This window comes from Pituophis catenifer, unplaced genomic scaffold, assembly GCF_029215685.1.
Source record: "Pituophis catenifer annectens isolate HBS135680 unplaced genomic scaffold, rPitCat1.0.hap2 SCAF_1, whole genome shotgun sequence".
Lineage (NCBI taxonomy): Eukaryota > Metazoa > Chordata > Lepidosauria > Squamata > Colubridae > Pituophis > Pituophis catenifer.
The window spans coordinates 341,075,057-341,215,075 of record NW_027256881.1 but is presented as its reverse complement, the minus strand read 5'-3'; the positions used below and the strand labels follow the sequence as shown (position 1 = coordinate 341,215,075).

Genomic DNA, 140,019 nt, shown 5'->3' with positions numbered 1-140,019 from the left:
GAAAGGAAAGGAAAGGAAAGGAAAGGAAAGGAAAGGAAAGGAGTGAGAAAAGAAAAAGGGAAAGGAGGGAGGGAGGAATAGGAAGAGAGAGGAAGAAGAAAGGAAAGAAGAAGAAACAAAGGGAAGGGAAGGAAGGAGGAAGCAAATAAGGAAGGGAAGGAAAGGAAAGAAAGAAAGAGAAAGAGAATTAATTTAATTTAATTTAATTTGATTTGATTTATATGCCGCCCTTCTCCGGAGACCAGGCCTCCCTCTCCAGGCCCCTCCCCTCTGGCACTGTCTCAGGTGCCGGCTGAGGGAGAGGAGATTAGCCAGGAGCTAGGTGTCTCGGATGAGAGCGAAGGAGAGCCGTCATTCCTGGATGCACGCCAACAAAGGCGTGATAAACGGTTGCAGCAGTTAAGGAGGCATGCTAGGGATTAGAACTGAGTCACTGGACCACACTATAGGACTATATAAGACTATATAAGAGAGGGTGGTGGCTGGTAAAACTCCGTGACGAACAAAAATGAACTTTGGCTAGTCACTTTTTTTTTTTTTTAATTTGATTTATATGCCGCCCTTCTTCGAAGACTCAGGGCGGCTTACAATGTGCTCAGCAATAGCCTTCATCCTTTTGTATATTTATACAAAGTCAGCTTATTGCCCCCACAAACTGGGTCCTCATTTCACCTACCTTAGAAAGGATGGAAGGCTGAGTCAACCTTGAGCCTTGGAGAGATTCGAACCAGCAGAAATTGCAGGCAGCTGTGTTAATAACAGGGTGCACTAAACCACTGTACTATCAAGGCTCTTGAAGAAGAAAGAAAGAAAGAAAAAGAAAAGAGGGAGGGGGAAGGAAGGAAGGAAGCAAATAAGGGAAGGGAAGGGAAGTGAAGAAAGAAAAAGAAAAAGAAAGAAAGAAAGAAAGAAAGAAAGAAAGAAAGAAAGAAAGAAAGAAAGAAAGAAAGAAAGAAAGAGAAAAGAGGGAGGGAAGGAAAGAAGGAAGGAAGGAAGGAAGGAAGGAAGGAAGGAAGGAAGGAAGGAAGGAAGGAAGGAAAGAAAAAAATTAATTTGTAGGACAAGCATATTTCAAGCTGGATGCTGGTCAGGACTCTATCTCTGGATCTCTGGACAGACTGAATGAAGCTCCTGAACGTGCCAGTCTTAACAGGCAGCCTCATGTAGGAAGTTAGCACCTACCCCGCTCCTAAGAAAATGAAATATTCTGGGATATATTAAAAAGGCAGAATATTGTATTTTCCCTAAAGGAGAAACATGTTTTTAAAGACATAGAGCCTCAGCTCCCTGCCCCCCCCCCCCCCAAGCAGATATTTTGGTGCCAACCTATCTACAAGACAAAGGCTGGGCCAGCTTATCTACAACACAAAAGACAATGGCCCTCAGGATATGATGGGATTAGCCCTCACTCAAGATCCTAACCAGGACAAAGACATTAAGCCATAATAGGAATTGCTCAAAGCCCCTTCATTACATCATCACCCAGCAAGATTCAACCAGGCCTGGGATCAAGACAACCTACAAAGTTACCCCTGCATGGCCCCATGGGAATCTCACAACCACTCAGAGTACATTTCTTACACAGGAACAGGAAGCTCCAAGGCGGGGGCCCAAGGAAAGGTATAAATCTCTCTCACCTTTTGCCCAGGACCTCAAACCATGTAGTCCTGACCACCATTAAACCATCTTTCCAAGCAGTCTCCATGTTTCCAGTGTCTTTCTCCCCACTTGGAACTGAACCCAGAGGGACATGTTTTCCAACACTCTGAACTGTGGGGGCTAAATGGATCTTCTTTGCTCAGAAGCAGTCTACCTTAGGGGAATCGCTGCTACAGAAACACTTTAGACCGGGTTTGAGGTTTAGCAACATGAAGGAACAGGCTGGGCTTTTTTGGGGGAGGGGGGGGCGGGCAAAGGGGGAATTAGGGCATCCCTCTTGGAAGAACCCAGTGGTGATGGTAATTTTGCCATAGGGAAAATCCCCCCCTCCCCCAAATCTGGAATTGGAAAAAGAGCTACAAAGCAAACTTGCATCGGTCTCCTCCTTTTTCCTCGTCTTTTGCTGTCACCGTCCTGACACCTTCCTTCACATCGCCAGGAAGCTATTTCCAGCTCAGCAATGAAATTCAGAAGCCCGCTTTTGTTCTCTGCATAACGGCAAACTACAAGGAAAATGAGACAGAGAGGAGAGAGAGAGAGGAGGGAGGGAGGAGGGGGAGAGGAAAGGGAGTGAGATGGAGGGAGAGAGAAGAGGGAGAGGGGGGAGAGAGGGGGGGAAGAGAGAGTGTGGTGGAGAGAGGGGGAGGGGGAGAGAGGAGAGGGAGATGGAGATGGAGTGGGAGAGGAAGGAGAAGAAGGGAGAAAGAAAGGGGGAGGGAGGGAGAGGGGTGGGAGGGAGAGAGAGGAGGAAGATGAAGGGAAGGAGAGAGAGGAGGAAGATGGAGGGAGGAAGGGAGAGAGGAGAGGGAGGGGGAGAGAGGAGAGGGAGATGGAGGGGGAGAGGAAGGAGAAGAAGGGCGAGAGAAAGGGGAAGGGAGGGAGAGAGGAGGAAGATGAAGGGAAGGAGAGAGAGGAGGAAGATGGAGGGAGGGAGGGTGAGAGGAGAGGGAGGGAGAGGGGGAGTGGGAGGGAGAGAGAGGAGGAAGATGGAGGGAGGAAAGGAGAGGAGAGGGAAGAGAGAGGGAGATGGAGGGAGAGAGAGGAGGAAGATGGAGGGAGGAAGGGAGAGGAGAGGGAAGAGAGAGGGAAATGGAGGAAGAGAGAGGGGGGAGGGGGACGAAGAGAGGGGGAGAGAGTGCGATGGATGGAGGGGAGAGGGAGAGGGAGGGGGATAGGAAGGAGAAGGAGGGAGGGAGAGAGAAAGGGGGAGGGAGGGAGAGGTGGTGGGAGGGAGAGAGAGGAGGAAGACGGAGGGAGGGAGAGAGAGGAGGAAGAGGGAGGGAGAGGGGAGAGGGAGGGAGAGGGAGGGGGGAGAGGAAGGAGAGGGAGGGAGGGAGAGAAAAACAGGGAGAGGGAGAGGGAGGGAGGGAGAGGAGGAAGAGGGAGGGAGAGAGAGAGGGACAGGAGTTTCTTTGGTGTCCAGAGTGGATGTCATTTGTTAGTCAAGGCCACAGGAGCACTCTAGCCTGAAAACTCTGTGGTTTGAAGTTCTCCTTAGTTCAACGTTTCTCAGCCTTTGGAAATTTAAATGTATGGACTTCAACTCAACATCCTGGCTGAGGAATTCTGGCAATTGAAGTCCATGTGCCTTAAAGTTCCCAAGGTTGAGAAACACCTACTACCAGCACCTGGGATAGGCAGATGCGGTTTGATTGTGTAAAAAGTATTGTTGCAGGACGGAAGCTGTTTCAAGTAAAGCTGTCTTTGGCAGTTGACTTCATTATTTTTATGTACTTTGCAGCCCAGTCGATTCGGTGAGCTGATAGTTCAGAGTATTGTGCAGCGCCTGGAAAAATGGATTAATTTAGTAACCAAGTCGAACAAACAGAGCTTCAGAAGGCAAGGATAACAATGGGGAATTGAGAAAGAGGGGGAAGGAGACAAAAAACTGTGTGTTTGTGGTTTCTCGGTTATTGTTTCTAGGGGGGAGGGAGAGAAAGATGATAGATAGATAGATAGATAGATAGATAGATAGATAGATAGATAGATAGATAGATAGACAGACAGATATTAGATGATAGATAGATAGATAGATAGATAGATAGATAGATATTAGATGATAGATAGATTAGAGAGAGAGATGATAGATAGATAAATAGATGATAGATAGATGATAGATAGATGATAGATAGATAGATGAGAGAGATGATAGATGATAGAGAAATAGATAGAGATAGAGAGATAGAGATGGAGATGGAGATGGAGGAAGGGAGGGAGGGATGGGAGAGAGAAAAGAAAGATAGAGAGGTATATAGTGAGGCAGAGAGTTAGAGAGTGACAGGCAGAAGATGGATAGGTAGGTAAGTAAACAGGTAGATAGGTAGACAGTTAAGTAGGTAGATGGAGAGATAGGCAGGCAGACAGGCAGGCAAACTGCAATATCAGACTTATTTATTTATTTATTATTTGGACTTATATGCCACCCTATCTCCAAAAGGACTCAGGGCGGCTCACAACAATAAAACACATACAGTCCAATCCTTCCTTTAAAAATACCCAATAAAACTATAAAACTTTAAAATCCCCTCTAAAACGCCTTCAGTCCCAGCCGGTCAGGCGAAATAGCCATGTTTTAAGGCCACGGCGGAAAGAGCGAAGGTCAGGGGCCACCCGGAGCCTCAGGGGGAGCTGATTCCACAGAGTAGGTGCGCCCACAGAGAAGGCCCGCTCCCTAGGGGTCACCAGCCGACATTGTCTGGCTGACAGCACCCCAAGGAGACCCTCCCTATGGGAACGCACCAGGCGATGGGGAGCTGTCGCTGGCCACAGATGGTCCGCCAAATACCCCAGGCCTAAGCCATGTAGGGCTTTATAGATGATTACCAGCACCTTGAATCTCACCCAGAGGGCAACTGGTAGCCAATGCAGATCCTGCAGGAGGGGTGTAACATGAGATTGTCAGGACACTCCCATCACTACCCGCGCGGCTGCATTCTGCACCAGCTGAAGCCTCCGAGTGGTCTTCAGGGGCAGCCCCAAGTAGAGAGCATTGCAGTAGTCGATCCGGGAGGTGACGAGCACATGAGTGATTGTGCGTAAGGCATCACGGTCCAGGTAGGGGTGCAACTGGCACACCAGACGAATCTGGGCAAATGCCCCCCTGGTCACGGTCGTAACATGATCTTCCAGAGTCAGCCGTGAATCCAGGAGGATGCCTAAGTTGCGCGTCCTATCAACAGGGGGCAACACCTCACCCCCTATAACCAGCGATGGAATATTCCCTTGGAACCGAGATGCCGGTATCCACAGCCACTCTGACTTGGCAGGGTTGAGCTGAAGCCTGTTCCTCCCCATCCAGAGCCGCACCGCTTCCAGGCACCGGGACTGTCAGCACTTCAAGCTGCATTTACTGTAGTGCTGACATAAGAAGGAGAAGCGGAGGCGTCTGGAAAGGGATATTTGACTTTTCACCTACTTATTTTCCCTGGAGATAATATCCCCTAGGAGATGGGAGGGGAGGGGGGAAATTCCTTTGAACTGGAGCAGTAGATTAGGGGTAGAGTGACTTGGAAGATGGCCAATGAGTGCAGAGGAGTGGGGAACAGAAAGGGAGGGTTTTGGGTCTGGAGTCGGATTTAGAATATCGGGCTTAATAAATGGGAGTTTTTTTCATCAAAGACTTTGTTTGAAATGCAATTTATTTGAGACGACCTCGAAACTTGAAAGGGACATCACGTCGAGAGCATCACTGGGCTGATTCGGGGTGGATATACCCCACCCCAAAACCACGGATGATCTCCCCCAGCAGCTTCATATAGGTGTTGAACAGAAGGGGGGAGAGGACCGACCCCTGTGGAACCCCACAAGTGAGGGGCCTCGGGGCAGACCTCTGTCCCCCCGCCAACATCGCTTGCGAATGCCCAGAGAGGTAGGAGGAGAACCACCGTAGAACAGTGCCTTCCACTCCCAACCCTTCAAGGCGTCGCAGTAGGATATCATGGTCGATGGTATCAAAAGCCGCCGAGAGATCTAATAGAACCAGGACAGAGGAATATCCCTTGTCCCGAGCCCTCCAGAGATCATCCACCAGTGCGACTAATGCCGTCTCCGTGCTGTACCCGGGCCTGAAACCCGACTGACATGGGTCCAGACTACCTCCTGCCAGCAAAATATTTAAAAAAATATCTTGGTAGTTCTGAAGCTTGCCTTGGCATACATCTAAGTGAGACGGTCAAGAAGGGAGAAAGGATCGATGGATGGATGGATGGGAGAGAGAGAGAGAGAGGGAGGGAGGGGATTTTACCAACAGTATGCGTAATTTTACTCTTTCCCTCCACCGCCCCCTTCAGTCACCCTTCTTGATTATATTTTCTGGCATGTAAATGCAGCCTCTTCATGAAGGAGCAAATGCTCAGAGGCAGTAGGAGAAAATGCAGCTCAGGGAGCTCCGGAAAGTTCCTTCACCTAATGACAGAATGGAGGCTCTGAAAGATGGAGAGGATGTTTCCGGCAGCTTTTTATAAGCTGGTAGGTTGGAGAACAATATAATTAACTTGGCCGCTGAGCAGGTGAGCATAAAAGCAGGCAAATAGGGAGGAAATTGGCATCTAAATCAGTGTTTTTCAGCCTTGGCCCCTTTAAGATGGGTGGATTTAAACTCCCAGAATTCCCCAGCCAATATGAAGGTTTGGAGGTCTTCTATTCCAAACTTCTGCTCAAGCAGGGGACCCTGTATCCGTGATGTCGAACCTATGGCACGGGAGCCATATCGGTGGGCACCAGGGGTGGGCTCTAAATTTTTTTACTACCGGTTCTGTGGGCGTGGCTTATTTTGTGGGTGTGGCTTGGAGGTCATGTGACTAGGTGGGTGTGGCTAGCTGGTCAGAGTCATTTCTGGAAGGTCCTCGCACTTACAACCAGTCCTCGCACTTACGACCCGACTCATTTGTTTGCTTTAACACTGATCAGCTGTAGGACGGCCCTTTGAAGCCTTTGAGGCAAGAGTTTAAACAGTTTTTTTCCCTCTAGTCATCAGCTGGGACTCAGGAGGCAGCAATAGATTGGGGGTGGGGCCAAATAAAAGGTAAGAATAACGTGGGTGGGGGGGGTGGGAGGACGGGGGGGGGAGAACCGGTTCGGTGATGTCATATCGTCACCGCTACCGGCTCAGCCGAACCGGACCGAACCGGGAGGAACCCACCACTGGTGGGCATGCGAGCTCAGCTCCGGCATGCATGCGTGCACCGACCAGCTGATTTTTGGGCCTTCTGGACCACCTGGAAGTAGGGAAACAGGCTGTTTCCTGCCTTCGGAGGGCCTGAGAGTGGGACCAGAAGTCAGCACTGGCCGTTTTCAGCCTCCCGAGGGCCTCCATGGAGGGTGGGGAAGGCTGTTTTCGCCCTCCCCAGGCGCCTAGAGAGGATCTGGAGCCTGGGGAGAGCAAAAAACGGGCCTACCAGGCCCACTGTGCCATCGCGTGCCAAAAGCAGGGGGAGTGGGGGGTGCACGCATGCGCGGGGCGCATAGAATTGGTGTGGGGACACACACCCTGCGCTCCCCCCCGCTTTTGGCACGCGATGGCAAAAAGGTTAGACATCACTGCTCTATATCATTACAGACAAGTGGCTGTCCCGTCTCTTCTTAAAAACCTCCAGTGATGAAGCACTCACAACTTCTGGAGGCAAGTTGTTCCACTGGTTAATTGTTTTAATTGTCAGGAAATTTCTCCTTAGTTCTAAGTTGCTTCTCTCCTTGATTAGTTTCCATCTATTGCTTCTTGTCTTGCCTTCAGGTGCTTTGGAGAATAGGTTGACCCCCTCTTCTTTGTGGCAGCCCCACAAATATTGGAACCCTGCTACCATGTCCCCCCCTAGTCCTTCTTTTCTCTAGGCTATCCATACCCGATTCCTGCAACCGTTCTTCATATGTTTTGATCTCCAGACCCTTAAACGTCTTAGTCGCTCTTCTCTGCACTCTTTTCAAAATCTCAATCTCTTTTTTATAATACGGCGACCAAAACTGGATGCAATATTCTGTCTTAAGGCAGAACTGGGCGGCTTTTTGACAGCTACTGGACCAAACTCAATTTTTCCGTCTCCAAGGCTGCAGCGGGCAAACTAATTAGATGAAATGAAAAGAGTCAGGGTTTCTCTCTTAAGAGGGAGGTTTTATGGTGTCTGGGGAGACAATGACAGAAAGAATAATTCAGTGCTAAGATCAAAATCCACCAAGGGGAAACGGTAGCTGCCTTTCACAGCAACAATCTTTTCCTTCTTGCACGAAATTCATATTTAAATGTGCATTGAAAAACCTCTTCTCCCAAGTTCATCTTTCTGGATAAAACTTCTCACAAATTTCCTTGTCCTGAATGCATTTTTTTTCCCCCACTTCAAACCCAAAGCTGCACTTTTAAATTTAAAAGATCTAAGGGCACAGCGAAAATCCAAAAGCCAGCAGCCTTCTTGACTTTGTATTATAACCAAAGGGCTGGACAGCTAGTTGGATCATTTCAAAACAGTTTTTAGTCTTTATTTCACTTGTGCAATTTTAACTGTTTTGATGGGTATGTTTTTATTGTATGTCTTTGGAGATTCTCAGTCATCCAGGTCAGGGTTGTCCCAAAGGTGCTTTTTCAAAAGGCAACTGGATTTTCTTTATTTTTCCTTGAAGACATTTTGCTTCTCACCCAAGAAGCTTCTTCAGTTCTGACTGAACGGTCGAGGATGGAAGGGTTTATATACGTTGCAATCATCGGGTTGTTAGTACTCCCTCTGAGAGTCATTGAGGCCACTTGGAGGTTTCTTCTGATAGCAAACAGTGAGTTCACTTAATGATTGCCTCAAAAAAGGAATTCAAATCGGATCAGTCACATAATGATCTGCTTTATGACTCTCAAAGACTTAACAACTATAATGAGCTGGCTCCATTATGGTCATAACTCGAGGACTACCTGTATTCCCTCCATCTTTGATTTTCTTGGAGTCAGTTAACAGTTGTCAATTATGGTATTTTTCGGACTATAAAATGCTCCGAAGTGTAAGATGCACCTAGCTTTTGGGGAGGAAAACAAGGGGGAAAAAATTTGCCTCCCAGCAAACAGTTTGGTCAGCTTCAGCACAGCCTGATTTAGCACAAGCAGCTGATTGGCGGTTGGATCGGCTTCCTGGAATACTGCCTATCAGCTGTTCCAGGTTGCGGGGATCGCCACCACCCGGTGCTGCTGTCGGCATCCATTGCTGCCTCCGCGCATTCTGTTTTTGGCCTCCGTGCGTCCCATTTTTGGCCTGTTCCAGGCAGCAGGGATCGCTGCTGCCGCCGCGGAGGCAACAATGGCAGCAACGAGGGGTGGCGACAGTGGCAACGGGCAGTGGTGATTCCTGCAGCCTGGAACAGCTGATAGGCGGTATTCTGGGAGGCCGATCCAACTGTCAATCAGCTGCTTGTGCATAATTCAGGCTGTGCTGAAGCTGACCAGGCTGTTTGCTGTTTGCTGCAAGGAGGTAAATTGGTGGGAGGCAGAGGCCAAAGGGTAGGGGCCAGCGGGTGGGCGGGGCTTCAGGAACATTCGTTGTATAAGATGCACAAACATTTCCACCCACTTTTTTTGAGGGGGGAAAGTGCATTTTATACACCGAAAAATACAATAGCATCCTTCAGCATCCCAATTTAAGATTGGACTCGTCTTCTGAATTTGGAGATCTTTTGGAAAGTTTACATTGGCAGGGGTTTTGTGCCTATATTTAATGTCTTACAGATATTACTTTTTGTCTCTTCTAACAGCTCTTCTGAAATTCTTTGTTCCGGAGATCTTTGTCTTCCTTGGCTTCGGCTTCTCTTCTTGGCAGGTTGTTTTACATTTCCTAACTTGCACTTGGAACCTGCATGCCTGCAATTTAAATTTATTACTGTAAGTTCTTCCCTCTGAAATGATGGAGAGAGGGTCTTGACCGCCTTCTCTGCATTGCTCTGAAATAATTGAAGAGAGCCGCCCGATCTCCCTGCAGTCTTCTCTTCTCAAAACTAAGCAGGCTCGGTTCTTTTGAACACCACCTGCAGAGGAGTGAGTTTCTAGTCTCATGATCAAACCTGTGCCAGGGTTTTTTTTTTTTTCCCCCAGTCCTCGTTAAAATGGGGCACCCAGAACTGACACTAACTTGGAATGCTCAAAAGATAAAAAGATCTGCCATTATTGCTACGTGAATTTACACTGTATATCGGTTGTTTTCATGTAGATGTGTTGTTCTGTTTTTATGCCGGAGGCTACCCCAGAACCTATTAGAATTGAGAAGCATCAATCAAATAAGCAAACAAACAAAAAAAAAAGCAATACATTCAAGAAGAGAGTTTATGTAACTCAGGGTTGAACTATGCTGTTTCTTTGTGCTCTCCGAGCTTGGTTGTTTGGTTGCAGATGTTACATTACCCAGCAAAGTAACAACATCAGTACTAGAGAGTATGGGTTTTGCTGCTCCCTGTTTATATACAGTAGCTTGCCCTTCATGTCTGAATATGGTTTTTCCCTAGAGTAGCTCCTTGTTTAAGGAATTGCTTTCTGCTTGATGGTTTGTCTGGTGTTAATCCATGCTTATCTGGGTGTTGCTGCTAGAGAGGACAGTTCTGGTCCTTTTGCTTGTTTCTTGGCTTTTTACAGGTAGTCCTTGACATGACCACAATGGAGCTCAAATTTTCTATTGCTAAGTGAGACAGTTGTTCGGTCAGTTTTGTTCCATTTTACGACCTTTCTTGCCACAGTTGTTAAGTGAATCACTGCAGTTGTTAAGTTAGTTACATGGTTGTAAAATTTGGATTTCACCACTGGATTTAGCTTAATCTAGGACCCCCTATTGTGGGGGAACTACTGTATATATAAACAGGGAATACACTCCACATTCCTTCGCACTGATAGCATTACCTGGTTGGGTAATGAAACGTCTGCAAGAAAACGACGAAGCTCAGAGAGCACCAAGGACGCCACACAATGAGTAAAAGAGAAGGGTGCATTTAGCCTAAAGAAGAGACAGCTAGGGGAGGTGGGGGCAGACATTATAGAAGTCTTCCAATCCTTGAAGTCTTATCCCAGGGAAGAGGGAATGGATTTATTCTCCATAGTGCCCAATGGGACAACAATAACCATCAGGTGGAAGATTTATAGAAGCATGTTCAAACCCTTCCTTTCCATGAGAACAATGAAGCAGAACACCAGCCTGCCTGCGGGAACGGTGTGGGCTCCAGCACTAAACGACTTACAACTGTTCATTTAGTGACCACTTGAAGTTACAACAGCACTGAAGAAAGTGACTTACGACCATTTTTCACACATACAACCAGGGGTGAAATCCTATCGGTTCGGACCGGTTCGGGCGAACCACTAGGGATTATGGGCATCAGTTTGCCGAACTGGTAGTAATTACCCCTCCTTGGCCCCACCCACGCCCAGCCGGTTGGTTAAGAAATGATAATTACCTCACTTGTTGGGTTGGCAATATATAAACCTCAATATAGCTTTAAGACTGTGTTGCTGTATTGCATCATACTGTGTCCTGATTGGTTAGCTCTGTAGCCAATGTCCTTAAGAGGAAGCTTGAAACATGGTTTGTTTCTCTTTGCTGATCATTACCGCTCTTTGCTGTGTTTGCTACTGTTTGCAACTGTTTATTGTGTATGACTACAACGACTGGTAAGAAGACTTTGTTATTGGAATATCCCTGGACTATTGTTTTACTATCTACTGCTTTATCTGTGTATGACCTGGACTGTTTATTGGACTGTGCCTTATTATTATTTCCTAAAAGTAAACACAACTCAGTGTATCTGTGTGTTGGCTGTGATTATTCGCAACTGCTCTCAGTCGCTTTCATGTGCGCACCCTTGCTACTCAAGGGTTGCTCTGCGAATTCCTCAACACGGTTGTCACTCACCTCTTCCGACCGCTCGATATTCCACAGAATTCAATGTTAAATGCAGCAGAGAGACTGCTAACTTTTCTCCCTCCATTCAGAACGGAGCTGCTGCAACCTGTCCCTTTAAGGTACTCCCCAGAAGGGAGGGGCCCAGGAGGGAACCATCAAGGGAGCAGCAGCTCCATTCTGAATGGAGGGAGAAAAGTTAGCCTTCTCTCTGCCACAGAATTCAATGTTAAATGCAGCAGAGAGAAGGCTAACTTTTCTCCCTCCATTCAGAACGGAGCTGCTGCAACCTGTCCCTTTAAGGTAGTCCCCAGAAGGGAGGGGGCCAGAAGGGAACCATCAAGGGAGCAGCAGCTCCATTCTGAATGGAGGGAGAAAAGTTAGCCTTCTCTCTGCCACAGAATTCAATGTTAAATGCAGCAGAGAGAAGGCTAACTTTTCTCCCTCCATTCAGAACGGAGCTGCTGCAACCTGTCTCTTTAAGGTAGTCCCCAGAAGGGAGGGGGCCAGAAGGGAACCATCAAGGGAGCAGCAGCTCCATTCTGAATGGAGGGAGAAAAGTTAGCCTTCTCTCTGCCACAGAATTCAATGTTAAATGCAGCAGAGAGACTGCTAACTTTTCTCCCTCCATTCAGAACGGAGCTGCTGCAACCTGTCCCTTTACGGTAATCCCCAGGAGGGAGAGGGATGGGGGGGGAGAGAAGCAGCTGGAATGGAGCTCTTTTTTTTGAAAGGCAGGAAAATGGGGAAGGGGATTGTCCTGCCTGTCATCCATTCCTCAATCTCAGCACAGACTGAGGGAAGGATGGTAGGCACGAATATTCCCCTCCCCATTTTCCTGCCATTCGCGACAAGGAGTGGCTGGGAGGGGAGGGGCCAGTGAGGAGCCCCTCGATGTGAGTGATGTCGAGTTGGCCACGCCCACCCAGTCACATGACTTCCCAACAAGCCACGCCCACAGAACCGGTAGGGGAAATGTTTTAATTTCACCCCTGTTTCAACCATTGCAGCGTCGCCATGGTCACAAAATTCATACCCTTGGCAACTGGCTCGTATTTATGACCGTTGCAGTATCCCTGGGTCATGTGATCCCCTTTTGCGACCTTCTGACAAGCAGAGTCCACGGGGAAGCCAGATTCACTTAACAACCGTGTCACTAACTCAACTGCAGCAATTCATTTAACAACTGTGGCAAAAAAGGTTGTAAAACGGGGCAAAACTCAATGTCTCACTTAGCAACGGAAATTTGGGGCTCAATTGTGATCATACGTCGAGGACTACCTGTATTGGTTTTCAAGGAAAGACCAGACAACCATTCATTCAAGATTCCTGTCCGAGGCTGGGGTTGGACTGGATGACCTCTAAGGTCCCTCCCAACACTACGATTCTATGAATCGCGGCCTCGTTGTGCCAAAGTTTGGCCATACAATCTCCCTGTTTTTTCAAACTCTGGAATAAGAAACGGTGACTTACTTTTTCTCAGGTTGTTGTCATTTGTTTGCCTTTAAAACCGACGCCCACACCATAAAAGCAGAGCGAGATTTCAGACAACGTATGATTGCCCTGCCTTTTACAGTCCTCAGATGCCAAAAAGTAATAATAATAAATAACAGGTTTGATTCCCTTGGCCACAAAACATTTCAGGAAATGGAAGCATTGTTTCTCTTTGCAAGTCATTCTGGTTTATTTGCCCATTAAATTAATGAACAGAGAAAGCCTGTTGCAATTCCAGGACAGCCGTTATAAAATGTTCAACTTACGATCCGAACCCACGCAGTCTTAATCCGAGCCTAATCAAAAGAATGTTATATGTGCATTTATCTCTCACTGACTATAGACAGGGGTGGGTGGAACTATGGCCCCTTTGTAACCTGTAGACTTCAACTCCCAGAATTCCTTGCTGGCTCAGGAATTCTGGGAGTTGAAGTCCACAGGTCATAAAGGGATCTATAAAATTGATCCCTTAAGGCAGTGTTTCTCAACCTTGGAAGCTTGAAGATGGGTGGACTTCAACTCCCAGAATCCCCCAGCCAGCGCTGCTGGCTGGGGGATTCTGGGAGTTGAAGTCCACCCATCTTCAAGCTTCCAAGGTTGAGAAACACTGCCTTAAGGTATTTTAACTCTACCGTTTGACTTGTTCATTCTTTAAAAAAAAAATCCTTAGGAGTTAAGGGTTTGGGGTTTTTTGAGAGAGAAGTTGGGATACTCTCAGGAGGGGTGGGCTCTGGGCAGTGGTGGGTTGCTACCGGTTCTCCGGTAGTAGAAATTGCGAACTGGTAGTAGAAATTTTGAGTAGTTCGGAGAACCGGTAAATACCACCTCTGCCTGGCTCCACCCCCCAATCAATTTGCTGCCTCCCGAGTCCCAGCTGATTGGCTAGAAGGAAAAAATCAGGGCTCACTTGACAAAGGAGAGAACAAAAAAAAAAACAAGACACTGTCGCTTTAAATTGAGAAGCCAAGAAGCCGCACAACTGATCGGCTAGAACCGATCCGCTCCTTGTAAACCGCTCGGTGGTGGTAGATTGGCAATTGAGGCCAAGCTGCCTGAAAGTGGTTTCCGATGCTCTCGGTGGTGGCAGAGCGGCAAAAAACTGTTTAAACTCTTGCCGCGGCGCTTCAAAGGGCCGCCCTACAGCTGATCAGCGGTAAAAGGCAGTGTGGTGCTAGACCAGTGCGCTTCAAAAACAAATGGGTAGACTGGAACGCTCCAAAAACAAAAAGGTAGACTGGTATGCTCCAAAAATAAATGGGTAGACCGATATGGCTCTGCAAGGAGTTAAAAGCCTGGTAGACCAGTATCTCTGCTAAATCCTAAAGAATTGTTTGTCACATGATCATCAAACCACGCCCACAAAATAAGCCACGCCCACAGAACCGGTAGTAAAAAAATTTAGAACCCACCCCTGCTGCTGGGGGTTCGCAGGGGTTCGGGGGAACCTCTAGCTAAGCTTGTGTGCAGTTCGGAGAACCCCCAAATCCCACTCCTGGCTGGTCCCGCCTACCCCACCCTTCCTAGGAGTCCCCACATGGCTCGTTTTGAATGCAGGAAAGTGCAGGACACGCACGGAGGCTCAGGGAGGGCAAAAAATGGGCCTACCGCAGTGGTGGGTTCCTCCCGGTTCGGTCCGGTTCGGCCGAGCCAGTAGCGGTGACGATATGACGTCACCGAACCAGTTCTCCCCCCTCCCGCCCTCTCACTCACCCACCCACCCACGTTATTCTTACCTTTTATTTGGTCCCACCCCCAATCTATTGCTGCCTCCTGAGTCCCAGCTGATGACTAGAGGGAAAAAAACTGTTTAAACTCTTGCCGCGGGGCTTCAAAGGGCCGTCCTACAGCTGATCAGTGTTAAAAGCAAACAAATGACTTGGGTCGTAAGTGCGAGGACTGGTCGTAAGTGTGAGGACCTTCCAGAAATGACTCTGACCAGCTAGCCACACCCACCTAGTCACATGACCTCCAAGCCACACCCACAAAATAAGCCACGCCCACAGAACCGGTAGTAAAAAAATTTAGAACCCACCCCTGGCCTACCGGAAGTTTGGGATGGGCCTCCGGAGCCTGGGGAGGCCGTTTTTGCCCTCCTGGAGGCTCAAGGAAAGCCTCCGGTGCCCGGGGAGGGCAAAAACGCCTCCCTTCTGCTGTGGTGCAGGAGACCGACTAGGCCGTGCCCACCACAGCCACGCCCACCCAGCAACCGGGCAAAGAACCCCTTGCTAAAATTTTTGAAGCCCACCCCTATACAGCCCTATACCTGCATAGAAAATGTGAAGAACTGAAAAAAAAGAATTAAGCCCACATTAAACATCTGAACACTCAATTAAGACATAATTAAAACAGTGATTTTCGGTCCTCTGATGTTTTCCTGGATAATTGCATGGATTACAGCATAGATCATATATATATATTTATACATGTGCTAAAAATTATCTAGCCATTCAGCTGAAAGAGGGAGGGGAATCACCAAAAGAGGGAAAATAAAACTTTAAAGAAGTAAAGGCTATATATTCCTTTAGATTTAGATTTATTTATTTTTTAATTGTCAAGAAAGATTGTTCTGGCATCACAGCGCCCCCTAGTGATCTGTCTGGGCATTTCTCCCAGCTCACCCTCCCAATCTAGAACTCTTAATCAGATATTTGGGCAGGATAATATGGGACCATCCAAGAGGTTGATAAATTGCTAGTGTCTTTATAGTGCTATGAGTTAACATAGTATTTATTAAATTATTTTCATATAAATAAGGGTTTGGGGAGGCACGAGCAATTGGGCTCTTCGTGAAGGGTTGATGAGTTTTGGGGATGTACAGGTAGTCAGGGGTGGGTTCTAAAAATTTTTACTACCGGTTCTGTAGGCGTGGCTTATTTTGTGGGCGTGGCTTGATGATCATGTGACAATTCTTTAGGATTTAGCAGAGGTACTGGTCTACCAGGCTTTTAACTGCTTGCAGAGCTGTACTGGTCTACTCATTTATTTTTGCAGGCACTGGTCTACCCATTTATTTTTGCAGGCACTGGTCTACTCATGTATTTTTGCAGGCACTGGTCTACCCATTTATTTTTGCAGGCACCAGTCTACTCATGTATTTTTGCAGGCACCGGTCTACTCATATATTTTTGCAGGCACCGGTCTACTCATTTGTTTTTGGAGGCACCGGTCTACTCATTTGTTTTTGGAGGCACCGGTCTACCACCAAACTGCCTTTTACCACTGATCAGCTGTAGGGCGGCCCTTTGAAGCCCCGCGGCAAGAGTTTAAACAGTTTTTTTTCCTTATAGCCCATCAGCTGGGATTCAGGAGGCAGCAATAGATTGGGGGTGGGGCCAAATAAAAGGTAAGAATAACGCAGTGGCGGGGGTGGGCTTGAGCGGGGGGGCAGAACCAGTTCGGTGATGCCATATCATCACCTCTACTGGCTCGGCGGAACCGGGCAACATCCACCACTGCAGGTAGTCCTTGACTTACGAGCACAATGAAAAGTGAAATTTGCCCCATTTTACAACCTTTCTTGCCACAGTCGTTAAGTGAGTCACTGCCGCTTTTAAGTTACTACCACAGTTGTTAAGTGAATCTGGTTCCCCCATTGACTTTGCTTGTCAGAAGGTCGCAAAAAGGGAACACGTGACCCCCGGGAGACCGCAACCGTCATAAATATGAACCAGTTGCCGGAGCGTCTGAATTTTGATCACGTGACCACGGGGATGCTGCCATGGTTGGAAGTATGAAAAGCGGTCATAAGTCACTTTTTTTCAGTGCCCTTGTTATTTCGAACGGGTCGCTAAATGAACAGTTGTAAGTGGAGGACTATCTGTATTGGTATGAGTGAATGACTTTGGGAAACGGAGGGAGGGGAGAGCCGCAGACTACAGAAGAGATAAAAGGCAGCTGAGCCCTCAGAAGAAAAATGGGCGTGAGAATTAACTCAGAAGGAACCCTCCCTAGTTTCCAAATGTGGGCGGGGTTAAGATCTGGAGTGAGGGAATCATGATTACAAAGGGATAAATCAAGGTTAACCCTCTGTGGGGTTCTGGGCTCCCAATGAGCCCCTTAACTGACCCAACAGAAGGAAAATCTTAAGCCAGAATGATGGGCTGTCTACTAAAACAAAGCAAGGTTGGAAAGGTAACAGTAACAGAGTGGGAAGGGACCTTGGAGGTCATCTAGTCCAATCTCCTGTACTAGGGATTCGAACCGCCGAACTGCCGACCTTTCTGATCGACAAGCTCAGTGTCTTAGCCACTGAGCCACCTAGTCAGGCTAGTCAAGTGATGGCATACACTGGTCAAAGGTGATCAGAAGAATTGTGGAATCCATCTGGCAAGAACAAAGAATGCTTATTCACAGGGAATATGCACGTGTAACAATTTTGGGTGGTTAGAAAGCTGATAAAAGTAACAAAGAGTTAGGCATCTTGCAGGCCTCAGCTAGAAGTTAGGAATAGAGATGGCCTGCAGCAAATAGAATGTGTATTGGATAACTACTGAAGCATTCATTAGTCAAGGTTTAGGAATAGGGGCAGCTAAAGACCAATAGAATAATCGTTAGATAATGGCTAAATTGTTTATTAGATGATATTTCTTATATATCCCGCCTTATCCTGCCTTCTGCTTTAGTGAAAATGTATAAAGCTTTCTTAATTCTATTTTTCAGGGTTCCATAGCATTTTCTGGCAGGACCCCTTTTCTTCAATAAAAGGAGATAAAACCTGCACCTTGTGTCTGGCGTCCTTCATCGGCCTCGGCACCAGGCTCCGACCCGAATTGGGAACAATAAAAGTGTGACTCCATCTTTTCCAAGAAAACAGATAAATAGCATAATGGAATGAGCGAATGACCTTGGGAGACAGGAGGAAGAGCTGCAGACTGGGCAGTGGTCGGATAAGAGGCAGCTGAGCCTGCAGAAGGAATGGAGCATGGGAAATCTCTTAGTGGGACCCTCCCTAGTTTCTCAGGCTAGAAAAGCAAAGGAGGAGAATTCTACTTTTCAACTTGCAAGATTCAAAGGACGACTTCAGCGCCTCTCCAAAATACAGGCAGGAAAAACAACAACATCCCTACTGCGTCCTCTCATCCAGCCGAAATCCTAGAATTGTAATGCGCAGAATTAAAGAGAGGAAGACACACTTCCAGAGCAGGGAGTAGAAAGGGAGTAAAAAAACCTCAGGTCTGTTCACGTCGCATCTTCTTTGTAACCGAGCTTGGTGCGTGATCAAAAACAAAGGAGAAGAGAAAAAGAAAAAACCAGGGAGAATCGGGAGACGTTTAATCTAATCATACAACCTTGTGTTGTTGTTGTTGTTGTTGTTTTGTTTGGGGAAACTGAATTACCGGAAAAAGCCCTGTCAAAAGTTCCCAAGGTTGAATGGAAGCAGGCACCCTTCATTTGCCTCAACGATCTCTTTTTAGTTCTCGTGGAAAAAAATCGGATTATAGAGTAGTTAGAACAAGGGGACCTGTTTTTCTTCTGCAATTCCTTCTTCTTCCCACTCGCTCACCCATGCTTGTTTGTCTGTAGGAGCGGGAGAAAGTTGTGTTCCTAAAAACAACAGGCAAATCCTTGTAGCCAGGGGTGAAATGCTCCCGGTTCGGACCGAATCGCCCGATCCGGTAGCGATGGAGGCGGGTGGTTCGGAGAACCGGTAGCAAAAATCCCTGCCCCCCACCCCCATTGCCCAGCTGAGCCGCGCGATCATCAGAGGCTTTTTTTTCTTTTAAATGCCTCTGACGATTCAAGCTGAGTTGCCCGATCGTCGAGCTGAGTTTGACGATCCGAGCTGACGATCCAAGACGATGCCCTGACGATCCGAGCTGAGTTGCCTGATCGGCAGAGGCATTTAAAAGGAAAAAAAAAGCCTCTGACGATCAGGCAACTCAGCTGGGATCGTCAGAGCCTTTTGAAAGCATTTTTTTTACAACCGAAGAGGTTGTAGAAAAAAATGGTTTTAAAAGTTTTTTTTAAAAAATGTTGGCCACGCCCACCCAGTCACATTACACCCCCCCCACACCAAGCCACACCCACAGAACCGGTAATAACAAATTTTAGATTTCACCACTGCTTGCAGCGTTTTCATAGAACATAGAAGAACAGAGTTGGAAGGGGTCTTGGAGGCCTTCTAGTCCACCCCACTTGAGCTGGAGAATCTATACCATTTTAGATCAGTGATTGTCCAGTCTCTTCTTAAAAACCTCCAGTGATGGAGCATTCACAACTTCTGAAGGCAAGGTTGATTGTCCTCACCGTTAGGAAGTTTCTCCTTTAATTCCAGTTTGCTTCTCTCCTTGGTTAGTTTCCATCCGTTGTTTCTCGTCTTGGCTTTTTGGTGCTTTGGAAAATAAGGAGGGGGTTTTTTTTTGGGGGGGGGGTGTTGTTCCAAAAAGCTAGATACATTATTTGCTAATAATCACTCGCACATCTGTCTTGCAAGGTAGGCCGTTCCACCTCCTCCTGAGGTTTCCACCACTATTGCAAAAATCGGGACAGGAAAGGAAGCGACAGCAGTAAGAAAGCAGCTCGGAGAAGATCAAGTGAGGACAGTTAAAGAGTCAACGCAAGTTTTTTGTGACTTTTCTCAAAGAGGTCGGTCTCTTGCTGGAAAGGCAGAGCGAAGCCTGGTTAAGTGGGCTGGCTGGCTCTCCGGTTCGAAAAAAACTGTCAGAAATGTCCAGTGTTTATTTCAGAACAGAGGGACGGGTTCCTAAGAAAGGAAAGGAAGAGAGATGAGTGTCTCATTTCCCCCTCAATTAGCTTTTCCCCTCAATTAGCTTTTTGAATTACAACCATCTTTCTGCATTCCATTTTAGGGAGTAGACTTGGATCATTTCCCCACCCGCCACAAACATTGGGAAATAAAACCAGACAGATGGATGGCAATGTTAAATTTAGAGTTTATTGCTGTGTACAATGAATCAACTGGATTCAGGTAGCATCTAAATAGGAGGGGGAGGGGAGGAGGGAAATGGGGAGGGGAAGGGGGAGGGGAACGAGAGGGGAGGGGAAGGGGAAAGAGAAGGAAAGGGGGAAGGAAAGGGGAGGGGGAGGGGAAAAGGGGGAAGGGAAGGAGGAAGGAAAGGAGGGGAAAGGGAAAGGGGAGAGGAAGGGGAGGGCGAGAGGAAGGGGAAAGGGGAAGGGAAGGTAAAAGAGAAGGAAAGGGGGAAGGGGAGAGGAAGGGGAAGAGGGAAGGGGGAAGGGGGAAGGGGAAGGGAAAAGAGAAGGGCAGGGAGAATGGAAAGGGAAGGGTGGAGGGAGTGGGGAAGGGGAAAGAAAAGGAAAGGGAGAAGGGAAGGGAGAGAGGAAGGGGAAAGAGAAGGGGAGGGGGAGAGGAAAAGGGGGAAGGGAAGGAGGAAGGAGAGGGGGGAGAAAGGGGAAGGGGAAAAAGAAGGGGAGGGAAGGGGAAGGGAAGGAGGAAGGGGGAGGGGAGGGGAAAGGGGAAGGGAAAGGGGAGAGGAAGGGGAAAGGGGAAGGGAAGGTAAAAGAGAAGGAAAGGGGGAAGGGGAGGGGAAGGGGAAGAGGGAAGGAGGAAGGGGAAGGGAAAAGAGAAGGGGAGGGAGAGTGCGAAGGGAAGGGTGGAGGGAGTGGGGAAGAGGAAAGAGAAGGAAAGGAGAAAGAGAAGGGGAGGGGGAGGGGGAGGGGAAAGGGGGAAGGGAAGGAGGAAGGAGAGGGGAGGGGAAAGGAGAAAGGGAAAGGGGAGAGGAAGGTGAGGGGGAAGGGGAAGGGGAAAGAAAAGGGGAGGGGGAGGAGGAAAGGGGGAAGGGAAGGAGAAAGGGGAGGGGAGGGGAAAGAGAAGGAAAGGGAGAGTGGGAAGGGAAGGAAGAAAAGATCTTTGATGCTTGTCTTGGATATAGAATCTTACAAACAATCAATGCTAACGCCAGCCTTATTCTGAGGTTGCAATAAGAGAATCATGCAAGTCTACAACCAGCTCTCCCCTCCTTTCCTTTTGCCTTCCGGAGAACAAGGCAGGGTCCCTTCTGAAGCCCTTCCCAGGCCCCTTTTCCTTCTGGGGGCTGAGCTATCCCTTATCCGACCATTGTCTGGGCTGCGGCCCTTCCTCCTTCTCTCTTCCCACCACCCCCCAGGCCGTTCTCACAAGACCCTTGTTGCTTCTCCCCAACCTCCACCCACCCCACCCCACCCCACCCCGGCACGTGATCAGGACCGCCGGTGCCTTACCACAAACATCAGGGCTTCCATCTCACCACCTGCCGCAGGTGGAGTTCGCTCTCCGCAGCCACAATTGGCTGCTCGTTTTGCAGGTGATAATTTATGAGGTGGCTGATGCTTTCAAACAAGGCGTCCTTTGTTCTCACCTGGGGGGGAAACAACAAGGGTGAGAAACGGGAATGCAGAGCTCCCGCCTTTCCCTCCCTTATCAGGAATCAAGATTTCAACGGGTCAGTCGGATAAAAAAACGGAACAAACAGACGAGAACGTACATTGCCAGAGTAGCTGGGAAACCAGTCTGTCCAGCGCCACCGCCCTTCTACCCAGATTCGTTTAGCGACAGTTCAATGTTACAACGACACCGTGACTGCAAAAGTTACCGTTTACAAGGGTAAAAGGAAGTGGTGTGGCCCACCAGCTGCCGGCGGAGCCGGCGGCAGCCGAGGAGGAGGTTGGGGCAGAACCCGGGACAGCTCTGGAGTCTGGGGAAGGCTCTGATCAGAAGGCTGGAATCGAAGATGAGTGAGGAAGAGGAACAGCTGGGGCCTGTTCCAGATGCACGTATGCACAGTGTTCTGCCCCAGCTACGGACCCCAAAGACCGCAGCGCACACAAAGTCTGTACGAACCTTAGCTTACTAAATTAAATCAGTCTTTTTCAAACAAAGGCTGTTAATTAACTTTCTTAACAGCCTACAAGAATCCAAAGAATAAATAATCGTAATCTTACTAGGGTTGGCAAAAAGCCCAGAAGCAATTTGCAGGACACTGATAAAAAGAACTAAGATCCAGACGAGAAGGAGAGTGAATTAAGTTGTTCCCTGCAAATGTCCTCAGTCGTCGTCCTTCCTTAAATAGGCTAAGGGAGTGGCCAATTAGCCCCAAGCCTTACTCTCGAGGAGACCTCCTCCTGAGGAGCCACTCCTGCCTTTTGGCAGCTCTGCGCGCCTGTGCATCGAGAAGAGGCTCCTCCTCTTCGTCCTCTTCACTTAAGGGAGCTTCTGGAGGTTCTGAAGGCCCTGGCTGAATCCCTGCCTCTGGCACCACAGCTTCTCCAGCCTCCTCATTGTCTGATTCGAGTGACAGCTGAGTCAGCCTCAACACCACACCATAATTGTTCTGCCCCAGCTACGGACTCCAAAGAACGCAGCACACACAAAGTCTGTACAAAACTTAATTTACTAAAATAACTCAGTCTTTTCCAACAAAGGCTGTTAATAAACTTTCTTAACAGCCTACAAGAAACCAAAGATAAAGTAATCACAATCTTACTATGGTTGGCAGAAAGCCCAGAAGCAATTTGCAGAGAATCCAGATGCGAAGGAGAATGAACTAAAGTTGTTTCCTACAAATTGCTTCAGTCGACGTTCCTCCTTAAATAGGCTAAGGGAGTGGCCAATTAGCCCCAAGCCTTACTCTCGAGGAGACCTCCTCCTGAGGAGCCACTCCTGCTTTTTGGCAGTTCTGCGCGCCCGTGCATCGAGAAGAGGCTCCTCCTCTTCTTCCTCATGGAAGCTTCTGGAAGTGCTGAAGGCCCTGGCTGAATCCCCGCCTCTGGCACCACATCTTCTCCAGCCTCCTCATTGTCCGACTCAAGTGCCAGCTGCACAGGCTGCTGGCGCAGCACCACACCAGCCTCCTCGCTGTCAGAATCAGCTACTAGCTGCACAGGCTGCTGACGGGCCACAACACACAGAGCTGTCAGGAGAGGAGGACAACTGAGGACAAGGAGTTGACTCGGGAAGCAAAGCACCCATGGACACTGAATGGCCCCTCCCTGTCTGGGGAATAAACAGAAGGAAAGGGGAGTGGTGGTCGTAGGAGACAACCGTTCGGATTTCTGAAGATTTTGCTCATTGTGTTTCGTGCCTCAGAGACTGCTTGCCAGAACTTAATTTGCAGCTTTGCGGCTGGGAGCTCACGGCCTGGCAATCGTCGCAAGGAACTGAGAAGGTCTGTTAACTGCAGTTAACTCCTTGAAGGACTCTTGCCTGGACTTTTCGGTGGGTGAATGCCATTAATTCACAGGAGATAAATAAAGAGGGGGGTTTGGGGACAAGGAGTCTGTTTCTTGCTTAAAGCTGGGTCAGAACAGGAAGTTACGATCGTATTTCACATTTACGTGACCATGCATCTTCCATGGTCACGTGATCAAAATTCAGAGGCTTGGCAACTGACTCATATTTAGGGTCGCAGCGTCCCGGGAGGGTCAGGTGATTCCCCTTTTGCGACCTTCTGATATGCATAGTCGATGGGGAAGCCAGATTCACTTAACAACCGTGTCATTAACTGAACAACTGCAATGATTCATTTAACAACCAGGTCATTAACTGAACAACTGCAGTGATTCATTTAACAACTGGATCATTAACTGGACACGTTCAGTGATTCACTTGACAACGGTGCCATTAACTGAACAACTGCAGTGATTCATTTAACAACGGTGCCATTAACTGAACAACTGCAATGACTCATTTAACAACCGTGGCAAGGAAGGTCGTATAATGAGGCAAAATTCATTTAACAAATGTCTCGCTTAGCAATAGAAATGTTGGGCTCCATTGTGGTTGTAAATCGAGGACTACCTGTACTGATGAGGAAAGATTGCCTAAAATGTGCAATCTGTTTCCCTCAAACTTAACCTCCAGTGCCAAAATGAGTTAAAAAATTACCCAATCTTGGATAGTGTGATTATAACCCTGTGGGATGAATCATACAGAGAGATACAGGACAACCTCTTCATCTATTTGTGGTTGTCCTTTCAGCTTTCGCCACGTTTCCCAATTATTTTCACACATTTCTTTCCCCTTTCTCACAGCAACACTTCCTGTTTGAGGAGCCTGTGCTATGGTGTTGTGCCAGACCTTATCTCCCAGGATTGCTCACACGCTGCAAGGAGGTTATTCATTACACTGAACATTAATTAAAAACAACATATTAACCAGCCCATCAACCAAGTCTACTATAATCATCCTTTTTTTTCCCGTTATTCCTCACAAAGGTTGCCAGCTCATTTATCACTTCAGGGAGGGAGGGAGGGAGGGAGGGAGGGAGGAAGGAAGGAAGGAAGGAAGGAAGGAAGGAAGGAAGGAAGGAAGGAAGGAAGGAAGGAAGGAAGGAGAAGAGAGGGAAAGGGATGAAGAGAAGAAAAGGAAGGAGGGAAGGAGGAACAGAAATGAAGGGAAGGGAAGGAAAGGAAAAGAAAGGAAAAAGGAAAGGGAGGGAAGGAAAGGAGAAAGGGAAGGGAAGGAAAGGAAAAGGGTAAGGAAAGGGAAGGGGAGGGGAGGGAAGGAAAAGATAGGAAAGGAAAGGAAAGGAAAGGAAAGGAAAGGAAAGGAAAGGAAAGGAAAGGAAAGGGAAGGGAAGGGAAGGGAAGGGAAGGGAAGGGAAGGGAAGGAAAGGAAAGGAAAGGAAAGGGAAGGAAAAGATAGGGAAAGGGAAGGGAAGGGAAGGGAAGGGAAGGGAAGGGAAGGGAAGGGAAGGGAAGGGAAAGATAGGAAAAGGGGAAGGGAAGGGAAGGGAAGGGAAGGGAAGGAAAGGAAAGGAAAGGAAAGGAAAGGAAAGGAAAGGAAAGGAAAGGAAAGGAAAGGAAAGGAAAGGAAAGGAAAGGAAAGGAAAGGAGTAAATAGAGAAGGAAGGGAAAGGGGAAAAATCGGGATTAGGATCTCCCTTTTTCCTGCTGGTGGATCCCTCTAGTGATCCCAGAATTTCGCATGGGAATTAACTGGCCAGCTGACAATGTTGATGATAATTTATCATCTAAGTGATGTCCTCATTCATCCTTATTTTTGTTGCTTCCCAGCCTTCAAGAAAGTAGAGTAGCGGAGCTTCCTTGCAAAGCCCAGGACCTCAAGAGACAGCCTCACTGCCTTATTTCCTTTTCTACGGCAAACAAAAGAACAACCAGGCTGCCTCTCTCAGTGCCAGTGTGCTCCAAATCCTACTTTGGTTCCCGGGCACTTACCACGCCTTCAGGATCGACCAGGAGCAAATGTTTCGGCTGCCCGCTGTGCATCCCCGTCAGAACGTATTGCCCGGGGTTGGTGATGCTGTCCCGGACTAAAAAGTCACCGTCAGTGTGCAGCAATTTCTCCGCATCCCGTCGGCTCATTTTGCCATGGTACCACAGTTCCTGCTTCAACTGGTCTTCGGTGGGGGCAATGGGAGCCTTGCGGCTGGGCGGGCTGGGCCACCGGTCCTCAATTTGGAGCCCGCTCTGCACCCCGCAAGCTGACATGGACTCGTGGTGCTTTAGAGCGTCTTCGAAAGGCCCTGGGATGGGAAAGGGAGAGGAAACATCCAGGATGGCTTAGATCCATTAGCATTCCTATTTCCCTATGCCTACTTTTTATGTTTTATAAGCTAGAAACTGGGAGACTGTGAGTTCTAGCCTCACCTTGGGCCAATCACTTTCTCTCAGCCCTGGGAAGGAGGCAATGGCCACCCCAATGATGCCCTTGAAGTGATGTCCCGGTGCCTGGAGGCCGTGCAGATCTGGATGGGGAGGAACCGGCTCAGGCTCAACCCATCCAAGACTGAGGGGCTGTGGTTCCCGGCATCCCGATATAGTCAGTTGACTCCATCACTGACTATTGGGGGCGAGTCGTTGGCCCCCATGGAGAGGGCTCGCAACTTGGCCGTCCTCCTGGATACGCAGCTGTCCTTGGAGGAACATCTGACGGCTGTGGCCAGGGGGACTTTTTACCAGGTCCGCCTGATCCGCCAGTTGCGGCCCTTCCTAGATCGGGATTCCTTGTGCACAGTCACTCATGCCCTCGTCAACTCTCGCCTGGACTACGGCAACGCTCTCTACATGGGGCTCCCCTTGAAGAGCACCCGGAGACTTCAGCTGGTCCAGAATGTGGCCGCGCGGGTAGTGACGGGAGCCGCATGGCGCTCCCACATAACACCCCTCCTGCGTGAGCTGCACTGGCTCCCAGTGGTCTTCCGGGTGCGCTTCAAGGTGTTGGTTACCACCTTTAAAGCACTCCATGGCATAGGACCTGGATACCTTCGAGACCACCTGCTGCCACCAAGACCTCCCACCGACCCGTGCGCTCTCACAGAGAGGGCCTCCTCAGGGTGCCATCGGCCAAGCAATGTAGACTGGTGGCCCCCAGGGGGAGGGCCTTCTCTGTGTGGGCACCTGCCCTCTGGAATCAACTGCCCCCAGAGATACGAAGGTGCTTTCCGCCGTGCCCTGAAGACCTTCCTTTTTCAGCAAGCCGGGCTGCCTTAACACATTTTTAAATGTTTTTAATAGGTTTTGTTACTGCTTTTTAAATTTGGGGCCAAATTTATTATATATCTTTTTTAATTGTTTTTAATGTTTGTATTTATGTTTTTACTTTGGCTGTACACCGCCCTGAGTCCTTCGGGAGAAGGGCGGTCTATAAATTTGATAATAAATAAATAAATTTTTAAAAAATGGCAAATCAGTTCTGAAAAATCTTACCCAGAAAACTGCAGACTGCAGTTTCTGAGAATTGAATATGGAAGAATAGTTGGTTGGTTGATAGGGAGGGAGGGAGATAGATAGATAGATAGAGACAGTGGTGGGTTCCTCCCGGTTTGGCCCGATTCCGCCGAGCTGGTAGCGGTGACGGTTATAAAGCAGCAGCTGCTGATCTTTTTAACGGCAATAACTAATACATTTGTATTTTACCTTCTCTAGGGTTACATCATAATTTCCTTCTTTCCACATTCTACCCTTTCTAATCATCAAACCCATAAATCACATTTTTTTTTCTTTTTCCAGTAAAAAGCCCATCAGGGGTTTCCATTCAGGCCAGATGCTTATTCACTTTCGAGAGCTTCGGTTGTGCGTTGAAATGATGAGGATTGAAAGTGTGCGTGGGAACACATTTTCATCTATGCATCTCCCAGAGCACTTTAGTTATTGATAAATGTGCCAATTATCTAACTTGGCCGCAGAATAAGCAAATAAAAATAGTAACCAAGAGGGAGGGAGGGTGGGAAAGAAAAAATTCAGAGATCAAACCCAGAACGTAGCAGAAAGCTGTAGCAAAACAATAGGAAATAAAAAGGAGCAATTATTTTTAACTGCTGCGAGCCATCCAGAGTCATGAATTCGAGATGGGTGGCCATATAAATTGAAATAATAAATGCAAATATTTGGATGTCAGAAATGTCCAATTTGGTCTTTAGCATTTCCAGTGGAAAAGGATCAGGTAGCAGGCAATGGGGAAGGCTGTTTCCCTAGTGGCTGGCACACCTTGGAATCTTTCTTCCCAGAGAAGTTGAGACTTTGGAAACAGTGCAAAGAAGAGCAACTAAGATGATTAAGGGCCTGGAGACAAAAACATTTGAAGAATGGTTGCAGAAATGGGGTACAGCTGGTCAAGAGAAAAGGAGGACTAGGGGGTGACATGATAGCAATGTTCCAATATTTGAGGGGCTGCCACAAAGAAGAGGGGGGGGGGTCAGCTGATTTTTCAAAGCACCAAAAGGCAAGAGAAGAAACAATGGATGGAAACTAATCAAGGAGAGAAGCAACCTGGAATGAAGGAGAAACTTCCTAACGCTTTAAAGCACTCCATGGCACAGGACCCGGGTACCTTCGAGACTGACTTCTGCCACCAATAGCCTCCCACCGGCCAGTTCACTCCCACAGAGAGGGTCTCCTCAGGGTGCCATTGGCCAAGTTATGTCGGCTGGCGACACCCATGGGGAGGGCCTTCTCTGTGGGAGCCCCTGCCCTGTGGAATGAACTGCCCCCGGAAATGCGTAAGATCTCCGACCTCCGGGTATTTTGCTGTGCACTCAAGACCCTATTGTTCCGCCAGGCTGGGCTATCAACATAATAATTTTAAATTGGGTGTTTTAAATTTCTGGGGTTTTAAATCGAGCCGAATTTATTTAATAATTTTAAACTATTTTAACTGATGTTGTCTTGTGTTTTTAATAGGCTGTACACCGCCCTGAGTCCTTCGGGAGAAGGGCGGTATAGAAATAAAATTATTCTTATTCTTATTCTAACAGTGAAGACATTTAACCAGTGGAAGAAGTTGCCTTCAGACATTGTGGGTGATTCATCATTGGAGGTTTTTAAGAAGAAACTGGACAGTCACTTGTCTGAAATGATTTAGGGCAGTGTTGGCGAACCTTTTCAGCACAGAGTGCTGAAATGGGAACGTGAGTCTGCATGCGCGTGCAAGAAACTGAAAGAGCAGCTACCTGGTGTGCATGCGCACACTGGGAAGATGCCCTTCCGGTTTCCGGTGCCCGCACGTGCACTGGCCACCTGGTCTTCCGGTTTCGGGTGTGCATGCATGTGCGAAGAGCAGCTGGCCAGTGCGCATGCGTGCTGGAAACCGAAAGATCACCTTCCCGGCGCACACATGCACACCGGGTGGCTGCTCTTCCAGTTTCTGGCACTCCTGCGCCTGTGAAGATCAGCTGGTCGGTGCACCGGAACCCGGAAGAGCAATGGCCGACGGCTCGCGTGCCCGGAGAGATGGCTCTGCGTGCCACTTCCGGCACGCGTGCCATAGGTTCACCATCACTGATATAGGGCCTCCTGCTTAAGCAGGGGGCTGGACTCTAGAACAACTCCAAGGTCCCTTCCAGCTGATTGATTGAGAAGTTGAGCAGGCCTGTCCAAACAGGAATCCAGCATGAATACCGTATTTTTCGGAGTATAAGACGCACTGGAGTATAAAACGCACCTACCTTTTTTGGTGAGGAAAAGAAGAAAAAGAAATCTCCCTCTGCCTCTGAGCAATTTTGCCTCATTGCAGCAAACAGCAAAAAGCCTGCTTTACTTTCAGTTTCCTTTTCAGCATAGCTTGATTAGCACAAGGGGAAAAAAAATCTGCTCCAGCAATTTACCTCTTTGCAGCAAGCAGCAGAGCCCTGCGCAAAACAGCTGAGAGCAAATCAGCTAGGAGTCGGGAGGCCGATCCAATCAACTTGTGCTAATTAGGCTGTGCTGAAACTGAAATGAGCTGTTTTTTCTTGCTGTTTGCTCACAAGAAGGTAACTGCTGGGGAGGCAGAGGCCAAACGGTGGGGGCCAGTGGGTGGGCGGGGCTACATTCGGTGTATAAGACACACCTAAATTTTCACCCCTTTTTGGGGGGGGGAAAGGTACGTCTTATACTCCGAAAAATACGGTACTTTTCTCTGTCCTATTAGCTCAGTCCATGGTCCTGAATCCAGATTGGCAGGCTCCGCTCCTGATCACAATTATGCATTCCCAGCCATCTTTACCTGAACGTATTTGCAAAACCAATACAAATCCTCTGTCTTTCTTCCCGACAAATAAGACCTGGAGATCTGGGAGTAACACCACGTAATCTTGATTCTATCCCTCTGTTAATGCAGTCCTAGGCTTTTTTTTTTTTTGGCAGCTGCAGCATACTGCTCGATCATATTTAAGCAGTTGTCCACCAGGACTCCCAGATCTCCATGTCTGTTTGTTGGGAAGAAAGACAAGAGGATTTGAATTGGATTTGCAAATGAGTTCAGGTCAAGATATGGTGCTGGGAATGTATAGTTGTGATCAGAAGCCGAAGCCTGCCAAGGTAGATTCAGCACCATAGACAGTGCTAATAGAATTCACTAATAGAGTTAGTAACACTTTATAAGCCCTTGATAAGACCACACTTGGAATCCTGCATCCAGTTTTGGTCACCACAATATCTTAAAAAAGATGTTAAGAGTCTGGAAAGAGTGCAGAGAAGAGCAGCAAAGATGATTAGAGGTCTGAAGGCTAAAACATATGAAGAGCAGTTGCAGGAATTGGGTATGGATAGATAGATAGATAGATAGATAGATAGATAGATAGATAGATAGATAGATAGATAGATGATAGATAGATAGATAGATAGATAGATAGATAGATAGATAGATAGATAGATAGATAATTTTATTTCTATACCATCCCTCTCCCGAAGGACTCGGGGCAGTGCACAGCCAAGTAAAAAGCACAATACAAATCCCAAGAGCCTTGGTAGTACAGTGGCCTAAGGCACCCTGTTATTAAGCTGGTTATTAAGACCAGATGCCTGCAATTACTGCAGGTTCGAATCTCGCCAAGGCTCAAGGTTGACTCAGCCTTCCATCCTTTCTAAGGTAGGTAAATTGAGGACCCAGTTTGTGGGGGCAATAAGCTGACTTTGTATAAATATACAAAAGAATGAAGGCTATTGCTTAGCACATTGTAAGCCGCCCTGAGTCTCCGGAGAAGGGCGGCATATAAATCAAATTTTTTTTTAAAAAAATTAAATTTAAAAATTATTAAAATTATTACATTTACAGCCAAGATTCGTTAAAAACCCAAAAATTTAATACTCCGAATTAAAACTCCTTTACAAAGATAGCCCTGCCTGTCGGAAGAGCAGGGTCTTGAGGGCACAGCGAAAAACTCGGAGGTCAGAGATTGTGCGTATTTCCGGGGGCAGTTCGTTCCAAAGGGCAAGAGCTCCCACATTGAAGGCTCTCCCCTTGGGTATCGCCAGCCGACATAATTTGGCCGACGGCACCCTGAGGAGTCCCTCTCTGTGGGAGCGAACTGGTCGGTGGGAGGCTATCGGTGGCAGAAGGCGGTCTCGTAAGTACCCAGGCCCTGAGCCATGGAGCGCTTTAAAGGTGGTAACCAACACCTTGAATCACACCCGGAAGACCACTGGGAGCCAGTGCAGCTCGCGCAGGAGAGGTGTTACATGAGCGCAACGGGTTGCACCCATAATCACCCGCGCGGCTGCATTCTGAACCAGTTGGAGCCTCTGAGTGCTCCAGTCTGGTCCAGAATGCACTAGTCTGATGCAAAGAAGGATTAGGGGTGACATGATAGCAGGGTTACTGTTAGGATATGGTTTGAGCCTAACAAGTTGTCCAGGCAATATATGTGTTCTGTGACTTTAATATGAATATGTATTGTGTGACTTTAAAGTCACTTTTACTGCTGATTCATTGTAATGCTGAGTCATGCTGTAATTAGTTGTGAACGTATTTAAGAAAGGTATTGTTACGTATTCAGTTGATGATAAGCTACCATTGTGTGAGGAGTGCTATCCATTGTGCTATCATCGGTTGGATGGTTCTGCTACCATCGTGGTTTGTGAACCAGAGTGAGTTTGTTATTCTAACCAACTACTGTTTGTATGGTAAGAAGAGCTTTTGTATCACTGGACTGATTTAACTGGCAAAGACTTGGATTGATTTAAAGACTATGAGATTGTTTTTTCACTATAAAGTAAACTTTTGATAAACCAGTTTGCACATCTCTTATTCATTGCTCTCCGCAACGTTTCTCTGTGCTCTACACTCTGCTGATTGGTAACACAACAACAATATCCTTAACAGTTACAACAGTTGAGGGCTGCCACAAAGAAGAGAAGGGGTCAACCTATTTTCCAAAGCACCTGAAGGCAGGACAAGAAGCAATGGATGGAAACTGATGAAGGAGAAAAGCAATCTAGAACTAAAGAAAAATTTCCTGACAATGAGAACAATAAATCAGTGTGGAAAGACTTGGCTCCAGAAGTTCCGGATGCTCCATCACTGGAGGCTTTTTAAGAAGAGATTGGACAACCATTTGTCTGAAATGGTATAATATGCTCTCCTGCTTGAGCAAGAGGTTGGACTAGAACAGTGGTCCCCAACCCCCGGTCCGCGGACCGGTGCCGGGCCGTGGAGTACCTGGCACCGGGCCGCGCAGCGGCCGGGGGACATGAACGCTGCAGCGCAAAGGCTCCTGGGCCGTGCGCAATGGGCCGTGCGCAAAAGCTCCTGGGCCGTGCCCCCACCCCTGCGCGCGCTCAGCGGGCCGCGGCGATAAAAAGGTTGGGGACCACTGGACTAGAAGACCTCTGAAGCGCCTCCCAACTCCGCTATTCTGCTAAGAAATTATGCACAATAGGGAAATGTATTTAAGTATTTTCAGCTACTGATATGTTTCTTCAAGCTGTAAACTTGAGAAGAGGTTGAGCCAGTGTGGGTCAATCTTGGCTACTTTAATATGTCTGGAGTTCAACTCCCAGAATTGGCTGGAGAATTCTGGGAGTTTCAGTCGTGACATCTTAAAGTGGTTGAAAACACTGGGTTAGACATAGGGTTTGAGTATAGAGTCTGACTATTTCTAATTACCTCACCTAGTCCGGGTTCCATTCTTCCTTGAAACTGGATTAGGAATTTTGCCCAGTAAAATAAATTTTCCCTCCTGCCCTCATCACTCTCCCCCAACATATTCAAATTTCATATTTTCCTGATGCTTCCTTTCCTGCAACCTGAGCATCATTTTGAAGTACGAAGGTATTAATAGCATTATTATTCCGTGTTTCAGGAGGGGCGCTGCATTCTCTTGTCATTGGCACTGACAGCATTGGCAAATGTAATTTTAATTAGATTTTTATCCTGCCTTTATTACTTTATAAGTAACTCAGTGGCGAATATACCTAATACTCCTTCTTCCGATTTTCCCCACAACAACAACCCTGTGAAGTGGGTTCAGCTGAGAGAGAGGGCCTGGCCCAAAGTCACTCAGCCAACTTTCATGCCTAAGGCGGGACTAGAATTCACCATTTCCTGGTGATTGGCCCAAATCGCCCAGCTGGCTTTCATCCCTAAGACGGGAGTAGAACTCACAGTCTCCTGGTGATTGGTCCAAATTCTCCAGCTGGCTTTCATGCCTAAAGCAGGACTAGAACTAGTGGTGGGATTCAGCCGGTTCAGCTGGTTCAGGCGAACTGATTGTTAAATTGCTGGCTGGCCCCGCTCCTTCCAGGAGTCTTCACATGCTCGTTTTTGCTCCCAGGAGGCTGCAGAGAGGCCTACTAGTCCCAGAACGGGGCGCAGGGGCAGAGGTGGGTTTCAGCAGGTTCTGACCAGTTCTGGAGAACCGTAGCGGAAATTTTGAGTAGTTCGGAGAACCGGTAGTAAAAATTCTGACTGGCCCCGCCCCCATCTATTCTCTGTCTCCCAAGTCCCAGCTGATCAGGAGGAAATGGGGATTTTGCAGTATCCTTCCCCTGGAGTGGGGTGGGAATGGAGATTTTACAGTATCCTTCCCAGTGGTGGGTTCCTCCCGGTTCGGTCCAGTTCGGCCAAGCCGGTAGCGGTGACGATATGACGTCACCGAACCGGTTTTCCCCCCTCCGCCCTCCCCCCCATCCCCCCCACGTTATTCTTACCTTTTATTTCGCCCCACCCCCAATCTATTGCTGCCTCCTGAGTCCCAGCTGATGACTAGAGGGAAAAAAACTGTTTAAGCTCTTGCCAGGGGGCTTCAAAGGGCCGTCCTACAGCTGATCAGTGTTAAAAGCAAACAAATGAGTCGGGTCGTAAGTGTGAGGACTGGTCGTAAGTGCGAGGACCTTCCAGAAATGACTCTGACCAGCTAGCCACGCCCACCTAGTCACATGACCTCCAAGCCACACCCACAAAATAAGCCACGCCCACAGAACCGGTAGTAAAAAAAATTAGAACCCACCCCTGATCCTTCCCCTGGCATGCCCACCAAGCCACACCCACAGAACCGGTACTAAAAAACATTTGAAACCCACCACCGCACTGGGAGTTGTGGCATGGCCCTACCGCAGCCCGTTTTTGCTCCCAGGGGGGTGCAGGAGGCCAAATGCTGCCTGTCCCTGGCCACGCCCAACCTGGCCACGCCCACCTAGCCAGGCATTAGGGCAGAGAACCGGTTGTTAAATTATTTGAATCCCACCACTGACTAGAACTCACCCTTTCCTGGTGATTGGCCCAAATTGCCTAGCTGGCTTTTATACCTAAGGCGGGACTAGAACTCACCATCCCCTAGTGATTGGCCTAAAGTCACCCAGACAGCTTTCACGCCTAAGACAAGAATTCACCGTCTCTTGGTTTCTCGTTCCGCACCTTCACTACTAGGCCAAACTGGCCTCTAGAACCAGTTCCAGGCAAAATCCTTCCCCAGCTTTCCCCAGGAGACCCCTTCTCTTACGCATATCGAACAGGTCTTTGGGAGGACTTTCCTCAGGTTTCCCAACATTGTTCTCCCAGCTGTTGAAGTTTTCGGTGTTGACATACATGTGCTGTTCGTAATCTTGAGAGCCCAAAGGTCTGCTGTCTGCCTGAACGTAGCCGTCACAGCACTGACCTGAAAGACAGAACAGCAGCATTATTTCCATCATTTTAATGACCTTCTGTTTCCCTCACTTACACCCTTCAATTCCTTCTGCCCCGTTCCCCAAATCAGTCTGCCTCTGCCAAAGTTTGGGAAAGAAAAAAAAAAATCAGTCCTGTGTTTACATTTGCACGGGTTCGCCTAGTGCACCAATTGCGACCCTACTTGGATCGGGAGGCTCTCCTCACGGTCACTCATGCCCTTGTCACCTCACGGTTAGATGATTGCAACGCGCTCTACATGGGGCTACCCTTGAAAAGTGTTCGGAGACTACAGTTGGTCCAGAATGCAGCTGCATGAGCTGTCATGGGTGCACCTAGATACACCCACATTACACCAATTCTCCGCGAGCTGCACTGGCTCCCTATTGGTCTCCGGGCACAATTCAAGGTGTTGGTTATTACCTTTAAAGCCCTACATGGCTCAGGGCCAGGTTATCTTCGAGACCGCCTTCTACCGCATAGCTCCCAGCGACCGGTAAGATCCCACAGAGTTGGCCTCCTCCAGGTCCCGTCAGCTAAACAATGCCGGCTGGCGGGCCCGCGGGGGACGGCCTTCTCTGTGGCTGCCCCAGCTCTCTGGAACCAGTTACCTCCTGAGATCTGGACCATCCCCACCCTATTGGCCTTCCGAAAAGCAGTGAAGACCTGGCTTTTCCGGCAGGCCTGGGGTCGTTGATCTCGCTGTTGTGATCCGGTGAGACCGGTCATGAATGGTGTGAATGAGTTTTAATGTTTTTAATGTTTTTAATTCTTAAATGTTTTTTATAATGATTTTATTTATTATTTATTTATTATTATTTATTAATTTTATTTCTATACTGCCCTTCTCCCGAAGGACTCAGGGCGGTGTACAGCCTAATTAAAAACACAAAGACAGACAAAATTTAAAAATAATTAAAATTATTAAATAATAGGCCCAATTTATAAAACCCCAAATTTAAAATCCCATTTAAAACCAATTAAAATCTTTACATTGATAGCCCATTTTAAATGCATTGTGAGCCGCCCTAAGTCTTCGGAGAGGGGCGGCATACGAATTGAATTAATAAATAATAAATAAATAATACACTGCTACTTATCCTCTGGCTTTACGGTATATAGGTAGTCCTCAACTTACAACAGTTCATTTAGTGACCATTCAAAGTTGCAACGGCACTGGGAAAAAAAAAATGACTGATGACCGTTTTTTCACACTTACAACCTTTGTAGCATCCCCATGGTCACATGATCAAAATCAGCCGTTTGGCAACTGACTCATATTTATGACGGTTGCAGTGTCCCGGGGTCCTGCGATTCCCTTTTGCGACCTTCTGACAACCAAAGTCACTGGGGAAGGCAGATTCACTTAACAACTGGGGTTACTAACTTATCAACCGCAGTGATTCACTTAACAACGGTGGCAAGAAAAGTCATAAAATGGGGCAAAACTCATTTAACAATTTTCTTTACTTAACATAATTTTGGGGCTTAATTGTGGTCGTAAGTCGTGGACTACTTATACATATTTGTGGAAATTCTTCTCTCATATAATTATGTTCCCTATCTTCTTTTTCCAAGAATGTATTTTTGAACATCATAAAAATCCCCCAAAAATGCCAAATAGGGAAAGTTCCAGTCTGTCAGGGTTCCAAGTAACTCCCACAACGAAAGGAGACTCCGAGGCTTGAAGTTCCTCAAAGTTCCATTTTATTAGAGATGTCACATTGGCACACCTGGGAAAACCTGAATCTGAAAGCTTCCAGGTTTTCCCCACCCAAAGGAAAGTCCAAGTCCCTGCCCAGCACCCACATGTCCATCACATGGTACAATCAAAGCACCGTCCCATCTGGAGATGCCTCCCAGTTACACCCCTTCAGGTGCAGGGCAAGATGTCCTTGACACTCTGAGAAAGGAATGTTATTATGACTACATACCACCACTGCTCCATACAATCCCCCCTCCCAGTTTCCCACAGCACTAAATGTGGCAGGCCTGAAGGCCCAGTGCAAAAGATGGCTTCCAGGCCTGACACAGTCCTTATCTTGATTTGAGAATTTATTCTGAATTAATTAAATATGTAGGAACTAAATTACATCCCCCTTTCCTTATTTCCATCAATTTCAGAAGTTTGGACTCTACAGGCTGCTTTTATATCCAAAACAGCACTACTTGAGAGAAAGCCAGCTTGCAGCAGCTGACAAAAATACAAAACCAAAACTTAAAAAAAAAAAAAAAATCTGTAAATTCATTTCTGCTCTTGCAGCTCAGAATATAATTGCCAGTTTTTTTAAAGCCAAAACTACACCACTAATAGGCAAGAAAGTAGGAGGGAGGTAAGGAATAAAGAAAAGCTCAACAGCTGGAGAAGAAAACAATTAAAAATGGGGAGAAGGAGACTTAAGCATCTTGAAAAGACTCTGGGTAAACTCGCAAGATTTGTTTTTCTCATCGTTTACAGCTATACATCTGAACTGACTGTGTTGTTCCTCTGTGTCATTTAATATATGTGGGTTCATGCATAATTTTAAATTTATTTATTCATTTATTCTGTCATGGTTAAAAGTTGGTGAGGAAAACAAGAAAAAGAAATCTGCCTCTGCCTCCCAGCAATTTTGCCTCATTGCAGCAAACAGCAAATAGCCTGCTTTGCTTTCTTTTTTTTCTTTTTCTTTTTTTTAATTAAATTTTATTAACATAAACAAACAGCCTGCTTTGCTTTCATTTTCGTTTTCAGCATAGCTTGATTAGCACAAGAAAAAAAAAATCTGCTCCCAGCAATTTACCTCCTTGCAGCAAGCATCAGAGGACCACGCAAAACAGCTGAGAGCAAAACAGCTGAGAGTCGGGAGGCCGATCAAATCAACTTGTGCTAATTAGGCTATGCTGAAGCTGAAAGGAGCTGTTTCTGCTTGCTGCTTGCTGCAAGGAGGTAACTGCTGGAAGGCAGAGGCCAAAGGGTGGGGGCCAGTGGGTGGGTAGGGCTACATTTGGTGTAGAAGACGCACATAAATTTTCACCCCCTTTTAGGGGGAAAAAGGTGCTTCTTATACTCCGAAAAATACAGTATATTGGAGGTGACCAGAGTTGGGCGACACATGAATTAACAACCGGTTCGCCCAGGACCAAAAATGTGACCACGTGCGTGCTTTCAGCCCATGCACGCGGCCTTCCATGCATGCGCAGCTAAATAGGACGGCATAGCGCCGGGGCAGGTGGACGTGCCCACCCACAGGTCACAACTACCGGTTCTCCTGAACTAGTCCGAACCGGCAGCAACCAACCATCGGTGGTGACCCTTTGAGAGCTGTATGCCACAAAATCTCATTTTAATATATGCCAATTAGTGTACATTCAAAGTGAAAATATGATCTGTCCCCGTCCACACACACACACAAACACAGCCAGCCGAGGGTTAAGAAAGTACTTGGCACGCACACAGGTCGTTATCTCAAACTTGGCAGCAATATAATCACCGTCTGCCAAGAGCTTTTACTGCAACAGATAACATAAAATTACATACGCATTGCAAATAGTCCAGCAAAAACAATATCCCTTTCGGCAGCTTCAGACGTTGTTCAAGTGACTAGCCAAAGTTCGTTTTTGTTCGTCACGGAGTTTTACCAGCCACCACCCTCTCTAATATAGTCTCTGGGGTGTGGTCCAGTGACTCAGTTCTAATCCCTAGCACGCCTCCTTAACTGCTGCAACCGTTTATCACGCCTTCGTTGGCGTGCATCCAGGAATGACGGCTCTCCTTCGCTCTCATCCGAGACACCTGGCTCCTGGCTAATCTCCTCTCCCTCGGCCGGCACCTGAGACAGTGCCAGAGGGGAGGGGCCTGGAGAGGGAGGCCTGGTTGACTCCTCTTCCTCATGTTCGGAGCTTTCTTCCTCCGATGAGATAGGCTCAGAGGGCGGGGCCACAACAAAATAAAGTTATTCTATCTATTCCCTCTATCCATCTACAGCTGAGAAATTCCAAAGGTGCTTTTTCAAAAAGCATCTGGACTTTCAGTCCTTGCAGTCATCTGGTCATTAGCACTCTCTCTGTTGTGACTCCAACCCCCGAGGCCGATTTATCGGAGGGAGAAGGCTCTGAACATGAAGGAGAGGAGTTGGCCAGGCCTCCCTCTCCAGGATCCTCCTCTCTGGCAATGCCTCAGGTGTCTCCCAAAGGAGAAGAGATTGGCCAGGAGCCAGGTATCTCCTCACAGTCGGACAGTGATGGAGATAAGTCTTGGCTGGATCCACGCCAGCATCGGAGAGACAGGCGCACGCAGCAGAAAAGGAGGCGTGCCAGAGATTAAGCTGAGTCTCTGGACCACACCCCACAGGGGATAAAAGGGGGTGAGGTGGCCATTCAGACTCTGTAATGGACAAAACTAACTACTAGCGAGTCACATTGTATCTTTGAAACAACGTTATCTGCCTTGGATTTAATACGGACTGGACTTGACAATTCTTGAACTGTGTGTATCTTGTTTGGGTTTATCTGACAGAGGAACAACTCCTCCCTCTATGAGTAAAGTTCTTGGCAAGCAGCTACTGGGTTGCTGCCAATCCTCTTATCGAAAGAATTTGTTGTCTGCCAGTTTTATTTAACCCCTGGCTATCTGTTTGTATGCGTGTGTGAGACGGGGACAGAACACTCTCTGAGAGTTGTGGAGGCACTTGAAGCTTTATCTGTGCCTTCGGGGAACTGCTGAAAGGAGAGTCTTCAGAGAGAGTGCTAACGACCAGATGACTGCGAGGAACATAAATTCTTCCATTCTCCACCATTCAGTCAGAACTGAAGAAGCTTCTCGGATGAGAAGTGAAACGTCTTCAAGGAAAAACAAAGAAAGTCCAGTTGCCTTTTGAAAAAACACCCTTGGGACAACCGTGACCAGCAGCTTTTCCCAAACTGCTCTCGTCTGCATGTCTTTGGGCTCCAACGTGCAACATGTTGAAATGGGCGACTTGTAGAAACCAAATAAATAAATAAATCCAGAGTTTTCCACAGCCAATTGTGGCACTAGATGGGAAAGAAGAATTTGTTGAGAATTGAGAAGATTAATCACTTTCAAATACAGCTTGGTTTCGGCTGATTTCATAGAGGTGTATCCCAAACTTGGCCATTTTAAGATGTGTGGACTTCAACTCCCAGAATACCCCAGCTAGCAATGCTTGTCTAGGAGGGAGTCCTAATGTTTTTCAGCTGTCGCCATTTTAAGATGTGTGGACTTCAACTCCCAGAATACCCCGGGGTATTCTGGGAGTTGAAGTCCACACATCTTAAAATGGCGACAGCTGAAAAACACTGCTCTAGGGACTCCCTCCTAGATAAGCATCTTTTAAAAAAACTGATTTATTTTTTTAAAAGATCTTTGTCTAATTCACATTGTGCCAGATATCTCCTAGTATCATAAATACAGTGGAGCGTGGTGGCTCACGTGTTGAAGACACTGGGTTGGAGTTAGCAAGCCAGTGCTTGAGGCCCGAGTGCAGCTACGTGGCAGGGATGAGCTCCCGTCATTTGCTCCAGCTCCCTGACAGGGACATAAAAGGAGCCTCTATGTGCGTCCCTCAGGGGAACGGTGATGTCACAGACCCAGACGTGGCTTAAACAGTGCCTCCGACACGAACGGGACAGGATGAATATAGTAATTACCAGAAAGATCAGCATCCCAGTTCAGGTTTGAGTGACTACTGGGTTCCCTTCTGGCTGAAGACCCAACCTGTGGGTTGGAAAGAAATGGAATTATATCGGCTCACAAGAGAAAAGGTGAGAAGTTGCTTTTTCATGAGACAAAGGTGCTTTTTCCCCTCTCTTTTCTCTCTCTCATTCTCTCCCTCCATCATTTTCTCATTTCTCTCTCTCTCTTTCTCCCCTTTTCTCTCTCTCCTTTCTCTCTCGCGTGCGCGTGGTTGAGCGGGGATACCCTCCGCAAATGAGCATAGAGGTGCTGCCGGCAGCACTGATTGAAAAGCGTCCTCAATGCTTTTCAATCAACACTGCCACCGGCACCACTCAGCTGGAGGAGTAAAGAATCCCAGGACAGCGGGAAAAGGGGGCTGGTCCTGCCGAACCTCGCACGCCCGCCCCGGGGATCAAGCTCGGAGAAAGCCGGAGCGCTCACCCATCAGCCGGCCAACCTGCCAGCTCCACGCGCCTTCACTACACGTTGGCCGAGCCCGGCCACTCACTTGAGGAGGGAATCCCATTTGTGCATGCCCTCCTGGCCCCGCAACAGCCAGCCAGGGGGGGTCGCATGAGGAGGAGGAGGAGGGTTGTTTTCAGTGAAGCCGCCACCATGGCTCATGCTCACACCTCAGCTGCAGACCTGTCCCTCTTTCCATCATATCCTCCTCCTGGATCCCATTCCCACACTGCCAGCCCTCGTGTTAGCGAAGGTGGCGTCGGCCACAGCCGGGTTGGGCTAGCGTCCCAGGGCAGAGAGCAGGTTGTGCGACCAAGTCGTCAGGGAGCCGCAGGAGAGTGGTCAAAGAGCCACATGCGGCTCTGGAGCCACGGGTTGCCGACATCCGATCTAGGAGGTGTTTTGATCATTAGGACAACATGAAAGGTTTTTTTACACCTTGTTCCTGTGCCTCTCTCTCCTCCAGCCTGCTGTTAACAAAATACAGTATGCAGAATAATAGAATGGGAAAGGATGATGGTCAAGCAGGAGACTCTATACCAGGGATGTCAAACTCAAGGCCCGCGAGCCAGATGCGGTTCACCGGGTGCTAAAATCTGGCCTGTATGTCCTGCCTGGAAATGGTGAAGGACCGGTCCGTGGTGCTTTTGCAGGCCAAAAAGAGGTGCAGGGGGGCTACACAATGGCCTCCTGCAGCTCTCTGCCAGCTAAAATGGGCCATGGGGAGACCATCCCATCTCCCACCGCCACCACCGTCGCTGCCCCCCCCCAGCCAACCCACAGAGAACTACAATGCTGATCCAGCCCTCAAAGTTTGACACCCTGTCCTATACTATTCTGGATAAATGGCCAATCTCTTCTTGAAAATCCTCCCTTGACAGAGCATCCACAACCGTTCCACTGGTTAATTGTTCTCACTGTCAGGAAATTTCTCCTTTGTTCTAGATTGCTTCTCTCCTTGATTCGTTTCCATCCATTGCATCTTGTCCTGCCTATAGGTGTTTTGGGGAAAAAGTTGACTCCCTCCTCTTTGTGGCAGCCCCTCAGTTATTGGAAGATTGCTATCATGTCCCTCCTAGTCCTTCTTTTCTCTAGACTATCCATACCCAGTTCCTGCAACGGTTGTTCCTATGTTTTAGTTTCTGTGATTAAGAAACGAAGGAGCTTCTTCTTCTTTTCGTTCTTGTCTTTCCCGGTCTCCAGTATGGCATTTACATCATACTTTCCTGCACTCTCTATTTCTCAACAAATCTATCTTTTGCTCCAGATATAATTAACATCTGTTTGCATTCACCAACACAGCTGGGTTAAGCCTCTACTTGGCATTCAAGCTACGCTATCGGCATTTATCTTTTGGAATTGGTTCGGCGACTGAATTACTCATGTTTCTTTAATGCTCTGCATGTCCTCAGGAGCCCATCCCCTAGCAAAGGCTCCTGCCGAGTTCGGATTTCCACCGAAAAGGATCTTATCACAAGGGCAAATAATTGGTTAGCCCCACTGTCCTTAGGTGACTCTAGGGCAGAAATCGGTTCATAATCCAGATGATTATGTTGCTTGTATCCTTACGATTTATATTGATATTGTTTCCTGATGGCTTATTTGTACCCTATGACTATCATTAGGTGTTGTACCTTATGATTCTTGATGAATGTATCTTTTCTTTTATGTACACTGAGAGCATATGCACCAAGACAAATTCCTTGGGTGTCCAATCACACTTGGCCAATAAAAAATTATATTCTTATTCTATTCTAAAAATTGTTCTTGGCCAGCCTCTCCCAATTTGGGGTTCCCCTGTAGGGATGGACTACAATATCCATTGTTTCCCTATTGCCTGGGGAGGATGAAAGTTGTAGTCCTCCCTGCAAGAATGGCATTCTTTCAAGGCAAGGTATTCTAATCGGCAAACCCATTCTGAACGTCAGTCTCCTATCGTGATAGTGTTATTTTTAAATTAGTCTTTTGTCTTTGGATTTTTTTTTCCTGCTGAAGAAAAAGATTGAAATAAAAAAGCAGACACATCTAATGTTTGGTTCATTGGGGGGGGGCACCTTTGGATTGCAGAAAAGGAGGTTTTAAGACAACCAATTTCCTCAATTGGTTAGAGCCTTGATAGCACAATGGTCTAAGCACCCTGTTATTAACACAGCTGCCTGCAATTACTGCTGGTTCGAATCTCTCCAAGGCTCAAGGTCGACTCAGCCTTCCATCCTTTCCAAGGTAGGTAAAATGAGGACCCAGATTATGGGGGCAATAAACTGACTTTGTATAAATATACAAAAGTATGAAGGCTATTGCTTAACGCATTGTAAGCCGCCCTGAGTCTCCGGAGAAGACTCAGCATATAAATCAAATAAAAAAAAAAATTACTGGTAGCCCTTGACATACAACCATTCATTTAGTGACCGAAGTTACAACGGGGACTGAAAAAAGGGACTTACAACCATTTTTCACACTTATGACCATTGCAGCATGTGATTGAAATTCAAGGGCTGGGAAGCTGGCTCATATTTATGACAGTGGCAGTGTCCTAGAATCATGTGATCCCCTTTTGTGACCTTCGGACAGGCGAAGTCAATGGGGGAGCCAGATTCACTTAACAATTTTATTACTATTTAACAACTGCAAGGTTTCATCTAACCATTTGTGAAAAGAACAGTCTGTAAAATGGGGCGAAACCTTCTTAACAATGGTCTTGCTTAGCAGCAGAAAAGTTGGGCTCAGTTATGGTCATAAGTCAAGGATTACCTGTACAGAGACTCTGGGCAGCCTACAATACAATGAAAGTTAAAAAGTGCTCAATTTCAGTCGTAAGTCAAGGACTACCTGAAGTCCTTTGCCACAGGATAGTTTTCTGCAGAAGAAAAAGATTTAAATAAAAAAAATACACCTATCCAATATCTGATTAACAAAGGGAGGTGGCACCTTTGGACTGCAGAAAAAGAGGTTTTTTAAAAACAGTTAAATTATATGGAACATCCGCCAGATTCTGGCATCAGTTCTTCTTTCACCACAAAGGGGTGGGATGGGATGGGAAGAGATCCAGTGGTGGGTTTCAAATTTTTTTACTACCGGTTCTGTGAGTGTGGCTTGGTGGGCGTGGCCTGGCTTGGTGGGCGGGCAGGGGAAGGATACTGTAAAATCTCCATTCCCACCCCACTCCGGGGGAAGGATACTGCAAAATCCCCATTTCCTCCCGATCAGCTGGAACTTGGGAAACAGAGAATAGATGGGGGTGGGGCCAGTCAGAGGTGGTATTTTACTGGTTCTCCGAACTACTCAAAATTTCCGCTACCGGTTCTCCAGAACTGCCCAGAACCTGCTGAAACCCACCTCTGAAGAGATCGTGGTTACGGAACAAATGACGATGCCCTTTAGTTGAGCTAAACAGGCTTGGATACACCTGCTGAACCTGCCAAGGAGTTTGGGGGGGGTCACCTGGCTGAAATGGGTGGCGTAGGAACCCAGAGAGAGAGTGTGGCTGGAAGCCGATCCATAATGGAGGCGCGAGTCCACCAGACCGCCAAGGGGGGGCTGCTTCCCGGGGATGCTGTTGTAGTAATTGTGTCCTGAGGAGTCTTCCTCTTCACCCCAAGAATCGTCCACTCCCATTGTCCTGATCAGAAAGACAAGTGGGGACAAGGCCAACGCTATATAAATTGAATGAATGAATGAATGAATCAAAGAAAGAAAGAAAGAAAGAAAGAAAGAAAGAAAGAAAGAAAGAAAGAAAGACCAGAAACAAGAGAACAATGTCACATATTTCAGAAACATAGACATCTATAATGTGTCTGTGTGTGTCTGTGTGAGAGAGAGAGAGTCTGTGTGTGTGTGTTTATGAGAGTATGTGTGTGAAAGTTGTGTGTGTGAGTCTGTGTGAGAGAGAATGTGTTTGTGAATAGGTGTGAGTGTGCCTGTGTACATGGGTGTGAGTGTGAGCATGTGTGTGTGTGTTTGTGAGTCTATGTATATGTTTCTGAGTCTATGTGCATTTGTGTGTGTGACAGCCTGTGTGTGTGTGAGAATCTGTGTGTATGTGACAGATTCTGTGCATGTGTGCTTGTGTATGTGTGTGAGAGAGTCTGTGTGTGAAGGAGAATGTGTGTGAGAGAGAAACTGTGTGTGTGTGTGTGTGTGTGTGAGTGTGTGTGTGAGAGAGAGAGAATCTATGTGTGTGCATGTGTAAAAAAATCAAGGTGCATGCCACAATTACATGATCAAAACTCATTTTTACATGGTGTATGTAAAATTGGGGGGGTCCCTTCAATATCCGGTTTCAATTCTTTTTACTACAACTTGGGTCTCCCCCCATCCTGATCCAGCTCCTCCACACTAACACCTAATTGGCTCCTGGGTTAGGAGGGAGGGGCTGGCCCAGTGTCAGCCAATGAGCTTAGGTGACTGAAGAAGGACTAGAACCTGGTTCTCCCAACCCCTAAACTACCCTTTCCCCACCACAGCTGATTGGCTGTTAGACTGGACTGGCCCACATACAGCCAATGAGCTTTCACGACTGAGGAGTACTAGTTTGAGGGTCTCCCCTCTCCTAGCCCAGCATCTTCCTCACTACACTTGATTGGATCTTGGGCTAAGAGGGAGGGACTGGCCCAAAATCAGCCAGTAAGCTTCTGTAGCTGAGGAGGACTACAATCTAGGTCTCCCTGTTTCTAGTGCAGCCACTTCCTCACTATATCTGATTGGCTCTTGGGCTGAAAGGGAGGAACTGGCTCACAGTACCTGGGGTGGGGACTAGAATCCAAATTTCCCTGTCCTTAGTCCAGACCCTTCTCTATTAGATTATACTTGATTGGATCTTGGAATAAGAGGGAGGGACTGGCCCAGAGGGGGGGAGGGAGCAATCTAGAACCTGCAAGTCCAAATGTACAGATCTCCACAGGCTCCTCAACGCATGGGGAAACTGAGGCTACAATCCCATACCTGTGGCCAGGGGGGCTTTTTATCAGGTTCGCCTGATCCACCAGTTGCGTCCCTTTCTGGATCGGGATGCCTTACGCATGGTCACTCATGCCCTCATCATGTCCCGCCTGGACTACTGCAACGCTCTCTACATGGGGCTCCCCTTGAGGACCACCTGGAGGCTCCAACTGGTCCAGAATGCGGCCGCGCGGGTGGTGATGGGGGCGACTCGGCGCTCCCATGTAACACCTCTCCTGCGCGAGCTGCACTGGCTCCTAGTGGTCTTCCGGATGCGCTTCAAGGTATTGGTTACCACCTTTAGAGCGCTCCATGGCTTAGGACCCAGTTATTTACGAGACTGCCTTCTGCCGCCAGTAGCCTCCCACCGACCAGTAAGCTCCCACAGAGAGGGGCTCCTCAGGGTACCGTCGGCCAAACAATGTCGGCCGGCGGCCCCCAGGGGGAGAGTCTTCTCTGTGGGGGCACCGACCCTCTGGAACGAGTTGTCCCCGGAGATACGGCGGATCCTGGATCTGTGCACCTTCCGCCGTGCCTTAAAGACGTTTTTGTTTCATCAAGCCGGGCTGACCCGACCTAACTTTTTAAAATTGTTTTAAATTTTAAATTGTTAAATTATGGGTTTAATATAGGGGTGTTTTAACTGTGGGCCAAATTAATTTAATTGAATTTTAATATTGTTTTAATTTTTGTATTTTCTGTATTTTATCTGCTGGCTGTTCACCGCCCCGAGTCCTTTGGGAGAAGGGTGATATACAAATATAATAATAATAATAATAATAATAATAATAATAATAATAATAATAATAATAGGTTAGGACTCGAGCTGCTGAGCTATTAACCAGCCTCAAAGGCTGTGAATCTCACTAAAGATTAACCAATAAATAATAGTAATAATACCTCTCCTGGGATGCTACAGTTTGGGGAGGGCTGTGCAGGTACTGCTTAAAGCGGAGCTCAAAGGCCTGGCCAACGGTGTTGATGATGCTTTGCGCCAATCCGTCACAGCATTCCAAGATGTGGCAAGCTGCCAAAGAGAAAGAGAAGATCCCCAACCAGAAATTAAACATATGTCAGGTTTCGATACTATCTTAAAATAAATGAATTTCCAAACTGCCGATCTTTGAGGAAATTTTCTCTTTATTGAGCATAGTGATCTGTCCCTGGCTCTTTTGCAGTCAGCACTGACCTTTGCCCCCCAATCCCTCCCTTTCCGATCCCCAATTCTCTGTGTCTCATTGGCTATCTTCCAAGCCACTCTCCTCATCCCATCTCCGTCAGATCACAGGAATGTCCCCCCTCTCCTCCCATCTCCGAGGAAACAGAATCTTCAAAGGAATTAAGTAGGCAAAAGTTCAAGCTTCTCCTCTCTTTTCATATGTCAGCGCTGGAACGCTGACAACATAATTTTCGCCGCCCCCACCCAAACAGATACACAAGAAGACACAAATAGGAGCGGGATGCAGCTGCAGAAACAGCCAATGCAATCTTAGGCTGTGTTAACGGGGCCAATAGGGCCTGTCAATGGCAGAACTCTGAAAGTAGGACATGCCTGGAGAAGTGAAAGTGAAAGTGAAATCAAAAGTGAAAGTGAAAGCAGGGGGAATGAAAGAATAAAACTGAGGTTTTCACCTGGATAACATTCACATTCTTTTCCCTGGTTCTTTCATGGCCACCACTCACTGGCATATCGTACAGGTAATCCACGTTTGATGAACAGCTTTTTAGCAAGCGTTCAAAGTTACAACGGACCTCCAAAAAGGTCCTTACGACTCGATTTCAAAGTTCTGATGACCACACCCTCTGTCACACTAATGTGATTGCAATTTGCGCTCTTGGCAACCGGCTCGCATTTACAGCTGCCTGCGGCATCCTGCTGTCATTTGACTGCGATTTTGGGGAGGTTTTGGTAGTTTCTAATCTTTTACTTCTAGTTGCCATCAAAAAAAATGCCCACTGGGTATAAAGGGTTTGTTTAATGACTAGTGGAATTGTTTAACGACCACCACAAAAAGGTCATAACATTAGGTACTGTCACGTGATGTCCCACTTAATGACTGTCACCACTTACTGTCTATGGAGATTCTCAGTCATCCAAGTCATGGTTGTCCCAAAGGTGCTTTTTCAAGAGGCAACTGGACTTTTTTGGTTTTTTATGAAGTGAACTTCATAAAGTTCATCCTATTAAGATAATTGGATGAATTTCATAAAGTTCATCCAATTAACCAATGGAATGTTTTGCCTTTAGAAGTTGTGGGTGCTCCATGTGAGAAGGGGATGGCTCCATGTGAGCAGCGGGCAAACACGCACGCATGTGATTGTCCACTATTCATGCAAACGAGGATCAGAAATGATATTCAGCAGCTTCTCACCAGTTCTGGAGAACCGGTAGCAGAAATTTTGAGTAGTTTGGAGAACCCGTAAATACCACCCCTGACTGGCCCTGTCCCCATCTATTCTCTGCCTCCCGAGTCCCAGCTGATTGGGAGGAAATGGGGATTTTGCAGTAATCTTCCCCTGGAGTGGGCTGGGAATGGAGATTTTACAGTATCCTTCCCCTTGAGTGGGGTGGGAATGGAGATTTTACAGTATCCTTCCCCTGCCACGCCCACCAAGCCATGTCCACCAAGCCACAGAACCCACAGAAATTTGTAAAAAAAAATTTAATCCTACCACTGGCGTGGATGCGCGCACCCACATGGACTCAATTGCCCACCTCTTCCACAGCCCGGTTCCGAATAGTTCAAGCAGCCCAGGAGTTAGGGACCCCTGGTTAAATGAATCATGTAGTTGTTAAATGAATCTCATTTCCCCCCCATTGCTTGTTGGAAGCCAGCTAGGAAAGTCTCAAATGGGGATCACATGACCTCAGGATACTGCAACCATCATATAAATACATGCCAATTGCCAAGTGCCACATGCCCAATTTTTGATCATGCGACCAAAGGGATGCTACCATAGTTGTAAAGTCACTTTTTTTCAGTGCAGTTGTAACTTCGAAGAGTCACTAAATGAATGTTGGTAAGTCGAGGAGTATATACACAAAATGCACGGATATATCAGCTGTGGAAAAAAAACTGCTGACGCCTGGTGCATGCATTACTCTGTACACAAAGATGAAACATAGCATAATTTTTAAATATCACCTTTCGCAAGCTCCTGTACCACGCCATTGGCGCTAGCTTTTAAAAAGCGGCATGCCATTTCTCTAATCACACTCACCTCGCTGGTTGATGGGATCCTTGGCAACATAAGCGACGTAATCGGTTGTATCCTGGCCAGAAATATAATTCAGAAACAAGAGAGTTAATTTTGAGGCTGCTGAGGCTGAGAAGCAGGACTTATAGCGGGAGGAATGAAGAGGAAGAGGAGTTAAGATAAATTTAGCCTGAATATGTTATGGCCATGTTCATTGGCATTCCACAACCTCCAAATGTGCCAGACTACAGTTCCCATAATCCCCTGTCAAGAGGGTTCAGATTTTTTTCTTTTAATTTAAATTTAACATTAGAATGCAGAGCTGGGCCAAGGATGGGAAAGATATCAGCAGTGCACCAGTTTAGCTGAATAAGTGGAATTTTTTATTTACAGCGGGCGGGATGACTTCTGTGCTGAGAAGTTGCCTTGGCCAGAATTCCTCCTGACCACTTTTCTAGGTTTGTTGGTGAGAGTTGATCCGTTGTGAATAGATTGGACATTTCTTCATAGGAGGGATTTAAAAGGAAGTTGGGAAGGCCTCTGAGGGAGATGTGGTAACCCTGGGTGAGGGGTTGGACTAGATGACCTCTGGGGACGCCCTTCCAACCTTTTCATTCTAGGATTCCATAAAAGAATAAATTAGCCAAGGTTATGGGTTATCAACCTTGCTTAGCATGCTGTGGGAATGCATCTGCCAGATCTTCATTGACTTGGTTAACAGTGGACTGGAATAATGTCACTCAATCCTTCATGACAGTGTTTCTCAAAGCTTGGCAGCTTGAAGACTTGGGGACTTCAGTTCCCAGAATTCCCTAATTAGCTATGCTGGCTGGGGGATTCTGGGAGTTGAAGTCCACAGGCCTTCAAGCTCACAAGATTGAAAAACACCAAATGAAGCAATACAGAAAATTATAACTTTTTAGTGCCATCTACTGGGTGCGTGAATGTTTGCAACCCAAATAGAATAATGTATACAATGAAGGGATGTCCATAGGATTGGGGGCAAAAAGGTCAAGATGGCTGCTCCACTTGCCACCATCTTGGTTTTTTGGCCTATCTCTGCCAGGGTTCTCTCATGACACCAAACCTTTCTTTTTCTCCTTTATTTAAGTCTTTATATATTTTCTCCTTTATTCAGACTTTCTCTGACAGACCCAGGAGCAAAATCTTAGCTTCAGTTCCATTTCTGTACTTTCTTCAGACTGCACCCTGTATCTGAGTCTCTTTTTCCTTCATTGTTTTTTGTCTGTTGAAGCTCAGTAGGCAGAATTGTGTGAGGAACTCCCTAAAATACTAAACCAACTTTTGGGGTCATGTTTTAACCAAGGATGTCCACAGCAGGATTAAAAAAAGTCAAGAGGCTGACAGTAGCTGAGTTTTTAGATTTTTCAACTTTTTTTTAATTTTATGTATTTTATATTCTTTCTAGTTTTTAAAGCTTTTTACTGTTTTTTAAAAGTAAAAGCTTAAAAATCTTTTAAAGCTTTTACTGTTTTTATTTATTTATTTAATTCTGAGTAAATAAAATACTGTTTTTATTCTATTCTTCCTATGCCGATCTACAACAATGATAAATATTTTACTTGACTACACCTGTATGATTGAAGCCCCACCCCCTTTTAAAGGAGGTGTGGCCTCAATCCCCGCAGGCAGAGCTGACCTGCCATTTTGACTTCTTTGACCTCTCTTGGGTTTGGCCTTGATTTGAAGAGATTAGTTTTACTAATTCTATGAAAAGGGCTGATCCCATCTTAACCTTTATGATGTCATAACATAGGGGAAGGGAATACCATATTTAGATTTTTTTTTTTTATGGGAAGATGTCAAAATTCAAACAGAGTAATCGGGGAGGGGGTCAAAAATGGTGGCTATGATGATGCAATCATGTCTTGCTTGGATCATGCATGCAGAACACATGTAAAAATGACATGTCTGCAAGAAGCCATCTTGATTTTTTAACTCCTCTCTCTACTACATCAAGGTTTCCCAACCTGGACCACTTTAAGACATATGGACTTCAATTCCCAGAATTCTCAACAGTGGCTTCTCTGGCTGTGGAATTCTGGGATCTGAGATTTACACCACTGGAAGTGAATAGAGTTAGGAAACACCACCCTATATGGACATTCCCTGTACATAAACCCTGGAAAGCTCTGACATCAACACCGCTTGGCATTCTGGGAAAATAAAATGACAGTCGACAACAGCTCAGGAGTGCCAAGAAACAAACTTCAGAGAAAAGGGAGAAATGGATAAAATGAATGTAATGTAACAAGGCAGCTTGACACGATGGCAGTGAATGGGTTCCCAGGAAAATGTGGTGAACAATTCTTCTCTGTCATTTTTAAATGTAAAGTAACACCCCAGTTTGACTCAAATGCTGCAAAGGGTCAGTCCTTCCTTTCTTCTTTAATCTTTGCCCAGATTTGCAGATATTTCAATCTGGGTGTGCTAAAGACTCCTGAGTTCAGATTTCAGCAATCTCTCCAGATAACTGAACTTCAACTCCCAGTATGTATTGTAACAGCCTGGCTAGCTGGACCCAGATTGTGGGAGCAATAAGCTGACTTTGTAGAAACACCGTTTATGGGGGGCCAAAAGCCCTAATAAGCAGGTATATACAAAAGAATGAAGGCTATTGCTATAAGTGCATTGTAAGCCGTCCTGAGTCTTCGGAGGAGGGCGGCATATAAATTGAACTAATAAAATAAATAAATAGCTGGAAATTCCTAGTCCATATGTCTTAAAGTGGCCTACTTTGGAAAACTAGACTCCTCAAATTCAGAGCAGTTCTTGACAGCTTTACCAAAGTGGTTTACCACTGTTTTCTCTCATCTAAGATTTCCTGGTGGTCTCTTTTCCAGTAGTAATCAGGGCCAATCCTTCCCAGCTTGCAACCTCAAACAAGAACTCCCAGCGATGTGAGCCGTACTGGCTGGGAGCTCTGCAAGTCATACTGGCTGGGAGATCTTGTGTGAGGATGCAAGTTATGAAGGGTTGGCTCCTTAGTACTGGAAAAAGAGACCACCAGGAAATCTTAAACGAGAGAAAACAGTGGTAAACCACTTCTGTAAAGCTGCCAAGAACTGCATTGGATTAGAGGAGTCTAAAACAGTGTTTTTTCAAAGTAAGCCATTTTAAAACATATGGTCATCAACTTCCAGAATTTCCCAGCCAGCCATGCTGTACTGGGAAATTCTGGGAGTTGAAGTCCACGCATCTTAAAGTGGCTAAGGTTTTTTGTTTTGTTTTTTTATTGAAAAAGTTTTACAATTATATTTTCTCCCCAATTCCCCCCCCCCCAACCCTCCCTGGCCTCCCTAACCCTCCCTAACCCTCCCCTCCCCCCCATACTTCCTCAGAATATAATCCAAATCAAAATCCCCTTTTTATAAAACTTGAACCCGTCCACCCCCTGTATATTTTTCATATCTTCACAAAATTCTATTATTCTATCCCTATATAATCTTTCAGTTAAAAGCTATCTGATATTGCCTAGTTTGATTCTGCACATAATCTATCCACTTTTTCCACTCCCATACATAAATCTCTTGTGAGCGGTCTTTTAAATATGCTGAAATCTTCGCCATCTCTGCAAAACTGGCCATCTTCAAAGTCCATTCTTCAATAGTAGGCATAGCTTCATTTCTCCAATATTGTCCTATCAGTAATCTTGCTGCTGTTATCATATACAATATCAACTTTATTTCACCCAATGTAAAACCCTTAACTATACCCAATAAAAATAATTGTGGAGAAAACTGAATTTTTTTCTTCAAAACATTCTGCGCCATAATCCACCAGATTTTTATCCAAAAAACCTGGCTAAGGTTGACTTAGTACAATTCAGGCCTGTGGCCTCTCAGATTTGACTTCCTTGTTAAGTCCCACAACTGCTTGGACTGCAACAGCACAACTCCACAATCCTCTTCCTCACCTGACATGCTGTCACAGATCCACAAAAGATTTTGGTTACACTCTCTGGCTTATTTTAAAACTGTGCTCCAGTGATCACTGGATTACCAGTGTTTTGCAGGTTGGAAGTGCCACACACTTACCAAATTGGCCGTGCTCTGAGCTCTCCCAATCTACAGATCCATAAACTGAAATAATAATAACTTTATTGTCATTGTACGTGTATACACAGCATACCCATACAACGAAAATTCACTTAACACCCAAAGACCAGGTCCAACACACATAACAATCCCCAAACACACTCCCACCCACCACAAATTCCTCACCCCTAAACCACCCAAACATCCACACAACAGACCAAGTAATGCTGCCCAACAGCTCACTGATGGTGAAACGTTATATATCCTGCTTGATATATAACTCCCTTCCAACTCTGTTCTTCTCTTATTCTGACCCAACGAGTTAGATTTTGCCCTCTATGTTGCCTCAGAAAAAAATAACCTAACCAAGATTAAAAGCTAAATGGTTGTGAGAATGGAGCCGCTGGGCTTTTTAACTCATCTTGGCTAAACAGATTCATCTTGTGAATCTGGCTAGCATTTCGCAGGGTGCAGAAGCTGCTTCCTAGCTTTTACGCAGGCCAAAAAAAAAAAAAAAAAATCCAGCTCATTAGTTGTTAAATTGCCTTTGTTCATTTCCTGCGAGGCAGAATCTCTCGCTCGCTTTTTCTGTGACATTTACACAGCCCAGACAAACACATTCAAATTTTGACACCTGAGCAAGCGGCAAGCTTTTCTCTAGCCTGGAAACAAGCCTTTTGTTATCGTGTGTGTGTGTGTGTGCATGTGTGTGTGTTTGTGTGTGTGGGCAGGTGTGTGTTTGTGTGTCTATCATACACACACATACACACACACAAATGTACATCCTTTCTTACCTTCATACCTCTGCCTGCATTTCATCCCCATCTAAGGGAAATGTTTTAGCAGAGACATCTTTATAAAAACACCATGCAGGTAATCCTCGACTTACAACAGTTCATTTAGTGACCATTCAGAGTTCTAACGCCACTGAAAAAAGTTACTTATGTTATGACCGTTTTTCACACCAGTGACCATTGCAGCATCCCCATGGTCACGTGATCAAAATTTGGATGCTTGTCAACTTCTCGACTGGACTACTGTAATGCTCTCTACATGGGGCTCCCCTTGAGGTGCACGCGGAGGCTCCAACTGGTCCAGAATGCGGCCGCGCGGGTGATATTGGGAGAGACATGGCACTCACATGTAACACCTCTCCTACGCGAGCTGCACTGGCTCCCAGTGGCCTTCCGAGTGCGCTTCAAGGTGTTGGTTCTTACCTTTAAAGTGCTCCATGGCTTAGGACCTGGGTACCTACGAGACCACCTTCTGCAACCGATAACCTCCCACCAACCAGTACGCTCCCATAGAGTAGGCCTTCTCAGGGTACCGTCACTAAAGCAATGTCGACTGGGGGAGAGACCTTCTCTGTGGGGGCACCTACCCTTTGGAACAGGATACCCCCAGGGATACGAATGATCCCAGATCTCTGTACTTTCTGTCGTGCACTTAAGACCTTTCTGTTTCACCAAGCTGGGCTGGCATAAATTTTTTCTAATTGTCTAAATTTTATGCTGAAGATCTTAACTTAACTGATGAGCCAAATTGTCTTAATTATTTTAAATTGCTTTTATTTCACATTTTTATATGTATGTTATTTTGACTGTTCACCGCCCTGAGTCCTTCGGGAGAAGGGCGGTATAAAAATTAAATAAATAAATAAATAAATAAATAAATAAATAAATAAATAAATAAATAAATAAATAAACTGGTTCATATTTACGACGGTTGCAATGTCCCGGGGGTCACGTGATCCCCGTTTTGCGACCTTCTGACAAGCAAAGTCAAGGGGGAAGCCAGATTCCAGCAACAACCGTGTTACTACCTTAACAGGTGCAGTGATTCACTTAACAACTGTGGCAAGAAAGGTCGTAAAATGGGGCAAAACTCACTTAACAACTGTCCCGCTTAGCAACTGAAATTTTGGGATCAATTATGGCTGTAAGTCAAAGACTACCTGTACCAAGTAATACCACATCGTCACTATCATCATAATTATTATCATCAGCATTATTATTTCGAAAGACGTTATCGTCATGTTCTGCAGCAGGAGAATTACAGGGAGTCTTTGACTTACGACCACAACTGGGCCGGGGACTTGTTGCTTAATGAGTTACACCCCATTCTTTGCCATGGTCTTTAAGTGAGTCAGGCGATTGCCAAGCGAATCCAGCTTCCCGGATTTGACTTTGCTTGTCGACAGTATGCTGGGAAGTCACATATGGCAATCCAGTGATCCTGGATGCTGTATTTGTCTTAAACAAAGCACCGTTGTAACTTTGAACAATTGTTAAACTGATAAACCGAGGATTATCTGTAGTATCATTTTATTAATTAAGAGAGTGTTGATCTCTGATTTTAGACTAAAAACTCTATGGATTGGGCCTCTGTTTAGCTGGAAGGCAATTGTTTTTCTGTTGAACATATTTTCTTAGTTAAATAAGGGGAAGAGGTGAAGAGTCTCTTTACTATGAGGATTAGGGTTCAAGTGATGGAGTCTTCTCTTCTCTTTTTCATCCATTTACTTCCTTTCCTTTCCCTTTCTCTTTCCCTTTCTGTTTCCTTTCCTTTTCTTCCCTTCCCTCTTCTTCCTTTCCTTTCCTTTCCTTTCTTTTCCCTTCCCTTCTTCCTTTCCTTTCTTTCCCTTTCCCTTTCTCTTTCCCTTTCTGATTCCTTTCCTTTTCCTCCCTTCCCTTTTCTTCCTTTCCTTTCCTTCTTCCTTTCCTTTCTTTCCCTTTCCCTTTCTGTTTCCTTTCCTTTTCTTCCCTTCCCTCTTCTTCCTTTCCTTTCCTTTCTTTTCCCTTCCTTTTCCCTTTCCATTTCTCCTTTCCTTTCCTTCTCTTCCCTTCCCTTCTTCCTTCCCTTTCTCTCCTTTCCCTTTTTCTCTTTTCCTTTCCTTTCCTCTCTTCTCCCTTTTGTCTATTTACTTTCTTCCCTTTCTCCTTCTTCATCCATTTCCTTCCTTTCCCTTCCTTTTCCCCTTCCTTTCCTCCCCTCCCCTCCTTTTCAACCCATTTACTTCCTTTCTTTTTTCCTTCCCTCCCCTATCTATTTCCTTCCCTTCCTTTCTTTTTATTATCCATTTATTTCCTTTCCCCTTTTCTTCCCCTTCCCTTTCGCCTTGCCTTCATTGTTGCCTTTTGGACATTATTTTTATCATCTTTTCTTGCAGCAGTGGAGTTTGGAAAAAAAAAATCTCCTTGCCAAGGTTATATTATCTGCTGCTTTGAAAATGTCAGCTTTGTTAGATTCTGAGATAAATGACCTGAAGAAGGATCATAACTCAGTAACACAGAGACAAAGACTGCCATGTAGACACCATTTCTTCACACAATGCCTCATTCATCATCATTTAATGACCCCGTAATCCTTTGCCGGCGGGGCATAGGGAGTCTGGGCAACTGAATGGAGCTAGCAGAGTGTTTTAATGGCCGGATGCCTTTCCTGTCGCCAATGCAGAGTTTTGTTCAGCAGATAAATTCTCATTGTGCCCAGATAGAGAAACATCTGCCTCTACCTAGGATCAAACTCACAGCCTCCTGATTGTGAGGCAAGAGCTCCCCCTCTAGGCCACCGCACCACTCTCACACAATGCCTCATCAATACCCTGTGGAAATCATGGCCAGGAATGGCCAACAACTGGGATGGCTTTTAAAGAGGGCCAGACAACCAGTTGCCTCCTGAAAAAGCACCTTTGGGACATGCTGCTACAATACCTTAAATATTATTAAACCAAAAACCACATCTGCCTATCCCACGTCCTTGGAGAAGATTCAATAGGTGGACAAAAATGCCAAATCCAAATGCCAAACAGCCTTGGTGGTGCAGCAGACTAAAGTGCTGTTAAGTAGCACCAGCTGCCTGCAATTACTGCAAGTTCAAATCTCACCAGGCTCAAGGTTGACTCAGCCTTCCATCCTTTCGAGGTAGGTAAAATGAGGACCCGGACTGTGGGGGCAATAAGCTGACTTTGTATAAAAAAGAACACTCCTTAGAGTGGGCCGAAAGCCCTACTAAGCAGGTATATACAAAAGTATGAAGGTTATTGTTTAACGCATTGTAAGCCGCCCTGAGTCTCCGGAGAAGGGCAGCATATAAATCGAACCAATAAATAAATAAATAAATAAATCCAGGCTGAACATCTGGCTGACTGTGCAACCAACCATAATAATACATTAGCAATAGCAATAGCACTTAGACTTATATACCACTTCACAGTGCTTTTACAGCCCTCTCTAAGCGGTTTACAGAGTCAGCCTCTTGCCCCCGACAATCTGGGTCCTCATTTTACCCGCCTCGGAAGGATGGAAGGCTGAGTCAACCTTAAGCCTGGTGGGATTTGAACTGCCAAATTGCAGGCAGCCGGCAGTCAGCAGAAGTAGCCTGCAGTACCACACTCTAACCACTGCGCCACCAAGGCTCACCGAGAATTAATAATAATTTTGCATTTCTTTCCTATGGATTTAAGCACCCACATTCCCTCCCGTACACAGAACACATAACGTTCAACGTTCCCCTTACCGTATCACCCCCCGAAGCGAAGGAGATAGATTGCATGTGGTGATTCGCGATGATCTACAATGGAAACAGACAGATAGAGATGGAAGGGAAGGTATGATCAGCTTTGTGAGGAAGAAGGGGGAAAGGCCAATAAAAAGGCTTGGGCATTGCTCAGCAAATTGGCTGGATCATATTGTTCATTAACAGGAATCTGCAAATTTGGCAACTTGAAGACTAGTGGACCAGTGGTGAAATCCTCTGAAGTCTACTACCAGTTCTGCGAGTCTACTATTGAGTGCGCGCCTGCGCAGCGCTAAAAGATAAACATTTTGAAGCCTTCCAAGTCTGCAAAGGTAAGCAGAATAGCGAGGGGGGGGAATCCGCTGTGCCACGCGATTTAGATTAGCTAAAAAGCAGGAAATCCGACGATTCTAGCTAATATAAATCGTGTGACACAGCTGATCGTCACCCAGCTGATCGTCGGAAATACTGGTTCGCCCGAACCAGTCCGAACCGGTATTCATTGCCAAGCACTCAGCTCACAATCCGGTAACCATGGGGATATTGTAACAGTTGTAAATGCAAGGACCAATTGTAAGTCAACACTGTCGTAACGTCACACAGTTGCTAAATGAATGGTCGTACATTGAGGACTGCCTGTAAATTGATTTTACTGCAAGACAGTGCTTTCTGATTTTACCCATTCAAGAAAGGATCCCTAATTGGCTGGGATCATCCATATGGTCAATCCAAGAATCTCACTCTAAATTGGCAACATAGGCCTATGTTTTATGTTTCGGTGGATTCAAGCAGGAGATTCAAGCAATTAAATTAGTATAAAGATTTATGGCAAGCTTAAGCTCTCTACAAGAATCTGACCAACTAACAGTCAAGGGAAATGAGCGGGAGATAAGAAGGCATTCACAGTGGGCTGGATTTAGATTGGGCGCGTGGGGACTTGTGACTTATGATGTGTTTGACCCCTCCCTTGGGCTCAGCCTGCTTATCTCCTACAAATTCCGAATCTCAGCAAGATGTGTTTTGAAGTGGAGGTTTTCAGATTTGCCTTCTTCCAACACATACCTGAGGGAGGAGGAGTCAGATGGCAGATGGAACAACCCAAATGGAGGAGGATGGAGGTCTCACCTGTCGAGTGGTGGGGATCATCAGATTCAAACCATCAATGGAAATGTTGACAGCTATGCTAATGCCGGCAAATCGGAGATTGCTCTTGCCAAGGATTGAAAACAAGCTTTTGTTTGGCGCCTGGGAAAACAGAATCAGAGACCAACCAATCTATGAAAGCTCTTCAAGCCTTTGTCAACTCAGCAAAGTCAATGGGGCAGCTTAACGACTGATTCACTTAAATCAAGGGTGTCAAACTCGATTTCATTGAGGACCGTGTCAACATTGTGGTTGTCCTTGGGGGGGAGGACAGTGGAGGGGTGGCCGGGGTGGTCACGGCCAACTGAGCGTGGCCAGCTCAATGTTGCTCACGTGGGAGGGCTCCTGTGGGGGCCAAGCGGGGTTGGGGAGGGAATCCAGGGGTCTCCGGTGGGTTGGGAAGTGAGCAGGAGGCTCGTCCCACAGGACGAGATGAGGTGAGGCAAGGCACAGGGTGGGGCAGCTGCTGCCAGAAGCCGTCGGCCATCACGCGCTCGCCGACCTTTGTGTGCGGGGGCTGATGGTTTCCGGCAGCAGCCGCAGCCTGCTGGCCCCTCAGCTAGCGCACTGTGCAGCTCCAGAACCCTCTTCCACTGGGCTGGCTGCCCAAGCAGCAGGTGCAGCGGCGGCATCAGCAGCAGGCGGAGGGGAGGCACATGATGCAGATCGGTGGACGAGATGCTGTGCTTCTCAGATGGAAAGCCAGGAGTCCAGGTTCGAGACCCGAGTGACCGGGTGAGCTCCCGTCCTCATCTCAGCTCGCAGTTCAAAAGCATGAAAACGCGAGTATATAAATAGGTACCACTATGATGGGAAGGTAATAGCAAATCCCACTCCTGGCTGGCCCCGCCCCACCCCAACGTGCCCCTCCCTCCCAGGAGTCCCCACACAGCCTGTTTTGGATGCAGGTAAGCGCAGGGCGCACGCGGAGGCTTGGAGGTGGCAAAAAACCTCCGGGCTTATCGGAAGTTCGGGAAGGCCAGAAATGGGCCCGTTTACAGCCTCCAGAGGGCCTCCGGAGCCTGGGGAGGCTGTTTTCGCCCTCCTGGAGGCTCAAGGAAAGCCTCCAGAGCCTGGGGAAGGCAAAACCCCTCCCATGGTGCAGGAGGGCAACTAGGCCACACCCACCATGGCCACGCCCAACCAGCAACCGGGCAGAGAACCCCTTCCAAAAAATTTTGAAGCCCAGCTCTGCAGATGACCACAGAATTGTCTTCGGCTATGCTGCTTCAATGGCCTTGAAATGGAGATGAGCATCAGCCCTTACAGTTGGCAATGATTAGCGGAGTAAAATCTGCAAGAACCTCTTTACTTTTTACTCATGTGCACCGGGGGGGCAGGGGGGGGCTCCAGTGATCCAAACAGACTCACTTTTTTCTTCCAGTTCCCTCTGACTCCCGGGACTGTCTCATACAGTCGGTTGATGGCTTCCCTGCAGCAAAGATAATTTCAGGATGGATATTAATTCCAGGAAAAATAAATAAATCTCAGATGTTGCTTTAGCTACTTTTAGTCATCCAGCCGAAGCTTGTGCTCATTCACATGGTGAGTAGCCTATTTTGCAAATGACTCAAATTGTAAAATTACTCCAAAAAGATCACACCAAACCACAAAAGCATTATCCAATCTGAAAGCTAACCACGCTTTGGTTATGCTACAAATAGATCTCTTATTATTTTCACTGATCTAATTAATTAATGTTGCATGGCAATATCAGGATGTCAGTAACTTCCACCTGCTTTTCTCAGGCAAAGATGCTGGGGCTGCCTGGCTATAATCCCTCACTAAAAGGCAACATGACAAATTACAGGTAGTCCTCAATTTATAACCGTTCATTTAGTGACGGTTCAAAGTTATAACGGCACCTGAAAAAAGTGTTATGGGAAAGGAACTATAAACTAACAATGTCCACTGCATATAAAGAGAATCAATATAAAATGTTTTATAGATGGCATACGCCTCCGGAAAAATTGGAAAAAATGTTGAAAGACAAATCAGCTAAATGTTGGAAATGCCATCGAATACCAGGATCTTATTATCATATGTGGTGGACATGCCCAGAAGCTAGAGACTATTGGAGCAGAATTAAGACATGGTTAGAAGAATGGAATGGAATGGAATGGAATGGAATGGAATGGAATGGAATGGAATGGAATGGAATGGAATAGAATAGAATAGAATAGAATAGAATAGAATAGAATAGAATAGAATAGAATAGAATAGAATAACAGAGTTGGAAGGGACCTTGGAGGTCTTCTAGTCCACCCCCCTGCTTAGGCAGGAAACCCTACACCACTTCAGACAAATGGTTATCCAACATCTTCTTAAAAATTTCCAGTGTTGAAGCATCCACAACTTCTGGAGGCAAGTTGTTCCACTGGTTAATTGTTTTAACTGTCAGGAAATTTCTCCTTAGTTCTACGTTGCTTCTCTCCTTGATTAGTTTCCACCCATTGCTTCTTGTTCTACCCTCAGGTGCTTTGGTCCAACAACATATTGATTTAAAACCTGAGCCGTTCCTATTGGGTATACTACCAGAAAAAATTAGTAAGAGAAAATATATATTTGATTATACATATAATAACAGTAGCGAGGATAGTATTCGCACAAAGATGGAAAGCAGAGAAAATCCCTTTGGAAGGGGAAGTCATTAAAAAAAATCTTAGATTGTGCAGAAATGAACAGATTAACTTTGATGATTAAAGAGAGAGAGGATATGGACTATTATAAGATATGGGGGAAACTTTATGATTGGTTAAAAAAGAGATATAGATAAAGATTGTGATAATTAAATAAGGAGACTGTTATATTAAATGTAGTGTAATTTGGGGGAAATATCACAACAGAGAAATGGAAACTATCAAGGAGAAATGAAGATAGGAGGAGTAATTAATAAAAAGAAGTAGTAGTCATGGAAGAAACACCGAGAAGACACACAGAAGGATTGATGTGTTTGTTTGTTTGTTTGTTTTAAAAAAAACTTTTATAAAAAAAAGTGACTTATGACCAGTTTTTCACAGTTACGATCTTTGCAGCATCCCCATGAATTATATGGTCAAAATTCAGACACTTGGCAACTGAGTCACATTTATGACGGTTGCAGTGTCCCAGGGTCGTATAATCAACTTTTGCGACCTTCTGACAAGCAAAGTCAATGGGGAAACCAGATTCACTTAACAACCGGGCTACTAAGTTAATAACTGTAATGATTCACTTAACAACTGTGGCAAGAAAAGTTGTACAAAGGGGCAAAACTCTTTTAAAAAATGTCTTACCTAACAACATAAATTTTGCATTCACTTGTGGTCGTAATAAGTCGAGGGCTACTTGTGTCTTCCCATAGAAGAGATACCTTATGAAAAAGATGTTGTCTTCTTAAAGGATATAAGCAGGGGTGAAATGCTCCCGGTTCGGACCAGATCGCCTGATCCGGTAGCGATGGCAGCGGGTGGTTCAGAGAACTGGTAGCAAAAATCCCTGCGCCCCCACCACCATGCTCAGCTGAGTCGCACAATCATCAGAGGCTTTTTTTTTTTACTTTTAAAAGCATTTTTTCTACAAGCTCTTCCGACAAAAAAATGCTTTTAAAAGTAAAAAAAAAAAAAAGCCTCTGATGATCATGCGGCTCAGCTGGGATCGTCAGAGGCTTTTCAAAGCATTTTTTCTGCAGCCTCTTGGCTGAAGAGGTGGTAAAAAAAATGCTTTGAAAAGTCTCTGACGATCCCAGCTGAGTTGCCTGATCACCAGAGGCTTTTCAAAGCATTAGAAAAAATGCTTTGAAATGTTAAAAAAAAAAGTTGGACACACCCACCCAGTCACATTACCCCCACCACAAACCAGTAGTAGTAGTAGTAGTAGTAGTAGTAGTAGTAGTAGTAGTAATAATAATAATAATAATAATAATAATAATAATAATAATAATAATAATAATTTTATTTCTATACCGCCCTTCTCCCGAAGGACTCAGGGCAGTGTACAGCCAATTTAAAAACACAAGACAAAACAATGATTAAAAATTAAAATAATTAAATAGATTTGGCCCGGTTTAAAACCCCGAAAATTTAAAATATCCCAATTTAAAATTATTATGTTGATAGCCCGGCCTGGCGGAACAACAGAGTCTTCAGTGCGCAGCGAAACATCCGGAGGTCGGAGATCTTACGTATTTCCGGGGGCAGTTCATTCCACAGGGCTGGGGCTCCCACAGAGAAGGCCCTCCCCCTGGGTGTCGCCAGCCGACATAACTTGGCTGATGGCACCCTGAGGAGACCCTCTCTGTGGGAGCGGAATGGCCGGTGGGAGGCTACTGGTGGCAGAAGTCGGTCTCGAAGGTACCCGGGTCCTGTGCCATGGAGTGCTTTAAAGGTGATGACCAACACCTTGAATCACACCCGGAAGACCACTGGGAGCCAGTGCAGCTCGCGCAGGAGGGGTGTCACGCGGGCGCAACAAGTTGCGCCCATAACCACCCGCGCGGCCGCATTCTGGACCAGTTGGAGCCTCTGAGTGCTTTTCAAGGGGAGCCCCATGTAGAGAGCATTACAATAGTCCAGCCGGAAGGTGACAAGGGCGTGAGTGACCGTGCGCAAGGCGCGCAAGGCGTAACACATTTTACATTTCACCCCTGGATATAAGGAAGCTAATGATAAAAAGGAGGCTGTTTTCTTAAGGGACATAAGGAATGAGGGGTTTTTGGTGCTCTCTGAGCTTGCTTGCTTTCTTGCAGACGTTTCATTACCCAACTAGGTAACATGATCAGTGCTAGTCCTGATGATGTTACCTAGTTTGGCTAATGCAACTTCTTCAGGAAAGCAAGCAAGCTCAGAGAGCACCAAGGACCCTTCATTTCAACCCTGAGCTACAAATATTCTCATTATTGGGACATAAGGAAACTAACTATGAAAAGCTGGCCGTCTTCTTAAAGGACATAAGGAAGCTGATTTATACAGGCCAATCTATTTGTCCATCCGTCCTAGGGGCAAGCAATCTACGGCCTTGTATGCCCCATTTTTCTTTCCCAGTACCCTTTTGGACTCTCCCAGAGTAAACTATGTCAATGGGTCAAATTTTGAATCCACTGTGGGAAATGCAAAGCTTCAAATATTCAGGTGAAATTGTCAAGAGTATTTACAGTGTGACTACTATTTTGAGTCCACCCAGGAGCAAAATACAGGACAGAAATTTGTCTTACAAACAGTAGTTTATATACAAGACTTCTATATGCAGACATACACATGGTAGGCACATACCAGACAAGCAATCAATCTTCAACTCTACACGGAGAACTACAATGCAGATACATGTGACGAGGAGAGTGATACACGAGGAGAGAGAGACGCCCTCTAATGGCCTCCCTTATATAGACAGCTTCTTAAAGGGCAATAACCTTGCTGACTCATCCTCAGTCTTAAAGACTGGTCAGCTTTAAATCTTCATTACCCTGACAGAAATTAATACCTTCCTTAAATGTCTACGATACCTGATTTACCCTTTGAAACTCTCCCACCTGTCTCCAATGCAGTGGTGAAATCCAATTTTTTTTACTACCGGTTCTGTGGGCGTGGCGTGGTGGGCGTAGCGTGCCTTGGTGGGCGTGGCTTGGTAGGCGTGGCAGGGGAAGGATACTGCAAAATCCCCATTCCCTCCCCACTCCTGTGGGAAGGATATTGCAAAATCTCCATTCCCACCCCACCTCTGGGGCCAGCCAGAGGTGGTATTTGCCGGTTCTCCGAACTGCTCAAAATTTCTGCTACCGGTTCTCCAGAACCTGCTGAATTTCACCCCTGCTGTTGTGACCCAGGCCCACATAGTTGATATTAAATGCAAAACAGTTCCAAAAAACAAACAGATTTTATTAAAACAGCTGAGAATTAACTCATTCTCAGCGTATTCTAAATTAAATGAAAGCAAAGTCCACAAAACACCAGTCTTTAGTTTATCTCTGACCTTGGGATAATTAGGCAAACTGCCAAAGGCTTTTCTTGGCAACAGTTCAGGAACAGAAGAAATAACTACAGCCACACAAGAAGCAATTCTCTCAACGGTTGTTTTCCGGCAAAGAGACCAAGAGCTGTTGCTGGTCTTTTAAGCTTTATGGGAGGGGCCAATCATCTCTTGGCCCTACTCCCGAGTTGTCCTCTTTGCTTGAGCTGCTCTTGCCTTCTGGCAGCTCTTCTCATACGTGCACTAGGAACAGGCTCCTCCTGTTCCTCTGCCTCTCTACTGTCAGCCTCTGGAGGCTCCGAAGTCCACACATCTCTCCCTGATGGCCCTGGCCCCTATCTCTGCTCCGACGCAGAGCCCTCATCCGGGCCTTCCCCAGCCTCCAGGACTGGCCCATGTTCTTCCTCAGCCTCATCGCTGTCCGACTCCCGCTGCCAGCTCCGCAGGCTGCTGGCGGACCACAACACCTGCTCCAATGGCTCAATATTGGTCTTTCCCCACCTATGAGGTCATTATAGGCATAGGACCCGGGTACCTTCGAGACTGTCTTCTGCCACCAATAGCCTCCCACCGACCAGTCCGTTCCCACAGAGAGGGTCTCCTCAGGGTGCCATCAGCCAAGTTATGTCGGCTGGCGACACCCAGGGGGAGGGCCTTCTCTGTGGGAGCCCCAACCCTGTGGAATGAATTGCCCCCGGAAATACGTAAGATCTCCGACCTCCGGGTGTTCCGCTGCGCACTGAAGACCCTGTTGTTCCGCCAGGCAGGGCTGTCAATATAATAATTTTAAATTGGGGTATTTTAATTTTTAGGGTTTTAAATCGGCCAAATCTATTTAATTATTTTAATTTTTAATTATTGTTGTGTCTTGTGTTTTTAAATTGGCTGTACACCGCCCTGAGTCCTTCGGGAGAAGGGCGGTATAGAAATAAAATTATTTATTTATTTATTTATTTATTATTTCATCGGTCACATCCCCAATAACCCTTAAGAAAAAAGAAAAGGTTCCCCTTATTCAGGGGTGTCAAACTGGCGGCCCCTGGGCCAGATGCGTCACACGCAGGCCAAACACACACCCCAGCTCCACGAAGGGGAAAATCATCGCGAAACCATCACATGACAGCAACATGACGCTGCTAGTTTGACACCCTTGTGATCTAATCAAATTTTGGGGACCCTGAATAGGAAGATTTCTGCAGGTGAGGCAGGAGAGGCTCACCTGGTGACACCAGAAACTGACAGCAGCTCTCCTCATTCTCTGTCAAACAAAATCTTTCCCACAATCTGCTGACTCTTGTGATAGCACTAGCACTTATATACCGCTTCGCAGTGCTTTTTTACAGCCCTCTCTAAGCAGTTTACAGAATCAGCCTATGGCCCCCAACAATCGGGGTCCTCATTTTACCGACCATGGAAGGCTGAGTCTACCTTGAGCCAGTGAGACTCTGGCAGCTGGCAGTCAGCAGAAGTAGCCTACAATACTGCATTCTAACCACTTTGCCACCACGGCTCGTAATAATAAAGCTAGCATGAAATAATTAGCCATTATGTTCAAGCAACTATCTCTTATAGGATATTCTAGTTTAGTGACCAACTAGGTTTTTCCATCCCAGATTGTTGTTGTTGTGTTGCAAAGTCATGTCCGACCTATCGCAACCCCACGGACAACGTTCCTCCAGACCTTCCTGTCCTCTACAATCCTCTGGAGTCCATTTTATTGGGACATATCAAATTGACACAGACTTGGTGGAAAACCAGCTCTACGTTCCCGCTGGTTTTACACCCAATTAAAAGTAAAACTTTGTCACTTCCCCCCCAGAGTCTCCAGTCACATGGTCCAATCAGCACGTAGTCCAGTTGCTAGGTGACCCCAGTCTCCACCTTTCGAACACCTGCACGAACGTCCTTGATTCCCAGGGGAATGAATTTTATTTAGGCTACAAACCCCAGCTATCTCTATATCCCACCCCCTTCCTAGCCCCTTCGCTCCAGGCTGAAGCAATGCGAAGAGAAACCTCCTTAGAGGAAAGCGACTAGGAAAAAATGGCCACTGTTAGGCCAGCTTCAGGATTGACACCAGGGTCATCCCCTTTTGCGACTTTCCCAGTCAGCTTCAGAAAAGCAAAGTCAATGGGGAAAGTTAGATTCGCTTAATGTCCATATGATTCACTTAACCACTATTATAATTCCCTTCACAATCATGGCCAACCCAATGATGCCCTTGAAGTGATGTCTCAGTGCTTGGAGGCTGTGCGGATCTGGATGGGGAGGAACAGGCTCAAGCTCAACCCTTCCAAGACTGAGTGGCTGTGGCTCCCGACATCCCGATATAGTCAGTTGACTCCATCACTAACTATCGGGGGCGAGTCTTTGGCCCCCGCGGAGAGGGTGCACAAACTGGGAGTCCTCCTGGATATGCAGCTGTCCTTGGAGGAACATCTGATGGCTGTAGCCAAGGGGACCTTCTGTCAGGTCCGCCTGATTCGCCTGTTGTGGCCCTTTCTTGATCGGGATTCCCTGTGCACAGTCACTCATACCCTTGTCACCTCGCGCCTGGACTACTGCAACGCTCTCTACATGGGGCTCCCCTTGAGGGGCACCCGGAGGCTCTAACTGGTTCAGAGTGTGGCCACGCAGGTAATCACGGGAGCCGCCTGGCGCTCCCATGTAACACCGCTCCTGTGCAAGCTGCACTAGCTCCCAATGGTCTTCCGGGTGCGCTTCAAGGTGTTGGTTATCACCTTTTAAGCGCTCCATAGCATAGGACCTAGTTATCTTCGAGACCGCCTGCTGCTACCGACGGCCTCCCATCGACCCGTGCGCTCCCACAGAGAGGGCCTTCTTGGGGTGCCATCAGCCAAACAATGTAGGCTGGTGACCCCCAGGGGGAGGGCCTTCTCTGTGGGGGCACCTACCCTCTGGAATCAGCTGCCCCCAGAGATAAGGAGAATCCAAGACCTCTGTGCCTTCCGCCGTGCCCTTAAAACTTTCTTTTTTCAGCAAGCCGGGCTGGCCTAACACTTTTTAAATGTTTTAATTGGTTTGTTATTTTAAATTGGGGCCAGATTAATATATATCTTTTTAATTGTTTTTAATGTTTGTATTGTATGTTTTTTATCTGGCTGTACACTGCCCTGAGTCCCTCGGGAGAAGGTGCGGTATATAAATTCGAAATAAAATAAAATAAAATAAAAAATAAATGGCAAAAAAGATTTTTAAAAAGATCCAAAAGTTGTGGAGGCCTCATTGTTGAAGGCTTTCAAGGGAAGATTGGACAACCATATATCTGGGATGGTATCAGGTCTCCTGCAATGGGCAGGAGGTTGGACTACAAGACCTCCAAGGTCCCTTCCATCCAGTGGTGGGATCCTACCGGTTTAACAATTGGTTCGCTGAGCGCTCGCACCAAACACACGCTGCGCGCGCGTGCACAGTTTGCAGAAAATTGAACTTCTGCGTTGCTGAGAGCAAGGAAAACAGCAAGGCAATCCACTCCGCCGCGCCGATCAGCTGGGCTTCAGAAGCAGAAATATAGATGAGTATAACAGAGGGGCAGACAGGCAGGCCCATTTCAAAGAAAGAGAGAACCGGTTTGCTCATGGCTGAAAGTCGGAGCTAACGATTCGCCCGAACCGGTCCGAACCGGTAGAATCCCACCACTGCTTCCAGCCCTTGATTCGGTGATTCTTTAAAATCAGATGCTACTCACTTAACAACAGCCTTGCTCAGCAATGAGAATTGTGGTCCCAAGTGTGATTTGTAAATTGGGGATTACCTATAAACAATCAGCGGATTCACTTCCCCATGCCATGGATAATGTCACCCAGCCTAATAATGGAACATAGACAGAGATGTTCAGAGGACCTAAAGGACCCATAAATTCAATCCTAAACTGTCTAATATATTATTTATTACAGGTAGTCCTCAACTTATGACAATTGAGCCAGACATTTATGTTGCTAAGGGAGACAGTTGTTAAGTGAGCTTAGGTAAAGGTAAAGGTTCCCCTCGCACATATGTGCTAGTCGTTCCCGACTCTAGGGGGCGGTGCTCATCTCCATTTCTAAGATGAAAAGCCAGCGCTGTCCGAAGACGTCTCTGTGGTCATGTGGCCGGCATGACTAAATGCTAAAGGCGCATGGAACGCTGTTACCTTCCCACCAAAGGTGGCCCCTATTTTTCTACTTGCATTTTTTACATGCTTTTGAACTGCTAGGTTGACAGAAGCTGGGACAAGTAACGGGAGCTCACCCCGTTACGCGGCACTAGGGATTCAAACTGCTGAACTGCCGACTTTTTGATTGACAAGCTCAGCATCTTAGCCACTGAACTACCGCGTCCCTTTTAAATGAGCTTAGTCCTGTTTAACCACAGTTTTGCCCCATTCTTGCCACAGTTGTTAAGCAAATCACTTGCAGTTGTTAAGTCAGCAACACTGCCATTCTTCGGTTAGTAACACACTTGTTAAGTGAATGGGCTCTCTTTGCTTGTCAGAAGATCCCAAAAGGGGATCACACGACCCCGGGAGACTGCAAAAAGTGATCAATATGAATCCACTGCCAAGCATCCGAATTTTGATCACGTGAACGTGGGGATATACTGCAACGGTCGAAAGTGTGAAAAAAATGGTCATAAAGTCCCTTTTTTTCAATGCCGTTGTAACTTCGAACAATCATTAAACAAAAGGTTGTAAGTTGAGGACAATCCCTATCGGTAGAAACAGTCAAGGCTGGTAAGACAAGGGACCACATTTAAGCAGCCACGCAAATTCTATTCTTTCATGTGCCAACGAGGTTACCTAACCTGCTAGTTGTCTATGGAGATTCTCAGTCATCCAGGTCATAGTTGTCCCAAAGTTGCTTTTTCAAGAGGCAACTGGACTTCCTGTTTTTTTCTTTGGAGACGTTTCGCTTCTCATCCAAGAAGCTTCTTCTGGAGCTTCTGGAGGCTCTGGAGAAGCTTCTTGGATGAGAAGCGAAACGTCTTCAAAGAAAAAACAGCAAGTCCAGTTGCAGTTCCAGTGGGAAAAAAAGCACCTTTGGGATTAACCTGGTAACGAAACATCTGCAGGAAGAGATCAGAGAAGACCAAGAGAAGATCAGAGAAGACCAAGAACCCAGAGGAGAAAGAAGAAGATAGAAAATGGGTACCTACTTGGTGACTTGTGTCCGGGTGTTAAAATCCAAAGATCTCATTGATCGCAGGATCTCAATACAACCCATATACTGGGAGAAAGAAAGAAAAGACAAAAGTAAATCCACAAGCATTAATTTTGTTGGAACAGCTTAATCTGGTCTCACATTTCTCCACGTACCTTGTCATGGAGGTACATGTACCCATGTACCCAGCAGTGATGGGTTTCAAATTTTTTTACTACCGGTTCTGTGGGCGTGGCTTGGTGGGCATGGCATGGTTTGGTGGGCGTGGCTTGGTGGGTGTGGCAGGGGAAGGATACTGTAAAATTTCCATTCCCTCCCCAATCCAAGGGGAGGATACTGCAGAATCCCCATTCCCTCATGTGAGGGGATCACATGACCCCAGGACACTGAAACCATCTAAAATGTGAGTCAGTGAGTCATTCAGACGCATCTGAATGTAAATCACGTGACCATGGGGATGCTGCTATGGTCATAAGTGTGAAAAACGGTCATAAGTCACTTTTTTCCCTGCTGTTCTAACTTTGAATGTTCTCTAACCAAACTGTTGTAAGTTGAGGACTACCTGTAGTTTCAACAGCTTCAACATCTAAAACAACTTTTCCAAAATGATACCTGGGATAAAGAAATCCCAGAAGTCCCACCCGCACTATTTTTCTGGGAATTAGAGTTTCAAAAAACATGGCACATAAGATTGGGAAAAAATAGCTTTTAGCCTTCAAGCATCTAGTTCCGTGTTTCTCAACCTTGACAACTTTAAGACAGGTGGACTTCAACTCCCAGAATTCCCTAGGTTTGTTTTTTTTTGCAAAAAGTTTTTTATTTTTTTTCCAAACATACAAATTACATCTTTTTAGAACTGAGCTTGGATCCGGTCATCAATTTGTTCAATTTTTTGTCATCTTTAACAAAATTTTATCTATTCTATTTTGCCATAACACTTATTTCTTAATCTTAAATCACATATTCAACTAATACCATCTTTAAAAAAGATTAACACATATTTACTTAATCCAAACAGTTACCCTTCTATTAACCCACCTTAAATCTTAATTCAATTAATAACTCATAATACATTTCAATACATTTCAAACATATTTATATTTCATAATGCACATTAAATCTTTATTCCATAATTACTTTATCAAATTTAAATCTTATCTTTAATCTTAAAAATATAGCAATTTAACATTTAAACATAGTTCTTAATTCAAATAATGCTATTTAATGCAATTTCCCAATTATCCCAAATTCTATCTATTAAACCATACCATTTATATAACACCAATTAAGTAATTTTTGTTTAAAAATCATAATCATACATTGTTTCAATTTTCTTTTCTCTTTTACTTAATTCTCGACCTTGGCCATCATAAGATTGGTGGACTTCAACTCCCAGAATTCCCTAGTTATATTGTGTAGTTTTTCAACTCCCAGGATGGTGACTAGGGAATTCTGGGAGTTGAAGTCCACCAATCTTATGATGGCCAAGGTCGAGAAACACTAACCTAGCTCAGTTCTGTTGCATAGCCCATGGGTGCACCCTAGGATGAAATCCTGGTTTAATGGTGGTCAGCTGATTTTGCCAACCAATGAAGATAAAAATAAAAATCCTTTGTTTTCAATTGTCGGTCTGCACAGTTTGTCATAATGAATAAATATAGCCTGAGCTTCAAGCTAGTCTAACATTTTTGCTATTAAGGTTTAATCCCTGACTTCCTCAATCGAATTTCAGAGCTACATAGCACCCCAGTGTGATTGCTGGGAATTAGCAAGGCAGGTTGTGTCCTCCTTTCACAATTCAGCAGCTGTCACACGGAAGCTTTAAAACTGTTTTGCAATTCACGGCAAACAAAACAAAAACCTTACAAATGTTTTCCCAGGGCTGCAATCTGCTTTATTTTGTATTCCATTTTTTTTACAGTATTTATTTATCCGTTCTGCTTGATCCCAGTCAAATGAGCAATGTAAATCAGTGTCAACATCATCAGTAAAATGTTAAGATTTCCTCGAAAAGCAGGAAAACATCATAACAAATGATAAACAAAAACAATAGATGGCTTTGAAGTTTAGAACCACAATTGTAAAATATCCAGGGAAACCAGGGGAAAGCTGAAAGATTTAGTATCTTCTTAGAAGACACAGTCTGCTGGTGGTTCAGCAGACTGATAGCATTGTGATTAACACCAGCTGTCTGCAATTACTGTAAATTCAAATCTCACCAGGTTCAAGGTTGACTCAGCCTTCCATCCTTTTTAAGGTAGGTAAAATGAGGACCCAGATTGTGGGGGCAATAAAATGACTTTGTATAAAATATGCAAAAGTATGAAGGCTATTGCTTAACGCTTGTAAGCCGCCCTGAGTCTCCGGAGAAGGAAGACATATAAATCAAATTAAAAAAAAAAAAAAAAGAAGGAGCAAACCGAGAAAATTCCATAAAATGGTGGTTGTTGGTTGAAAAGACCCCATTTTGAGGGGTCCCAGGTGGAAAAGCCTCTCAAAAAATTTGAGGGGATGATCTGAATATATAGCAGAAGACCTGCCATTTTCAGATAGTCCTCGACGTACAATCGTCGTTTAGCATCATTCAAACCTACGATGGCAACCAGCAACATCCTGGACCCCCCACTTAAAGCTACTTACGACCTAGTTTTGAAGTTCCAATGATGTGTCCACATTTTGGGCTCTCGGCAATCAGTCTGCCTTCATGCCTAAAGTAGTAAAGTGGGCCTAGAACTCACAGTCTCCTGGTGATGGGCCCAAAGTCACTCAGCCAGCTTTCACGCCTAATGTGGGACTAGAACTCACAGTTCCTGGTTATTGACCCAAAGTCACCCAGCCAGCTTTCATGCCTAATATGGGATTAGAACAGGGGTGGGTTCTAAATTTTTTTACTACCGGTTCTGTGGGCGTGGCTTATTTTGTGGGCGTGGCTTGGTGGGGGTAATGTGAGTGGGTGGGCATGACCAACTTTTTTTTTTTTTTTTACTTTTAAAAGCATTTTTTCTACAACCTTAAGAGGTTGCAGAAAAAAAATGATTTTAAAAGCCTCTGACGATCAGGCAACTCAGCTGGGATCGCCAGAGGCTTTTAAAGGCATTTTTTTTTTCCTACAATCTCTTCAGCCGAAGAGGTTGTAGAAAAAATGCTTTTAAAAGGCTCTGACAATCCCAGCTGAGCCGCGCGATCATCAGAGGCTTTTTTTTTTTACTTTTAAAAGCATTTTTTCGGCCGAAGAGGTTGTAGAAAAAATATTTTTAAAAGTAAAAAAAAAAAAGCCTCTGATGAGGTGGGCGGGGTAAGCGAGCGGCGACCAGGCTGGGGACCAGTTCGGGGGCATGGCCAGCCAATGTTATTACCAGTTCTCTGAATTACTACAAATTTTTACTACCGGTTCTCGCGAACCGGTGTGAACCGGGAGCAACCCACCACTGGATTAGAACCAGTGGTGGGTTGCTCCCGGTTCTGTCCGGTAGTTTAGAAACTGGTAGTAAAAGTGGCAGGAGGCTCCACCCACCCGCCTGGACGTCATAATTGACGATCTGCACATGTTTAGAAGCTTCTGCACACGTGCTCCCGTTGCAAACCGGTAGTAAAGGTAAATAGAACCCACCGCTGACTAGAACTCACCGTCTCCTGGTTATTAGCCCAAAGTCACCCAGCCAGCTTTCATGCCTAAAGTGGGACTAGAATTCATCATCTCCTGCTTTTTAGTCTGGTGCCTTGACCATTAGGCCAAACTATTTCTCAATAAATGAAACCTTGCTGATCCCCAAATATGTATGTATGTTTGTCAGAGGTGGGTTTCAGCAGGTTCTGACCAGTTCTGGAGAACCGGTAGCGGAAATTTTGAGTAGTTCAGAGAACCGGTAAATACCATCTCTGACTGGCCCCGCCCCCATCTATTCTCTGCCTCCCCAAGTCCCAGCTGATTGGGAGGAAATGGGGATTTTGCAGTAACCTTCCCCTGGAGTGGAGAGGGAATGGAGATTTTGCAGTCTCCTTCCCCTGCCACACCCACCAAACCATGCCATGCCCACCAAGCCACGCCCACAGAACCGGTAGTAAAAGAAATTTGAATCCCACCACTGATGTATGTGTGTATGTATCAGTGGTAGGTTGCCCCCGGTTCGGGCCGGTTTGCAAGAACCGGTAGTAAAACCAGTGGGAAGTTCCACCCACTGACCCGGATGTCATCAAAGTTGATTTGCGCATGCGCAGAAACTTCCATGCATGCGCAGAAAAGCACGTGTGTGGGCACGATGTGAACTGGTAGTACAGGTAAGTAGAACCCACCCCTGGTATATATATGTATATGTATACACACATACATACATACACACACACACAAATACTGATATTTTCCCCACACAATAACTTCAAAAAATATTTACCTTTTTTTTTTCAATGCAATTCATTCTTCCCAAAGTTTTCGAAATGATTTTAGTGCTGAGGTCTAGTCATATTGAACTCTTCAAGAAGGAACTGAAGCTCTGCCAATCTGCAGTCAATGCCCTCTATTGTTTTGCACCTAATGGCTTTACAGTAATTTGTAAATCATTTTTATACAGAGGCAAAGTCCCAACTCTATTAAACCAGAACTGCAATGAAACCCCTTTTGTGCATTTTGATTGTTAAGTAATCTCATCTTGCCACTGTTCATAAGAAAAGAATTTTAATGTTTCACATCTTAAGTTTTTATTCTCTGTACTACAGATCAGGCATCTCCAAACTTGGCCACTTTAAAAACTTGTGACCTTCAACTCCCAGAATTCCTCAGCCAGCAAGAGTGGCAGGGAATTCTGGGAATTGAAGTCCACAAGTCTTAAAGTTGCCATGTTTGGAGAACCTCTGCTACAGATACTACTACTATTCCTGCAGTTTTTAGTTTCTTTAAGTCAAAATCTTATTTGTTTTTTGTTTCTTTGCTTGTTTACTGGATTTCTATGATTGCCCATCTCACTAATACAGGTAGTCCTTAACTTACAATACTTTGTTTAGTGACTGTTTGAATCTACAACGGTGCTGAAAAAAGTGACTTATGAACCTTTTTCACACTTAGAACCGTTGCAATATCCCTATAGTCACTTGATCAAAATTCAGATGCTTGGCAACTGAATCATATTTATGACAGTTGCAGTGTCCTGAAGTCATGGGATCCCCTTTTGCGACCTTCTCACAAGTGAAGTCAATGGGGAATTCAGATTCACTTAACAACCATGTTACTAACTTAACAAATGTAGTGTGTCAGAGTGCACACAGTGTGACTATTTTTAGACAACCCAGGAGCAAAATACAGTAAACAGAGGCCTTTCAAATAATGGTTTATCTACAAGGAATATATACATACACGTACTAGGCAAAGTCAGGCAATCAATCATCAACTACAGCAGGGAAGCACACACGTGAGAGAGTACCGTATCCAGTGGTGGGATTCAGCCAGTTCGCACCACTTCGGGAGAACCAGTTGTTAACTTTCTGAGCAGTTTGGCAAAGTGGCTATTGGAAGAAATCATTAGGGCAGAGAACCGGTTGTTAAATTACTTGAATCCCACCACTGGATATAACATTAATAAAGAATACCAGCTAGAGCATTTTAAGTTATTCTTATGTTATTAAAAAAAGAAGTATAAATTCCTGAGTGCAATGTAGATGGTTTCACTATGTTATTAGAATAGAACAGAATAGAATAGAATAACAGAGTTGGAAGGGACCTTGGAGGTCTTCTAGTCCAACCCCCTGCTCAGGCAGGAAACCCTACACCACTTCAGACAAATGGTTATCCAACATCTTCTTAAAAAATTCCAGTGTTGGAGCATTCACAACTTCTGGAGGCAAGTCGTTTCACTGATTAATTGTTCTGTCAGGAAATTTCTCCTTAGTTCTAAGTTGCTTCTCTCCTTGATTAGTTTCCACCCATTGCTTCATGTCCTGCCTTCAGGGGCTTTGAAGAATAGTTTGACTCCTTCTTTATGGCAACCCCTAAGATACTGGAACACTGCTATCATGTCTCCCCTAGTCCTTCTCTTCATCAAACTAGACATACCCAGTTCCTGCAACCGTTCTTCATAAATTTTAGCCTCCAGTCCCCTAATCACCTTTGTTGCTCTTCTCTGCACTCTTTCTAGAGTCTCAACAACTTTTTTACATCGTGACAACCAAAACTGAATGCAGTATTCCAAGTGTGGCCTTACCAAGGCATTATAAAGTGGTATTAACACTTCACATGATCTTGATTCTATTCCTCTGTTTATGCAACCCAGAACTGTGTTGGCTTTTTGACAACTGCTACACACTGGTTGTCCACTAGGACTCCAAGATTCCTCTCACAGTTACTACTATTGAGCAAGGTACCACATATACCACATATTATTGTCTGCAAATGTTTAAAACAAAGCAGTTTGGTTGTAATATATATTTTTGCAGTCTATCGGCACCGATTTGTAGTTCACAGCCGAGTACATTCACAAGCAAGGGACCCATCTAAATCTCTCTCTGTACTTTTTCTGGAAGAAGACCGGAGAATATCTTCTCCAGAACCTTACACTAAATTAAACTTAAATATTTACTTTGTTGGGATTAAACCCATGTAAATAAATGGAGGAGTGAACACTTAGAATCTACTAGATTGGATGTCGTATAATTCAACCGCCAACACGTGACCCTTTTAGATCCCAAGCTAGCCAATGACCAACTCTGACCACAAATTGTTTTGTTTGGCTGTTGTGATGTCAACGTGTGCTGTGTGCGGAAGATTTCGCTGTCCAGCTGGTGAAGGAACCAGGAACACTTCGGCATGTTCTTTCTTGAAATCTTTTTTTTTTTTTTAGTTTGATTTATATGCTGCCCTTCTCCGGAGACTCAGGGCGGCTTACAAGGCGTTAAGCAACAGCCTTCATACTTTTGTATATTTATACAAAGTCAGATTATTGCCCCCACAAACTGGGTCCTCATTTCACCTACCTTAGAAAGGATGGAAGGCTGAGTCGACCTTGAGCCTTGGAGAGATTCGAACCAGCAGTAAATTGCAGGCAGCTGTGTTAATAACAGGGTGCGTAGACCACTGTACTATCAAGGCTCAAGGAACAAGGAATGATTGACAATCTCTTCCTGAGCCAGGCCAGATGAAGAAGTGAAGAGAACTCTGAAGGTTTACTAGCCCAATTTAACTGTCAACATAAATTACCCTTAAATTAATTAAGAACAAGGGGTTAGCTGTGCAATTCCATCTGCTAATTGATTTAAAGATGTTCTTTCCAAGCGAGGCATGAGGAGACTGTCACACGATTCTCTTCTATTCACATTTTAGCCCTGCTTTCTGACCTTGCCTTTATGATTAATCAGAATACAGCTGGAAGGGATCTTGGAGGTCTTTTTTTTTTTTTTTTAAATTTGATTTATATGCCGCCCTTCTCCGGAGACTCAGGGCGGCTTACAATGCGTTAAGTCTTCTAGTCCAACCATTTACTCAAGCGGGAGATCCTATACCAGTGATGGCTAACCTTTCTGCCATCACGTGCCACGAGTGGGGGGGGGGCAGGGGAGGTTTGCGCGCACGCGTGGCCACACCCATATTTCTATGTGCCCTGCCCCGTGCATGCACGCGCGACCACCACCACCACCCCGCTCTTGGCATGTGATGACCCGTTTTTCTTTCTCACCTGGCTCCAGATCCTCTCTATGCATCTGGGGAGGGCGAAAACAGCCTTCCCCACTCCCTCGGAGGCCTGAAACGGTCCATTTCCCAACTTCCAGTTGGACAGGAAGTGATGTTTTTTGCTGTCCCCAGCCTCCAGAGTCTCCCGGAGCTAAGCTGGCGGGCCAGGCGACATGGCTCCGTGTGCCGCCTGTGGCACGCGTGCCATAGGTTCGCCATCACGGTCCTATACCATTTGAGACGAGTGGCTTTCTAGTCTCTATTTAAAAACCTCCAGCAATGAAGCACCCACAACTTCAAGAGGCAAGCTGTTCCAGTGGTTAATTGTCCTCACTGTTAGGAAGTTTCTCCTCAATTCCAGGTTGCTTCTCTCCTCGGTTACTTTATTTACATCCATTGTTTCTTATCTGGTGGTTTGTAGAATAAATTGACCCCCTCTTCTTTGTGGCAGCCTCTCAAATACTGGAATACCGCTATCGTGTCACCCTTAGTCCTTCTTTTCTCTAGACTAGTCGAACTCAAATCCTGCAACTGTTCTTCATATGTTTTAGTTCTCCAAGCCTTTAATCATCTTAGTTCCTCTTTTCTGCACCTTTTTCCAAAGTCTCAACGTCTTTTTTGTCATGTGGTGACCAAAACTGGATGCAGAATTCCAGGTGTGGCCTTACTAAGGACTTTATTTACTGTTTACAGAGTGGTCTGCAAATTTTAACAGTAGCATAGTTGGAAGGGACCTTGGAGGTCATCTAGTCCAACCCCCTGCTCACGCAGGAGACCTGTACTAGGGATTCGAACCGCCGAACTGCCAACCTTTCTGATCGACAAGCTCAGTGTCTTAGCCACTGAGCCACCTCAGTGTCAGGCTTTCTCCTTCAAGGTTACCCAATATCACACACACACACACACACACACACACACACACACACACTCCACACTCTAATTGGTCTACCCAATCCTCCCAATTTCCAAAATAACTCTTGAAGATGCAAACAAGCGATCTTGGAATCCATAACTCAAAGGGAAACTGAGATAGGCTTCCTATGCTCTATTCAGCACCATCAAAATCTATAGATGCCCCCTCCCCCTTACTTCTTAACACCAATCTGTTCAAGATGATTGCAAGTAGGTTTATATTTCACTTCTCATTCCATTCCAGGCCAAAACACCAACCAAAACAATAACGGGACAATGGGATCAGCTCCTAACCAGAAGGTCTGGAGTTTGAATACGCTCAGAATATTCTGAATGTGAATATTGCTCAGAGTATTCATTCTATTCCCTCCTGCCTGGAACCCGTGAGAACAAATTTTCACATTTCAGGGGCCCAACAGTGGAGAAAAAACTATATCCCAGATTGCCTCTGAGCATCTGCAAAGAGCCGTTTCCAACGATCTCGGAGAGATGGAGAGGGCATCGTGTCACCAAAAGCCCACCTGAATGGTTAATCGATTTAATTTATTTTAGTTATTTTTAACTTTTATATTATATGTATCTTAATTTCGGCTGTTCACTACCCTGAGTCCTTTGGGAGAAGGGCGGTATATAAATTTAAATAAATAAATAAATAAATAAATAAATAAATAAATAAATAAATAAATAAATAAATAAATAACAGGAAGTGTAGAAAGCAGTAAAATAATTACACTAAATCAAAGCCCAAACGCTTCCCGTTTAGGGATTGACAGGCAGGACTAGATTTGGGGCCATCTACATGGTAGACCTACTTGCTAAATGTGGCAAGCCTACTCCAAAATCCGCAGAACCCCAAACAAACATTAAATAGACCACAGGCCACACCAAGCCAAGATAGCTCAGCTGCTTCATTTGATCATTGGAAAAGACAAAAGGCGACTCACCCGGACGATGTAGGAGACTCCAGGGCCTAAAACTCTGTCATCCGGATGCAGCCAACCTTGGACCGGTTTGCTGATGAAACTCCCTTTCCGGCTCCACTCCTCCCCAGGGGCTCGGGGCCCCGGGGCCCGAGATGTCTTCCTGCCCCCGGCCGTCCCTCCTTTCAGCCTGCCGCAGGGTGTGGCACAGACCGGTTCGCAAGCACTGAGGACGGCAGCCAGGCCTGACCCCGAGGCCGATGAGGGCACCGTGACACCCTCGGCCTCTGCCAGGCTGCCGGTTTTGACCGATGCCGAGAGATCTTTGCTGGCACTGGACGGGCTGCGGCTGAGAAAGCCGGACGGGCCGGAGAATTTCCATTGGGGCATCTTTGGGAGGAGGGTGCAGAAGGTGGTGACCACCTCCTGTTCCTCCCCCAGGGGAGATGGGGGGCTCAGGGTGGCAGCAGGGGGGGCTGGGGAAGAGAGAGGGGTGGCCGCGGTGACCTTGCTGCTCATGGCTGGCTTCTCGGAGGGCGTCAGCGAGTGAGGATCATACTTGGATTCTGTCAGCTTGCCCTGCTGTGGATGGTCTGGCTAAGTGGTTTTAGAGTGCTCAGATGACTCTTCTGCTCCGGCTCGCCTATCATCCCTGCCACAGCACATCAGTCGTCGTTCCGTCCCCCCCACCACCTCCCCTCCCAAGCCTAGAAACAACCTCCCACCCCCATCCCCATCCCCTTGGGAAGATCAGTTCACACTATGATGTAATGGCACTGTGGTTTCTCTAACCCCCACCCCCACCCACCCACCCACCCACCCCCCGACCAACTGCTGCACACACTCGGACGGACACAACGAACGCCGAGATTCCTTCTCCGCTGGGATGGCTGCCCATCTTCCTTGCAGAAATGGTGTAGCAGAGAGTGTGTGTGTGGGGTGGGGGGGGGCGGTGAGAATATGTAACAGGCAAAGAAGGAGAGGGGGAAATGCTATTTTGGTTTTGAGGAAACATTACGAGGGAGGGAGGGAAGGAAGAAACATGGATGGATGGGTGGATGGATGGATGGATGGATAGATGGAAGCAGTAAACAAAGGAAAGAAGGAGAGAGGAAGGGAAGGAGGGAAAGAGAGAGGGAGGGAGGGAAGAAAGGAAGGATGGATGGATGGATGGATGGATGGATGGATGGATAGATGGAAGCAGTGAATGAAGGAAAGAAGGAGAAAGGAAGGGAAGGAGGGAGGGAGGGAGGGAAGAAAGGAAACATGGATGGATGGATGGACAGATGGAAGCAGTAAACAAAGGAAAGAAGGAGAGAGGAAGGGGAGGGAAGAAGGGAGGAAGGAAAAGGAAGGGAGAGAGGGAAGGAGGGAGGGAGGGAAGAAAGGAAACATGGATGGATGGATGGATGGATGGATGGATGGATGGATGGATGGATAGAAGCAGTGAATGAAGGAAAGAAGGAGAGAGGAAGGGAAGGAGGGAGGGAGGGAAGAAAGGAAACATGGATGGATGGATAGATGGATGGATGGATAGATGGAAGCAGTGAATGAAGGAAAGAAGGAGAGAGGAAGGGAAGGAGGGAGGGAGGGAAGAAAGGAAACAGGGATGGATGGATGGATGGATGGAAGCAGTGAACGAAGGAAAGAAGTAGGGAGGAAGGGAGGAAGGAAGGAAGGACATTCAAATTGAGTATTAGGCTTTAATTTATTTTTCTGCCACCTTTATGCACTCTTCAACCCAGATGGCTTCCCAGGAGCTTTACAAGTCAGGCTGACATTTACAAAACCACGCTCAGAGAAGGAAATCTAATAAGAAAATAAAAGGCTAAAGCCAAATTTAGATGAGAACCAAATTAACCCACGTTCATCTTAACGATTTCAGGTGTCAAGGCCTGTCGCACACCTGGCAAAATCATTCAGAAAGCAACAAAGCCGGCAGCCTTTTGCATCCCCATGGGAAGCCTCCAGTTAGGAAATGCCACAAGCAATCTTTGCAATCTCAGCAGGCCCACCCTCCATGTTAGCCCCTTTCCTTCCCCACGGACCCTTTAAGACATATGGACTTCAACTCCCAGAATTCCTCAGCCTGCCATGTCCTTCCTTCCTTCCTTCCTTCCTTCCATCTTTTCTCCCTCCCTCAAAACCAAAATTGGGGAATTCTGGGAGTTGAAGTCCTTGTATATTAAAGTTGCGAAGTTTGGCAACCCCTGCTCCAAGGCACCTGCTGAGGCCTTCATTCATCAGTGGCACCAGAAAACCAACATTTTCTAAGGTTCATGGAACTCACGATGCGTCTGATCATCATTTGCGTTCCCAGGAATCTGCATAGCTGTGACTGCTTCACTGGTGTCACCATCAAACTCAATTTAGCAGCAACTGCCTAAAGTAGACATACTTGAAAAATAATAAGTTATTCGATTTATATACAGGTAGTCCTTGACTTACATTTATGACAGTAGCAATGTCATTTATGATCAGAATTTGCGGCCTTCACAGCCAGCAAAGTCAATTGGAGAAGCTACGTTTAGTGAACAATCACATGATTCACTTAATGACGCAGTTAATATGGTCACAAAATCAGGTCTGATCATATGATGTCTTGCTTTACAACTGCACGGGTTTACGATGGAAATTCTGGTTCCAACTGTAGTCGTAAATTGAGAACTACCTGTCGAGAGCCAGGAGTCCAGGCGGTTCAAATGACTTTATAGTTTTATTGCAAGCTTAAGCTCTCTACAAGAATCTGAACTACTAACGGTCAAAGCAAATTGGTGGTAGATAAGGAATTCACGGTAGGCTGTGGACTTAGATTTCTTGTGGGCATGAAAAGAATTGAGACTGATGATGTGCTTGACCCCTCCCTCAGGCTCAGTCTGGTCATCTCCTACAATACCTGTACTACCGGACTCCCAGCGATATCTAGGTGATCTAGGTGATTAATAATCTAGGCAATTATTAAAACGTTAAAAAACAAAGGATAATAGAAAAGAAAAACCCTGCAAAACAGCATAGGAGAGAAGAACAGGATGAGGGGGAAAAATAAACCCAGAAGGGAGAGAGGGAGGGAGGGAGGGAAGGAGGGAGAGAGAAAAGAAGGGAAGAGGAAGAAATTAAGAAATTAAGGGAGGGGAGAGAGAGAGGGAGGGAGGGAGGAAGACTACCTGATCTGTTATCATGCATATGCAGGCAGGCCAGCATGTATGAAAAGAGGGTCTTACAAGTGAAGGGCCCACTACAGCTTTAATCTGGATTTTGATTTAACTCAGATTTTGATTTTATCCAGATGCAAATTTGATGAGGGTGGGAGGAAGGAAGGCAGGGAAGGAGAGAGGGAAGAAAGACATGAAGGGAGGGAGGGAGATGGGGAGGGAAGGAAGGAAAAATAGAGTGAAGAAACAAGGAAGGAAGGGAGGGAAGAAGGAAGGAAGGAAGGAGAGAGAGAAGAAAGGAGAGAAGAAATTAAGGGAGGAAGGAATAGAAGAAGGAATGGAAAGAGGGAGGGAGAAGAGAGAAGAAAGGAAAGAAGAAATTAAGGGAGGAAGGAGGGAGGGAGAAGGAAGAAGAAAGAAGAGGAAAAAGGAAAGAAGAAATTAAGAGAGGGGAGAGGGAGGGAGGAAGGAGAGAGAAGAAAAGAGAAGAAATTAAGGGAGGAAGGAATGGAGGGAGGAAGAAGAGAGAAGAAAGGAAAGAAGAAATTAAGGGAGGAAGGAGGGAGAGGGAAGAAGAAAAGAGGAAAAAGGAAAGAAGAAATTAAGAGAGGAAGAAGGGAGGGAGGAAGGAGAAAGAAGAAAGAAGAGAAGAAATTAAGGGAGGAGGGAGGGAGGAATGGAAGGAGGGAGGAAGAAGAGAGAAGAAAGGAAAGAAGAAATTAAGGGAGAAAGGAGGGAGGGAGAGGGAAGAAGAAAGAAGAGGAAAAAAGAAAGAAGAAATTAAGGGAGGAGGGAGAGAGGAAGGAAGGAAGAGAGAAGGGAGAAGAAAGGAAATAAGAAAGGGAGGGAGGAAGGGAAGGTGTATCAATCCTCTTCTCCAGACTTTCTAAAGCAGCCTCACCATCTGTTCCTCTTTAGCTCCTGGGGGACGTGAGATGCGATACTTGGTAAATGAGATCGTGTTTCCCCTGTGAAGTGGTAACTGCGAAGCCATTCTAAGCCCTCCGCTTTGGAAGCCTGCTTATCCTTCCGTCACACCTTGCTTTGTCCACAAGGATGACATAATTAGTGCGAAGCGGCTTGGCTCCTCTTCGCCCACTAGGACATTTTTTTTCCACTGCAAAACTGTTCATTAAAAGAGAAAGGGACCAGAAATGCTTCGGAAATGCTTCACTAACTCCTCCGATCTCTTCTTCCTAATAGGCTCTGAATTATACTCGGGGGAGTAAAGATGCCACAGACATGGTGAGAAGGCCACCTGCTTGAAGGTCAAGCAACATGTTAAATATCAAATTCAGAATAGAGCTGGAGGGAACCTTAGAGGTCTTTTAGTCCAACCCTCTACTCAAGCAGGAAACTTATACCATTTCAGACAAAGGGCTATCCAGTCTCTTCTTTTTTTTAAAAAAAAAAAAATTATTTTTAAACACGAACAAACATACAACGTAAATACATGTAAAAACACGTACATATACATTAATACAATACACACACACATAAAAAGGAAGTCTATCGACTAACTCCTAAGAAGCTATCGCATCGGTGGTTGTTTTCTAATTTACCTGTTATTTCTTTATTTAGAAGTTTGCATTTCTGCTTGTTTGTGCCTTAACGTAATTATGCATTTCTAAGCATAGCTTTCTGCAAATCATACTAACTATTCATAAATACCATCCTACTGTTTTCCTCATGTGCCGATTTCTGTACTCTTATTTAAGTTTCCTAACATCTTTTTTTTATTTATTTATTTATATGCCGCCCTTCTCCGGAGACTCAGGGCGGCTTACAGTGCGTTAAGCAATAGCCTTCATCCTTTTGTATATTTATACAAAGTCAGCTTATTGCCCCCACAAACTGGGTCCTCATTTAACCTACCTTAGAAAGGATGGAAGGCTGAGTCAACCTTGAGCCTGGCGAGATTCGAACCTGCAGAAATTGCAGGCAGCTGTGTTAATAACAGGGTGCATTAAACCACTGCACTACCAAGGCTCCTTGGTTTTACTGGCCCTATCCTTCCCTCCAGCCATGAGTACGATCTTTGCCAAACTATATAGTAATCGGTATCTTCCTTCTCTTGGAGCTCTTTAGTGAGTCTATCCATTTCTGCACATTCGGTTATTTTTGCAATTACTTTTGCTTCTGTTGGTCGTAGTTCCGATTTCCAATTATGGGCGTACAATATGCGTGCCGCTGTCAAGATGTGGATGATAAGATATTTTATCTCTTTAGTATATTGTGGTGTAGTCATTCCAAATAGAAAAAAATCCGGTTTCATTTTGACTTTTTGCTTAGTTATTTCTTCAATCATTCTCTTAATTTCTTGGCAGTAGTGTTGTGCCTTTCTACAAGACCACCAGAGATGACCCCTTTTGCGACTTGCATTTCCACTGGTTAATTGTTCTCACTGTCAGGAAATTTCTCCTTAGTTCTAGGTTGTTTCTCTCCTTGATTCGTTTCCACCCATTGTTTCTTGCCTTGCCTTTTGGTGTTTTGGAGAATAATTTGATCCCCTCTTGGAAGGGACCTTGGAGGTCTTCTAGTCCAACCCCCTGCTTAGGCAGGAAACCTTACACCACTTCAGACAAATGGTTATCCAATATCTTCTTAAAAACTTCCAGTGTTGGAGCATTTACAACTTCTGGAGGCAAGTTGTTCCACTACTTCTGCTGACTGCCGGCTGCCAGCAGTTCGGCAGTTTGAGTCTCACCAGCTCAGCCTTCCATCCTTCTGAGGTCAATAAAATGAGGATCCAGATTGTTGGGGCCAATATGCTGACTCTGTAAACTGCTTTGAGAGGACTGTAAAGCACTGTGAAGCGGCATATAAATCTTAAGTGCTATCGTTATTGCTATTATTTAAACACAGGAACCCAAGAAGACAAAACAGTCATCTACAACATGCAGTGGGTGTCCATTTCAGCTGATACAGATAGTTCTCAACTTACGACCATTTGTTTAGTGACAATGGCACTGGAAAAAGTGATATATGCCCCTTTTTCACACTTGCAATCTTTACTGCATCCCAGCAGTGAAATCCAAATTTTTTTTACTACTGGTTCTGTGGGTGTGGCTTGCTGGGCGTGGCAGGGGAAGGATACTGCAGAATCTCCATTCTCACCCCACTCCAGGGGAAGGATACTGCAAAATCCCCATTCCCTCCCCACTCCTGGGGGAAGGATATTGCAAAATCCCCATTCCCACCCCACTCTGGGGCCAGCCAGAGGTGGTATTTGCCGGTTCTCTGAACTACTCAAAATTTCCGCTACCGGTTCTCCTGTCAGAACCTGCTGGATTTTACCCCTGCTTTATTTTGTATTTTGTCCCTGTTTGGTTTTAGTCCTTCATGCGCTAATTGGAATCCCCAAGCAAAAGAGGCAGCTACGTTTTAAATATTTATATTTAAATAAACAAACCCGTGGTCTTTTGTTCACTTGTGTCTCAGCCTTAGCCAGTTAATGCATAAATCATTTTCAAAGCTGCTAAGGCAAATGGGAATACAGAAAGTTTAATTGCTTAAAGGGAGCTGCATTTTCTAGTCCATAAAACGCACACAGAAATACAATCTAACAGCAAAGAGAACAAAAACATCAGAGAAACAAGTTGTGGACCTCTAACACTGTTTGAGTAAACAAGTTCCTCATTTTACAAAGGCACAATACAAATCTGACAGCGAAAAACAAACAAACCACGTAACCCAGTTTTATGCTAATTTAAATAAACATAATTGAAAAGAATATTACCATTCTTTACTTTGTGCTTAAGCACCAAACAGAAAAAAAAAAGAAATGCCAGTTTAATTTCGCCGTACAACAATGTTAAGAAGACACATTAAAAACCAAGGCAGCCTAAGGGAACAGGGAAAGCCCAAAGAAGTAAATGTATACAGCAAAAAATAAATAAATACTGTAGATAAATTAGACCGTACAAAACATACTAATAATATATGTTACAGTTTTATTTATTTATTTATTTATTGGTTCGATTTATATGCCGCCCTTCTCTAGAGACTCAGGGCGGCTTGCAATGCGTTAAGCAATAGCCTTCATACTTTTGTATATACCTGCTTAGTGGGGCTTTCGGGCCCCCCTAAGCGGTGTTCTTTTTTTATACAAAGTCAGTTTATTGCCCCCACAATCCGGGTCCTCATTTTACCTACCTCGAAAGGATGGAAGGCTGAGTCAACCTTGAGCCTGGTGAGATTTGAACTTGCAGTAATTGCAGGCAGCTGGTGTTACTTAACAGCGCTTTAGTCTGCTGTGCCACCAAGGCTCTTGATGTTTTATGATGTTCTTGTGGGAATTACAAATTTTGATTCCCAGTGAAAATATATAGTAATATGGGTCTAACACTTTTCACCTCGGTCTCTTCGCCTTGCCTGTTTCACCTTAAAGGTTTTTGCCTCTGCGTTATTAGCCACAAACTTTTCTCCTCAGCTGACCCGCCCCAAGTCTTTCGCCCCGGCACATCGGCCACGACTCCTCCTTTGCCAGGGCCCATTCGTCAAAGTACATTTTGCATCGGGCTTTTGGCCTCCCAGGACAATTCGCAGCCAGCGACACTTTGGACAAAAGGGGGGGGTCTCTCTTTTTCTTTCTTTCTTTCTTTCTTTCTTTCTTTCTTTCTTTCTTTCTTTCTTTCTTTTTCTTTCTTTCTTTTTCTCTCTCCCCTTTATTTCTTTCTTTCTTTCTTTCTTTTTTTTTTCTTTAATTTGATTTATATGCCGCCCTTCCCCGGAGACTCAGGGTGGCTTACAATGCGCTAAGCAATAGCCTTCATCCTTTTGTATATTTATACAAAGTCAGCTTATTGCCCCCATAACTGGGTCCTCAATTTACCTACCTTAGAAAGGATGGAAGGCTGAGTCAACCTTGAGCCTTGGCGAGATTCGAACCTGCAGTAATTGCAGGCAGCTGTTCTTAATAACAGGGTGCTTTAGACCACTGTACTACCAAGGCTCTTTTTCTCTCCCCTTTTTTTCTTTTCTTTCTTTTTCTTTCTCTCCCACCCCCGCTCTTCTCTTCCCATTCGGAGTGATGGTTACCTCATCCTTTACAGCCCCCGTCCCTCACCCCAGCAGCCTCGGGAGGCTCTGAACTGACAGGCGAGCAGCTTGTGGCGATGCGAACCAGCCCTTGTCTCAGGCACTTTGGACAAAGGGGGTGGGGGGTGTTGTTGGCCCTCCTGAGCCTCCCTCTGAACTGCAGCCCTCGCTCTTCCACTCCCAAAACCCCTGAGTCCCTGCACTGATTGGCTGGATGTGAATTGTCCAGGGGGGCCAAAAGCCCGACACGAAATGTACTTTGACAAATGGGCCCCGGCAAAGAGACTGGGACGGGACATAGGGGCCGTGGCTGATGTGCCGGGAGTGAAAGACTGGGGGCAGGTCAGCCGAGGAGAAACGTTCGTGGCTAATAACTCAGAGGCGAAAACCTTAAGGTGAAACAGGCAAGGCAAAGAGACCGAGGCGAAAAGTCCCATTCCGTAGTAAGGAGCCTTGGTGGCGCAGCAGACTAAAGCACTGTTAAGTAACACCAGCTGCCTGCAATTACTGCAAGTTCGAATCTCACCAGGCTCAAGGTTGACTCAGCCTTCCATCCTTCCGAGGTAGGTAAAATGAGGACCCGGATTGTGGGGGCAATAAGCTGACTTTGTATAAAAAAAGAACACCGCTTAGGGGCCCCCGAAAGCCCTACTAAGCAGGTATATACAAAAGTATGAAGGCTATTGCTTAACGCATTGTAAGCCGCCCTGAGTCTCCGGAGAAAGGGCGGCATATAAATCGAACCAATAAATAAATAAATAAATAAATAAATAAATAAATAAATAAATAAATATTGATAAAGGTGGATAAATGTTGATTAACTAAAATATGTGGTATGAATTCTATGCTATGCTTAAGTTACCCAACTGAAGCACCAAAGAAGTGATTGTAATCAATAAATCAAAGTAAATTTAAATAGTAAAGCACTGTATAAATGCCAGAGAAGCTTGTCATCAAGACCACGGTCACCAATCAGAAGATAATAACAATAGTAATAATAATAACATCTTTACCAACAGAAACACCAATTATTGACATTCATCTACTCCTACATAGGTAACAGATTAACAGAATTGGAAGGGACCTTGGAGGTCATCTAGTCCAACCCCCTGCCCAAGCAGGAGACCCTACATCATTTCTGACAGATGGCTGTCCAATCTCTTCTTAAAAGCCTCCAGTGATGAAGCTCCCACAAGTTCCGAAGGCAACTTCTGTTCCATTGGTTGATTGTTCTCACGGTCAGAAAATTCCTCCTTATTTCCAGGTTGAATCTCTCCTTGTTCAGTTTCCATCCATTATTCCTTGTCTGGCCTTCAGGTGCCCTGGAAAATAGCTTGACCCCTTCCTCTCTGTGGCAGCCCTTTTAATATTGGAAGACTGCTATCTTGTCTCCCCTGGTCCTTCTCTTCACTAGACTAGCCATGCCCAGTTCCTGCAACCGCTCTTCATATCTTTTAGCTTGCAGTCCCCTAATCATCTTGGTTGCTCTTCTTTGCACTTTTAGTACAGAGTCAACATCTTTTTCATAGTATTATGACCAAAACTGGATGCAGTATTCTAGGTGTGGTCTTATTAAGGCTTTATAGAGTGGTATTAGTACTTCACTTGATCTTAATTGTATTCCTCTGTTAATGCCATTTAGGATTGCATTGGCTTTTTTGGCTGCCACCGCACACTGCTGGCTCATGCTCCTTGACTATGACAAAACTCTCTTAATAACCATCTTGCTTAAGAACGGAAACTTCTTAGTTTCAGAGGCTCAGTTCTGGTTATAAGTAAAGGACCGCCTGTGTTGTCATCTATAATGGCAAAAGTCACAATACTCTTTAAAAGCTTTGACCAACCACCTTTAATATTCATTTTAAAACTCTCAACATTTCTCAAAAAAATGTCTTCTCTATCATCAGAATTCATTCTAATATTTCATTAAAATGGGAGGATTCTTTCTTTCAAGTTAACCGTACTTTTCTGAGTATGACACCCACTCCCCCTCCCCCGCTAAAAGTGGGTGAAAATTGTGGTGCGTCTTATACACCGAATGTTGCCACCCTTTGGCCGTTTTTGGCCTCCGCGTGTCGCGTTTTCGGCCTCTGCACACCCCGTTTTAGACCCGTTCCAGGCTGAGGGGATCCCCACAGCACATCACCGCTGATCGCTGCCTCCGCAATGAGCTTTTTCAGCCTCCGCGCATCGCATTTTTGGCCTCCGTCCATCACATCGAAAATGTGATGTGCAGAGGCCAAAAACGGGGCATGCGGAGGCCGAAAAAGCGACGGGTGGAGGCCAGAAATGTGATGCGCGGAGGCTGCGATGTGCTGTGACAATCCCGGCAGCCTGGAACGGGTCTAAAATGGGGTGTGCGGAAGCCGAAAATGCAATGCGTGGAGGCCAAAAACGCAACATGCGGAGGCCAAAAACGTGACACATGGGAGGCGAAAATGGGCTCTGCCGATCCCCGCAGCCTCAAACAGCTCATTGGCGGTATTCCAGGAGGCAGATCCAACCGCCAATCAGCTGTTTGTGCTAAATCAGGCTGCGATAATGTGCTGAAGCTGACCAGGCTGTTTGCTGTTTGCTGCAAGGATGCTAGCCAGATGAATACCGATGGATGCTGGTAGGCAGAGGCAGATTTTTTTTTTCTTGTTTTCCTCCCCAAAAACTAATGTGCGTCTTATACTCCGGAGCGTCTTATGCTCTGAAAAATACAGTATAATTCATTATTCATTTCCAGTTGCTCAAACACTGTACGAAAAGAAAAAAAGTTTTAAACATAGATAATTTTCCAAAATCAATTTTGATAATAGGTAATAGAAGGGAATGAAGTTTCCTTTGTGATTATAGAGTAAGAGATAATCTTGTACTTGGCTGCAAAGGAAATCAGAAGCTTCTGGGTTCTACTTCTTTTTCTTCTTTCTTTCTGTGTTTTTCTCTTGTTACTTTTTTATTTTTTAAATTTTATTTTACTGTATTTGTTATTTTTAAAAATAACTCAAGGAAGCGAGCATATCCCGCACACTTTTCCCCTCCTATTTTCCTCACAACTGGCTTTTGTGTATAAGGCAGGACTAGAACTCAGAGTCACCTGGTGATTGGTCGAAAGTCACCCAATTGACTTTCAAGTCTAAGGCGGAACTAGAACTCACAGTCACCTGGTGATTGGTCGAAAGTCACCCAGACAGCTTCTGTTCCATTCCAAAGTCACCCAGACAGAGTTCACCATTTCTTTTCTTTTTTCTTTTCTTTTTTCTTTCTTTTCTTTTTTCTTTTTTCTTTTCTCCTGCTTTTACTCTTTATTAACTTGCATTGGTTTTTATGCTTTTTGTAAAAAAAATAATTAAAGTAATTAATAATCAGGAATTCAGGAATATGAGCCACGGTGGCACAGTGGTTAGAGTGCAGTACTGCAGGCTACTTCTGCTGCCTACCGGCTGCTTGCAATTTGGCAGCTCAAATCTCACCAGGCTCAACGTTGACTCAGCCTTCTGTCCTTCCCAGGTCGGTAAAATGAGGAGCCAGATTGTTGGGGGGCAATAGGCTGACTCTGTAAACCGCTTAGAGAGGGCTGAAAAGCACTGTGAAGCGGTATATAAGTTTAAGTGCTATTGCTATTGCTATTGCTATTGCTATTCATAAGGAATAATTTAAAAAATATATATTTTTTCAAATGCTCCAGAAGGCCACTCCGTTCTGTTGCCCTACCACTCCGGAGCATCCGGGATGAATGGCATGAGATAATCGGAATGACGAACCCCAAAAGAGTAAGAAGGAGCCCCTGTCCTGTGAAGGGTCACTTTTTCTGGGCTGTGGGCTCCTGGCCCAGGAGTCTGGAAGGCTCTTGTGGGTTTCTGGAGCCTCTTCAGCATGGAGAAAGCTGGGGGGCGGCAGAAGCAGACGGCAGATGCTTGGGGGTTGTAGCTCGCCGGGCCTGGCGTTTGGCCAGGGTCCTTGGAAGCGCTGCCTTTGGTGTTCCTGCCGGAGAGAGCACGGCTGGGCTTGGAGGGTCTACTGGGAATCCGTGCTCTGAGCAGCGAGGGGAGGATGTAGCTGTTGGGAGCTGGAACGGGGTCCACCGGACGGGATTTGGTGCGGGCAGCTAAGGAGAAGGAGAGTGCCCTCGACTGAAGGCTGGGTCCTGGCTTCTCTGGACTGTATGTCCCCGGTCCGGGGCTTTGAGGCAGACCTGGGGAGGTGCGGATGAGATAAATGTAGTGTTAGGATATGGTTTGAGCCTAACTAGTTGTCCAGGCAATATATGTGTACTGTAACTTTAATCTATAAATGTATTATGTTACTTTAATGCTGAGTCATGCTGTAATTAGGTAATGACTGGTTGTGAGAGTATTTAAGCAAGGTATTGTAACGTGTTCAGTTGTTGCTATGATATGCTGCCATTGATGATGAAGCTGCTATGATAAGCTACCATTGAGAGGAGTTGCTATCTGCTAATCATCGTTGGATGGATCTGTTACCATCGTGGTTTGTGAACCAGAGTGAGTTTGTTATTCTAACCAACTAATGTCTGTTTGGTAAGAAGATATCTAACTACTGGACTGATTTAACTGGCAAAGACTTGGAATTTGTTTAAAGACTATGAGACTGTTATTTCTACTATAAAGTAAGCTTTTGATAAACCAGTTTGCATATCTCTTATTCATTGCTCTCAGCAATGTTTCCTTGTGCATTTACTCTGCTGGTTGGTAACACAACACCAATATCCTTAACATGTAGCAGGGGTGGGCTTCACTTACCTTTGTTACCGGTTTGCTCGCGCTCGCGTGCTCGCTTTGCTTGCTCCTGTGCCCCGTCTGCGCATGTGCAGAAGCTTCTGTGCACGCACAGATCATATTTGATGATGTCCAGCCAGGTGGGCGGAGCCTCCCGCCGCCGCCGCTACCGGTTCGCCCGAACTGGGGCGAACCGGTAGCAACCCACCACTGGAATGTAGGGTTTAGAGACTTTTTTGTAGTGGGTGGAAGGAAGAGGAGGGAGAGCTGGCCTTAGGAACCAGGGCCAAAGCCATGAATCCCTAGAACAGCGTCCCTCAACCACCATGATTTTAAAATGTGTGGACTCCAACTCCTGTTTGCCTGTCTGTCTGTCTGTCTCTCTCCCCCATCCTGCTTCTTTCCTTCTTTCTTCCCTTCCTCCTTATTTCCCTTCCTCCTCCTTTCTTTCCTCCTTTCCTCCCGCTGTCCCTTCCTTTCTTTCTTCCCCTCTCTCTCCCTCCCTTTCTTCCTGCCTCCCTTCCTCCTTCCTCTCTCTCTCCCTGCTCCTTCCCTCTCTCCTTCCTTCCCTCCTTCCTTCCTTCCCGTTTTCCTTCCTTCCTCCCTGTTTCCCTTCCTTCCTTCCTCCTTCTTTCTTTCCTCCTTTCCTCCTGCTGTCCTTTCTTCCTCTCTCTCCTCCTTCCCTCTCTCCTTCTTCCTCCCTCCCTCCCTCCTTTCCTCCCTCTTTCCCTCCCTCTTTCCATTTTTCTTCTCCTTCTTCCTCCATCACTCCTTTCTTCCTCCCTCCTTCCTCTCTCTCCCTGCTCCTTCCCTCTTTCCTTCCTTCCCTCCTTCCTTCCTTCCTCCGTTTCCCTTCCTCCCTTTCTCCTTCTTTCTTTCCTCCTTTCCTCCTGCTGTCTTTTCTCCTTTCTTTCTTCCTCCCTCCTCCCTCCCTCTCTCCTTCTTCCTCCCTCCCTCCTTTCTTCCCTCCTTTCCTCTCTCTTTCCTCCCTTTCCATTCTTCTCTTCCTCTTTCCTCCCTCCTTCCTTTCTCTATCTCTCCCACCTCCTTCCTTCCTTTCCTCCCTCCCTGCCTCCCTCCCTCTTGCTCCTTCACTCCCTCCTTCTTCCTCCTTTCCTCCTTCTTTCCCTCCTCCCCATTAACTCCTGCCATTATTGCTTGGAGCTTACCTGGAGGTTTTGCTCGCCCCAGCATGGAGTAAGAAGGGCCCTTCGCCCTGCCAAAACGTGTGAGCTCAGGGGCCACGTAATAACAGGGCCCAGGGCTTGCATCATGGGCTGAGAACAAAGAAAAAAGAGAATCATTTGTAAACGGGTCTTTTGGTCTAGGGTTAATGTTTCAGTTTATTCTAGCATTTAGCTGGGGAGTTCTGGGAGTTTTTAAAAGTAATCTTTTAAAAGTAAAAAAAAAGCCTCTGATGATCGCGCGGCTCAGCTGGGATCATCAGAGGCTTTTAAAAGCATTTTTTTCTGCAACCTCTTCGGCGGAAGAGGCTGTAGAAAAAAATGCTTTTAAAAGCCTCTGACGATCCCAGTTGAGTTGCCTGATCGTCAGAGGCTTTTAAAAGCATTTTTTTTTACAACCTTTTCCGCCAAAGAGGTTGTAGAAAAAATGCTTTTAAAAAGTTTTTTTTTAAAAAAAAAGTTGGCCACACCCATCCAGTCACATTACCACCACCACCACCAAGCCACGCCCACAGAACCGGTAGTAACAAATTTTACATTTCACCCCTGGAACAATCTCTTGAGACTGACCACCCCCATCGCAAGGTTCAGCAGGGCTGTTGCTCACCCTGATTGTTGAGCCTCTGACGAAAGGAATAAGCAGGACTGGTGAAGCGGGTGTAATCATGGTTGACAAACCCAATGGTTGGAGGTAAACTATAACATCCAGGGCCAGGACCTAAAAAGACATGGGAACATTTTACTTCTTATTTTTCTTGATTATTCTTCATTAACTTCATACTACAACAGCTCCCCCGGTACCTGGATGAAGCTGTCTATCTAGACCCGCTCCAGTCCGGCTTCTGGCCTGGGCACAGCACGGAAACGGCATTGGTCGCGTTGGTGGATGATCTCTGGAGGGCTCGGGATAGGGGTTGCTCCTCTATCCTGGTCCTGTTAGACCTCTCAGCAGCTTTTGATACCATCGACCATGGTATCATGTTGCACCGGTTGGCGGGGTTGGGGGTGGGGGGCACCGTTCTGCGGTGGTTCTCCTCCTACCTCTCTGACCGGTCGCAATCTGTGTTGACGGGGGGGGCAGCGGTCGACCCCGAGGCACCTTGCTTGTGGGGTGCCACAAGGGTCGGTCCTCTCGCCCCTTCTGTTCAACATTTATGTAAAGCCGCTGGGTGAGATCATCCGTGGCTTTGGGGTGGAGTTCCATCAGTACGCTGATGACACCCAGCTGTACATCTCCACCCCAGGCCACCCCAACGATGCCCTTGAAGTGATGTCCCAGTGCCTGGAGGCCGTGTGGGCCTGGATGGGGAGAAACAGGCTCCGACTCAACCCCTCCAAGACCGAGTGGCTGTGGCTTCCAGCGTCCCGATATAGCCAGCTGACGCCATCGCTGGCTATTGGGGGCGAATCACTCGCCCCCACGGAGAGGGCTCGCAACTTGGGCGTCCTCCTGGACGCACGGCTGTCTTTAGAAGATCATTTGACGGCCGTGGCCAGGGGGGCTTTTTATCAGGTTCGCCTGATACGCCAGCTGCGCCCCTTTCTAGATCGGGACTCTCTACGCACAGTCACTCAGGCACTAGTCATTTCCCGCCTGGACTACTGCAACGCTCTCTACATGGGGCTCCCCCTGGGGTGCACCCGGAGGCTCCAGCTGGTCCAGAACGCGGCCGCGCGGGGGATTATGGGGGCGACGAGGCGCTCCCATGTGACACCTCTCCTGCGCAAGCTGCACTGGCTCCCAGTGGTCTTCCGGGTGCGCTTCAAGGTGTTGGTGACCACCTTTAAAGCGCTCCATGGCTTAGGGCCGGGGTATTTATGAGACCACCTTCTGCCACCAATAGCCTCCCACCGGCCAGTACGCTCGCACAGAGTGGGCCTCCTCAGGGTGCCGTCCGCCAGACAATGTCGGCTGGCGACCCCCAGGGGGAGAGCCTTCTCTGTGACGGCGCCCACCCTCTGGAACAACCTTCCCCCAGAGTTACGTATAATAACAGACCTCCGGATTTTTCGTCGGGCCCTGAAAACCTATTTATTTCAACAAGCTGGGCTGGCCTGAGTTAAATTTTAAATTGATTTTAAATTGGGTTATCTTAATTTCGGCCAAAATATTTAATTATTTTAATACTGTTCTTAAATTTTGTATGCTTTGTTTTTATCTTGGCTGTGCACCGCCCTGAGTCCTATTTGGAGAAGGGCGGTATAGAAATTTAATTAATAAATAATAAATAAATAATAATACTACTTGGTAGTACAGTGGTTTAATGCACCCTGTAATTAACACAGCTGCCTGCAATTTCTGCTGGTTCGAATCTCTCCAAGGCTCAAGGTTGACTCAGCCTTCCATCCTTTCTAAGGTAGGTGAAATGAGGACCCAGTTTGTGGGGGCAATAAGCTGACTTTGTATAAATATACAAAAGTATGAAGGCTATTGCTTAACGCATTGTAAGCCGCCCTGAGTCTCCGGAGAAGGGCGGCATATAAATCAAATAAAAATAAATAAAATAAAATAAAATGATCATATCATGAAGAGCTGTGGTGGCGCAGTGCTTAGAATGCAGTACTGCAGGCTAACTCACTCCTCACTCCAGGAGTTCGATTCTGACCGGCTCAAGGTTGACTCAGTTTTCCAGGGGTGAAATGCTCCCGGTTTGGACCGGATCGGCCAATCCGGTAGCGATGGCGGCAGGTGGTTCGGAGAACCGGTAGCAAAAAATCCCTGCCCCTCCCACCCCGCCCGCCCATGCCCATCCAATCACCCGGTCGCCCGCTTGCCTCTTCTTTTAAAAAATGCTTTTAAAAGGTTAAAAAAAAGCTCTGACGATCCCAGCTGAGCCGCGCAATCCTCAGAGCTTTTTTTTTTTTTACTTTTAAAAGCATTTTCTTACAACCTATTTGTGGAGTTGGGATCGTAGAAACACCCAGGAGCATAGAAGAGTTCAGAGGCAGATGCATAAATAAATGTCTTCAACGTATTTATTCATATGATAAATCATATTAACTATGTACAACAGAGATCAAGTCTCATGAGGAACAAACATGAAAAGAGAGAGATGGAGAGAGCAAGGTGGAAAAAGGTTGGAGGGGGTTTTATACTCAGGGTAAGCCCCTCCTTTCCACATAGGGGTGGAGACACTCTCTGCCTCCACTGGTGTCTATATGACACATGGGCCAATGGCTTGCAAATACTTGACACTATTCCGCCAAATAGGTTGTAAGAAAATGCTTTTAAAAGTAAAAAAAAAAAATCGCACACCACAGCTGATCACACACTCCCCCCCGCACGCTGTTCTACTTACCCAATGCCTCCTTTTGGCGTGCGTGGTGCGCACTGTGCATACATGGTGCGCAAGGCAGGTGCGTGCACATAGCACGCATGCACAGCCAGTGACCCGGTAGTAAACCGGTTCAGATTTCACCACTGCAGTGTTCTGTAGGAATAGCAATAGGATTTATACTTATATACCGCTTCACAGTGCTTTTACAGCCATCTCTAAGTGGTTTAGAGGGCATCTTGCTCCCAACAATCTGGGTCCTCATTTTACTGACCTCAGAAGGTTGGTAAAAGGAGGACCTGGATTGTTGGGGGCATATGTTGTAGGAAGAAATATCCTTCTGGGTTCAGCTCCAAGTGGGGAAAAAGGCACTGGAAACATGGAGACTGCATAGAAAGATGGTTTAATGGTGGACAGGATCACATGGTTTGAGTTCCTGAACAGAAAAGGGGCCAAGATACAGAGAGTCCCCGGGTTTTATGCTTTCTCTGGCTTTGAACTTCCTGTGGCCCCGAATAGTATCCTGATTGGTTGTCAGACTCCCAGGGAGTGGGGGGTCTTAGTTAGCCTTGCTGGCTGATGTAATCTTCCCAGGTGCCATGTGGTGAGTTTCTGTCCTAGATGGGTCCCATTGTGTTCGTTTCTGTTGCTATTGTGTTGCAGATTATGGCCCATTAACAAAGGTGTGTGTGGGGGAGGCAGGAAGCTGCTTTGTCTTTAAAACATGTTTCTCCATTTCTCATCCAGGGAAATATAATATTCTGCCTTTTTAATATTTCCTAAAATATTTCATTCTTCCAGGAAAGGGGTGGGTGCTAACTTCCTACAATGTTGACTCTGTAAACCGCTTAGAGAGGGCTGTAAAGTACTATGAAGCGGTATATAAATCGAAGTGCTATATAAGTGCTATATGAGCCTATTTAAATGCAAAATGTCACTGGGCAGGATGTTGCCTTGTTTATTTTATACATTCCTCACAGTTTATGGCAAATGGATCACCATCTTATCACTAGAACAAGGCAGGGGTGAAATTCAGCAGGTTCTGACAGGTTCTGGAGAACCGATAGTGGAAATTTTGAGTAGTTCGGAGAACCGGCAAATACCACTTCTGGCTGGCCCCAGGAGTGGGGTGGGAATGGGGATTTTGCAATATCCTTCCCCCAGAAGTGGGAAGGGAATGGAGATTTTGCAGTATCCTTCCCCTGCCACGCCCACCAAGCCACGCCCACAGAACCGGTAATGAAAAATTTTGGATTTTTCCACCTTGAACAAGGTTATAAAGTATTTTGGGTTCAGAGCCTTGAGGAAGGATGGGCACGGTCAGATATTTTATCTCGCTTTTATTACTTTTATAAGTAACTCAAACCGGCCAACATACATAATACTCCTTCCTCTTCTTATTTTAGTCTCGCCTGGACTACTGTAATGCTCTCTACATGGGGCTCTCCTTGCGGAGCACCTGGAGGCTCCAGCTGGTCCAGAATGCGGCCGCGCGGGTGGTTATGGGGGCGACTCGGCGCTCCCATGTAACATCTCTCCTGCGTGAGCTGCACTGGCTCACGGTGGTCTTCCGGGTGCGCTTCAAGGTGTTGGTTACCACCTTTAAAGCGCTCCGTGGCATAGGACCTGGGTATTTACGAGACCGCCTTCTGCTACCGATAGCCTCCCACCGACCAGTACCCTCCCACAGAGAGGGGCTCCTCAGGGTGCCTTCGGTCAAACAATGTCGACTAGCAGCCTCCAGGGGAGAGCCTTCTCTGTGGGGGCACCGACCCTCTGGAATGAGCTGCCCCCGGAGATACGGCGGATCCCAGATCTTCACACCTTTTGCCGTTCCCTAAAAACGTTTTTATTCCAGGAAGCCGGGCTGGCCTAACTTTTTAAAATTGTTTACTTTTTAAATTGTTAATTATGGGTTTTAATACAGGGGTGTTTTTAATTGTGGGCCAAATTAATTTAATTGGATTTTAATACTGTTTTTAAATTTTGTATTTCTTGTGTTTTATCTGTTGGCTGTTCACCGCCCCGAGTCCTTCGGGAGAAGGGCGGTATATAAATATAAACAAACAAACAAACAAACAAACAAACAAACAAATAAATAAATAAATAAATTTTTCCCACAAAACAATGGGTTGGACTGAGAGAGAGATGGACTGGCCCAAAGTCACCCAACCAGCTTTCATGCTTAAAGCGGGATTAGAATTTACCATTTCCTGGTAATTGGTCCAAAGTCACCTGCCTCCATTCATGCTTAAGGCAGAACTAGAACTCACTATCTCCTAGTTTCTAGGCTTATGCCTTTTAACCATTACACCAAACGGGATGTTAACAAGAGACCTCAAAACCCAGAGATTTTCAGAAACAATCATTTTGAATAGGCTATAAAAGACTTCTTAATTAAGGATAATTACCATATTTTTCAGAGTCTAAGATGCACCAAAGTATAAGACGCACCTTAGTTTTTGGGGAGGAAAATAAGAAAAAAGCTGATTGGCAGGTGGATCGGCCTCCCGGAATACCCCCAAGCAGCTGTTTCCAGAGGTGAATTTTAGCAACAGGTTCGTTGGTTGTGAGCTCTGCGCCTTGCTTTTTTTTCCTGCCTCTTGAAACTTCTTAAACTCCGTTTCAGAAAAAAACTTTTTTCTGCCTCTGAAACAGAGCTTCAGATAAAAAGACTTTTTTTCTGAAGCTTCTTTCAGAGGCTTCTTTCAGCCTCTGAAATCTCTGTTTGCGAGGCTGGGCAGGGCTACATTTGGAGTATAAGACGCACCCAGATTTTCACCCTCTTTTTGGGGGGGAAAAGTGTGTCTTATACTCCAAAAACTACAGTATTTATAATTTAGTGCATCTAACTAACAGCAAATCCCTGCTCATGTTTGCAGAACATACAAAAAGCATGTTTGCTTAACTCACAACTGGTTGGATCCACAAAGACACTAAGCAACAAACCATGGTTTACAATCCACATAGGCTACTTTCAAACACCATCCCACCCTAAAATCACCCCTTTCCCCCCGACCTGTCAAAAAGGCTTCGATCTTTGGGGATTTCTTTGGCTGAGAGTCTTCCATCTTGAACCCGCAAATTTCTTTGATGAAGGAGAGCTGGTCTTCCTTTTCCACTTCGCCCACTGCCCCACCAAGGCCCCTTACAAATGAAGGCCAACAATTTTTTTGCAATGGAGGGACAAGCAAACAAATTAACAAAAGGGGTCCTCTCCAAACAAACCAACAAACCAAAAGAAAAAAAGAATGAGTTTATACCATCCAAAGCGAACTTGGTGGGGAAAACAGCGTCCGGGGAGCAGTGAAATATAACTCCGTGGGGAGTGTTCTTGGAGATAAAAAGATGAGCTGTAAGCAGAGACGCAGCAGGTGGCCAAAGAGGGATTTCTGTGGGTCAATTATTCTTTTTTCCATCCGGTCAGAGGGTAGCTCACATAAAGCCAGTAGACTATTCAGGCGGTGGTTAATTTGCTGGGAGGGAATTTTGAGGTATGGATCCACTAAAAAGAGTCTTGGATTAACTGTCAGATTAACAGAGTTGGAAGGGACCTTGGAGGTCATCTAGTCCAGGGGTCCCTAACCTTTCGGACCTCAGGGACCACTAAATTCATAATTTTAAATCCCGCGGACCACTAATATGATTTGCCTAATGACCGGCTGGGTAGGTGTGGCTAGGTGGTCATGTGACTAGGTGGGCGTGGCCAACTCAATGTCACTCACATCGAGGGGAACCTCGCCAGCCTCTACTCGCCCCTCCTTGCCTCCCCGCCCGGGCTCCTTAGGGCCCCAACAAGAAGCAGTTGTTGGAGCTAAGCAGCCACCACGAGAAAGAGTTGGCAAAACAGCTCAGTTCAAATTGGATCTGACTGAGAAGAAGGCTCAGTAGAAGCACCTCACTGAGGACTAGGAGCATAGGATTTCCAAACAGAGGGAAGACCTGCGGGGGTGAAAGGCCAGGTACCGGAGGCTCAGCGGGCTGAGATGGTCAGCCAGTTCCAGGCCATGAGGCAGTCTCACTGGAACAAGGTCCTCTGGCTCTTTGCCACCAGCGGCGCTTCCCTCCAGCCTTTGCTCAAAGCCCCACACCAGGAGGCTGAAACAGACCCCAAGTCGGAATTTCTGCCCCCCTCCGACCCACACAAGAAGACCCCAAAAGGGGAGAGACTGCAGCAACACAAACGTACATTGCACATATTCGTCCCAGGGGCTGTAGTTTGAGGACCCCTGATTTAGTGCAATATAAAAAATGCAAATAATTTTTCTGCAGACCACCAAAATTTTCTCATGGACCACGAGTTGGTGACTGCTGATCTAGTCCACATACTAGGCCTAGTCCACATACCCCCCACCCAAGCAGGACACCCTATACCAGGGGTGTCAAACTCAAGGCTCGGGAGCCAGATCCGGCCCACGGGGTGCTTAGATCTGGCCTGCAGGGCCACCCTGGAAACAGCGAAGGACTGTCCCATGGTGCCTCTGACAGTGAAAACAGGCTTCCAAGCTCTGTTTTTGGATGTGCCAGCCTCCTGCCACCCTCTGCCAGCGGAAACAGGGCTCAGGAGCCTGGGACAGTCCTTCGCTGTTTCCAGGACATGTAGAATCATTGCTGTACATTAAATTGGGGTTTCTCAATCTTGGCAATTTTACGATGTGTAGACTTCAGCTCCCAGAACTCCCCAGCCACCAGGTGTGGACTTCTGAATTCTGGGAGTTGAAGTCCACACCATCTAAAAGTTGCCCAAATTGAGAAGCATCCACTAGAACTAGATAATCTACATTTTTTTAAATTTATTTATTTATATGCCGCCCTTCTCAGGAGACTCAGGGCGGTTTACAATGCGTTAAGCAATAGCCTTCATACTTTTGTATATTTTTACAAAGTCAGCTTATTGCCCCCACCATCTGGGTCCTCATTTTTCCTACCTTAGAAAGGATGGAAGGCTGAGTCAACCTTGAGCCTGGCAAGATTCGAACTTACTAATTGCAGACAGCTGGAGTTAAATTACAATGCATTAGTCTGCTGAGCTATCCAGGCTCCTTATTGTCTTTTTCCCTGTTTCTTCCCTTTAATGTCTTTGATTTTACTATTTTTGTGCTTTCTCTCCAATGCTGGTTACTCCAAAATGGAAGAATGTGATGGAATAGGGTAAGAATAGAATAGAGTAAGCTGGAAGGGACCTTGGAGGTTTTCTAGTCCAGCCACCTACTCAAGCAGGAGAACTGATACCATTTTAGGTGACTGTCTAGTCTAGACTCTTAAAAATCTCCAGTGATGGAGCACCCACAACTTCTGGTGTTCCACTGGTTAATTTTCCTCACTGTTAGGAAGTTTCTCCTTAATTCCAGGCTGATTAGTTTCCATCGTTTCTTGTCCTTCCTTCAGGTGCTTTGGAAAATAAATTGACTCCCTCCTCTTTGTGGCAATCCCTCAAATACTGGAATACTGCTATCATGTCACCCCTAATTCTTCTTTTCTCTAGACTAGAGAGTTTTGTGTTTTGTCTTTAATTAAAATTTAATAAAAAAAATAAAATAAAATAAAGCAGACCATGAGATCAAGACAAAAAAAAAAATAGACTAACCAAACCCAAATCCTGCCACCATTCTTTGTATGTTTTAGTCTCCAGGCCTCTAGTCATCTTAGTCGCTCTTCTCTGAACTTTTTCCAAAGTCTCAACATCTTTTTTTTTTGTAATGTGGTGATCAAAATTGGTTGCAGTATTCCAGGTGTGGTCTTACTAGGGTTTTATGAAGTGGTATTAGTATTTCACGTGATGTAATAATAATGTTCCAATATCTGAGGGGCTGCCACAAAGAAGAGGGGGTCAACCTATTCTCCAAAGCACCTGAGGGCAAGACAAGAAGCAACAGATGGAAACTAATCAAGGAGAGAAGCAACTTAGAACTAAGGAGAAATTTCCTGACAGTGAAAACAATTAGCCAGTGGAACAACTTGCCTCCAGAAGTTGTGAATGCTCCAACACTGAAAGTTTTTAAGAAGAGGTTGGATAACCATGTGTCTGAAGTGGTGTAGGGTTTCCTGCCTAAGCAGGGGGTTGGACTAGAAGACCTCCAAGGTCCCTTCCAACTCTGTTATTCTATTCTATTCTATTCTATTCTATTCTATTCTATTCTATTCTATTAATGGATACGATGGGTAGTAAAATATGCGGGGGGGGGGGGGGAATCCACGTAGGGGAAATTGAACTCTTAAACCCAAATGAGATCTCATCTGAACTCCGTGAAAAGTTACAGAAATGGGGACAAGGGGCCAATAGGATGGATAAAAAGAAGGAGATAAGATAAATGATTGGGTGAGGGAGCCAGCTCGTGGCAGGTGGGCGGAGACATGAGTGTGAGGAGATGGCTGACTGGCTTAAAAAGCGAGGTGGGCGTGGCTTAACTTAGTAGAAAGTGGAGAACGATTGCGACGGGCGGATCTGCGAGGTAGGCGGGAGAGAAAGGAATAAGGCCGATATGATTGGATGATAGAGGTTATGGGCGGAGTATGAATAGCCAACGAAAATAAAGGCGGGCTCAGTTTGACCGAGACATCTTGCTTGACACAAGTGGGGTTGGGCGGGGTTTAAACGCACGCAGCCTCTGAACGGTTGTCTTGGTTACCAGCTCGCCCGCGCATGCGCAATGGGAGGGACGGTTTATTGCCTCAGTTACCCGTTCGCGTGATGTCGCCGGTTCTTCGCCTCAGGGTAGCCTGGGCAAAGAGAAAAAGGCGGGAAAAAGTGGTTCAACCATGGGAATGAGTGAACCGCCTGGCAGGGAAGGTATAGAAAAGGAGAGAAGGGGCCCTTCTGAACAGCCCTGCGAGGCGGGCCCGGGGAGAAGCAATTCTCCTCAGGCCCCCTCAAAAACCCTGAGGAGGAGACCGGCCACCCACCCTGAGAGGGCAAGCAGAGGTCGGCCAGGGGACACGTTTACATGACCTCTTGAGCCTGGATCCTGAAAATCCACCTCCTGGGTTCACTCAAAATCACCTAGGATGGATTCATATTATGACAATACTTTTATAATATATAATAATAACAATAATAATAATAATAATAATAATAATAATAATAATAGTACTGGGAGACAACAGAGGAGAAAGAATTGGAGAAAATCACAAAATGCGAAGACCTGAAAATAGTAGAACAGCTATGATAAAAAAAAAAATACATAGGCAAAGATAGATAAACCTTGACACAAAACATCTGGAGCACATCGCGACCCCATGGACAACGTTCCTCCAGGCCTTCCTGTCCTCTACCATCCCCTGGAGTCCATTTAAGCTCACACCGACTGCTTCAGTGACTCCATCCAGCCATCTCGTTCTCTGCTGTTCCCTTCTTTTGTCCTCCATCTTTCCCAGCATTAGACTCTTCTCCAGTGAGTCCTTGAACCACAATATATAATAATTATAATATACCACTGTATTCAGCTTCCTCTAACCCTGATCAAAATGATGCTGATAATGTATATACTGCTTGACTCCAGTAACTGAGGACTTTATAATTGTTAAAACGTTTAAAATGAAAGAACCATACAAAAGCAGGAGAAGACACAAAGAACAATGACAAAAAATAAATACACCCAGAGAGGAACAGAAAAGGAAGAAAGGAGCATCAATCACAAGGCTTGGGTGTGGGGAACTTGGCCTTTAAGACCCTTCAGTGAAGACAAAGCTTTAACTTGGTTTGCCTATGGGCGAATGAGGCTGCTGGGTGTTAAAAATGTCTTGTGAATCCATCCAGTGAGGCCTCTGCAGAGACAAACCCCATAACCTATGTGCAGTTGTGTTGTTACCACTACACGTGCTTTCTAACTGAATGGGGACAGCCACTCAAGGTAAAATTATGGGGTAAGCTGCCTGCAATTCAATATTGCTTGAAAATGCATCATCTGTGGCAAGAAAGGTCGTAAAATGGGGCAAAACTCACTTAACAAATGTCTCACTTAGCAGAAGAAATTTTGAGCTCGATTGTGGTCGTAAGTCGAGGACTACCTCTGCTTCCTCCTGGTCCTGACTGTAACAGTAGGAAAAGAACCCTTTGTGAATTGGGGAATAAAATTATTTGGTGCAGGATAGTCCTTGCCTGGATGTAGAAGGATATTTCTTAACGTATGCTTGAGTGGGGCTTTCAAATTTAAGAATATTGAGACTCAATAAGGCCAGTCATAGTCCCACCAGATAAACCGTAGATAATTCCTCCCCCATTCCCCAACTTTTTCATTTTGACAAGTCCTTGAGTGTTAGAAAAACCTCATAAAAACCTCGGTCACTCATAACCAATCCATTTTACAACCGTTATGAGTTATGACTATAATAGGCAGGCTCCAAGAACTATCTACTGTAATAGTTTAAAATCTTAGGGTTATTGTGAATTGCCTAGACCTATACCCATGGACGTAGTCACATCCACCCCTTCAGTTTAGATTGCCTTTATGCAGAACAGAGAAACATTCTCTTCACTACCTTGTGAATTAAGTTTTTGGATTTTTTCCAAGGTTCACATCACCTCTTACATTAAGCTGTGCATCTGTGATGGTCTGAGTTGCACTGGTGCCCTTTATTGTTTTAATCCTATTTGTTTCCATTTCCAGTAGTCTGATACTTCTTGATAACCAGTTTCAGCTAGCTTGGTAAAGAGGATTTTTTTTTTTTTTTTGGATGGCTGGAACTCCTCTGACAAAAGCTTAAAAGGCGAAATCATATATTTTTAGCAGCTAAATTCATCAATTCTGGGTCACATCTGTTTTCCTTTCAATGTTCTCCTTTCACTTATGCAGAATACATAACATTAAGTTAGAATGTGAAAACTATTAAAAGCTAAAAAGTTATAAAAGCGGGCCTTTATAAAAACATAAATTATAGTTTATTGTACAGCGGTCTTTTGATTGAAATTGGGCATATGTCAGGTCGATGGGTCTGCCAGCTTGACTTTTGCATGAAGGACACAGACTGGGTTCATATATTATGCTGAACCAATGCACTGTAGGCACTACATGTGCTGAAAATGTCAGTTTTTCCTGCAGGCCACATTACTGTATAATTAGCTCTGTGGTTCTCAGAAACTGAACATGTAACATTTGAAAGCACAATCCCTGGTAATGTAAGAAAACCTGAAGTTGCCCATAATTATAAGTTGGAGGGGGGTTTTTTTTACTATACAGGTAATCCTCAAATTATGGTCATTCATTCAGCGACCGTTCAAGGTTACAGCAGAAGCACAAGAAAGAACTTACGCCAGGTCATTGAAATTCTAGCCGTTGCAGTATCCTTGTGTCAGGTGAACAATATTTGGGCACTTGCCAAGCAGCCTGCACATACAACCAAGCACAGCATCCCATGATCACATGATCACCATTTGTGACCTTCCCTGCCAGCTTCCCACAAGCATAGTCAATGGGAAAGCCATTGGTCTGTCCCCACATCCCATCCCTGCCCACCTTCCTGCACTCTCACACATCACACTCTTCTCTCCCAACCTCTCTGAGATAATATAAACCCTGCACTATCGTTCCTTGGTTTTCCTGAGTTCACACCGGTCATACAGTACAAAGTTTCGTGTTGCCAGCACTAAGCCCCCCACAAAACCCTGTGGCACTTTCCCCCTCTGCATCTTCCACTTTCCACTTAACAGTCCACATGTCTTGGGTTACAATGACAACTGGGACTCCCTGGATTGCTGTCACTAAACAGTACAATCACGTGACATATGCTTTCGGATTGCTTTGCGCAGTGACAGCAATCCAGGTCTCGATTGCAATCATAACTCGAGGACTGTATATTGCCTATCAACATTTTTGCTCTTCAGCACATCATTCAGCAGTTGGAACTGTTTCTTTCAAAAGGGATAGCATAATAATTCGGTTGGTTTATTTGCTTATTTATGCATTTATTGAAGCATTTTTGCTTTCTAGAGTTTCAGGCAGTTTGGCATATTTTGTAAACCAGCCATTGTACAGAAGGACTAGGGTTGACATGATAGCACTGTTCCAATATCTCAGGGGCTGCCACAAAGAAGAGGGAGTCAAGCTATTCTCCAAAGCACCTGAGGGCAGGACAAGAAGCAATGGGTGGAAACTCATCAAGGAGAGAAGCAACCTAGGAGAAATTTCCTGGTAGAACAATTAATCAATGGAACAACTTGCCTCCAGAAGTTGTGAATTCTCCAATACTGGAAGTTTTTAAGAACAGATTGGATAACCACTTGTCTGAAGTGGGGTAGGATTTCCTGCCTAAGCAGGGGGTTGGACTAGAAGACCTCCAAGGTCCCTTCCAACTCTGTTATTCTCTTCTATAAGTCCTGTAAACCAGGGCTTATACCTTGTGTGAATCCAGCCATTTTGACTGATTCAGTAAATCTTGCCATGTATGTACCGTATGTATGTGTGTATGTATGTATGTATGTCTCAGTGGTGGGTTGCCCCCGGTTCGTACCAGTTCTATAGAATCGGTAGTAAAACTGGCGGGAGGCTCCGCCCACCGACCCCGACATCATTAGAATTCTGCGCTTGTGCAGAAGAGCGCGCACACGCAGCCCCGTTGCAAACCGGTAATAAAGATAAGTAGAACCCACCCCTGGTATGTATGTATATGTATGTATGTATGAAATTTATATACCACCCTTCTCACCCTACAAAGTGCCTCAAGTATGTTATATGAACTAAGCTTTAGAATTAAGGAAGCCTAACTGAAGATTTCTTTTAACTTCAAAACGAAACAGAACACACAATTTTATTTAATCTATTTAAATTTATTAGCCACCACCATCTCCGATGGACTCCTTCTTCCAAACACCCCAAACTTTTTTCTTTTCAGAAGAGAATTAAATTGGAATATTGTTTGTTTGTTACTTCTGATTTTAATACTATGTTTACTTGTGGTTTGTAAGTAATGCATTAAAAATATATGTACTGGCTTAGGATAAAGGATAAGAATTGGTGGTCCCATTATATATAATGCAGTAGTGTTGATTTTTCTTTTGGCTTCTTTTGGCTGCTCACCGCCATGATGCAAATAGAGAATAATTTTGTTCCTGGTCCAAGAGAAGTTATAAAAAGTAGTTGGGTGGACAGACTGTATTTGGGGGGAGCACCGCGGTATGTACCTTTGAATCAGTCGTGACTCCTGACAATTGACAGCACATCCCTCCAATTTTCTTGGCAAGACTTGAGAAGTGGTTTGCAATTGCCTGTTTCTAGGGCTGAGAAAGAAGGGACTGGCCCAATCCATTTGATTTCATGCCCTAAGGCAGGACTAGAATTTGCAGGCTCGTAGTTTCCAGCCTGATACCTTAACCCCTGCACCAAACCGGCTCTCGATGTCTTGGAGTCAATGTTGACTTTTGGCAACTGCTTGGAATATTCCCTGCAGTATTCCTGCATTTTTTTTTTCAGAAGTGGTTTGCCATTACTTGCTTCCTAGGATTAAGAGAGAGTGAAGCCTTAGGCCACCCAGCTTGTTTTGTGCCTAAGGCAGGACTAGAATTCACATTCCCATGGCATGGTACAGATAACCCTCGACTTACAATCATAACTGAGCCCCAAATTTCTGTTGCTAAGCAAGGCCACCATTAAGTGAGTTTTGCTTCATTTGACGACCTTTCTTGCCACACTCGTTAAGTGAATCACTGCAGCTGTTAAGATAGTAACATGGTTGTTAAGTAAATCTGGCTTTTCCATTGAATGGAGGTTGCAGGGGGTTGCAAAAGGTGACCATGTAACCCCGGGATACTGCAACTGTCATAAATATGAACCTGTTGTCAAGCATCTGAATTTTTTTTTTTTTTTTTTTTTAATTTGATTTATATGCCGCCCTTCTCCGGAGACTCAGGGCGGCTTACAGTGCGTTAAGCAATAGCCTTCATACTTTTGTATATTTATACAAAGTCAGCTTATTGCCCCCACAAACTGGGTCCTCATTTAACCTACCTTAGAAAGGATGGAAGGCTGAGTCAACCTTGAGCCTTGGAGAGATTCGAACCAGCAGTAAATTGCAGGCAGCTGTGTTAATAACAGGGTGCTTTAAACCACTGTAGTACCAAGGCTCTTTTTGAATTTTGGTCACATGACCATGGGGATGCTGCAATGGGTGTGAAAAACGGTCATAAGTCACTTCTTTTCAGTGCCGTTGTAACTTTGGTCACTAAACAAATTGTTGTAAGTCGAGGATTACCTCTTCCTTAACCACTACACCAAACTGGCTCTTAACAGTGATTTACAATGTTTAAATGGTTCGTCATGAAAGCAAACTTCTTTGTGGAATTGTTTTCCAAAATTATAATACCCCTTTATTGGTCCCAAGTAGTTTGTTGTTCTATCTAGTGCGTGAGATGTCCTCTGTGGCACTTTCTAATCAGAGGAACTCTCGGTGGGTTTTTCAAGCTCCAAGACAACTTGGCAGATACATCTAGAAGAGTCTCTGCATAGCTCTTTTGCGCATACGAGAACGAACGTACCCTGACAGTGTGTGAAAAGCCCCCAAACCGAAGAGGACAGATAGCTTGAATGGATTTCTTTTCCCCAAAGTGAACAGCTCTTTACTTTTCCAATCGTGCTGAGCTTGTTATTCGGGGTGGTGTCTGTGATGAACCAAATGCGGTGGATAAATTGAAAGTTATCTCCAGGCTTCCTTTTAAAGCAAAGCTTTCCCCAGATGATGCACAAAAGATAATTTGCTTCGTGAACAGAGTGGAATAATTTAGCTTGAGATACATCAAGTAATCCATAGGCTGCCTGCTGCCCCCAGAGTATCCTGTGGCTTGACCTGCTGAAATTTGGCAGCGCCGCTTTTATTTCCATTGCTCCTGAGTCAATTAAGAGAGATCCATATAGTGGGGCTGTTGAGTATTTCTGATTTTTCCCAAGGTCTCGGGGAGGTACAGATCATCTGCTGTCGGAGCCATTTATATAAAGCCAAGCTGTAATCTACAGAGCTTCTGTGGTCAAACCAACTGGTTAAGCGCTGTCTCAGGTGGTCAGTCAGGTAGCGCCATTTACCAAATTTTGGCTGCGTCTGAGATGGTTGCTATGGAAGAACTGACAGTGTTTCCTCCTGAATTGGTGTATGGATTATGTTTTATTGAGAGATTCACTGTTCGCTCCTCTGCCACTATTAAAGTCCAAGGAATGCCCTTGAAGCAGAGGCCTTGATTCATAAGGTAGGTGGGTTGTCCCAAAGGTGATTTTTCAAGAGGCAACTGGACTTTCTGGTTTTTCTTTGAAGACATTTTGCTTCAAAGCTGAAGAAGCTTCTCGAATGAGAAGTGAAACGTCTTCAAAGAAAGTCCAGTTGCCTCTTGAAAAAGCACTTTTGGGACAACCATGACCTGGATGTCTGAGGATCTCCATAGACATGTAGATGGGTTGGTTTAATCTAGCTTGAGCGATCCTTGATGCCGTCTGAGCTTGATTATTTTCTTGCAGACATTTCTTTACCCAACTAGATTAACATCGTCATCATCATCAAACAAATTCAGAGAACACCAAGACCTCTCATTTCTACCATGAGCTACAAATACAGGTAGTCCTTGATTTATAACCATTTTGTTTAGTGACCATTTGAAGTTGCAGTGGCACTGAAAAAAAATGACATGACCGTTTTTCACACCTGAAGCATCCCCATGGTCACATGATCAAAATTTGGACACTTGGCAACTGGCAGGTATTTATGACGGTTGCAGAGTTCCAGGGTCATGTGATCCCCTTTTTGTGACCTGAAAAGCAAAGTCAATGAGGAAGCCAGATTCACTTCACAACTGTGTTACTAACTTCAGGGATTCACTTAACTTCTGTGGCAAGGAAAGACATAAAATGGGGCAAAACTCTCTTAACAACTGTCTCACTTAGCAGTGGAAATTTTGGGCTCAGTTGAGGTCTAAGTCGAGGACTATCTATAATAACCATTTGATACATGTGCCTAGATCCAATTTTCTGTCTTTTAATTTTCATAGCAAAGTTGGATGTGAGAGAAGACTGCCATAAAGGAATGTAAGTAAGAGAAACAGCAACTGGAGACTATGTTTTGAGTGGGCAGTTGAGTGAGGGTGTGGGGAAACAGTGGATAGGAGAATCTTACCTGCAAGAGGTTTTACATGTACATTCTCCATTCCCTGTTTTTCCAAGCCAATTTTTAGAACACATCTGGAGAATGTGTGACAGCAAAAGATTACTTGAAAAGCTGACCCGAAAGCATGTCAGATATATATTGATGGTCGTGTTCATTTGGTTCTATGAGGAAGTTATTTGGTCAATACAGTTTCAGGTTCAAAAGGTTGTTTTATTATTTACAAATATATACATGCATACAATAATGAACAGGGTGTCCTGTTGCGTTTTTACCTAACTGTATGACTCAGATGTTGAGAGGAGAGAGAAGTTCACCTGTTATCTCGCTGAGAGATAGATGAGAGAAAGAAAAGGGAAGATATCCAAGTGATTTGCGTGGCAACCAGGTCGAGGGCGGTGGTGCTGGAGAGCTGGAGAGTTGTCAGCGTTGGAGGAGAGGAGAGGAACATCAAGCCTTGACATTGAAATGGGGGAGTTGAACCCCATTGTGCTCAGGGGTTGAAGGATACATGGCTGACGTTAAGGGTTTGTGTGGAAAGACCTGGGGTTGGAGAGGCTGGTGGACGGCTCAAGTATTGGGTCGCTATGGATGCCCCCCCCTTTTTTCTGGCCCTGTTATCGGCCTATCGGCCAATGTGGACTTTCTTCCCCAGAGCTTGGGACCTGGCTCTGTCTTTCGTCCTGTCTCCTGGCTGTATGGAGGACAAGGCAGTTATGGGAGGATGGATGGAGCCAGCTCCAGACTTCGTTCGCCACGGATGGGACTCATCTTTCCAGGTCCAGGAAGCCCAAACCACCGTGAGAGGGTGGTTTTCGGACTTTTTCGGACTTTTTCCATCTTGCCTTGATTAGGATGGCCAACCACGGTGAGAGGGTGGTTGGATAGTTTCCCTCAGCTGGACTGAATGTGAGGACTCCTACCCATTACCGTGAGAGGGTAATGGTGACTCTTCCAATTAACTTAGTCTTGCTTCCTGGACATTTGAAACCATCATTATAAACCCCTAGGCCATGTCTAGGCCAAACTTGTATTATCACTCTAGTGTTAAAATGTATTCTAGGGCAAAGCTTCTTGCGCTGCGAGATTCCCCCCTCTTGCAGGCCTGGCCCTCTATGTTATCGAGGGCCCACCTTAATGACGGATCTTGGGACCCCGAGAGGTGGCATGTCGCAAAAAGGGGATTGAGGGGTTTTTTAAAGACTTTTTTAAATAGACTTTTAAGGGGTTCTGAGGGTGGGGGAGGTTATGTGGGTTTGGGGGAAAACCCACGGGGGTTGCAGACCAGTCCGGTTGCTATTAATGGTGCCGTAGGGGGTGCGGACTCTGGGGGAAAGGGGACTGATAGAATGCCCTCTAGTGAGGGCTTCTCTATTAACACGCTGAGTGGGAGGGGCAGGTATGGCAGGAGCAGGGGGCCATATCATGTGGTGGGGGCACGTGCTCGCTACCTCCGAGCGATTGCGTGCCCCGGTCCCCTTAGCTCTTCCCGTTCCCCAGGCTGCTTAGAGTCTCAGCGCCCGAGTCTCCGGCTGATGTTATGTAATGCCAGGTCCATGGTAAATAAAGCCCCCCTCATTTGTGATCTTATTCAGGAGGGGGGAGCGGACCTGGCAGGTATCACGGAGACCTGGTTGGGCCATGAGGGGGGAGTTCCCCTCGTGGAGATGTGCCCATCAGGCTTCCGTGCATTTCATCAGCCGAGAGCTCAGGGCAGGGGCGGGGGGGTGGCGGTCATTCTAAAAGAAGGTCTTGATCCGAGGGAGACCACTGTACCTCAGATAGCCGGATGTGAGTCCCTTTTTGTGAAGTGGGGTCGTGGGGTGCAGATGGGTCTGTTGATCACGTACCTGGCTCCCTGCCACGTGGCAACGACCCTGCCCGAGCTCCTCAATGTTATAGCCGAGGTGGCGGCTGATACCCCCAGACTTGTGGTCATGGGGGATTTCAACCTGCCATCCATCGGTGAAACATCTGAGGTAGCTTGGGAGTTCATGGCTTCCATGACGGCCATGGACCTGACCCAAGTAATTCACGGCCCTACTCATATGGGGGGACACACTCTGGACTTAGTTTTTATCTCTGGTCAGTGGTTGAGTGGCCTTGATATAGGGGATGTAGATATTGAACCCTTGTCATGGTCTGACCACTCGCTCCTTCGACTTGACTTTCTGACCGCCGTACCCCGTCGCAGGGAGGCGGAACCGACCAGGTGGTTCCGCCCCAGGCGCCTGATGGACCCTGATAGGTTCCAGATGGAGCTTGGGCCATTTCCTGAGACTCTAGCTCATGACTCGGCTGATGACCTGGTGGCCGCCTGGGATAGGGCGGCTGCCAGGGCTTTGGACCGGGTCGTGCCTTTGCGGCCTCTGACCCGGCACCGAACTCACTTAGCTCCTTGGTTTTCCGAGGAGCTGAGGGAGATGAAGTGCCGGAAAAGACGCCTAGAGAGCGGTTGGAGGGCCAGTCGTTCCGAGTCTGACTTGACACTGGTAAGGTCTCATATTAAGACCTACCTAGTGGCGATAAAAGCGGCGAAATCTAGCTATTTTGCTGCTCTTATCGTGTCATCAGATAACTGCCCAGCCGCCCTGTTTAGGGTGACCCGCTTCCTCCTCCATCTGGGAGCGCGGGAGGACCCCTTGCAGGGCCGAGCTGAGGATTTTGTACAGTATCTGGATAATAAAATAACTCAGATTCGGGAAGACTTGGCCGCCGACTGGGTTAGTTCAGACGAGATGACTGAGGCAGGCCTTGAGAGTGTTATCTGGGAGGAGTTCGATCCTGTGGCTCCCGAGGACGTGGACAGGATCTTGGGACGACTGAACGCAACCACATGTTTATTGGACCCGTGTCCCTCCTGGTTGGTGCTGGCTTCCTGGGAGGTTACACGAGGCTGGCTCCAGGGGATTATTAACGCTTCTTTGAGCGAGGGTGTCCTGCCGGCCGCCTTGAAAGAGGCGGTGGTGAGGCCTCTCCTCAAGAAGCCATCCCTGGATCCGGCTGTTTTGGCTAACTATCGTCCAGTCTCCAACCTTTGCTTTATTGCGAAGGTTGTTGAGAGTGTGGTGGCGCGACAGCTTCCCCAGTACCTGGATGAAGCTGTCTATCTGGATCCGCTCCAGTCCGGCTTCAGACCTGGGTACAGCACGGAAACGGCATTGGTCGCGTTGGTGGATGATCTCTGGAGGGCCTGGGATAGGGGTTATTCCTCTATCCTGGTCCTATTAGACCTCTCAGTGGCTTTTGATACCATCGACCATGGTATCATGTTGCACCGGCTGGAGGGACTGGGAGTGGGGGGCACCGTTCTGCGGTGGTTCTCCTCCTATCTCTCCGACCGGTCGCAATCTGTGTTGACAGGGGGGCAGTGGTCGACCCCAAGGCGCCTTGTTTGTGGGGTGCCGCAAGGGTCGGTCCTCTCGCCCCTCCTGTTCAACATTTATGTGAAGCCGCTGGGTGAGATCATCCGTGGTTTTGGGGTGGAGTTCCATCAGTACGCTGATGATACTCAGCTGTACATTTCCACCCCAGACCATCCCAATGATGCCTTGGAAGTGATGTCCCAGTGGCTGGAGGCCGTGCGGGTCTGGATGGGGAGTTACAGGCTTCGACTCAACTCTTCCAAGACTGAGTGGCTGTGGTTGCCGGCGTCCCGGTATAGCCAGCTGACGCCATCGCTGGTTATTGGGGGCGAATCATTGGCCCCCACGGAGAGGGCCCGCAACTTGGGTGTCCTCCTGGATGCGCGGCTGTCTTTAGAGGGGCATATGACAGCCGTGGCCAGGGGGGCTTTTTGTCAGGTTCGCCTGATACGCCAGTTGCGCCCCTTTCTGGACCGGGACTCCCTACGCACGGTCACTCAAGCACTCGTCACTTCTCGTCTGGACTATTGTAACGCTCTCTACATGGGGCTCCCCTTGGGGTGCACCCGGAGGCTGCAGTTGGTCCAGAATGCGGCTGCGCGGGGGATTATGGGAGCGACGGGGCGCTCCCATGTGACTCCTCTCCTGCGCGAGCTGCATTGGCTTCCGGTGGACTTCCGGGTGCGCTTCAAGGTGTTGGTGATCATCTTTAAAGCGCTCCATGGCTTAGGGCCAGGGTACTTACGGGACCGCCTTCTGCCACCAATAGCCTCCCACCGGCCAGTTCGCTCCCACAGAGAGGGCCTCCTCAGGGTGCCGTCGGCCAGACAATGCCGGCTGACGACCCCCAGGAGGAGAGCCTTCTCTGTGGTGGCACCTACCCTATGGAACAATCTACCCCCAGAGATACGAGTGATCTCCGACCTCCGGATTTTTCGTTGGGCCCTAAAAACTTATTTTTTCAGTTAGCCGGTCTGTCCTGATTTTAGGGTTAGTTTTAAAATTTTAATATTTATTTTAATTGACAAGTTTTAAATTATGGGCCAAATTTATAAATTATTTTAACTTTATTTTTTAACTGTGATGTTTGTATAGATGTTTTTTATCTGGCTGTTCACCGCCCTGAGTCCGAAAGGAGAAGGGCGGTATAGAAATTCGAATAAATAAATAAATAAATTTCTAGGTAAGAGTCCAATAAGAGAGTTCATTGGCTGATATAGTCACATGTGATGTCTGTAAAGACTTAACCCCTTCTAGTCTCTGGTGCATCATATGCAGGCAATATCTGACAAAGCATGCTAACTGGGGTGTGGTGTGTGTGTTTTTCCCTTACAGGTTTTGCCTTGGGCTTTTCTCAGCACACCATGTTAATCAACAACATCTATGTACCATTTAGAAGAGACAATAAAAAAGCCAAAAAGGAAACAAAAAGACCACAACACCAGCAATCGGAAACCAGATCAGCAGAGATTCACAGCAAGATTAACACTAGACCATCAATCAAGCAGTAAACAAAACCCCAATCATGGAATTGCTAACTCAGACAAACAATCAAACTGTGCACAACTGCCTAATCAAGGAACACCCAAGAACACTCCCACCAAGACTGAGCCGCCTGTATATAAAACAGAGAGCAAACCCCACTCTCTTCTAGCACTGATGATATTACCTAGCTGGGTAATGAAACATCTGTAAGAAAACAACTAAGTTCAGAGAGCACAAGGAACTCCGGACCATTTTTAATGAATGGATTAATTAATGGAATGAAGGTAAGGGAAACATTATCTCAGATGATTTAGTCTGGTTCATTCAAATGACCTTGCATGATGTTGTTATTGTTGTTTTTAGTTTAATTATGTGCCATGAAATTAGTGTCAGCTCTAGTGACCATATATTATAGCATGGGCTGGTTTCCTGTTAAAAAAAGAAGCTGTTGCAACTCACTTGTTTTATAAACAAGATTTTTAAAAAAACCAAAAACTGGAATTGCATAATGCATGAATCCAACCCCAACCTTATACCAAATATGTAGGAAATAGTGTGGCTTTTCATGTGTGCAGAAACATGCACACAAACACATGTAAATGAATGGCTCTCATAAAATACTTTTTTTTTTTTTTAGAATAGAATACTTTGGACTCTTTCGGGAAGAACAGTAGTATAGAAATTATTATTTATTTTTTTTTACTTTTTGGCTCCTCTGGGAAAGCCACCTTATTTCTGCTTCAATGCAGCTAGTGATACAGGTAGTCCTCGACTTACAACAGTTCGTTTAGTGACCGAAGTTATAATGACACCGGAAAAAAATGACCTTTTTTTCCACACTTATGACCCTTGCAGCATCTCCATGGTCACATGATCAAAATTTAGACACTTGGCAACTGACTCGTGGGGTTACATGATCCCCTTTTGCGACCTTCTGACAAGCACAGTCAATGGGGAAGCCGGATTCACGTAACAACCATGTTACTAACTGCAGTGATTTATTTAACAACCTTTGGTAACCTGTGGTAAAACAAAAAAAAAATCACTTAACAAATGTGTCATTTAGCAACAGAAATGTTGGGCTCAATCGTGGTCATAAGTCGAGGACTTATAAGTATAATGGAGGAAAAGTGAGAGGAAAAACCTCCAAACCCTGAAGTTTAACGTTCATGCCAGACCATGCAAGAAATAAATGGAAAACTAAAAGAAACAATAAAAGGACAACAGAAGGAATTTTAAATTAAGAGAAATAGATTTTAAATTTTTAAAAGTATTAAGAAAGGAGGGGAAACATTGCAAACATTTTAAGAAATGGAAGACAGCCTTTAACACAAACCATTAAATCTCAAAAAAGCAACTTGGTTTTCAACATTCAAAGAGTTGGCTCAGCTATATAGCAAGAGATTTGAGAGACCTGCTTCCAACTCAATGCAGAAACCACAAAAAAGTCATGTAAAAGCTCTCATTTTTGCCATGGAGGGAAATATTCTTTATATATACTTTTATCTATAAATGCAGAAGCCAAAAAAAAAGGGGGGGGAGCTTTTAATAACCACTTTAAAAAATGTAAAATAATCTTGAAAAGCAACATCCAAGCTGAGAAAATGAACAATTGATTCCACTGATTTTTGAAAATATTCTTTTTTAATTTTACTTAACCTCCAGCTGGATTAGTAACAACAGGAGTTGATTTTGGAAGTGGAAGAGTCAGTTATAAGTTGAACTGAGCCATTGTGTGATCCTTCCTAGAACGGTCTTTGTCTGCATAGAACGCCTCAGGAATGGCGTTCTGGGCAGCTCAGCCTCCTCTTGTTGCCGGCATATGTACAGGTAGTCCTTGACTTGTGACAGTTGGCTTTGTGATGGTTTGAAGTTGCCACCTATCTGAAAAAGGGGATTCATGACTTGGATGCAGCGTTCTGACAGTCGTCTCCTCCCATGGTTGCATGAGCACACTTCATGTGCTTGGCAACACGGCTCTGTTTACGTCCGTTCGCAGCCTACCGTGGCACTTATTTCCATTTTTTTGCACTACCACGCCATAGCAAACAATGGATTTGCATAACGACTACCACAAAAAAAAATCTTATAACATCAGGTCAGTCACATGACTGGCTCGTTTTATGACTGTTACGAGCTTAATGGGCAGACTCCAGTATGTCATAACTCGAGGATTACTTGTACAATGGGGGAAGCCGGATTCACTGAGTGATTGTGTGATTCAGTTATCAACTACAGTGGTTCACTTAACAACGGTGGCAAAAAAGGCCTACATAGATAGTCCTCGATATTCAACCACAGTGGAGCCCAAAATTTACATTGCTAAGCAAGACAGTTGATAAATGAGTTGCAACTCATTTTATGACCTTTTTTGCCATTATCATAAATACATGCAAGTTGCAAGGAGCTCGATCCTGACCAGCTCAGGGTTGACTCAGCCTTCCATCCTTCTGAGGTCAATAAAATGAGGACCCAGATTGTTGGGGGCAACAGGCTGACTCTGTAAACCACTCAGAAAGTGCTATAAAGCACTGTGGAGCGGTATATAAGTCTATTGCTATGGCTATTGATAAGGAAGAATTGCAGCCTGCCCAATCACAGTCCTAAGACGTTCGCCACCAAAAAAAGACGCTCAAAGAGCCTTGGTAGTACAGTGGTTTAATGCACCCTGTTATTAACACAGCTGCCTGCAATTTCTGCAGGTTCGAATCTTACCAGGCTCAAGGTTGACTCAGCCTTCCATCCTTTCTAAGGTAGGTTAAATGAGGACCCAGTTTGTGGGGGCAATAAGCTGACTTTGTATAAATATACAAAAGTATGAAGGCTATTGCTTAACGCACTGTAAGCCGCCCTGAGTCTCCGGAGAAGGGCGGCATATAAATCAAATTAAAAAATAAAAAAATTGGTTCACTCAATTTACTATGAGAAAAATCACACAAGTAGTCTGACTTAACAACCGCAATCGAGCCCAAGATTTCTGTTGGTAAGCAAGACAGTTGTTAAATGAGCCATGCATCCATTATATGACCTTTTGCCACAGATGTTAAGCAAATTGCTGCAGTTGTTAAGTGAATCACATGGTCAGTAAGCAAATTCAGCTTCTCTCCCCCCCCACCCCACCCTTTGACTTTGCTTGTTAAAAGGCAACTAGAAAGGTCACAAATAGTGATCACATGACCATGGGGATGCTGCAGCAGTCATAAGTGTGAGGACTGGTCCTAAGTCACTTTTTTTCAGTGCCATTCAACAATCTCTAAACTAATACTTGTAAGTTTTGGACTACCTGTATGTGGGGAAATGCATTTAGGATGCTACCTGAGCATTTGAGTATTTGATGGTTTCTGTGCTCTCTGCAGGCCAGACAACATGATTCCTCTCCTACTTTTTCTCATCTCTCACCATCCTTTTTTACATCTGTTTCTTTCTCTGAGATAGTTCAGAAGCAATTGTTCTTGCTGTAAATCTCTCCAGACTAGTAAACTTTCTTCTGTTGTCTTTCCCCCCACCCCTCCCTGCTTTATAATTTGGCCTTTTCACTGTTTAAAGGTCCTCCTTTTGGTGTCTGAATCATCGTTCCTCTGATTAAGATCTTCCATCAGTATTGGAAGTTGGGAAATACGAATTAAAATCCAACTCCTAGAAAACTCCAGCCTAAGCAAGTCAATTCTAGATTGGTGTTAATTAACAATTTTCTATTTGGGGAATGCAAAATTAAATGAGAGTTATAAGATTATACTTTAAAAATCCCATGTTATTTCATTAACTTCTGTGGTTTCTGCATTCCAACGTTTGCTGATTTCTGAATCTTTGTTTATACAGCCTTGATTCCAATGAAATGTTAATTTTTAGTTTAGCATTTTTTATTTATATGGATGGTTGGATAGGATGTGCTGGGTTATTAAATAAAACTGCATTCTGATTTAGCATGATCTGTGATCTGAACATCATGTTATTTCTAACCTAATTTGATTCCTTTGCATCTTAAAACCTTATTAAACTTTATTAAAACTCTCACCTTTAATTGGGCAAAACAGTGCACCAAGGTACTTCAAGTGGGTTTATAGAATGTATCCAAAATCAGGGACCATGACTGCTGTGGGATTGAAATTTGGAAAAGTTGTGGCTGCTTCAGTGCTACTGGCTACTGCTGGGCTGCTGCTGCTGCAATCACATAATCCCTATTTTCAACATTCTGTGAAGATTTCCCAGGAATTTCCTTTCCAACCCTATGAATTTTTGAGAAGGCTTGAAAAGCTACAAGGGATGCATAGTTGTCTTTTCCTAGGACAAATTGTCCTAATAGACCACAACTTAAGTATGAGCCAACAGTGCTGTAGCTTCCAGAAAAGCCAATGCAGTCTTGGACTGCATCAACAAAGGGATAGCATCAAGATAATACCACTTATTACTGCACTGGTGAGACCACACTTAAATATTGCATCCAGTTTTAGTCATCATAATACAAAAAAGATGGCGAGACTCTAGAAAAAGTGCAGAGAAGAGCAACAAAGAAGATCAGAAACTTGGAGACTAGACTGTACAATGAGCGATTGAGAAACTAGGTATGTCTAGCCTGGGTGTCGGCAACCTGCGGCTCTGGAGCCACATGCAGCTCTTTTGTCCCCCTGCTGTGGCTCCCTGTCAGCTAAACCCTGTCCCTTGCCCTCCCCTCCCAGTCACTCTTCGCCTGGCCTGAGAAGGTAAGTGCGACGGCGGGGTATGGAAACTTGCTCCATATTCCAGAGCGGGAGCAAAGCACCCCTGTACTTGCCTCCCGTTACTGGCACTTCTTCCGGCCCTTGTTGGTGCTACACGCACCTTGGTCACTCGGGGAGACGTGCCACTTGTTTTCCGCCCCCAAGACACTGGCCTGGCCCGACTGCAACTGATGCTCCATGTCATGATGCCGTCTCGCCCATTGTGAAGCTAAATTTAACTTTGCTGCGCAAGGCGCTGCGAGAGCTGCTCTCGCTGCCTCCATGGCCTGCCTGCTACATTATGATGCGGAGCATCAGAGAGAGGGAGAAAGAGAGAGAGAGCAGAGAGAGAGAAAGAGGGGAAAAGAGAGAGGGAGGGAAAGAGAAAGAGAGAGAAAGAGAGGGGTGAAGAGAGAATGAAGGTGAAAGAGAGAGGGAGGGTAAGAGAGAGACAGAGACAGTGATGTGACTGGATGGGAGTGAGTGACTCCCATCCAGGTTTTGTGGCTCCCAGTGTTTTCTGTGGGATACAGGTCCAAATGGCTCCTTGAGTGTTTAAGGTTGCAGACCACTGGTCTAGCCTATTGAAGAGAAGGATTTGGGGGGGGGGGGCAACACCGTGATAGCTGTCTTTCAGTACTTGAGTCACTGTTACAAAGAAGAGAGAGTCAACCTATTCTCCAAAGCAACTGAGAACAGGACAAGAAGTAATCGGCAGAAGCTCATGAAAGAGGGATCCCACCTAGAACTAAGGAGAAATTTCCCGACAGAACAATTAACCAGTGGAATGGCTTGCCTCCAGAAGTTGTGGGTGCTCCAACACTGGAGGTTTTCAAGAAGAGATTGGACAGACATTTATCCAGAATGGTGTAAAGTCTCCTACTGGAGCAGAGGATTGAACTAGAAGACCTAGCTGCCTTTACACAAGACAAGAGGATGGCCCAGGACACGAGAAGCAACATCACAGGATCAGAACCAGCAGGTTACCTTCATTTAAAAGAAAACGGTTCTCTTTGAGGATAAAATGTTTACATTTTGGACAGGGAAGATCAATGGTTTGAGAGAAGAATGAAGGAATCTGGTTATGCCAAAGTGGAAACTCCTTGTTGTGGCTCCATTACCTGAGCCTGTGTCATTGGCAGGAGAGGACTCCGAGAGTGAAGAAGAGGAGTGGGCAAGGCCTCCCTCTCCAGGACCCTCCTCTCTGGCAATGCCTTCGGTGTCCGCCGAAGGGCAAGAGATAAGGCCGGGGCCAAGCACGTCCACGCAGCCACAGATGGACAGTGATGAGGGTAATGAGTCTTGGCTGGATCCACGCCAGCGTCGCAGAGATAAGCGCGTGCAACAGAAGAAAAGGCGTGCCTGAGATTATGCTGAGTCACTGGACCACACCCCACAGGATATAAAAGAGAGCGTGGTGGCCAGTCAAACCCTGTGACAAACAAAGCTGAAAGCTTCCACGCCATTCTGCATTGCCGGACTTTTGCTATAAAACTTAGCTGGATTATCTCTGGACTTGATTAACTCCGTAATTATTGAGCTGTTTCTTTTGATGTATCAGAAGTGGGGAGAAGTTACCTCTCCTCTTCATAAATAATAAACTCTTGGCAGGCAGCCACTAGGTTGTTGCCAAGTTCCATTATCTTAAGGAAAAGGATTTTGCCGGCTGGTTTGGTCTTTAACTCTTGAACGTCTGATGGTGTGTGTGCGTGTGGTTGGGGACAGAACACTCCTTCCTTGACCCAACCTGTGCCTATTTTTTATGCTGCTCTTGTATCAATCCCCGTGAGCATCAAGACCATTTCTCAGGTTCACCAGGGAGGCCACCCTTAATGACCCACCTAAGGATTTAGGAATATTTACATCCCAATAACTCTCTGCCTACGAGCCTATCCAGAAATGAAACCTCCCTGAAGAACATACATGGGGTCCACCCCAACCAACCTGCTCAGACTGAAGAAGCTGCTTGGATAAGCAGTGAAACTTTTCGAACCAACAAGAAAAGAAATCCAGTCGCCATAACTCAACTTCTAGATTCCAACCCAATTATTCTGTGTTCTGCAGAATTACCGTACTTTTTGGAGTATAAAACACACCTTAGTTTTGGGGGAGGAAAATAAGAAAAAATATTCTGCCTCTGCCTACCAGCATCCATCGGTATTCATCTGGCTAGTGTCCTGTCAGTATGTGAGACTGGAAACTGAAACTTGTGTGAGCAACAAGGAAGGAGACAGCAAGGAGCCTGGGCATGGCTTAGGTCAATTATTCTAAAGCTGCATGTTGTGCTGATCTCTGAAACTAAAACTGAAACTGAAAACACCTCTCCTCTGCTTGTGTTTTGCTTGCTACTGCAAACTCTGACACTCCTTCCAGCAAATAGCAAACAGCCAGGTCTGCTTCAGCACATTATTGCAGCCTGATTCAGCATGAGCAGCTGATTGGCGGATGAATCGGCCTCCCGAAATACCCCCAACCAGCTGTTCCAAGCTGCAGGGATTGTCATAGACCCATGATGGCAAATCTACGCCACGCGTGCATAGGTGGCACGCAGCGCCCTCTCTGTGGGCATGCAAGCTGTCACCCCAGTTCAACTCTGCTGTGCATATGCAAGCGCCTCCCATCGGCCAGCTGGTCTTTGGGTCTCTGCCACGTATGCGCGGGGGTGGGACGCATACGTGGGGCACATACGAATTGCATTTTGGGGGTTCAGGCGTGCTTTGGGCACTCGGTCCAGAAAAGATTAGCCATCACTGCCATAGACCATCGCCTCCTCCGTGCCTCACGTTTTTGGCTACATTCGGTATTTAAGACGCACCCAAATTTTCATTCTCTTTTAGGGGGGGGAGAAGTGTGTCTTATACTCCAAAAAATACAGTACACCAAGTGGAGAATGCTACAAAGATAACCATTTGGAGAAAGACATTTGCCATGTTCGTTTTTCCTCAGCCTTCTCTGCTTCAGCAAACTATCCCAATTAAAATGGTATCCGGCAGCAGGGGACATCTCTTTTGGCCATTATGTGCCTCCTCCTGATAATTGCCACGCTTGGGTGTTCATATACCAGCTATAAAATCTGTGGTGCTGTATACTCTGAGATTCTCCTGTTGAGGTGAAGGCTTTCCTCCCACATCACCCCTGGCTTGGCCCTTTTAGCTCCGTAAGCTAGCAATGAATCATGGGACTGGCTTTGCAACCTTATGTATGCTGTCCTTTATTGACTGAAGGCTGGGGACCTCTTCACAAGCCCGTCCGGGCTTGGGAGGGAGCGGGGGAAGCAAAATGATAGTGTGACAACCACTGTCCCTTTCCCAAAAGCTCCACAGCCCTGTGACTCAAATATCTCCCAATTAGTATTTGTGCTAGCGTTAATGGAAGGACCTCCAGCTGGAGGAAGCATTGGGCGATGTTCTTGTCAACTTTTTTCTCCTCCTCCTCCTCCTCCTCCCCCACCTAAGCCATTCATTAAAAGTTATAAAATACCTTGTTGGAGTGAAATGTTTTTCCCTGCTCCTCTTGATTTTGGCTTGAGCCTGGAACTGCTGCCAATTTAGCTAATTGGGAGTCTCAAGGCTTGACAGACATCTAGGCTTCCTAGTGGTGTTTTTTGAAACAGCAGGCCTGATGTAACACCTAAGGCTGTGTAACACACTCCTGATGCTCCCGCTGCAAATTTTGCTTCTCTTCCCCCGTCTAGATAGATAAATAGGCATCCTTCTAAAAAAAGATGGCACACATATCACTGATTTTTTTTTTAAATCAGATATGAGTCCAGATCTGCAAGAGGATAATCTACACTCAGAAATAGTTATCTGTGAAAAGGAATATTGAGTGTCCAATTCATCTGATCCATTTCCATCCTCAAAATCTATATACTATTAAAACTCTCATTTCTAAAACCTTTAACTGGGAAAAACAGTGCATCATAAGGCAATGATTTTTGGACCAAGTGACTCAAAACAAGCTAACTTCAGAAGATCTCAAAAGTCCAGGACCCGTGACTCCCAAGGGAATGAAATTTGGGGAAATTGTAGTTGCTTTAGCACTGCCAGGTGCTGCTGTAGTCATGTGATGCTCATTTTCAACATTCCATGACAGTTTCCCAGCCACTCTCACAATCCCTCACTCCATCCCTCATCCAGCAGCAGCCATTTACTTGCTTATTGGAAAGGGAAGGGAAGGGAAGGGAAAGGTGGAATAGGAAAGGAGGAAGGGATGGAGGGACAGGGTGGAAGGAATTCCTGCACACCTTTCTTGGTCCACATTGTCCCACCAGCATTTTCCCTGACCCACAGATCACCTCTTGTACACCCACTCACACCCTTCCCAACCCGCACCACCCAGTGTGCTTCCCTGATCAATGCAGGATTTCTTGTACACCCTCATGCATCCCATACACCATCCCTGGCCCACACGGCACTTCTCGCATATTGCAGACACTATTATTTATTTATTTATTTCGCCAAGCATGTATTAGATAACAGATATAAGTATAAACATAATTATGAATACATGAAATGGATACGAATAAAAGGGAACATTAGGACAGGGATGGTAGGCACGCTGGTGCACTTATGCACGCCCCTTAAAGACCTCTTAGGAATGGGGTGAGGTCAACAGTAGCACCCTTCCTGCCACATGCTGCCCATCTGCACACTCTCCCCCACCCACATGCCATCTCTCATTCATCCTTTCATACCCTTCCCACACTCACCCCCATGTACCCTGTCACTCAGTCCCCTACCCAGCAGCAGCCACTTTTACCTGCCTGCTGACCTTGGAATTCCAAATTCCTGCTGGCTTCCTCACTGACTTTCTCCCAGCAAGCTTCCCATAAGCAAAATAAATGGGGGAGATGGATGGAAGGAAGGAAGGTGTGATTCATTTAACAACTGGCAAGAAGGATTGTAAAATGGAGCAAAACTCGCTTAACAACTGTGTCACTTAGCAATGGAAATTTTGGGCTCAATTGTGGTCATAAGTCGAGTACTACCTGTATTTCCTCCCTCACTATCCAGTCATTAGGGTCAATCAAAGGTGGAATAAACACAACTTTAAATGATGATCTTCGTTATATCTTCACTCCAATGTATGTTTGCTGGCTTCTACGCATTTCAGGAACCGTACTCCGTTACGCCTTCACTGACCTCAAAGTTTGGAAATTTAGGGGTTGAACCATGAGCAAATACCGGGAATTTATTCATTTCCTGGAAGAAAAAAAAACCCTTATTCTGAAAAGGGTTCTGTTGTAGATGCCAAATAATACGGGAAATCAAATAGTAAATTCACCTTCTTAACCTAATAGATTAGCAATGAAACCGGAATGGTGTAGTTTTTAATGTCGGCTAAGACACTCAAGGAACAGGAAAGTGAAAATATCCTAAATGGAAAAAGAAAAATTCCCTGGAGCCATCTAAGAATTCAAATTGTTTTGGCCCACCTCTACCCTCCATGTGCCTGGCCCAAGGCCAAACTGTGTACACAGGGCTTCCGTTCCCATTAGGGAAGGATTCCATAGCTAAATGACCCATAAATCAACTTGGCATCCCGAAGGAAAAAATAAGATATCGTGGCCACTGTTTCCTCCTCAGTGGGAAATTTTATTCTACCCTGTTCCTCTGAAGAGGAAGTGAGGAAACCAATGTTGCCTTTCCCTTCAGAAAAACTCTTGAATGGGAAAAACATCCTTTTTGCTGCATTCTGATGAAATGGGAGAATATAGCTTTTTTATAGCCCCCACGGAAAGCACCAAAAATAAAGATACACACTGAGTAATGGCTTTGTCGATGTACAGTATCTGGCCATTCCGGCTGATGATACATTGGTGGACTTAGAACATAGAATAACAGGGTTGGAAGTCTGGATCTTGGAGGCCTTGTAGTCCAAGCATCTGCCCATGGTAGGAGACCCTATACCAGGGGTGTCCAGGCTTGGCAACTTTAAGATCTGTGGACTTCAACTCCCAGAATTCCCTAGCTAGCCATGCTGGGAGTTGAAATCCACAAGTATTAATTTTAATTTAATTAAATTTATCACATTTATATGCCGCCCAACTCCCAAGGGACTCTGGGCGGCTTACAACAAAAATAATGCGAACAATGAACATAAAAATTGTTTAAAAACATTATAAAAACATTTAAAAACATTAAAAGCCCATGCACACCATCCATGGCCGGATCTCGCAAGATTGCAACAGCGAGATCAACGGCCCCAGGCCTGCTAGAAAAGCCAGGTCTTCACCACTTTCCGGAAGGCCAACAGGGTGGGGGTGGTCTGGATCTCAGGAGGTAACTGGTTCCAGAGAGCTGGGGCAGCCACAGAGAAGGCCCTCCCCCGCGGGCCCGCCAGCCGGCATTGTTTAGCTGACGGGACCCGGAGGAGACCAACTCGGTGGGATCTTACCGGTCGTTGGGAGCTATGAGGTAAAAGGCGGTCTCGAAGATACCCTGGCCCTGAGCCATGTAGGGCTTTAAAGGTAATAACCAACACCTTGAATTGTGCCCGGAGACCAATAGGGAGCCAGTGCAGCTCGCGGAGAATTAGTGTAATGTGGGTGTACCTAGGTGCACCCACGACAGCTCGCGCAGCTGCATTCTGGACCAACTGTAGTTTCCAAACACTCTTCAGGGGTAGCCCCATGTAGAGCGTGTTGGCCTTCCGGAAGTAATAATAATAATCAGAGTAGAGCTGGACAAGGGAATAACAGAGTTGGAGGGGACCTTGGAGGTTTTCTAATCCAGCCGCCTGCTCAAGCAGCAGACCTTATATTATTTCAGATAGATGGCTGTCCAGTCTTTTCTTAACAAGCTCCAGTGATGAAGCCCCTGCAACTCCTGGTGGCAAGCTGTTCCACTGGTTAATTGTCTTCACTGTCAGGAAATTTCTCCTTAATTCCAGGTTGCTTCTCTCCTCGATTAGTTTCCATTTGCCGTGCCTTCTGGTGCTTTAGAAAATAAATTGACCCCCTCTTCTTTGTGGCAGCCCTCAAATACTGGAATACTGTTATCATGTTACCCCAGTCCTTCTTTTCTCTAGAGTCTAGACCAGCGATGGCTAAGCTTTTTGGTGCCAAGTGCCCAAAGCGTGAGTGCGCGAATGCACGCACACATGCTCGAACACCCAAAGTGCGATGCAAGTGCCCTCCACACATGTGCCCTGCCCCCACGCCCCATTTCTGCACATGCGCACGCAACCCCCAGGCATGCGTCCCGTCCCCCCGCATCCCATTTTGGCTTCCGCGTTGGTGCAGGTGGCTTTCCAGACCCAAAACAGGGCCCGTGGGGGCCTCACGCGGCACCCCTGTGCCCCATTTTGGCTTCCAGGTCCAAAATGGGGTGTGAGCCCCCCCCTTTGCCCCATTTTGGGCCTGGAAAGCCTCCTGCACCAACCTGCACTCCCCCATGCATGCACCCTGCCCCGCCGCGCATACACACGTATGTTCCCCCCCACATGCGTCCCACCCCCTGCACATGCACGGCAGAGACCCGAAGACCAGCTGGCCGGCAGGAGGCACGCACACATGCGCTGTGGAGCTGGGCTGGGGCGATGGCTGGCGTGCCCGCAAAGAGGGCTCTGTGTGCCACCTGTGGCACGCATGCCATAGGTTCGCAATCACGGGTCTAAACTGTCCATAGTACTACCCAATTCCTGCAACCGACTTAAAGTTGCTAAGGTTGGATATACCAGCCCTATACCATTCCACACAAATGACTGTCCAGTCTCAAGATGTCCCCCAAGATGTCTCCGAGCATATCAGTCCTAGTAGTAGACCTCCAGGATTTAGCCTACCCCCGACACATGGGTGACATATAATAGAATTATGTCACGAGTGTTTCCAGGATTGCTGTGGCTACTTGCCTACTCACAAACAGTATGGTTTCAATCAAGCCATCTCCTGTTTGTAATTACCTGCAAGCCTTCCCCGCCCTAGTTAATTGCAGATTAACTCCCTATATAAGCAAGGACCTTTTCGCTTGCTACTTGGGCCTAGACTCCTGGTTTAGGCCTAAATGCACAGCTCCTGCAGGAAGCTCAGTGCAACGCCGCAGATGGGAGAAGAATGCAGATAAGGACTCCAGACGCCGTTGCAGAGAAACTTCCACGGATGCTTGCCTTTTGCTGTTTTGTAGCACGCAAGCTATCATCGGGACTGCTGTTGCTGGACCTTTTTCCTCCCACAAGCTTCAAGCAATGTTTGCTGTTTGAACTGTTTTTACTTCAGGTGACCTTTAGCTGTGATGTTTGTGCTGCCCCCATTTTGATTGCCTTGATGATGTATCGACACCGAAGCTGCTTACCTTCATGCTAGCTTTATTCTCCTGTGAACTGTTTCGGTATTGTGGAGAGGGATCTAGGGAGATAGCCTTGCTTCACATACCCAGATAAGACTTTGTTTTTAATGTGTTTTCTTAAAGACATAGTGCTTTTTAAATGTTTTAAAGTAAATTATATTTTTACACAAGACGCCTCTGTCAGAATTATTTCAGTCTCGGTGTGTTTACTCATGAGCTGGTTCACAGTCCGGGGTACCCCTCAACCCCATTTCATAACAAATTAGAACAACTCATGGGGTGTGTGCTGACTCCCTGTATAAATGGGGAAAGACACCTTCAGCACAATGTGATTGCGGGGCCCCTCGACAGACTATCCAGCACATAGTGAGGGAATGCCCTAACAGAAGGTATCCAGGAGATTCTAGGGACTTCCTCTGCATAACAACGGCAGCTACTGACTGGATCTCCAAACTCGACATTAAACTTTGAAATGTTATTTCTGTTTTCCTTTTTAGGTTTTCTTACTGTTTTTTTTTTATTGTTTTAATTGTTTTTAACCTGTAAAAATGAAGTGTTTTAATACTGTGTGTGACCAGCCATACGCTAAATAAATAAATACTGTCCAGTTTCTTCTTGAAAACCTGTAATGATGGAGCAGCCACAGTTTTGGAGGAAATCCATTCCACTTAGTAGCCAGTCCAGTTGGCCAATCATGCAGAACAGCATCTCCCAAAATATTCAGGTTGCAGGTCAGTTTCCACAGAAGCAAACGGTAAGGTTTTTTGTCTCTTCTTTGCAAAAGTGGGAAAACACACTTGTCATTCTTGGCTCTGGGTTACAGTATTCCTTTTATTAGAAACATATTCCTTTTATTAGAAAATTTTCCAACTTTCTCCTTCAGACCAGTGTTTGGTAATGAAACATATATTTCAGTGTTTCTCAGCCAGTGTTGCTTTATTGGGGAGATGGGCAGCATATACATTTAATAAATAAAATAAAAATAATAAAATTTAGCTACTTTAAGATAGCTGGCTGAGGAATTCTGGGAGTTGAATGCCAGATATCTTAAAAGTTTCCCAGATTGGGAAACACTGGTACAGGAAGTCCTTGACTTACAACCATTCATTTAGTGATTATTCAAAGTTACAATGGCATTGGAACAAATGACTTACTTAACAACCGTCACAGCATCCCCATGGTCACACGATCAAAATTCAGGCGCTTGGCAACTGGCATGTGTTGACAATCGCTGCGGCATCCTAGGGTCATATGATCACCATTTGTGTCCTTCCCAGCCAGTTTCAAATAAGCGAAGTCAATGGGGGAAGCCAGATTTACTTTGATGGTTGTGAAACTCCTGTCCACCAACTTCATTGAATAACCTCTCGCTTATTATTTGGAGGAAGGCAAAAGGTCTGTCTATTTTTGATGTCCTGTGTGATTTTAGACAGCTTGATCAGATTGTTCTACCCTGGATCAAAAGATGGGAGTTGTTGCTTGAAAACGTCTGATGCCCTTCCTTTTAGTTTTATAAATCTATCTTTTATAAGAGCCTTGGTGGTGCAGCAGACTAAAGCATTGTTAAGTAACACCAGCTGCCTGCAATTACTGCAAGTTCAAATCTCACCAGGTTCAAGGTTGACTCAGCCTTCCATCCTTCCGAGGTAGGTAAAATGAGGACCCAGATGGTGGGGGAAATAAGCTGACTTTGTATAAAAAAAGAACACCGCTTAGGGGGGGCCGAAAGCCCTACTAAGGAGGTATATACAAAAGTATGAAGGCTATTGCTTAACGCATTGTAAGTCTCCGGAGAAGGGCGGCATATAAATCGAACCAATAAATAAATCGAACCAATAGTTAATCTCTGTTCTTAACATCTGTAATCTGGGCCAATCAAAGCATCTAAACTTCCAAAGACAACCTCGCGCACCATGTACAATGAAATCTGTCATAGGTGCACTGCCACCTAATTCTTCCCCAGTCCCATGTCTGAATACCACAGTGTGTGCAATAGCTAACAAAGTCTCTTTGAACCTTTAAACTGGGCCCTTTTAGATAAATATCTACTTGGACTGATAACCAAAGAGTTTGAGTCATCCTACCGGTTGCATCTTTTCTTTCTTTTAAAACATTATTTCTTTTCAAACATTCAAACCATTCTGTGTGCTTCTTCAGAGGCTGACACATTCCAACCAAAACTAGTGTGGAGAGAGCACCAAAAAGTGATGCACCTGGAGCATTTTCTAAAGAGGAATAGTTCAGGACTGTTACAACATAGCATCTCCTGCTTGAGCAGAGGTTGGACTAGAAGACCTCCAAGGTCCCTTCCAACCCCTGTCCAGTCTCTCCTTAAAAGCCTTTAGTGATGGAGCACCCACAATGTTCAGAGGCAAGCCATTGCACTGTTTAATTATTCCCTCTGTCAGGAAATTTCTCCATAGTTCTAGAACAGAATAACAGAGTTGGAAGGGACCTTAGAGGTCATCTAGTCCAACCCTCTGCTCAGGCAGGAAACCCTACACCACTTCAGACAAATGGTTATCTAATCTCTTCTTAAAAATTTCCAGTGTTGGAGCATTTACAACTTCTGGAGGCAAGCTGTTCCACTGATTAATTGTTCTAACTGTCAGGAAATTTCTCCTTAGTTCTAAATTGCTTCTCTCCTTGATTAGTTTCCATCCGTTGCTTCTTTTCCTGCCTTCAGGTGCTTTGAAGAATAGCTTGACTCCCTCTTCTTTGGGGCAGCCCCTGAGATATTGGAACACTGCTATCATGTCTCCCCTAGTCCTTCTTTTCATTAAACTAGACATACCCAGTTCCTGCAACCGTTCTTCATATGTTTTACTTAAATGGTCATCCACTAGGATACCTGTCACAGTTACTACTATTAAGCGAGGTACCACCTATTCTATACCTGTGCACTTGGTTTTTCTTGCCTAAGTGTAAAACCTCAACGACATTCAACTACCAAACAAAAAAAACTACATTCTTTTGTACATCCTACAACTTTTCTCACCACTTGGAAGCATGTTCTCCCATCGCAGTGGCTCAGCTCTTGGATAAAAGTCAGCTTTTCCAGGTAATCTCTTGACACATTGATACAAATCGTCCATCAGCACCACAGAGAAGTTCATAGAAGGATGTGAATCATAATGAGATTTTTGTTCTTTGTTTATTTAGCGTGCCCTCGAATGTGCCTCTTTTCTGATTCTGAAGAAGTCGGGGTCAGGGTTTTCTTTTCCATTCCAGGGGACGGCAACTGCCGGAACCGAATGTCAGTGATCCTCTTAATGGTGCTGTTTTTGGCATTCTGCAAGCTTCATCTCCGGCCTTGAAATAGTTCACCCTTTTTACTCTTGCCAGATGGCTATTGTTTGCACAAGTGGGTCTGAGATCCTCTTTTTTGGGACAGAGGTTGCCTTCCCTTCCTGTGGAGTGAGGAGAGGATGCCACATAAGCATTATCTTAAAGAAGAGCTAAATCCAGACATATAGCCTCGACTTAATGATCACAACTGAGCCTAGTTAACCCTAAGTGAGACAGTTGCTAGGTGAGTTTTGCCCAGAGGTGGGCTTCACATAATTTAACAACTGGTTCGCCCAGAATCGAAAATGTGAGTGCGTGCGTGCGCACTTGTGCGCTGTGTGAAAAACACGGTGATTGTATAGGACGGGATAGCTTTGTTCACACACGTGCCTTACGCACTTGCACGCTGCGTCAAAAGCACAGTGATTGCATAAGACGGGATAGCGCCGGGGTGGTGGGTGAGCCCAGCCTCTGGCCATAACTACCGGTTCGCCAGAATCGGTTCAAACCAGCTGAATCCTACCCCTGGTTTTGCCCCATTTTACGATCTTGCTTGCCACAGTTGTTAAGTAAATCACTGCCGTTGTTAAGTTAGTAACATGGTTGTTAAGTGACTCTGGCTTCCTCATTGATTTTGCTTGTCATAAGGTTGTAAAAGATGATCACATGACACCAGGACACTGCAACCATCATAAATATGAGTCAGTTATCAAGCGTCTGAATTCTGATCACATGACCATGGAGCTGCTGCAACAGTCATAAGTGTGAAAAACGGTCATAAGTCCCTTTTTTGGGTGCAGTTGTGATTCTGAATGGTCACTAAATGAACTGTTGTAAATTGAGGACTACCTGTATTCTGTATTTTACCTTTTCAGAGATAAATTGTCTTGGAGCAGTGATGGTGAACCTATGCCATGCGTGTCACAATGACATGCCATATAATTTTTGGAGACATGCCTAGAAGGCACACGAGAATGTGGTCCTCAGGTACTCCTCAATGTATGGCCACATTTGAGCCCAATATTTATGTTGCTAAGCAAAGCAGTTAAGTGAGCTTTATCCCATTTTACCACCTTTATTGCCACAGTTGTTAAGTGAATCATGCAGTCATTAAGAACCGTGGGGTTAGGATGCAGTATTGCAGGCTAATTCTGCCCACTGCCAGGAGTTCGATCCTCACGATTGATTCAGCCTTCCATCCTTCCAAGTTGGATAAAATGAGGACCCAGATTTTTGGGGGCAATATGCTGACTCTGTAAACCGCTTAGAGAGGGCTGGAAAGCACTGTGAAGCGGTATATAAATCTTAAGTGCTATTGCTATTAAGCGAATCTGGCTCTTCCCATTGACTGCTTGTCGGAAGCTGGCTCGGAAGGTGATCACATGACCCCAGCACAATGCTGGGGTCATGTGATCACCTTCCCAGCCAGCTACTGGAAAATACATGCCAGTTGCCAAGCACCCCTATTTTGATCATGTGACTAGAGAGATGCTGCAATGGTCATAAGTCACTTTCATTGCCGTTGTAACTTTGAACGGTCAGTAAATGAATCATTATAAGTCGAGGACTACCTGTATTCCCCTGTGGCTTTTGGACACTTTTTTCCAGTGCCCCGTGCTCACATGCCTTCATTCTATAACAGTTTTGTCAAAAATCGCCACTTCCGTTTTTGGGCAAAACTACACCCTAGTGAACAATGAGTTTGTTTAACGGACGCAGCGTTCAGTTAACAACAGCTGCAAAAACGTTGTTAAATCGGGTCGTTCGTGTGACTGGTCATTTTATCATTATGATTTATGACCATAATGGTCAGGCTCCATTACAGTCATAACTCGAGAACTACTTGTACTGTTCTATAGAGCTGGATGCACTGGAGCAAACAAATAGAGCATAGAATAATAGGGTTGGAATGGATCTTGGAGATCTTCTAGTCCAACCCCCTGCCCATGGCAGGAGGTCCTATTCCAGAGGTGTTCAACCTTGGTAACTTGTAAGACCTGTGGACTCTGCTCCCAGAATTCCACAGCCATCCTGGGGAATGGCTGGCTGGAGAATTCTGGGAATTGAAGTCCACAAGTCTTAAAGTTGTCAAGATTGGACATCCCTGCCTTATAACATTCCAGACAAATCACTCTCTTATCGCTTCCTCAAAAGCCTCCAGTGATAAAGCATCCCCAACTTCTGTAGGCAAGCTATACTATTGGTCAACTGACTGATGACCATCCAGTAATAAATAACCATCTAGCTGTCAACTCTAAAGTGAAGCGGGCTGAAGCCATCTTTTGCTGCCTCATAGTTGCCACGAACTCTGAAAGGGGGAAGGGAGGGGGAAGTAGATAGACTGACTAACAGTCAAAACAAAAAGTTTTCTTGTGGGAACCAAGGTCATTCAACAGGTGGCAGTTGAAGGAAGAGAGGAGTGACCAAGCAGCCTGCCAGCTACTTTCATTGGACAATGTGACCGGTGACATCTGGGGAAGGAAACATTTACTCTTTTAATGAGGGGGAAAACCGTGGGAATTTTTAGAGATGGTTTTCACTGGCTGTGCCAATATGATGTATCCAGTGAACATGTTCTTTGAGGAATCTACCTGCCTCGGAGTTTTGCTGTTGGCGGATGTGTTACTTAGAATGCTGACATTAGTTTCTGTATGAAGGCCTCTAGCAAAGAGAATTTAGCAGCTGAGGAGTTACCGTATTTTTCAGAGTATAAGACACTCCAGACTATAAGATGCACCTAGCTTTTGGGGGGGAGGAAAACAAGGGAAAAAAATCTGCCTCCCAGCAATTTGTCTCCTTGCAGCAAACAGCCTGTTTCATTTTCATTTTCAGCACAGCCTGATTAGCACAAGGCGGGGGCGGGGGGGAATCTGCTTCTGCCTCCCAGCAATCTGCCTCCTTGCAGCAAACAGCCCATTTCAGCTTCAGCTTCAGCACAACCTGATTAACACAAACAGCTGATTGTCGGTTGGATCGGCCTCCTGAAGATCAGTTGTTTCAGGCTGCAGGGATTGCCATAGTCTATTGCCGCCTCCATGCACCCCATTTTCCGGTGGCCGGGCAGGGCTACATTCGGTGTATAAGACGCACCCAAATATTTTCACCCTCTTTTATGGGGGGTGAGGAAGCGTGCCTTATACTCTGAAAAATACGGTAGTCTCTTCCACTGGCTGATAGTTTGTAAGGTCAAGAGATTCTTCCTTGGTTACAAATTTGAACTCTTTCCTTGTAAAGAGCCGAGGTGGCGCAGTGGTTAGAGTGCAGTACTGCAGACTACTTCAGCTGACTGCTAGCTGCAGTTTGGCAGTTTGAATCTCACCAGGCTCAAGGCTGACTCAGCCTTCCATCCTTCCGAGGCAGGTAAAATGAGGACCCAGATTGTTGGAAGGGCAATAGGATGACTCTGTAAACTGTTTAGAGAGGGCTGTAAAAGCACTATGAAGCGGTATATAAGTCTAAGTGCTATTGCTATTGCTTATAAGCTTAACTCACTGACTCTGGTCTTGCCCTCTGGGTGAATAGGCAGCAAGGCCCCTCTCTCTTCCTTGTGAGAGCCCTTCAGATTTCTAAAGACTCCCCTTGTACCTCTCATTGGTCTTCCGCTCTGCAGGTTAAAGTCACCCAGACCCTTTGAATCATTCCTCAAAGCCCTGAGTTTCCAGGCCCCACACTGTCTTAATAGCTCTCCAAAAAGCTTGTTCCAACTGATCACGCTTTGTTTTCAACTGTGATGCCCAAACCTGGAAACAGCAGGCAAATAGGATCCAACCAGAATGGAGCAGAAATGGCACGATGACTTCCCATGTTCTGGATCCTGTGCACCTATTAATGCATTGCAAGGTACGCCATAAGCTGCTTGTTCAAATGAAGCAAAGATGTGCCTGTCTTTTTAGATGGGAAGGGACACTTTGAGAAGTTCTAATTACTTCATTATTAATTTCCTCCTTTCAGCTGCCAGGACGGGAGGTCACACGGCATCCCCTGTCTCTGCATGTCAGTTCCATTATCCAGCCACTCTTCCTCTTCTATTTAGGAGTTGTTTTCATAATATCCAGCAGGAATCTGTGTTACTGTAACTTAGCTCTATTCTTCTACATCCTGCAATCTGGAACAAGTGAAATAGGATCAGTTTTTCTCTGATCATTAAGAAGGCAGCCTTTATCTCCACCCTCCTCGCCCTAATCTTCTCATCTCAATTTTCCTTCACAGGGCTTAGTTTACAAGGCATTCTTCATCCACATTGTTCTTCACTGCACATATTCCTGATATTTATTTATTTAGTTAGTTTAGTTTAGTTTATTATATTTATATACCGCCCTTCTCCCGAAGGACTCAGGGCGGTGAACAGCCATGGTAAAAACAATATACAACAAAAATTTAAAAACTTAATTAAAATAATTCAGTCATTGGCCGAATTTAAAACACCCAACTAAAATCATTTTAAAACCCCTATCAAAACCCAATTTAAAATCCTTTATCCCGTCAGACCAGCTTGCTAGAATAAAAGGGTCTTCAGAGCACGGCGGAGGTCGGGGATCCTTCGTATGTCCGGGGGCAGTTCGTTCCATAGGGCCAGGGCCCCACAGAGAAGGCTCTCCCCCTGGGGGTCGCCAGCCTACATTGTTTGGCTGATGGCACCCTGAGGAGGCCCTCTCTGTGGGAGCGTATTGGTTGGTGGGAGGCAATCGGTGGCAGAATGCAGTCCTGTAGATAACCATTTATTAATGTAATGTGTGGTTTCGAGTCAGGGTTGTTTTTTTTTTTTTTTTACTCCTGATGGCTACCTGGAAAAGTCCCTGGAGTTTTCTTGGAAAGATTTCAGAAGTAGTTTGCTATTTCCTTCTTCCTAGGGCTGAGAGAAAGTAACTGGCAAAGGTCACTCAGCTGGCTTCATACCCAAGGCAGGACTAGAACTCACTGTCTCCTGATGACTGGCTCAAAGTCATCCAACCAGTTTTGATGCCTGAGGCGGGATTAGAACTCACAGTCTCCTGGTGATTGGCCCAAAGTCACCCAACCAGTTTTTATGTCTAAGGTGGGACTAGAACTCTCTGTCTCCTGGTGATCGGCCCAAAGTCACCCAACCAGTTTTGATGTCTAAGGTGGGACTAGAACTCTCTGTCTCCTGGTGATCGGCCCAAAGTCACCCAACCAGTTTTGATGTCTAAGGTGGGACTAGAACTCTCTGTCTCCTGGTGATTGGCCCAAAGTCACCCAACCAGTTTTGATGTCTAAGGTGGGACTAGAACTCTCTGTCTCCTGGTGATCGGCCCAAAGTCACCCAACCAGTTTTGATGTCTAAGGTGGGACTAGAACTCACAGTCTCCTGGTGATTGGCCCAAAGTCACCCAACCAGTTTTGATGTCTAAGGCAGGACTAGAACTCACAGTCTCTTGGTGATTGGCCCAAAGTCACCCAACCAGTTTTGATGTCTAAGGTGGGACTAGAACTCTCTGTCTCCTGGTGATTGGCCCAAAGTCACCCAACCGGTTTTAATGTCTAAGGTGGGACTAGAACTCTCTGTCTCCTGGTGATCGGCCCAAAGTCACCCAACCAGTTTTGATGTCTAAGGTGGGACTAGAACTCTCTGTCTCCTGGTGATTGGCCCAAAGTCACCCAACCAGTTTTGATGTCTAAGGTGGGACTAGAACTCACAGTCTCCTGGTGATTGGCCCAAAGTCACCCAACCAGTTTTGATGTCTAAGGTGGGACTAGAACTCTCTGTCTCCTGGTGATTGGCCCAAAGTCACCCAACCAGTTTTGATACCTAAGGTGAGACTAGAACTCACAGTCTCCTGGTGATTTACCCAAAGTCACCCAACCAGTTTTGATGTCTAAGGTGGGACTAGAACTCACAGTCTCCTGGTGATTGGCCCAAAGTCACCCAACCAGTTTTGATGTCTAAGGTGAGACTAGAACTCACATTCTCCTGGTGATTGGCCCAAAGTCACCCAATCAGTTTTGATGTCTAAGGTGGGACTAGAACTCAGTGTCTCCTGATGATTGGCCCAAAGTCACTCATCTGGTTTTATTCCTATGGTGGGATTTGAAACAATTTCCTGATTTCTCAGCTAAGCACCTAAATCATTGCACCAAACTCCTTTCATCTTAAAGGGCCAGAGACAAAAGTGAGAATGACCTTTGCAGCAGCGCCAGTGAGGACAGAATTAAACAGAGATGCAAAAGCAGCTGAGTTGGACTTCTGTAAGAGGGCGACATTTTGAAATGCTGGCTTTCCTTCTGGAACCATGTGATTCAAGGGCCTGGCTTAGCATATTGATTAGCAAATCAACTTGAATACAGGTAATCCTCAATCTACAACCATTCATTTAGCGACCATGCAAAGTTACAATGACACTGAAAAATTTCGCTGATGACCAGTCGTCACCCTTAAGACTGCCACAGCATCTACACCAGTTTCCAACCTTTCTGGCTTTGGGGACTGGCGAAGGGGGGAGGGGAGAAGGGATGGTTCTGTGTGAGCGGCGGACGAGCGTGCAGGCACGCAGTTCCATTTGCGCAAACGGCGGATACACGTGCCCACCGCTCACACAAATGGAGCTGCGTGTGTGTGTGTGCTCGCCTGCCATTTCCACAGCCCGGGGGGTTGGGAACCCCTGATCTACACATCTACACAGCAATTACAATCACATGATCAAAATTCAGGGGCTTGGCAACCATCATGTATTTATAATGGTTGCAGCATACCAGAGTCATTTGATCGTCATTTGCGGCTTTCTGACAAGCAAAGCCTGTCAGGTATAAATGCCCTACCCGTGCCTAGGATCAGCTATAGCTCAGTAGTGCAGGGGTTAACCCAGACACCCACCTGGTCAGCTCCTCCCATAGACCCCTCCTTACCTGAATCCCCGCCCACAGATATAAAAGGTGTGCACACTCCTCCATGTTCTCCAGATCCTAATGTAACCAAGTGATGATATGATGAACCTGCAAATAAAGGAGAGATATTTTACTTGATGACTCAAGTCTCTTTATTGGGCCTGATCCACCATTCATCGTAACAAAGCCAATGGGGCAGGGGTGAAATCCAGCAGGTTCTGACAGGTTCTGGACAACCGGTAGTGGAAATTTTGAGCAGTTCAGAGAACCGGTAGCGGAAATTTTGAGCAGTTCAGAGAACCGGTAGCGGAAATTTTGAGCAGTTCAGAGAACCGGTAGCGGAAATTTTGAGTACTTTGGAGAACCAGCAAATACCACCTCTGGCTGGCCCCAGAGTGGGGAGGGAATGGGGATTTTGCAGTATCCTTCCCCTGGAGTGGGGTGGGAATGGAGATTTTGCAGTATCCATCCTCTGCCACACCCACCAAGCCCCGCCACGCCCACCAAGCCATGCCCACAGAACCGGTAGTAAAAAAAAAATTGGATTTCACCACTGCAATGGGGGATTCATTTAACAATTGCATGATTCACTTAATAACTGCAGGGATTCGTTTAACAACTGTGGCAGAAAGGTTGCAGAATTGGGCATGACTCCCTTAACAACCTTGCTTAGTAAATGGAAATTTTGGTCTCAATTGTGGTTGTAAGTCCAGGACTTTCCTGTAATATGAAAATCGTTTTTGTAATCTGCCATAACCTTTCAGATAGAGCCAATTTAGTGTAACATTCTTGGAACATGTTGCCGTTTGAGGAAACCAGCTATCCTAATTGTACTATTATCAAAACATGGATGAAATGGATCTTCCTTATTAGCATAAGCTTTTTTTTTTTTTTTTTGTCCTCTTCTAATTTGCCGCCTGATTGAAATAGTGAACAAATGGATAAAATCCATTTTTAAGCATTCCGACAGGAATCAGCATATTGCAGTTCTGGCTTAGGAAGGCCAAAGGTCTCTGTGTAAAACCTTTCTGCCCGCAAATCAGGGCTGCCCGCCAAATTGGGGGATTTTCCCCCTCACTTGAAAAATGTATCTGCTGGAAGTCTAGACAATAGCGGGGAATTTCGTGACATGTCTCTAATTCTACAGTATTTGTGCTAGGCTATTCAATCTCTTCGCTTGAAATGGGGATGGAGTCTTTTTTGGAATCAAAACAGAGAATCCGGGAATTTGAAGTAATGAATACTTTGAAATAATGCTTCTAAGGAAACCCCCCCCAAAAAGGAAAATTCAAATATTTAGCCTGGGCAACTTTCATAGTTAATATCTGTGAATTGGTGTGCCCCCTGCTGGTGAGCCTTGGGCACTACATTTGAGATTTCAAGATGGGCAATTTTACCCAGTGTCTGTGGAGATTCTCAGTCATCCAGGTCATAGTTATCTCAAAGGTGTTTTTTTTCAAAAGCCAACTGGACTGGATTTTTCCTTGAGGAAGAAAATAAGTTTTTTCCTGAAGGGGGAAAAAAACAATCTAGTTGCCTTTTGATAAAACACCTTTGAGAATTTTAGCGTGTTTCTCATCCTTGGCCTCTTGAAGATGGGGTGGAGACATCAGCCAGCATGGGGGATTCTGGGAGCTGACATCCACCCATCTTCAAATTGAGAAAAGCTGAGTTATTTGTTTTACACTCCTGTTGTGTCTGCACAGAGGATGCCAGCCTCTTAAGGAAATTTATTTATTTATTTATTTCAT

The 140,019-nt window shown here is 45.7% G+C and overlaps 2 protein-coding genes across 2 annotated transcripts; both read right to left on the bottom strand.

The window, feature by feature from the left end:
- Nucleotides 1-21,184: 21,184 nt before the first annotated feature.
- Nucleotides 21,185-79,376, bottom strand: SHC2 (SHC adaptor protein 2). The gene is made up of 12 exons (XM_070931871.1): nucleotides 78,882-79,376; nucleotides 69,367-69,437; nucleotides 59,641-59,701; nucleotides 58,252-58,371; nucleotides 57,127-57,180; nucleotides 48,575-48,626; nucleotides 46,253-46,379; nucleotides 43,751-44,033; nucleotides 39,925-39,991; nucleotides 34,112-34,267; nucleotides 25,131-25,438; nucleotides 21,185-21,313 (listed from the first exon to the last, which is right to left on the bottom strand). Exons 1-12 carry the CDS (start codon nucleotides 79,374-79,376, stop codon nucleotides 21,185-21,187), a joined length of 1,923 nt encoding a protein of 640 aa, XP_070787972.1.
- Nucleotides 79,377-90,744: 11,368 nt separating this feature from the next.
- Nucleotides 90,745-120,052, bottom strand: CIMAP1D (CIMAP1 family member D). The gene is made up of 4 exons (XM_070936556.1): nucleotides 119,974-120,052; nucleotides 93,565-93,675; nucleotides 92,943-93,050; nucleotides 90,745-91,229 (listed from the first exon to the last, which is right to left on the bottom strand). Exons 1-4 carry the CDS (start codon nucleotides 120,050-120,052, stop codon nucleotides 90,745-90,747), a joined length of 783 nt encoding a protein of 260 aa, XP_070792657.1.
- Between the last annotated feature and the right edge of the window lie 19,967 nt (nucleotides 120,053-140,019).

Bases quoted from the DNA above. Each gene is read 5' to 3' on its own strand.
- SHC2 (XM_070931871.1), bottom strand. From the start codon at position 79,376: ATGAGCAGCAAGGTCACCGCGGCCACCCCTCTCTCTTCCCCAGCCCCC. The intron at 58,372-59,640 runs GTGAGTCTGTTT...CTGTTTTCCCAG, and splicing joins GAGGGAACTGGAAGAAAAAA to GCGCCAAACAAAAGCTTGTT. The intron at 48,627-57,126 runs GTAAGGGGAACG...ATTTCTGGCCAG, and splicing joins TCGCTTCGGGGGGTGATACG to GATACAACCGATTACGTCGC.
- CIMAP1D (XM_070936556.1), bottom strand. From the start codon at position 120,052: ATGGAGCATCAGTTGCAGTCGGGCCAGGCCAGTGTCTTGGGGGCGGAA. The intron at 93,676-119,973 runs GTGCGTGTAGCA...ATGTCTTTTTAG, and splicing joins CGTCTCCCCGAGTGACCAAG to GTCCTGGCCCTGGATGTTAT. The intron at 91,230-92,942 runs GTAAGCTCCAAG...GCACCTCCCCAG, and splicing joins GGGGCGAGCAAAACCTCCAG to GTCTGCCTCAAAGCCCCGGA.